General features: G+C 41.8%; 3 protein-coding genes across 7 annotated transcripts in view; all 3 read right to left on the bottom strand.

Annotated features, from left to right (window-relative positions):
- Positions 1 to 33,197: 33,197 nt before the first annotated feature.
- opa1 (OPA1 mitochondrial dynamin like GTPase) lies at positions 33,198 to 77,173 on the bottom strand. 4 transcript variants are annotated; one of them, XM_033621886.2, is made up of 31 exons: positions 76,962 to 77,173; positions 74,650 to 74,974; positions 74,289 to 74,385; positions 73,989 to 74,096; positions 71,344 to 71,397; positions 69,293 to 69,375; positions 67,433 to 67,588; positions 65,616 to 65,669; positions 65,202 to 65,306; positions 64,895 to 64,981; positions 64,528 to 64,641; positions 64,285 to 64,365; positions 64,108 to 64,182; positions 63,951 to 64,022; positions 63,703 to 63,802; positions 63,413 to 63,543; positions 62,885 to 62,957; positions 62,494 to 62,566; positions 62,293 to 62,408; positions 61,192 to 61,256; positions 60,399 to 60,475; positions 58,659 to 58,824; positions 57,511 to 57,663; positions 57,154 to 57,262; positions 56,902 to 56,981; positions 56,534 to 56,674; positions 56,216 to 56,332; positions 56,010 to 56,103; positions 55,514 to 55,624; positions 35,152 to 35,225; positions 33,198 to 35,052 (listed from the first exon to the last, which is right to left on the bottom strand). In XM_033621886.2, exons 1-30 carry the CDS (start codon positions 76,988 to 76,990, stop codon positions 35,161 to 35,163), a joined length of 3,111 nt encoding a protein of 1,036 aa, XP_033477777.1. In that variant the 5' UTR covers positions 76,991 to 77,173; the 3' UTR covers positions 33,198 to 35,052; positions 35,152 to 35,160. The 4 variants fall into 4 exon arrangements, with proteins under 4 accessions (XP_033477777.1, XP_033477779.1, XP_033477778.1 ...); XM_033621888.2 differs by lacking the exon at positions 67,433 to 67,588; XM_033621887.2 differs by lacking the exon at positions 71,344 to 71,397.
- A 7,843-nt stretch (positions 77,174 to 85,016) lies between these two features.
- Positions 85,017 to 132,555, bottom strand: atp13a3 (ATPase 13A3). The gene is given in 35 exon segments (XM_033621107.2): positions 85,017 to 85,355; positions 86,444 to 86,536; positions 88,083 to 88,163; positions 89,074 to 89,162; positions 89,262 to 89,440; positions 90,220 to 90,397; positions 90,521 to 90,593; positions 90,677 to 90,773; positions 90,923 to 91,032; positions 91,130 to 91,172; positions 91,313 to 91,392; positions 91,542 to 91,670; positions 92,141 to 92,301; positions 92,889 to 93,013; positions 93,330 to 93,450; positions 93,626 to 93,779; positions 94,152 to 94,169; positions 94,542 to 94,661; positions 96,535 to 96,685; positions 97,273 to 97,334; positions 97,723 to 97,911; positions 98,237 to 98,394; positions 98,843 to 99,025; positions 99,546 to 99,677; positions 100,497 to 100,569; positions 101,103 to 101,237; positions 103,460 to 103,529; positions 103,740 to 103,823; positions 104,133 to 104,203; positions 104,648 to 104,789; positions 104,791 to 104,882; positions 111,003 to 111,176; positions 111,268 to 111,354; positions 119,807 to 119,887; positions 132,419 to 132,555. Coding segments are annotated over 33 exon segments (3,816 nt in total). The 5' UTR covers positions 111,319 to 111,354; positions 119,807 to 119,887; positions 132,419 to 132,555; the 3' UTR covers positions 85,017 to 85,157.
- A 6,056-nt stretch (positions 132,556 to 138,611) lies between these two features.
- tmem44 (transmembrane protein 44) overlaps positions 138,612 to 144,179 on the bottom strand; it is an 8,882-nt gene continuing 3,314 nt past the window's right edge. Inside the window, exons 7-10 of one of the 2 annotated variants that reach the window (XM_033622601.2) lie at positions 143,676 to 143,834; positions 143,410 to 143,469; positions 143,172 to 143,312; positions 138,612 to 138,899 (exon numbers count right to left, since the gene is read on the bottom strand). In XM_033622601.2, coding sequence (XP_033478492.2) covers positions 138,699 to 138,899; positions 143,172 to 143,312; positions 143,410 to 143,469; positions 143,676 to 143,834 — 561 coding nt within the window. In that variant the 3' untranslated portion in view covers positions 138,612 to 138,698. Of the gene's footprint in view, positions 138,900 to 143,142; positions 143,313 to 143,409; positions 143,470 to 143,675; positions 143,835 to 144,179 lie in introns of both variants that reach the window. The other variant, XM_033622602.2, reaches the window with a different exon arrangement.

Below are 144,179 nucleotides of genomic sequence, written 5' to 3'. Positions count from 1 at the left end.
GGAGTCAAGTGCAGTATAGTTCTCAGCCCCAATGCCCACTCTTCTCCCGGCAAGAGTGACGCACAAAACAGGAGTGAAGATGCTCTCTCAAGCGGCTGGTAGGACCCTCACTGCTAAATGCAGGGGCCCCTCTTCAGACAGATAGCAGCAGGATGTCTGCCTCCGAAACCCCCAGTGATCAAGTTCACCCTCTCCACGAGCACCTGGCCCCTCGGCTGGACGGCCTGTCACTCACAGCGGGTGAAAAAGAGAGGGAAGGCTGGGGGGTATTGTCAGCTAGGAGAGGAGAGAGGAGATGAGAGGAGAGAGGAGATGAGAGGAGAGGAGTATGTAGATGAAGTGGATGCTGGATAAACTGGTAAAAGTAACATTCACGTGCATGGGTCTTTTACCCCTTTGCGCCTCCAGCTAAGCCTCCCTCTCTGCTTTTTAGAGCTTTTTGGAGACCAGAGCTGAACTCGTGGAAAACTGTGAGGTGGGCTTATACCAGGTCCTGCACCCCGACAACCCCCTCGTCCCTCCTCAGCTTCCCATGTTTCTCCCACTTCCCGTGTCGCCATGTCTGCCTGTCCTGTGGGGCTGTAGGTTTCTGGTCCAGCAGCCTAGGACAAGGCCACCATTAACTGCGGGGCTGTGCAGAGGGCACGTGGGACAAAGGGCCCAACACGCTGTCCCTGCCCTCAGACAAGGCCTGAAACAAATGTTACAGGGCTGGCGCAGAAGGGAATCATCCGGCCGGTGTCACTGAATACATTTACCTACCTCAGAGCCCTTTCAGCCCTGTGCTTTGTTTTAGCCCTGGAAGAAGGGAGGGTGTGAATGGAGGGGCGGGAGGAGGTGGGGACTGGGGGGAGTTGTCAGTGTGTGTGTATGTGTGTGTGTGTGTGCAATGAGAGAAAAACGCAAGGAGGGAGGAAGGGAAGTGAACGAATGAAATGAACGAAAGCGTCTCCAGGTTTCCACAGTGACCGCCTGAGCTCCGAAAACACCACAGTGTTTGTGAGGGATGGGAGGAGGTGTGTGTGTGTGTGTGTGTCTCTTTCTCTGTGTGTGTGTGTGTCCTCCCCTCACAAGGACGCCAGGAGGTCTTGTTGATTGTTGTGTTTTGTTTTTCTTTTGGCCTCCCGCTCCCTTTTCTTCTCCTTTGTCTCTGCAATCCTTCCTGGGGTCTTTTTAGGCTAATTGGAGACCTGGAGAGCAGAGCAAACTCCAGACAAGATGTCCTCTGAGCTCCTCGACTCCAGTTTGGTCAAATAATTAACAGTGAGAGAGGAGCGTTTGGTCAACAGGAGTGGGAGTCACAAAGTCAGATTGCAGGTCTGAGTGGCGTTCTGTTGTCTCTCTTAAAGTGTTTGACTTAAGTTTGGATTCCTCGCAAATCCAACAGGAAGGAGTGGAGTGCTCCAGAAGATACAGATCAGGAGTCGGTATCAGCCGCACATACAAAGCTCTGCTGTGTTTGACTTGGTTTTAAGAGGCTTCTGGATTTTACATGGTTAAACAAAGATGCAGATGCTTTTCATTACAACACAGAGCAGAGGAGTCACTCAGTGGTTCAAGATGCAGCCTGCGCCATTTATAATAATGTTTTTGGATCTTAAAATAAATGACAAACTTGATTTATTCAAGTTTTCTAAGTTTGTCTTTTCTATAGTTTTCATTTTGTAAGAGTGGGTGTTACTTTCAAGTAGTGGATGTTATTCAAAATACACTTTATGCAAACCCAGCTGGCACTCTAATGTGTTGAATCAATGTCACACACCATGGATGAATCACTGTTGAATTATGCTTTGATTTTGAAACATGAATCAACGTTGATTTCATGATATTGTTTCAAACTTGTTTCAACAGATCTTCCTGAAATTTCAATGTTGATTTGCAAGAATTTTGTTAACCTTTTTACAAACATCAGAATTGTTGTTTAAATGTTGAAACTACAACAACATAATTTCAACCACATTTCAACATTGAAGGTTGGTACGTGTGCCAACATTTTTAAATGGCAGATGTTTTTTTCTAGGGCTTTAACCAAGGATTTTTATCATTGATAATAATCTGACTATTTTTCTGATTAATTTTCCTCTTTAAATGTCAGAAAGTTTCAAAAAAGTGCTGCTACCAAAAGTAAAAGTACTCATTGTGCAGAATGACCTGTTTGATTATAATGTCTATTATAATATTGGATTATGATTATTGACGTGACGTGATGTGTTCATAACTTTATATGCTTATCCTTAGCCTACATATACATATTTTATATCTATTACTTTGTATAGTGCTGGGTAGTTTGTAAATTTGCCCCTCAATAAAGTCTTATGTGACATACATGTTTTTACCATCCAACAGTCTAAAATCAAAATATATTAATTTTACAGCGATATAAAACTAAGAAAAGCAGCAAATCCTCTCAAATAACAAGCTGGAGCATGGGTATGTTTTGCATTTTTACTTGAATAATAACTTTAAAGACTATTTAAATAGTTGCCATCTTTTTCTTTTTTATCAAATGACTAATAATTTAATTTACTAGTTGTGTAAGCCCATTTTTTCTTATCGTGCTTATGCTGTAACAGTTTAGGTTTCCAATTTTAAAAAGGTATTTCTGCAGAGTCTTAAGAGAAGAAATTGTATCACAAAATGTCCACTGCGTCCACACCTCCCTCACATTAAAAAACCTTTAAAACTCATCCCCTGCCCCAACAGAAAGTAATTAGTGTGTCATTTCTCCCATAATCCCCTCAACTAATCTCCTCCAATCCACTGGGTTTGATTCAGTCATCTTTTCTCTCATATTCTAATCCATTTTGCCTTTGAGTTTTTGTGTAGTCGCAGCGCGCCGCCCCGCTCACAAAGAGCAGTCACTGAGCTATGACATTAAAGGTATTGTTGAGCAGGCCTCGGCCCAGCGGCCCCCTTATATGGGCTCACTGTGCAAGGAAGTACGTGTTTTCATCCTTGTTGTCATGGGGATGAACACACACACACACACACACACACACACACATACACACACATGAGCACACAACCACCTCCCCCTCCATCAGCCTCCCCTTGTACCGATTTTAGCTGACATAAATTCATTCTTTTGTGCGGGACATGCTGGCTCGTCTCCCACCATGTCGCTGCTTTCAGCACCTGAACTTTAAAATATGAACCAGGAAACTGTGTGTTTGTGATATAAGGGTTGTGCAGGGTGAAGCATGTTTTATGAAGGTATGGCCCGGGGACGAGAGGAAGGTCTTATGTATAACTCAGGCGGTGCCACCGCAAACTGCCAGCACTATTCATCAGGGCTTCCAGGGGAGGCACAGAGAGCAGATGAGAAACAGGGCTGACTGCGGCGTCGGGTTAAACATGACCTCGGGAAATCACCAGCTGTAACCACACATGCACATGCTGTACTGTATTTTATCTGTGAACTGTACATGGGAACATGTGTACATGGTGCAACATGTTCAAGCATCCAGTGAACACCCACACACGCATGTGTGCCAGTGAATGGAAAAATACAAAGACGGAGAGGTGCACATGTTCATGTGTACTATATGTGTACATGTAGTTATACACTTACATGACTGCACTATAACCTTGGGATTAGAGGGTAAGATTTACTCCATATTTAAACCTGGCCTTCCTCTCTCAATACAGAGGTTTACATACACTCATATAATCTTTCAGTTGGCATTAAGACAGTTTTGAGTTTTACATCATACTAAGCTGACTTTAGGTTAAACTATAGTCAGAGCTGGTCTCCACTGATGTGCTGAAGGAATGCACAGCTTCTTTCAACTTCAGAACTCTCTGAGAAACCCGTAATGAAGCTGTGAACCAACTTTAAACTTCCTTTATTAGGATTTTTAGTGTCATAAAATACTGAGATCCCTTACTTAAGTTAAATCTACAATACCAGAATGTTATTATGTGTGTTTATATCTCCCTCAAAGTCCCAAGTAAAAGTCCTGCTTTAAAGTTTTACATAAGTGAAAACACAAAAGTATCAGCAGATTTGTTCAAGCATCAAATGTAACTCATTATGCTGAATCGTGCCTTTCCAAGTGTTATATGTGCGTTTGTTGGAGTATTACTACTGACGCATTAATATGTACACCATTTCAATGTTGCAGCTCATTGAGATCTTATATATTGTTAAGTAAACACATCCATGACAATAAATCACATTCTATAAGATGATCATATGTTAAAGTCTTAACCTGTAGTCAGTGTTGGGGGAGCATTGCTCTGCAAGCTACAAATTACTTCACACGGGAAGAAGTTAAACTACAGCAAAGTTACCCTAGGGAGAAATCTAGTTTGGTTCACTAAAGCTGCGCAGAAAAAGTAGTTCAAACTGCTTTGTAAAGAATGTTTAATGTGACAATGAATTGTACCTGTGATATGAAATTTTAACAAAATATAATATATATATAAAAGTCACATGCTAGCAAAAAAATGCAAGTCAGTTGAGTTTGTAGCAAGAAGTGCTCAGGTCATACATAAAGCAAAAAAAAAAATAGAATACCTCGCTATTCATGGGAGATTGTAAGGATTGTCAGCTTTGGTTTTGTATCCAGTGTCCATGAGACAGAGCCATTTTTGTCCTTTTATTTGTCTGGAGCTGCAGTACATATTTGTGTTTTATTGAGAAAAAAAAGGTGGCACAGCTTATTAGGTCTAAATAAGCCCATCAGTATTATTACTAATAGTTCTAAATGAACATTCACTGATATGTTTTAGCACAAGGTGGTGACTCTGCAGTGGGCTATTTATGATTATTTAGTGCTTAAATGTTGCAGTGTTGGTGGTGAAAGTAAAGATCTCTCCACTCACTCTAAGTTCTCTGTTTTCCTCTGAGACTTCTTCTTTTTTGGATTTGGAATCAATAGCTAGCCTAGCAAGGGAGACTTCACCACTAACTAGCCACCGCTATTTAGGGTCACCAAAATGTAGGAGAAGGGACCAGGTCATAGACGTATGGCGCACACTTCAGTCGACGGAATATTAAAACTGTCTTCTTTTTTTTTTTTTGAGTGTATAGGTTACACATTTTACAATTGGAAAATGTAACAATCACTTCAGGCCTACAACAATAAAAAATGAAAGTGAAAGTATAAAAAAAATAACTGTTATTCATTTCCTTTTTTTCTTTTGTGCCACTGAAGAGGGGCTAAAGAGCCACATATGGCTCCAGAGCCGCAGGTTGCCTACCCCTGGCCTAAGCGTACGTTCACAGTGGTCAGGATGAAAGAAAAAGGGGGTGGGGCTGGTCAAATGGGGTTCAATTCCATTAGAAAGGCAATGGTATAATAATAAAATCATTCTTTTACTTTTATGACCCAAAGGTGTTTGTAGCCTCAGTTGTTAAGTACACAAAAATGGCAAAAAAAACAAAAGTCATTTAACTACTTGACTCACTATGCAAATATTAGTGTACTTGAACTACCAGCAAACTACTGCAAAGTATAGTTAAACTGGTTAAATTACATGTAGTTTCCTACTTTCTAACACTGCCTGCAGAGTAACTGATGACTACAGTTGTTAGATTGAAGTAATGAAGGGAAAAGTTCAAATATTCTCTGAAGTGTTTGTGTGGATTCATGTAACCTTGTGTCCTAAAAATTACTGGTATATTCTAATAAATAGTTTTGCCCCAGTACATTTTAACGTAGAAAATCTCAGGTCAAGTATAAGTGCTTTAACTTGGTACTGAGGTACTGTGCTTGAGTAAATGTCCTGTGCTAAATGGTTAAAGATGGCTGTCTTTCATTTAAAATAAAAATGATAATGATTTATGACATGTCTTTTTTCATCATCATCAAACTTTAATACAAAATACAGAAGTTTTTTTCTACCAGAGTTAGAAAAGAGTGAAAACTTTTCACAGTGCAACTTGTTTCTTTCCCAGCTCATCAGATACAGATGCTTTATAAGACCCTCTGGCATTTCAATAGACAAGCAAAAGACGTCCTTTGGTGTCTGGTATGTGGATTATCACGAGGAGCCAGAATATTTGTCTGGAAAGAAATACTGCTGTTGACTTTCTTTTTTGTATTGATTTGAGAACTAAACATTAAATACTATCTGCTTCCATTGTCTTGAAGGGATTTTTAGAAGCAGAAATCTCAAAATCTTTTCATATAAAACCAAAGCTATCTACGTTGGGCAGGTGGAGTAAATGGGAAAATGTGACATTGCAGTTTAGGTGAATGGACCCTTTATTGTTTGATGACATCATATACAGGAAAGCTTCCCAGTTGAAAGTGTTGTATACATTATCCATCTGTCTCTGTGGCTGTCACTGTTACCATCACTTCCTCTCCTGCTCTGGTTTTCTCTCCATCACTCCGTCTGTCTCAGTCTCAGACAGCCTCTAACCTGTCTGCCACTGTCTCACACCAACAAAGAGATATGTTTGCCATACATTCACCACAGCCATACATCAAAATAAGAGTCCCATTGTCGCACGAGACACCTCCTTCAAATCTCCATGCTGGCTAATTGAGTTTGTCTATGAGGCGTTCATTCACGGTCAGACGTTTGACAGAGAAGAGAGCCAAGTCCTCCCTCGCCAGTCTTTCCCGAAAGTCAACACTGGGCCAGACATGCATGCACACGCACAGAAACACACACACTACAATACAGCGCCAAGGGGTCTGGGACATCCCGCAGACAGCATCCTGTTCCCGCTGAATGGCTCTTGTGTCACAAAGGACAATTTGGCTTCTCTCTGTCCCGGCTACCTGCGTGGGATCTGAATGCCTCCCTGACTGACTTGTGGCCTCAGGTTTTTGTGTTTTGTTTTTGAGAATGTCTCTCCCGTCTTCCCTCTCTCCTCCTCCCTCGCTCCCTCTCTGCTCTTTCTCCTCGTCTCAAGTGGTCTGCAGAGGGTGTCCTGGGAACCTGGCTGGCTGCCCCGCTGACAACTCACCCCACCACCCCCACCACACCACACCACACCCCCCACCCCATCCCTTCAGGACAGACCTCCTGAATTAGCCCTGATTAGCCCACTGTCTGACACCAAGGCTGGACACTAACTGACATGCACACAATGACATATGAAGCAGACATGTTAACACACAGGCACGCTGACATGCAAATGAAATGCAGTCACACACACACACACACACACACACACACACACACATACACACACAGACAAACACACAGTGCGGACAATGGCAGAGCTTAACAAGGAGTATGCCAGAGAAAGGGCAAGAGGCATGCAAAGAGAGCAATTTGCCAGAAAGGAACGAACACACATAAACACACACACACACACACACACACACACACAGGGAAAAGTGTTGTCCTTATGTTCTCTTTAGGACTGAAATAGATCCAGCTCTTTTAGTTTGCAGCTCTGCATCTCATGAACTCTTGACTTTCGACACAATATGTGGCCAATTTTCCAAAAGCTGAAAGCGCCATGAAGACAGCTGTGGATTTAATATGAATGTTTGCAACTACAGTACATGTAACACTCACTTTGTGTGCAGTTACTGTCTGCATTATCCAAGAAACCCTTGTTATGATGGCCTGCACTAAAAGCTGATACAAATACAAGACCAAAAACTGACTTCTCAATGAACTGATCCAACCAAATTTGAGTTATATATTTTTAAAGACTTCACAAATACAGTAATTAAAAAAAAAAAATAGAATTAAAACAAACAAAAAAAAAAAACAACCCAAACAGATCCTAAACTAGAGACCATCTGGCAATGGAATTTAAACCAACCATGATGCAGGAATCAGCAGCTTAAAATGAATGCCGGTCAGGGGCGTTAAATAGGGGGCAATGGACCCTTCCCTACTTTCTGCTCCTCTACTTCCAGCACCCTTGCTTAGACCACACCCATCTTCAAACTTAGCAGTTGTGATGCCATTGACAAAATATGTCAACAGACATATAAAAAACCACCTGGCAAAATGGCTCCTGGAGTAGTTTCCACTACAGAAAGTGCCACCAGTACCAAATCTTTGTGAGGACCTTCATTGATATAATGCATTCCCTAGCCCTTTACCCTAACCTTGACCATCACAACTAAGGGCGCATTCACACCAGGATAGTTCAGGGGACTCGGTTCGATTGGGCAGTGCATGCTGAAAAATTTCACATCTTCATTTAGTTCGGTTCACTTTCACACTGTACTTTTTAAAGCGGACCAAACCGCCTGGACAAAGTCACACAATTACAACAGCTGCTGGTTTGGGGGCGGTATTGCCCGAAACGACCAATGACCAAGAAGAAAACAAGCATGAGGAAGAAGAAAACCAGGTCATGACCGATCAATTCAGCCAGCTTGGTCACCACAGAAACACCAAACACCAAAATGCACTGTGCTCTACGTCCCTTCCTCTCTTTGGTTTGCTGGATATTCCGTTTGCATTTCCCACTGTAAGTGAACCGCACCAGAGTTCATTTGCAAGTGAACCGAGACCCCCAGTTTTCAAGCGGACCAGGGTTCGCCAGAGTCCGAATGAGCGTTCACACCACTCCAAACAAACAGAACTATATGTGGAAGTGGACCAGGGTTCATTTAAAGCAGACCAAATAGCGATAGTGTAAATGCATCCTAAATGCCTAACCCTAACCCTTACCCTGACCTAAATCTAATTCTAACCTGCACCCTGACCAGCCAGAATGTCCTCACTTTGTTTTTTTGCTCCTCACGCTGGAGCATTTACAAGTACACACACACAGAGACTCACAAAGTGAAAACAATACGCTGCAACATTGTCCTGGCTAGCGATAATAATGATAATATTATTATATGAGGAAAAATTTGTTCTGTCTGCAGCAAATTCTCTAAAAATCATGTAATATACAACAATAACACACCAAATATGTTTCTTGTTGACTGTTTAAAGTGGTGCTGCACCACAATTCTGCATAGATGCAACTGCAGCCTCACACAGCGGTCAGTCAGAGCTGAAACCATCAACACATTGTTGTCCCTTTGTTTACAGTCCTGCGGTTGAACAGTAGTCAGTACGAACGGTGAGGCTCAATAACCTTTCATTATGCCGTGTAATATAGTAGTGTAACAGGGACTGGTGGCTCAAAATGAATCTGATACTGCAGTTGTTCAACAGAGTTTCTGTGTGTGTGTGTGTGTGTGTGTGTGTGTGTGTGTGCAGGGAACGTGGCGGCAGGCAGCAGTTCCCCCCTGAGGATCCCTGCTCATTACCCAGAGGTCACAGCCCACGCCTGGCCACTTCCTGCCTGACCTCCCTCCAGAGAGCAGAGCATGCTGGGCTGTGGATCACACGTGCTGGTCACAAACAATCCTACTTCCTGTCCCAGTTTGGGTTAGAGACACACAGAGAGAGACATAGAGAGAAACAGGGAGAGAGAGAGAGAGAGTCCTGGCTTCTATCTGCCACTTGCTGTGTTCACTTCCTCCATTCTCACGCTCTCTCTCTGTCTCTCGCTCTTATTCATTAGCCTCCTGACTATTCACCCCGGCCCAGCCGGCCCAGCCCCAGCACTGGGAACAAAATACTCACTGGCCATCTTGTTCCAAACTTCCTCCCACACTCCTCCGTATAAAGACATGAGTCATATGGGCCTGAATCAAGCTTGAATGAGGAGGTTTTTGGGACTTTCTCAGTGTATTGGAAAGTCATTGTGCTGTTTTACATTGCTGGTAGCGACTTGAGCCTATGCTGGTTTCTAATGATCACCACCAAACATGAAGTGAAAGGCTGTCTTCACTGCACACAAACGCCCTTAGGACAACTGACACGTTCATCAAGGACTGTAAAAGAAAACATAGAAAGCTGAAGAGAATCATTTTGTCCAACCAATACACGATTTCTGAGGCCAATACCATAAATTAAATTTTATAACTATGTTTAGGGACAAAGACAAAACACCTCAATCTTATCCAATTCTGCAGTAAAAGTATTTAAGCACACCTTATCCGTGTCCCTCACCTTTGACTCCGTTCTCACATCACTCCCCCCAAAAAAAACATTTTCTTTGTTTTTCTTTTTGCTGTTATCTCTCCCTTTTCTCTCTCTCCAGAATACAGGAATCACCAGGGGGCTCTATCCGTAGTAGAGCAGGCGACGAGATGACTCCCCCACTCTGTCTAAACTTCCCTGGTTCTGTTGCGCCCTCCTCCCTTCAGCTGACATTGGACCACCATCTGATTCCACCCTCCACCTGTGTGCAACACTACTTTCTCCCATCATTCCCCCCGCCTTCCTTCCTTCCTTCCCTGTCCCTACATCCCTTCATACCTCCATCCCATGACCCATATCCCTGGACCCTCATCCCCATCATCCATTATACAAAATAAACTAATTGCAAGCTATAACTCTATTGGCGTGGTCTTGGTTAGTGAACTGTTATTTGACAGTTTTGATCCAATAACAATATATCAGCCAATGGTTCCCTTTTTTCCTTCACTTTATTTATGTAAGAATTATGACCATGATATGTGCTGAGCAGATTAAACTTATCACTCCACTCTTGTGGAAAAACTATGCACTGTGATGTCAACACTGTTTGTAAATGAACTCCTTCTCCTTATGATGAGTAAAATAGGCCATCATGTTACTACAAGACAAGCACCATGAGAGCAGAACACAGATTTTAAGAGCTTTTTTCTTCATTTCTGTGAATAGGGTACAATTTGTTGTCATCTTGTTCCTTTTACCTTAAAGCCAATGAATGTCACTTATGAATCAAAGAGAACTTTGTCTTTTTTACACATACATGCCTGAAATCTTGACTGTAACAACAGATAGATTTCACAGATGCTCACCTCCCCTCAAACTTTAGATCTATAGCATCTGTCACATCTAAGTGTTAGCCAACACGGAGCATCCAGAGAGGACCTCAGCTGAAAAGCTGGGTAAAATGAAGACTGATGTGCTGAATAGCATCTCAGGACATCTTATTGATGCCAGATGGGCTGTGTGAGCACTAGATTGGCCCCAAGAAAGAGACCTTGCACAAACATTATTGTTTACCAGTGCCGAGCCATTGTTGGTCCGGCGTCTGTCGCTGACGTACCAGCATCCTGCCAAATTAGACTGCAGCGGCAGGGGTGCTGCTATCCCCTCGCTTTCATGGCTCCTTGGCTTGACCACAGACCCTTTTATCGTCAGTCAGCGCCCGCTACAATGACCCTCCGGGAGATTGACCCCGTGACTCACCACAGGAGGCCCAGCCAGGCCTGAGCAGGGTCAGAGCGGTAGAAGGCTTGTGGTTTGAGGGCACCGTGCTGATCCAGAGGCTGGTCCAGGGTTGTTGACTCTGGGACCTGACCCCGGTCCGCTCCACTCCTGTGGGGTCAGGCCTGGAGCTTAGAAGACCGAAGTCTCCTGCAGAGAACAGGGGATGAACAGCTATTCACTGGAGCTGAACCAGGAGCTGTGTCCGGCTCAGTGCTGACCACTGGGGACCAAACAGGTCAGCCGGGCCAGGCTCCTGCTGCTGGCCACAGATCAGGGAGTGAAAGCAGGAGCCCTCATTAGGGAAGGCATTCTGCTCCGGAGATATGTGTGAAAAGTCCCAATTAGCTGGAATTAGGTTGCACGGTGCAGTGATGCCCCAATTTATCATATTGATCAGACTCCTGGTGTTCGGGCCAATTCTACGTATTCACCAAAGCGTGATGGTGAGGAGCGGCACAGCCCATGCAGCACTAACACTAAGAAAATCCAGATGGTGATTCCCCTACGGATTACACATGCAAGCATATCACACTCACATCACAGGCGGTGGACGGTGCAAAAATTTACATGTAGAAAAAACAGATCTGCATTCACACACTAACACAAAACCCCCCAAGGACCTCTGGTGAGGCAGCATGTATGGTCAGGTCTCTGATGTAATGTGAGCTTTCATGGTGATGGATGAGAATGGTCGGCCCCTCTACCTGTTTGTTATCTCAGATCACAGCTCACACCTTCAGCTCAGTGCGCTGTGTGTGAGGAGAGTTTTTCTGAGGACAGTGTTGCATGCTGTGTGGGTATATTATGCATCAAAGCGAGATGTTTTCCAGGTCAGAAAGTGACGCAAAATGTGAAATAACTTTTTAGCTTCAAATCATTACACATTGGATTTTCTGCTTCCATGATGATTTGAAATATGGGTGAAAATCCCAGCTGGAAAACATCATACAGACCAAACATCAATCTACATTTTTGCAGTAACTAATAAACAAGACTAAAGCTGCCTTCAGATTATAGGAGACTTGCAAAGCACAGCAAAGGCTATATGTCAAGCAAAGTTAACATTAGGATTGGTTTTATATAACTTTGTAAACTGTATGCTTATTCACAAACCTGTTAGCCCCATCGGACTGCTGACATTTTGCCATGCATTATCCTTCTTAAAGAGATAGTGGTATGTTTTTAATGTTGTCTTATAGAATTTGACGAACTCTGAAACCCAGAGGATGTGTTTTGAGTAAAATTAGTGTATGTGAATCATAACTACAAGAACAAATAGGCATGAATGTGTAATTTATTTAAAACGACTTTCTGACACGCATTCAAATCTACCCACACCGTGTTTTTTTTAAAGCAAGCTGACGTAACTATAGTGAGTGGAAGGGATGAGTCCATAAGTCCATCAATCAGACAATTTTAGTAATAACTTACACTTAAAATTAAACAAGACATCACAGCTGGGAGCTTGTTCATGTTCTGCATTAAAATTAGTTGAGCCCATTACCTAATTTAAAAATAATAATAATAACTGGGCTGATCGTTGCATTCAAAACAACTCGACTTGAACACAGCATGCCTTAGTGAGAAATTTCTAGTTCCAGGACAACCACCATGCCTGTGAGTCACATTCATCATCGCCTACAGCAAGCACGAGTAGCTGGAAAGAGGTCATGTAAGAAGAGATGTGTGAATGCAGACGTGGGATCCATATTTTTCCATCCTGATTATGTCCAAAAATTTATTGACATGAGACAGCACAGACTAAAACAAACTATGCCATTATGATTGCACATGGTACAGAGGGGAAAATCATCATAAAAATACAATGATTATCATACAAGGTAAAGCTGCACCAATGGTAGCGCTTTCACCTGTTTGGGCACCACAGCTCTACCCATAGGGAAACAATGGCAGTGCACAGTGGTTTTAACACTGATCATGTGTGGGTGGTTTAAAGGCCCAGATGCAACAAACCGACATTAGAGAACTAGCGGTGACAAAGGCCACTTGCTGCGTCGCCTCGCTTTGCTGTGTCTCGGCCAAAAAAGTTGCATGTTAACATATTGGAGACGCTACAGCCAACGGTCAACCAGCACATACGTTCTGCGCTTGTGTGATTGGATTCAACATGGTGAATCGGTCAGAAAAATAAGCAGACAGGGACTGACGAGGGGCAACAGTATGGGACACACTGCACCAACAAGGGCAGAAGACGCCCACCAACGCCCAACTTTTACAGCTGACTGTTGGCTTGGTGTGTCAGAGCCTGTAGCTATGCTAGCAGCTCCGTGAGGTCAGTTTAGGCTTAGGCACAACAGTGCTTTAAGCTAAATGCTAACATCAGCATCAGCATATCTACGCAAACATTTGAGGGTGCTGGGAATATCCTTAGTTTTGTAGGTATTTGGTCGGAAAAAACAAATTATTGGGCAATTTAATTTCAAAATCAAATTTTATGGCAATCCATCCAACAGGATGTTTCTACCTGCTGGTGGCGCTAGAATCAGGAAGTACAGGCAATAACAAAGGAGGGATTCAAAGCAGGACTCAAAAACACAATGAAAAGTTAGTCTTGGAGGAATCCAAGTTTGGGCACAGGACTCAGTCCAAAAAATCACAGCATAAGTATCCAAAAACCACTAGGCAAGAGGCAAAATCAAAACACAGAAGATAGGTTGGATAATATGAACACAGGGAAAATGGCTGGAACACTTATAGAAAACAATGAAGAAGGACTGGCACAGACAAAGGAGATGACACAGACTAAATACACAAGGGAGGCAGGGTAATGAGGGACAGGTGAAATTAATCAGGGCGGAGAAGGTAATCACACAGGTGGGAAACACGAGGGCAGGAAGTGAGGTATCTGAAACAAGAGACACACAGCTGAGTATCAAAATAAAACAGGATCAAATAAAGCTGAAAACAAGACAATAACATTACAGCTGGATCGGGATGTAACAGCTAGAAGAGAAGTCAGGGGATCCCCAGAGTCATTTGAATTAATGCTTTGGGAACCATGACTGTCAGACAGTCCCACATAACCATCCCCAGAGTACACACCAAAATACACAACCAGACTACACATGGCTCCAGTCTCCTCATCACCTCCGGCTTTAAGGCTGCTTTAACAAAAAAAAGTGCAGAGGTCAGGAGGTGAACTGATAATACACAAGGGCAGGTTGTGCCTTGTTCCATAACACACCCTCATGTCTGTCTCCCCCTCATCCATCCATCCATCCGTCCATCCACCGAACCGCACATCCATCTCTCTCTGTCGACAGTGTGTGACTGAGCTCAGGCTTGGAGAGGAAGCCCCTGTCAAGATAGGGTCCTTATCACGACCAGGTCAGCCCCTTCTGTTCCCATCATCCATCAGGCAGTCAGCCACCTGGATGACTGCTGACCCTCACTACGACCTGATTGGTCAGCCCGGCAGAGTGGACACACCGGAGTGGAAGAGATAAGAGAGATAACAAGCCTGAGCACATTCTTGTAATTCAGCATTTTTTCCTCCTGACATAGCGAGGGTCAGGGAGTCTGGCATGCTTTTTTCATCCTACATGATATTTTTTTTTATATTACTCTATAAATGACAGATAAAAAGAACCAAAGAGAGGAAACGACTGTCAGATTTAACCAGGAAGCCAATTCTCCTCTGGAGTTCAAGTCAGTCCGGCCCTGGACTGTTTTTTCATGACCTATGGAAGTGTGGAAACCCTCAGACCTCCTCAGAGACATGCCCCCTCTCCCTCACTCCCCTCCCCTTCACCTCCTCCTCCTATTCTGTTTGTTTTGCTTGTATTAGTACCCCGGAGAGCCGAATTATGGATCAACAGAGGAACATCCATCTCCATCTCTCTTAGCCTCCCGCTCGTGCTAAAATAAGTGGCCAATTAACTTGGCAGCGACCGTGTGCGCTTGTCCCCATCTGACTGTAGATTAATGACCGGCCAACGCTTTCCCTCCCCAGGCCCATTTATCAAAACCAGCAACTAGGTCACATGATGATTAAACGTCCGGACCGCTCTGGCCTCCTGGGGCCCAGGTCCCAGCATTGCTGTAGGCAATTGGATTTAATTGCCGGCCTTTCTCTTGGCTGTGAAAAGAGACAACTCCATTGGCAGGTCCTATTAGCCTTTGAGGCGACAAGAGCTGAGGAGTCTGGGATGTCACACGCCCTGTGAGTGTAGGTTTGAAGGGGACTTGTCGCCCACTTCATTAAAACATACCCACTTAGGTGCAGTTGGACTTTCCTCAGAATCGCTGCAGTGTCGCCCATCCTGTATCAAAGACTTGACAACCTGTGATGAGTTGGTGGCCTATAGTAGTGGAGAGGAAGGGGGAACTTATTAAAGGGGAATTCCAGTTTCATGGTTCTCATTTTTCATAGTTCTGCCCATCGTTTCTATGGTAATAATAACACTATATTCGAAAAGTTATTTGTTCTGTATCTTGGAAGATGTCCACATTGTTAAAAAAAAGTCCAACGGGGCAACAGTCAGACAATAATACAAGCTATAAACAAACCCAGAGGTGAGCCAAACAAAGACCGACAGTGAAATGATTACCAAAAATGTTGGGTGTTAACATCCAACACAGTTTACACACTGATTTCTTGGTTGTTGGTCCAACTTTGACCTGCCATAGCTGAGGATGTGAGTCTATAACTGCAGTTTCAGATACACCCAGTTTCACACTCAGGTCAAATGTGTTTGGCTATACTGTTGTCTCTTTTACAATCTGTCTGATCACCTGACTGCTCAAGTTTTCCTATAAGGTCTTTGTAGCAATGTCACCATGTTTCCGGATCTCAGCATTCACTTTGATGAGTACAAAGTTATTATAACTGCTAGAAATGGCGGCCAAAACTCCAGCTTTCATCTCACTGTCCTCATCAGCTGATGCAGTCTGCTAAATCTTTCACAGCATGACATGACATCATAACAGGTGGTCGTATATAGAGTTAAGATTGTAATATCAGACCATTATATGCAAGATCCATTTCCAGTCAGACACAAGTCACAAATTTGACTTGACCTGACAAAATCCAAAAAACACTTGCAACTTGATTTGGACTTTAACATCAACTTGTGACTTGTGATTTCTCTTGGACTTGAGACTTGACTTGAAAATACTTGATACCTTCCCCCAAGCTCAACGATTCAAGTGTTATTTAGAAATTGTGCCACGGATCAACTCAATTCCTTGGTTTGGGACTTGAGTGCAAAGACTGTCTTACTTGTGACTTGCAAAGAAATGGTTCCTCCTCTGGAACTTTCACACTATTAAAACACACACTGATATGTCTTCACTGCCTTGAACACATTTTGTGATGATTATAAACATCCTCTTGTTTCAATTTATTAAAACATAACACCCATGAATCTCATTCATTAAAATTTAAATCCACATTTCCATATCTCGTCAACAAAAAAGCTCTCCTTCGTCCCAGATGAAGCCCAAATCATTCATCACACACCCAAACACCCTGAGTTTGTCAACATCAGTAACATGATTATCCTTAATAATGTGCCTTAAAGAGAGTCTCATGTTACTTCAGAGGCCGTGTGTGCTCCCACACCACTTCATCTCCCTGCTCAGCTCATTGATCAGCATTTGGCTGAAAATGTGATTAGAGCGTGTAGGTTAGGGAGAGGTGCTTGATGAAATTAGTCTGGCGGACGGTGGTAATAGAATTAACGTGTGCGGGTCAGCCTCTGAGGGCGGCCCGGAGACATTAGCAGCTTTGAAAGTCGATGTGAATCAGCCGGTAATTGAGTCCTGAGTCAACAAGTAGAGGCTGTGTGGAGCGTGTGTGTGGTGAGAGAGATGACTAACCTGGAGAGCATGTTGGACTCGGCGGTACACCTGAAATCCTTCTCCAGCTACAGATTTTTGGGACATGAAGCTAATTTTTTAGAGGAAGAAATGAGCTTGTTTTTGCTCCATTTGTTCTGATTTTAAAGGATTTTGAATCTTTTGAACTGTTAGAGACTAATTATGTTGCATATTGGCAAATTAATGCCCAATCTGTACCATCAAAATGAGCTTTTAACTGTTTCTGCCAATGAAATCTCCAGAAGTAGAAATCTTTACAAAGCTAAGGCCTCCTTCCTTGTGAGGCAGATGTTTGATGTATTTTCTTCTTCGCTGGATGCATTACACCACAAGTGTCCATTGCTTCAGGGCGGCTGCCTTAGTTGCTCTCTAATCAAGCATTTTCCTTGACTGAAACCAGGAACACACTGAAAAAAAAATCACAATCACTAATGGGGTTTCCTTTCTACTGCTTGACTTCTCTTGTTGACCACTTGTATCTTGCATGAAAATACAGGAACTCAGAGGATGCAAAGGAAGGAATGGAATGAGAGAAGGACGCAGAAATTGTGCAGCTCTTTACTTGCACCTTTAACTTCACAAAATATTACTGGCAACAATATTGGTAACAGTTTTCAAAATCAAATTGGTCTTATATGTTTTGATGTTTTAGATTCTTAATGACAAGCTGATGCTTCTATCCAGAGCCATGTCATCCTCTGGTGATCATACCAGCCGTTGTCCCCAGCTGGGTGCTCGCCATGCAGTGCTGGCCAGAGTCAAGGAGGGTATCGATGGCATTTGAAAGGCAACAGAGCGCTGCGGCCAGCCTGACCCTGTCCTGCCCCGGCCTTTCAGCGCTGGGCCTTTCAGACGCAGCTGGACAATGCCGACTGCTCTCCGGCCTTCATCTGGCCTCTGAGCCGATTAGGAACCGGACCTGCCACGGAGGGACAGAGCCACGGCCTGACACCACCCACATCCAACAACACTCCCCCTCTTACTGTGGGCCTCCGAAGGGGCCAGTAGGGGCCAAGGTCAGCGGCCAAGCTGACCTCTGATCTCCCGCCATGTTTGGACACGTCCTCACACAATGCGAGGCCCAAGGCGGCTGATTAGAATACGGGGTGGATGAAAGAGGTTAAGATACTGTTGCAGGCATGTTGTTTGTGTGTGTATATGTGTGTGCATGTATGTTGTTGGCATGGCGACCTGGTCAGTGACCGTCGGACCACCGGACCTTTCCCTGTAACCCCCTCCCCTCCCCCAGATGTGCAGCTCTTGTCCCAGGTCTCTTTGTTTGGGCCCAGGAGGGAGGAATTACACCAGGGATGATCCCGTATTACTGGGCCTGCCTGCCTTTCAGGTTGGGCTTAGTTTTGTTGGCTGGGTCTGGTCTTATCCTCCTCCCAGTGTTGCCACCACTGAGCTGATCCCTTTGATGTCCTCATAGACTGACCACCATATCGCAACAATTCACATTTTTCCCTTCTCAAAATTGGAGGCGTTGTGGTGGATGTGATCCAAAGGTGAAATGCAACATGGGGGATGAAACTGAGGAACTCTGTTTCAATATGAGGTGAAAAGAACTGCACCTACTGTTGAAAGAATGGTCAGTTTGAGAAAAAACGTACAAGTTTACATTATTAGCTATAAAGGTCATTGCATTGCTCTATACATCTAAAAATATGTATAAAGCAATGCAGGTTAAAACAAATGAATATGAACCGACTACACTCAATACAAATGTCAGAATAAATGTTGGCTTTGTACATTTCTGAAAACCACCATGTTACATTTGTACATTTCATACTGCAGATAGCGAATATGTTGAAATTTCACATTTGAGTTTTCATTTTTAAGTTTTAACAATACTGTGTTTAACATGTAATTAGGTTTAGGCACAAAGACTACCTGATTTGTGTCAAGGAAACATCATGTTTGACTTAAAATAACCGATTTGATCTTCAAACACGATTAGGAGTGTGTCATTAAAAATATCTGCTTTCGTTGTTTGTTGGTCTCTTACACTGGTCTGCTGCTTGGTAGCCCTCATATACAGTAAAACTTAGCTATTAAAGCTATTATTTGCATTAGTCACTGAAATCGATGGGCCTATATTTGGGACAGGCCTTTCATTCCTTCCACACAAAACTGCTGCTCTGCAAAGCTGGCAAATACAATCAAATCCTTTATTTAAGCCAGTAAGATCTAGCTCCAACAGACAGCATATCAGAGAAAGAGATAAGGTGCTCGAAGGTTACGGTACCTGGCCTACCAACACCACACCACTGTATCCTGTTGAGAAAATACTCACAACTTGGATTCATTTTTAGGAAAAATCGTTTTGATTATCTTGATCTGAGGACCCTTGTGGACTAAAGGAATATGAAGAACCTGCAGGGTAATCGAGGAATGGACACATAATTTGACGTAGCCAACAACCCACTTTTACACATCCAAAGAGCCCATAACACAGTTGGAAAATGTCACTTTAGAAATGTTGGAAAGGTACGTAATATAAATGTAACATCACGTGATTTGCAGAAATGTACTATGCCAACATTTTATTCTTGTGACTGAGCTGCTACACTGGGAAACTGTAAAGACATGTTGTTTTTTCAGGTGTATTTTTCAATGCCCTAAGCGCTAAAAACAAAATCACATTCAACTTCATTGTGTTAGGACAGAGGCAAAAATCATAGTCTGATATATGAAAACACAGGCATATTAAATTGAAGTTGTCTATATGGCTAAATACTGCAAGAGGTGAAGGGAGAATGTGGTATTTTGTGAATCCTGTGACGTATTATTGAGGCAGATTTTCCAGAGAACCATAGTAATGCATTTGTGTTCTACATATCCGTGACTTATCCTCTAGAGTGAGTAAACAGGCTTCCATTTTGTCAACTTTATGAACTGTAATTTGGGAATAACACTGGACAACCTAAATTATATGTGTGTGCGTGTCCTGTGTCATCAGTCCAGAGGATTTTTGGGCTAACAGTACGTGATCCTGTGAAACAGTGGTCATCATCTTTGTGTCCAAAGATGATGTTAAACTGTGTTTCTTTCTTGCTTGCTTCATCCCCTCTGATCTTTGTGTGTCATGTTTAGTTACTTCTTTTGATGATGAATGATAAAATGACAGTATTTCCTTCCATTTCTCCTCCCCTCTTCACTCTCTTCGAACCCTCACTTTATCCTCTCGATTGTAACATTCTCTGATGACACTCTTTGTAAAAATGAACCTCAGTCCTAAAACACTTTTAGGAACTAAACGAGCAGAGCTGCTCCTTGTCTCCGCAGCGCCCCCTACATCCTGCAGCAGTCCTGTCCATTTGGACTGCATTAACCTGCGACCCACAACTAACCCCTCACCTCCCAGCTGTGTGTGTGTTTGTGTGTGTGTGTGTGTATATGACCAGCGGTCCATATCTTTTTTTTTACTGTTCAGTGTGCACAGCCAGAGGGTTTGTGAATGTGTATGTTGCTATATGTGTATGTGTGTGTGTCACGGTGGGGCAGGAATGGCTGTGGGTCTCGCTCTGACGCCCCTGTGTGTGTACTCATTCAGCACAGGGGTCGTGTGTCAGGGGTCAAAGGGTCTATGGGTGTGAGGGGGGGGGGGCTGAGGTGGTGCACATGCCTCAAGGTAAGTAGACTATCTTAATTGGTCTCTGGAGACTTCAGGGAACGTGTGTGTGCCGCGGGTGTTTAAATGTATGTGAGTGTTTCTTTATGTGGAGACAAACCTGCTGTATCTTTATGGGTGTGATATGATGATGATGATGATGATGATGATGATGACGATGATGGTAAAGAAGGCCTACAGGTGAACATCTGATGTGGTACCTGTATTGGAGGAGGAGGAAAGGATGATGAACCCATAGACATGTAGACATGGAAAAAAACACATTTGAGATGTGATGCTTGTTTTTCTGAGACAGCTGAGTTGACTTGTATTTTCAGCATAATGTTAGGTTTATTATTTTTATATGAACTGTTTTTACAAATGTTTATTTTACTAATTTACTTTACATTTTCACCATTACCTAAGAGACATAAGTCAAAGAGTGCTTTCAGACCTAGTGTTGTCTTGCTTTGGTCCGAATCAGGGATTAATTTTGTTAGAAAGTTGCATAATTGCCTGAAGTTGGTTTGTGTTGTAGCGACCGCCCAGAATGGCATCACAGTGTTCTCACGGCAGCATTTACAAGCGGACTAGATCAAATGCCTTGTGCCAGAAAGTTGCTCTTGATTGGTCAGAATTTCCATGCGGGAAAAATCCAGGAAGTAAACAAAACGTTGAAAAAGAGTACACTTGCAAGATAAATGTGACACTTTCTAATGTCACAATGGAGGGACAACTACGCAGGTTGATTTTAGCACTGCTCATCGTGGACTATATTGCTGTCATTGTTCATTTTAGTCAAACCATACAGTTTGAAAACGAGGCGCGGCTCCAACTAGAAAACAATGTTTTGATGCATTGGATGTGCTGAATGTGCATATTAAGGCAGTACAGGAAGAGGCGCACATTAATAATCTTCCAGGACTGTAACATGCTCATGTTTAACCCAAACAATGTGTCATGTGACTACAGTTGGTTCGGATCAACACCACAAACAAACCACACCAGAGTTTGTTTGGTGCGTACCTTAATGCAGTTGCTGTGTTCACACCTGCCCAAATAAACCGCACTTAGGCAGCAAATGACTTGAGATCGATTGAACCAAACCAAACGGGGCAGGTGTGAAAGCGCCCTAAAACTTGTGATGTCATTAAGTGTAAGGTCTAGAGCTGCTCCATAGACAATGGGAGACAGATTTTGTGGGCTCACAGAGTATTTGTTGTCTTTTGTTCACACAAATGAACTTTAATCTATTGTAGCGTTCTCAGCTCTGAAACAGAAAATGTACCCATATACTCAGAACACTCCCCTGGGTGCTCTCAGTGTTATATATATTACATTTTTCCCAGTTCATTGATTATGGAGCAGCTCCAGACTTACATACCACGTGACGTCAAAAATCTGAGTTTTATCACTACAGCCTTTGAATTAGGAGAGAGTTGTTTATGTTTAGTTATATTCTTGGACTGTCTTAGATAGAGTAAATAGAGTTATTACACACTCTGTAGTGAATTCCTGATAAATATAAAAAGACTAATTTGGGGACAGAAATCCACAAGAAAAAGAATAAAACAACATGCAAGCGCAGTGCAGGGTGAATATTTTAAACTATGTGTGGTTGTTGAAAGAGTGAACACACGTCTGAGATCCTTAAATCCTCACAGATCGCTGAAAGCTGCTGGACTGTGCTTGTGTGTGTGAGAGATAAAAGACTAAACGTATTTCTTCTTTACATTCTTTATACAAGAGCTATTGGCCCTGAGTGTGTGTGTGTGTGTGTGTGTGTGTGTGTGTGTGTGTGTGTGTGTGTGTGTGTATAGGCTGCTTTGGTCCTGTTTGCTCAGGGACAGTCAGTCTTGTGGCCTGCGACCACATTATCCACCTATTAAAGTCCTGCCATTATTTACCTTCCTCCTCTTAAAGGGACGGGCCGTGTCCGCCTGATAAAAGGCTGCAGAGTGTCCGTTTCACTCCGGGCTGGAGAGACGACCGAGACTACAGTCACTGAGTGTTGGCAGAGCAAACATTCCTGAGCACCCAGGATCACACACACACACACACACACACACACACACATGGATACACACAATGTGGAAGTGGACACACACATAGAGCCGGGTAATAGATCCGAGAAACAATCTAAAGGAAACAATGTCGTAAAGACACAAAAACAAAGGCTCTCAAACAAACAAACATGTACAACTGATGCACACGATGGATACTGAGGATATTAACTGATAATGGAGACAGTGACTGTGTCCCAGTTCCACACTGCATAGTCAAAGTATTCAGTATATGCTATATACTTATTGACACATACATGATTTTTTTCCCAGATGATAACAGAAAAATGAATGTACTTTATCAACCTGTGCTGGATATTATAGATAGTGACACATGCTCCGACAGATGCCAATCAAACTTCAGTTTTAAAACACTGCTGACAAATTAACTTGACAGAAACAAAGTATTTTTCTAAAGATACAATTTTCTTTTGTTGTTTGTTTTTGTTGGCTGTATCTTTAGAGCTGTCTCACCAACATTCACAATTAATTTAAAGTTTTTGAGTGACTCTTCTATTCCCTTTGTGTATTGCATTGTGGGAAACTTTTCAGCACGTTAACAGCTCAATGAAAAATCTAAATTTGTTAAACTATATTTAATTGTGAAGCTTTTTCCCCAGTGTGAACACCTGAATACATTCTGAAAACCTCCTGATATGTAATATGAATCTGAGACACAACTAATCATCTATTTTACACTGTGTGAACACTGTTCACACACTTTACACATTACACACAACAATTGGGTTCTACTAAAAAGTATTAATCTAAAATAAGGGTTAATATAGTTTTGTTGAACTGGTCCGAAAACAATAAATCTAAATTTGAATTTGAACTCAATTTGAAACTTTCAGACTGATTTGAAATCTAATAAATATAAGGTGAAGCTGTCACACACATGGGTCAACCAGTGGTCACTGTTCGTATAAATTTGGATGATCTACCCCAGTTTCCATGTCTAAGTTGGCTAAAAGACAGCGGCCATGATAAGTTGAGTTTTATTTTTAACATTAATGAAAACTGTTGCAGCCTTATAAATTTTACTGATATATGACATTTTGTGTCAACAACAACCCTCCTAACGGAACAATAACAAAGACTGGGGCTCTGAAATGAAAATAAAATGTTAATTAATTAATGTTGGCTTTCTGGCTAACATCTGACTAGCAGATAAGCTAATAAGTTAGCTACAATGACACGTTCACGTACCTTTCTGTGTGGATTTTGTAGTGACGGATCAAGTTGGATGTTGTGGTGTGTGAGTCACTGATTTTGACCTACAGACTCTGCATTGTAACATCAAAATCCTTGAATCCAAATGTTATTATTTTTGGACAAGCCCCCTCCATGATTGCTGCCTGGTGTGTTGGCCTCTACTGTGTCCTACTAGGTTGCCAGGTTTGTGCTCATTGCACTCAAAATCCACCACTCATGTTTTAAAAACAAAACATAACTTCACACTATCTAAAAAAATGCAAAAATTTATTTTAATTTAAAAAGTCAAGTCCTTTCAAGTCATCTGTCACAAGTCTACATCAAGTCTCAAGTCATGAATAACAAGTCAAAGTTAAGTCAAGTCTTCCCAACTGGTCAGCAACATCTTCCAACATTGATACTTGGTGGAATTTAGGTTGTCATGTCGGATGACCAGGCCAATAAAATGGCAGCAAGCCCCAAACTCATATTTTGCTACTTTCCCCTTTGTGTCAGGATACTCCTAGCCAGATTTCATACTAGTAGGATTATGTATGCCAACATAGTGCCTTAATATTTGCATTCACCTTTTTGCCAGAAACATGTTCCAAAAAAGGGGTTTTGGGGACAACAACACAAGAACAACAATTGTTATCAACTTATGATGGCCCAAGGTAAAGGCTTATGAAATTAAGGTAGCAGAAAACAGCACAAGGGGTGGAACTGGCTCCCGGCCTATTGGTTTTGAGTTATATTGTTAAGTAACCACAATCCAACGTCTTCCAAACGTCTCATGCCAAAGTCATCTTGACATGGAATAACAACATTTAGTTTTAAGGTATGGAGAATAATCCCAACATCTGCAAAACGTCACAATGATAACGTTCACACAATATGAAATTCTAACGTCATTACACATTTAAAATATCGTTAACCCAATTTTCATTCCCACCAAAATTTAAGGTCTGTCCAATATAAGAGTCCAATGTCTTTCTGAAGTCATTTTGATGTCCAGTGCCAGCTGGATTTTATCAGTGTTAGTCAAGTACATCTTAAGTCCTCAAATTTGCAACTCGAGTCATGTGACTCAACTCCCACATCTCTGTTATATAACATTTGGAGAATGTGGAGTGGATGTTTACTGAGCTTAACTGAGAAAGAAGGTATAAGATGAGCTTTGTTCACTTCAATACTAATTCAAAGTTTTGATGTTATAGACCGAGAATATAAACCACAATTTGTTCCAGGTTTATAGTTAACACTAGTTGGTGCAGCCCACACACACACAGACACACACACACACACACACACACACAGGGGCATGCCCTGGCCTGTTGTTGCTGTTGTCCAATGGTGGTAAAGCTGTTCTTCTCTGGCAACAGTCAAACACTCAGTGGGCAGCAGAGAAACCCTAACTGACTGGTTCAATATTTGCTGGTCCAGAGAGGAGGCGTGTGGAGGCTGCAGGGGGTCAGGAGGTCAGTGGGGCGAAGCGGTGGCCTTTCAGGCCAGGCACGACTGACCGGCAGGTGAACAAACAGAGAGGCTGCAGTGGAGGGGGGGGAGCACGATGATGACATGATGGGATGCCACATAGATGGATTTCACTTTAAGAGTTTAGTTTCACAACATGTGTGCATGAACAATGAGGACATGTTTTAGTTTCCATATTCATTTGGCTACTGACTCACTCTCACTCCTCCATGTGTGTTACATATCTACACCAGAAAATCTGGACAAGATGTTCTCTGGGCGACATGAACTGTGTTTATTTTCCCAAACATCTTAGAGCGATTTTGTCTTCCAGTTCACCATCTTAAACCTCCTCTTATCTTATTTTCAACTCTTATTTGAGCAAAGGTCATGTGAAAGAAAAACAGCTTTTGTGCGTGAAGCAAATGTGCAGAATTCCTGACAACACTGAATATGTAACGTGGCAATTCCCTTGTCTTAATCTGATGTGATGTCAGGCAGGTTGAAATGGAAGTATTGAGGGAAAACACTGAACTATTCATTTAGATAAGCCTGTTTTACTGGTTAGCCCCAAAAACACATGTAAAACAGGCAGGTTAGAAAATGCAAATCTAATTAAAAGTATAAGCTCGGTGGAAATCAGATCAGGACTTCCTGAAAAGAGACAAAAGCTCACAACTTGATCACTTTACCAGGCCCATTGTCGTCTCTGCTCTGCGTTAACACACGACGCTGCTAACGCCACAGAGCCTCGCCTCAAACATTCACACTCAGGCTGTTTGCTTTTGGTTTTAGCGCCTGCTAAGATACTATTGATGGCCAGTCAAGTAATGTCACCAGACCGTTTTTGGTCCGGCCTCACTGTGGCACTTAGACGATGAAAGCCGGCCCTCAGCGTCCCCTATCCGGCAACAAGTGCGGCCCCCTGTCAGCGCCACTCTGCAGGAGGAGGCAGATCAGCCTGACTGACGTAAGTAGTGTGGACAGATACAATTTCAGCCTGGCAACACAGCCAGGATCTGGCAACCCTTCTCTGTGTTTACCTAACGGCTAAGGCAGCTGAGCCCAGACCTCACCTGCTGGCCTCGCTGGTTGCCATGAATGCTCACATAATCCCACTAAGTCCATGCAGACCCAGAGCCGCTTCTTGTGCAAAAAACTCCAGAGTCCCTCCCACTCACTAAGACCTCCACTCGATTAAGAAACAGTTTGTGCGACGATCAGTTTTTCCATGGCAACTTTGCATAACTCCACTCTGCAAAGGAAAGTTCCCACCCCTCAAACACACACACACACACACACACACTGTTCCAGCAGTTTGTCACCCAAGTCACACTTTACCCGGCATCTTGGGGCAGCTGGTATCAAACTGAAAAGTGCCTTTAAGATAGCGTTCACACTGCAGGCTCAATTCCTGTTGATATCCACTTTTGTGAGATGGAATGTAACCAATAATCTGACTATTAACAATTGATTTTAGCACTAAAATCATCTATTTGGCTTTGTTTTCATTTGTGCTTAGATCTGTCTGTGAACAACGGCTTAGTTGAACTGATGTGAGCGTCAGGAAGGACGGCTGTTGCAGGTGGATGCTGTCACATTTAGTTATGGTGTTGGTTGTGGCGTCACTGATGAATTCTTATCTGTTGTGTCAATAAAAGGTCGTAGTTGGAACCTGCAAACAGAACGTCAAAGAATATAAGTCATGTGATTAAGAGACATACTTTAAGTCAGGATCGAAATAGCTCCTTGGTGCAGGTTTTGGCTGTTTACAATAACCAAACAATGACTCAGATGTCAGGGTAAGTCAGTCAGATGACAGTCCTGCTCCTGTGTTTGTTTTCTGTTGTATAGCTGGCGACCCCGTGTGTGAGCCGACACCCTGCATCATGTGGGATTAGTAGGAAAACATACATCCAGCATCAGGGCTTTATTTATTAATGGAGGCTTCTTCCCTCCACAATGGGCTGATTCATTTATGACGTGAGACGATGAGGTCATTTTATGGATTCTTCAGGGTGGACGTCAGACTTAAATGGTGAGAACATGCAGTGGTCATCTGCCCGGCCACACACACATGGATACAGGACCACCACAGGATTCACACGGTCGAGCCTCCTTCAGTTCCTAAAATTGAAGAGGTGCCATAATTTATAGCTCACACAGAATAAGAACAGGGCTCTCTGTATGTGTGTGTGTGTGTGTGTGTGTGTGTTGGGGGGTGTGACAAGAAAGGTCACCGACCCCTGTGACTTGGCTAAAATCCCCATGGGCCTAATTCAGCATTGGAATGGACCCCACAGCGCAATGGGAAGATGCCTCTAACATAATGAACACAAAGGCCAATTGTGACGCTATTCTCTGCAGGGCAGAAAGCAGCGGGCCCCAGGGACAGTACAAGGTTTTGTTGGCTGAAACGGAGAAGGAAGCCTGTTGCTCCAACAAGCCTCTGATAAGATTCATCGGCGGTGACTCAACAGCGGCAGTTTGTCTCCCCGGGCACAAAGTGTTAGATTTACATCCACTGTATTTATCTGCACTTGTTGACTGAAGTGTAGATAAGTGACTCTCACGGGCTGAATCAGTGTCTTCTATGTGTCGTAATGTCTCTGTAGTGACACACACAGAGTCTCTCATGTACTGTCCGTGTTTGTTATGGTCAGTGGGCCAAACTGGGACACTCTGGGATCAAGTGCTCTTTCTTTTATTGTCAAAAATAAAAACAAACTGGTGCATTATGGTGCTTTAGTGGCCTTTACACACCAAGAATGAGAAATAGCAACATAGGTAATAGGTTCAATCAGAAAGGAAATCAGGGAAAAGCACCTGAAACATGAATATTGGGGGGCTTAAAGGTGATGAGTACTTCACACATTAAAGCTATGCTATGCAGGAGTTTCCTTAAAAAAACATGTATAGGCTTATACAGAGGTAATCTCTCTCTGTCACCACTTATGACCCACTAGAAGTGTGTGACGATGTATTTATTTTGCAAAGACCTTACCCTCTGCCATAAACCAGTGTCCAGTGTGTCCAATGCTTCAGGCTTCGACATGCCTCCAGAACATGGTTAAACACTGTTTGCTTCCTGTTCCACGCACCTGATTCCCATTACCTGGAGCTTACCTATATGCACCTCAGACATGAATACTCCACCCTGTGTTCAATTTAATAACTGCATGTGTATATTTATATCTACCATGTGGCTTTGGTAAGTATAAAGTGAACAAACAAAAACTATATAATGGCTCCGACAGCCTGTATTTTCATTCATCATTCTTATTTTCTGTGTTCGGGACATTCATGGGCGTGTGTTCCCACAGCGCTCAGGTGAGGTCAGGGCTTTACTAAAAGCAAGCGACTAGTTGGAGATGATAAGCAACATGCATCCAAGAGACATGGCACAGAAAAACGCAAATATAGTGATGCAAAACGCCAAATGAAAGTGAATCTGGGGTTTCATTTTCACTGGCAGCGTGTTCACAAACAGTAACTGACAATCCTGCGTATTATACCTTTAAATATACTAATAATGCAACCATAAAAATCCATCTTAAGGTCAAAGCATTGTTATATTTATAAAAACACTCACAAACTTAGCTTTTGTGCTTCAGCATGCTAAAGTGATCAGTGGATAATTCCAAAACCAAGGGTGTAGGTTTTGTTTTAAAATGGCAGCTTGGAGGTGAGACACACACATGATCCTCTGCCGGAGAATTTTGAGCATCGAACATTTAATTTCCTGCATTCTGGCAAATTTTTAGGCAGAGTTGTGCCTTTTATGCATCAATTTATGGTGGAAATGTCTTTAATTTTATTAAAACAAATGTTCTCTGCTACTTTGATGTTTTTATTGGGGGAGACAAATGTGTATGTTTTTAAATTGAGGAGGACATGTCCCCTGCGTTCCCTCTAAAGTCTACATCTATGTCCAAAACTGTTTAAACGACGGCTGAAAATATTGTGCTCTTGTAGGTGTCAGTCATTTCTATCAAAATCAGAATTGAGAAACAATTGGCTACATTGGATGATCTAATTTTAGAGCTTAACAGATCCAGCTTTTCTGGAAATGGCATGTCACTCCACTTTCTCCAACATATAGGAATAAACCCCTCTTGCACTTGTATACAACCTTGTTATCTCTATGATTTATTTAACGATCTTTAAAGTGGACTTGTTGAACCACTATACGTTCGGTGAAAGTCCGCCCAAGGATGCTTTAAAGCGGCTGTGCCACCCTGCCAATTTGTCGATGTCAGTCGACAGCCACGCACGTTAATCTGTTCGCCAGCCTCTCTGCCTCTCCCACAACCTCAACAAACCGCTTGATAACAGAGGGGACAGAAAGACGAGAACAAAGCCAGCGTCGCCAACAAGAAGGCAAACAAATGCTAACACTGCCGCCGCTGCCAAAAAACGCCCATCCCCACAATTTATTGCCCTTTTCTAAGACTTATTCAAGGTTTTCATCATATACCGACCCGCCACACCCCCTGCCAAAAGACCCAGAATGTGTCTGTGTGATGAGGTGGGGGATTAAAAAAACGAAGCAACAAGATCGGCCCTTTCTTTTTCTCAAGAAAGACTAGAAATGAAGCTTTGTGCACGTCCGCTGCTGTGGCACATTTGAAAAGTCTGGCCCGGCTGCTTTTGTGTCACCAACATAATGGGGATTGAGGGAAAACACAAACTGAACCACTGTGCCGTTGTGGCACTGGCTATTAGTCAACGTGACGGCCTTTGCAGATGCTAATGGTGTATAGTGTGTCCCAGCCGGCCTCCCTCCTCCCAGAACGTGGCTATCTGATAGCACAAAGGCCTTCTGCTGGAGGTTGACTTTTCCCCCTTTCTTTTCATGGCTGCTACAAAGTCATTAGGCTTTTTTTTTACTCCTTTCCCCTTGTTTTTGAGAAAACAGGGGAATATAATAGCCACGGAGAAAATAGAAAGTTGACGTGAGGCAGTTATCTCCATGTGTAAAGCCTCAGGTGATGGTAGTGAGGATGAGGCCAGCCCCCTCTACATCCACCCCTCCCCACCTCGCTTCCCTTTGAGCAATGTGGAGATGAAGTAACAACCAGGCTCTTGTGAAAGAAGAGAGGATGCCCAGGAGTGGAGGACCTCTGGACTCTGACTTATTAATCAGTCAGGCCCTCAGCTGCCTGCCTGCCTCTCCCGAGCTGCTGCCTCAGGCTGCAACGTGTCTTCAGCCTGCTCAGGGTTGAGATAACAGCCTGCAGAGTTAAATACTCTGAGGGTTTGCCCAGACCTGGAGCAGAGGCCTCCTCACATCAGCACACAGGTCACTGCATCCAGATGCAACAGCTGTAGAACAACACACTATATAATGGAAACACACGTACATGCAACACAACCTGTCAAGGATGAGTGAAACAATGCATCAACGTTGACGGCTTTTAACTAGCCAGGTTTTTATTCTATCAAACATCTACTGGACAGGTAATTGCGCTAATGATAGATTGGAGATGTGCAACAACATTTTTTGCCAACACTAGATATCAAACAAAAGCCAGAGACTGTGTCGTATTAAGTATCCGTGAGCTGTAAATTCACCACTTTTAAGCAGAAGAAAGAAGATAATGTTATCTCAGAGCCTTATGGTGGAAAATTTCTCCTCCTCTGTGCCTCTGCCGGTCTCAGAGAGTAGCATGAAAGTCAAGAGCACTCACTCTGCAGCAAAATTACAGAGGTACTCCGCCCAGCGCAATGACTAGCAAAAAACGAACAGACAAACAAAACTGCTCAGCTTAAAGCAATCTCAGTCGACTGATGAGTCTCGGACTGACAATTCAAATCTCTGACTTTCAAGGGGTGGCCCTACTATTGGATAAACTGCCATGAAATTTTGTATAGACATTCATCATCCTCAGAGGATGATCCGTGCAAGATTTGGCAATCACTCCTCTCATTTCTAAATTTGTTTGATACTTTAGTTATTGACCAAATGTCGTTCTTATCAGCCTCAGCTCTTTGTGTTTAGTGCTCATTAGCCGATGTTAGCATGCTAGCACAAGATGATAAACATGTCTAAGCATGATAGCATGCTGACGTTAGCATTTAGCTTAAGACACTGCAAAATACAGCCTCATTTGATGCTAGCATGGCTGAAGACTTAGTCTTGTTTCATAATGAGATTCAGTGTTCACTCTTGACCTTAAAAAAAAAGCAGCTAATAAAACAATTTTATTACAGAATATATTTAGCTGTTGTTCAAATGAAATGATCTCAGTCAGATGATGGAGTTTATTGCCCGATTGTCATGGAAATTTTCCACTTCATGTGCATGTTGGCTGTTGAAAGCAATGATTGTGTTGTTAACTGCTGTCAAGTGTTTTTAAGATCAAGAACAGTGTTGGAAAGGTTAATTTTGAAATGTTAAATGTCACAGAAGTGCAACTTCCTCTATTTGATATTTGTTTTTGAATTTCTTTTCTGAGAAATGTTTTTCACTGGGCAATAAAGCTGAACATAGTTTGGGAATAGGCTGTGTCAAATGAAGGCATTCCTGCACAGCTAAAAGATGCAAATCAACAGTGAATGTGACAATATGAGAAAAAGAAATGTCTGGAGTGCTCGGAGGTTCAAACATGTGATGAGGGTGCTCTTTGGTAGGGAACACAGAAGTAAGCACACGTGCAAAAAGTTAAAAAAAAAATAAAAAAATAAAAAAGCCTTTAATCAGATGGATATTTTTATAGTGAAAGAATATATTTGGATGCAGCCCCTTTGTTATAACCAACATTTTGATTAGTAACTGTAATTAATTATTATTTTCACTACATTTATTTTATTATTTAACTAACTAGTTACTCCACTGGTCAAGAATGATCTCTAAACCACAACTTTTGGGCTGACAAGAAGTTGAGAAGAAGAAGCATTGTTCTGCTGGGAAACCTTTGGTTCTGGCTTCATGTGGATACCACCTGCCATGTTCCACCCACTCAAACAGCGTTGCGGACCAAGTACCCCCCCTCATGGCAACAGTACTCCCTAATGGCAGTGGCCCCCCAACAGAAAAAAAGCAGCATGCCACACTACAAAAACTGAAGAAATGGTCTGGAGTGTGACAAAAAGCTCAACCTGGCTTCTAAATTTCCCAGGTCCCAACCTGCTCAGGGATTCTTGTTGTGTGTCGGTACCCCAGATGTATCCCTAATCCAAGGTGGGGCCTCCTTGGATCGGACTTGGCTCTACCTGTCGAGGCATGGACACAGGATCTCTGGGAGTGTCCTGTAGTGTCTGGCACCAGTGCGTTGGCGGCAGATCCATTTAGTCCAGTGGGTTGTGAGGTGGGTTAATGGCATGTGCCACAGGTGCTCATTCAGATTGGGAAGTGGGGAATTTGAAGGTCAGGTTGACACTTTGAGGTCTTTGTCACATTCCTTGGGCCACTCCTGAGCGATGATTACAGTGTGGCATGGTGCATTATCCTGCTGGGGGGCCACTGCCATTAGGGAGTACTGTTGCCATGACGGGGGGGTACTTGGTCTGCAACAGTGTTTGAGTGGGTGGAACATATCAGGTGGTATCCACATGATGCCAGAACCAAAGGTTTCCCAGCAGAACAATACATTGGAACAAAATAAGTCAGTGGTTTTTGTTTTGGCTGATCGGTGTATGTAATATATCGTCAGGGGCTCCACAAGACCTGTTAAATGGACCTTGAGGTGATATTGTTCTGTCATTTGAGTTTCTCACTGACTGAAGGTTCACGTGAATGGACAATGTTCACTGGATGACAATGCGCTCAACAGCAGGACACAAATGTTGCAAACAGGTTCGACACTGGACAAGCCGACACGTCATGAAAAAAGGTCATTTTTATTTGTCAATTTTATTCACTTTTTTTTTCTTTTAAACACAAATTTAATAAATAAAGCACATCTGATGGGGTACACCATGCAAACATTACTTTCTACAACATAAAACATTGTTTTGAACCAACCCACCGATTTTCTGTTACACAAGTTGCTCAATTTGCAAACACGTGCTGTACATGATAGTAGCTCGACTTCCCGTTAACTTTATATACTTTATATATATATATTTATGTACTGTACCCATATACACATGAATGAATTGATAGGGTTAAGACAAGTCTCTCAACCCGATTTCGGTCAGAGTTTTTCAAGCTACGTGGGCGATGCAAAGTGTCAGAAGAGATGTGAGATAAGGGGCTCAAGATGAGAACGAGGAAGAAGCACAAGACTGGGTGCAGTGTGCAGACGTCCAGCCTGGACTTTGACTTGTAGAGGAATCAGTGAGATGACAAAAGCGTACACTTTCAGTTTAAAATTACTGACCAGCATGTGAGATATTTATCTGTTTTCTTAACCTTGAGCTTCCTGTTCATTTACAAAGGACGATAACTGTTTTTCTCAGTTTCTGGATGTGTGATCTCGTTCCTCACGCAGCAAGAGGTGTAAGATCTAAATGACCATTTAGTCACAGACAGGAGAGGAAAAGTGCAGCTGCACCTGTGCTGAGTTCATAAAGATAGACCTAACTGTGCTGCCAAATAAACATAAGGACGTCAAACCTGGTGCGGATCGGAAACACATAGAGACAACCCCAACTTCCCCTGTGAATTACCGTTTAAGAGGATGTCCTATCATTTGTTTGGAAGCTGTATTATTATCAGTCAGCTGCAACATGAGGAGAGTACAGATGAAAAGTGAATGTACAATAATGCAAGTGCAAACATCACACACACAAAGAGACAAAGACAGAAACAAAAAGTGGCATGACCAGGACATTACAAGCATTTGGCAGACGTAAAAACATTGTATTGTCAAATAAACCCCATTAGATCAATTTTTAAAGAAATAAATCTATGCATAACATTGTTTCCGTAAATTTCAGAGCTGGACTGATTGTTAATGAGTGGTTGTGGTGAGCTTTGAGAGGAGGGAAGCTGAATAATACACCAGGTAGCTACTTTCATTTTTATAGATTTCAGGTGTAAACCTCTGCTGGAGCTAAACGCTGTCATATTTAAGTGTATGTGGAGCATAAACGCAGAGCAGAGCTGCAGTTTGGATTGATAACGTAAGTGCTTTTGGACCCTAAGTGCAACTAAAAAGAGCTGGTAAATGTAAAAAACGTATACCAGGTGGGGACCATGGTGTATTTTAGGAGCACCAGGCGAGATAAGGATATGAAATTTAAGGCTGTTTCACCCATCAGGAACAGCGCCAATGGTGTTTCTTTGTACAGAGATCAGTGAAGACACACACTCTTCTAATCACACGTACACAGACACCATCAGATGGAAAAAAAAAAGAAAAACTGGAGGGGATAAACATGAGCACAATCCTCATTTATTGAAAATGAGAGGTCAGGTGTCTGACGGCACTGTGAACGCTTCTCGTTTTCCTCCCGATCGGATGCTGTTTGGGCTCCTGTGCAGAAGTCCCGCCCTCTCGGCCCAGGACAGTTTGAAAGAGAAAACAAAGAGAGAGAGCGTGAAAACTGTTTCCTTCAGTTCAGGTCCACGTTTCCGTCAGCATCAAAGAGGACAGGAAGCCAAGCCGTGGGTATTAAAATCAAGTGAGAGGTGTGGGCGGGGTCAGGGCGCGATGGCGGTCATTTACAGATTGAGTTGTCTTTGTTCAGTGCATTTATCTGTTGTGATCCATACATTTACTGTCAATAGTTCTGTGAAGAAAAGGGAGGAACAAACAACAGGTCAGATTTACCTACAGTACTGGTGACTGGTGACTGGGAACTTTTACTCCACAGCACAGAGACAAATACCTGGTTCTCTTATTTCTCCTTGTGAAGAGCTTCTATGAAGGCTTCAAGTTTCTCCTGGATCTCTCGAACTTTCTCTGCAGAGAAGCACAATGAGTGAGCTGGTTAGTCAAACCCTGATAAATACACAAAATATTGACAGAAAACAAGCACAAAAACCCTTGTAAAATATAAACAAAGTCAATTAATAGGTCAACCAACAGAAAAAGGCCAACAATTTTGATATTCAGTAAAACTTTTAAGAAAAAGACACCACAAATTTACAAGTTCAGCTTCATAAATGTGTTGCAACAGTACTGGAATTTCTTACTTCACTATATGACCTTGAAAAATATCAATTTTCCATTTTTGATACCACGCAGAAAAATGGACCTGGAAAGCTGACCTTGAGGGCGTATAATTAAACATAACTAAATATAAATATAACTAAAACATGACAGAAGGGAGCCCTTCTGTGCAGAGTCTGCATGTGTGTCACAATGGGTTTTCTCAGGGTACTCCAGCTTCCTCCCACAGTCCAAAGACATGCAGGTTAATTTATGACACCAAATTGGCCGTAGGTGTGAATGTGAGTGTGAATGGTTGTCTCTATGTGTCAGCCCTGTGATAGTGTGGCAACCTGTCCAGGGTGTACCCTGCCTCTCGCCCAATGTCAGCTGGGATAGGCTCCAGGCCCCCGGTGAACCCTAACAGGATAAGTGGTCACGGAAATGAATGAATGAATGAATGAATGAATATAACATGACAACAATGACGACTTTTCTTGGTTAGTCGCAGAGAGCAGCAGAATTAGTATCATAAACATTAACAATAAGAGAGAGTGAGAAAGCAGAGCTGGTACCAGTGTATCAATACTGTGGAAAATGAGCACTGAAACGGTTTCAAATATTCAGAATTGATAAATTGATATTTTTTGACAAAACTACCGCACTGCTTGGACTTTGGGAAACTGCTTTGGCTTTTCTTCTTTTACTATTTATGATGTTTAATGCACTGAAAAACTGATTGATAAATTGAGTATACTTCTGCAGGTATAAATTTCCTCACATTTTTCACCAAAACACCAGATGGTCCCCTCTGACAGTGACAACCAAACCTCAAGGCAGACTTCCTTCACACATCTGATGATGAAGGCTTGTGTACCCTTTCCCAGTTAGCATAGACCACATCAAAGCCCTCACCCTCCCCTCCTCGTGGTATGTACCTCACGGGCACATTGCTAATGGACAGAAGGAGATACCATAACAACAACATTTCACATGAAAGGGGGGAATCCACTGGAAAAACAATCAGTCACTTCTTTTCACGATTGCACTCCTGTTGTCCGCAGACTGCATAAGACCAGCAATCCTTCCACCCAAACATGTACTGTCACACGAGACGAGCGAGCCATCCAAAGCAGTCTTAATCGCTGATTAAACAGTGGCTGAAGGAAGTCTGTGGGCCAACACAGAGAAAAGGAAGCCGTGGCTCGCAATGCCAGCTGCACCTCCAGGCCTGGCTGCCTCTCCAGCTTCCCTGTCACCCTCGCTAATCTGTCTGGATCTCCCCCAAGCACAAACTCAAACACCGGCTCTGAAGAACAAACTAGCACTGCTCTATCTTGATCAATCAGCCACACGAGATCCATAGTCGACCTATTGTTGATTATTTTCCTACAAGGAGGCCCAATGAAAACACAGCTTTAGAGAGAATTGCCCATTTTCGGGGAGATAAATCATTGTGGTTTGGACCTCAGAGCAACACTGTCCTAAGTGTCCATTTCAGGTCGGCACAAAGGTGATAACTGTGTGCGTGCTTTGGAGTGAAACCAAATATTGTACTCAGGGGCTTGTGTGCAGCCCTCTTTTGATGGGAGCACGGCTGCTGAGGTATCCTTTTCCTGATGGATGAAAAGCACACGGTTTTTAGGGGAGATGCAGGCACACCCCCACACACACGTCCTGAAACACTAGCAGAGCTGCGGAGTGCTGGATAACACACACACACACACACACACACACACACACACACACAGGTAGGTAGAACTGTGAAAATTAACTGACAGCCCTGAAAGACACACAGACAAAACCACCCTAATGTCTTAGACCAGCTAGAGCTGTACAGTCATGCCACCTCCACCTCTTTTCACCTTCCTACACACTCACCGCTGGCAGGTGGCGAGAAAAAAAAAATCCCCAGCCTTTGATACTCTGTTAACACACTCAGGCGAAATGGCAGGGCGTTAGGTGGAGATTACAACACCTAATGGAGGCATTAAGGGGGCCTGTCGAGGGGCATGCTGACAAGTCACTGCAGCAGGTGTGGGGCTGAATGAAACATAACCCTGCAGCACGCCATTCCAACACGAAGCCCACCGCAGGGCATGGCTCAAAGGCGACTGACAGGGTTCAGCCGTGTGGGCTGCGTGCCCTGACCACAGAACAACACAGCTCAATCCAAGCCAATCAGAGCTGGATTACCAACATCTGTCTGACCTCAGGAAAAGAAGATGTGAGGTACGGGGGTGGGGGTGGGGTTTTGGTTGGTGTGAGGACAGGAGGGTACCGACTGTCAGATCATCAAAACATGGGAAATCCCCTGGCTCGAGCTTCAAAGCTTCCTAGTAGGTTTAGATGTGGCTGATGATAGGTTGCTCCATGAAGGCTCAATGTTTCACATGCAGACCGCTTAACTCGGGTCAAACATTAAGGATCCTGCCAACTGTCGGGCAGAGACGCCGAGCTCTGCTGAATCACTGGAGGCAGCAGCGGTTAGAATAGAGGGCCTGTGAAAACAAAAGACACAGATTGTCTGGGAAAGTTTACCATGAAAGGCTGAAACCCGCTCTCTTTTTCTTCAACACCTGCTGCTGATGCAACTGACACCCATCACTGACTGAGTCCTTCAGTACAGAGATGTTATGATACCATTTCTGACGTCCGATACGGTCATAAAAAAATAAAATCATACAAATAATTTTTTCTTCTTTTAATCTTAAAGTGCAGCCACAATTAAGTATAACTATAAATAGTACAGTACAGTAAAAACAGGAGTACAACAGCAACTTAAATAACTCTAGGAATAAATACAATTTGTGTAATTTAAAGGAAACACTAGTGCCACCCCTCCAAACTAAAACCTTACATACACGTTGTCTTTCTATCTGTGAGACTTTCCAGTGTAAAATATTGCCAAATTGCTGACATTCTGCTAACAGCAAACGTTACATGATTTACTGGAAATCAATTATTCTCGGCAGCTCTAAAAACAGTAGTTGCCAGTGGCTGCACGGCGCAGCGTGCTGTGTAGGCTACTGTTATAGAGCAGCAGGAGAATTGATTTCTGGGAAAGCTGCCATTTTATCCGGCTGTGAAACTACTTTGAAGGTGATGAATAAATTATCTGGTATTGGATCGGTGCATGGACTCGTAGGCTCAGTGATACCTGATCCAGCATTTTAGGCAGCATCAGAAGCATTTCCAATACTGGTATTGGTATTGGAACAACTGTACTTCAGAGGAGTGCAGACCTGTAATTGTACCGGTCAGCTCTTGTAGAGTGAAAACACCCCAAAATCATGAGTCACTCATTTGCCTCCGAAGGCCTTACACTCTGTACAACACCACAGCCTTTATCCTCAGGCTGCATTAAGGTTGTCTTAAGTACCACATTAAAAAATAACCCACTCCCTCGTTCATTTGAATGCATTTTTTTGTATGCTTTTAGTCTCAGCACCCACATCACCTCAACTCAGATGTGACAAAACCTCCACAGGGGAAAAGGGAGAGCCCTCAGGATGATCAGCAGAACAGAAGTAACAGGAGTATAATTACACTCCAGAGAAGCCAAGTGTAAAGTACATATTACAGTAAGTGTAATCCCTCTAAGAGTCAGAGAAAATGTCCAGCAACCTCCACCAAGCACAAAACCTGGACCACAAATCCTCCTGTGCCTCCTGTGTGTCTCACAATGTGGAGAAAATGACTGGCACAGTTTTACCTGCGCCTGGCTCCCCGTGCAATTAGAGCTCCACCATGACATTCTGGAGAGAAGACTGCCTAGATCAGAACAGCAAACCCCATCAACCATTCCCTTACAGCGGGATGTTTAATGACTTTAAAATGAGTCCTCAGCAGCTTTCAGGAGCCCAGGAGGCCACCGGTGACTGTGAATGGAGTCTTTCAGAAAAGCCAATATTCCGTGGATAAAAACTGTGAGAAACAGATATTTATTTCCCCCACACCATCTGTTTACAACCAAAAGACAGCAGCAAGAGGAAGAAAAGGCCACAGCGAGGCTTTCTTTTCTCCGTACTGTGGAAATGCAACAAAAACACAGTAGACAGAGTCACCATTGCCTGTTCCTCAGTGAGCAGTGGGAGTAGCAATCTAAAACTCCATTTAGGCTCCTGTTTACCTAAGAGATGAGCCCCAAAACACAGTCATTCAACCGCTCACCCCTTTATCTGGTCATGAATATTCCCATAATCCTCTGGCCTGTATCCCAGAGGCCCCTTCTTTAAGATGCTGGGTGCTGTGCGGGTTGGCGAGGGTGGAGGGACTCCCGCCCATTGAGAGAAAGAGAGGGGAGCCTTTTCCCCCAAATTCCCTCTTTCAAGGCCTTCTCTCGGCTGATCTCCACATGAAATGATATCTCATTCACTCTCACTCTGTCGAGTCCCCTAAGCCCGCTACGGCCGAAGCGCTGGCAGAAGGAGGGCTGAGCCACAAAGCCTTTAATTGACCTGTAATTAGACTGTGAAACTGCGTGGCCCTGCTGGACAAGTAGCCAACACAGAGGAGAGGGAGAACAGAGGAGAGAAAAAGATGAGAGGGAGAGGACAGGGAGGCCTGCAACTTACTGTGAGACAGAAAAAATCTAATCCTCTTACTATGGGAGATGGCCACTCTCCTGTAAAGAAACGGTGGCTGTTATTAAAAAGTGGCAACAGACAGATTTCAGCGGTGAAGTTCGGTGCCAAGGTTGAGGCTACTTTAAAATTTCCTACTGACAACCGAGCAGCGATTCACAGTATGGGAGAGTGGGGCGGAGGGTTAAGTTTCTGTCCCAACCTGTCATCATTCATGAAGAAACTTTTTATATATCTCACGACTGCCAGGGTCACAGTGTAGGTGGGGACACTGAACATTTTAACGCTCTGCCGTTTCCTTCTTTGAAAGCCGATCTCTTAATGTAACAAGCAGAAAAGCCTCTTTTTCCACAGCATGCTGCTTGATTTGTCACTAAATCTGGATTGTCATGCTATAAAAACCGGGCCATGGGAGATGTGGACGCAGGGAGAGCGGGGATGTCGACGGCCCAAACGCTATGTCAGTGACAGAGCAATGAATCAGCCCTCGCGGCTCTTATCTAGAAAACAGATGCCTGGGAGAGAGCAGCACAACCTGAGGAAAGACATACGTAGGTCTGAAAAGGTCAAAGCTCGGGGTCAGCCAGAGGGCAGACTAAACAAAAACAGCAAAATGCAGGGACAATCCTTTGAAACAGCCAGGTGACGACTGTCGACCTGCGTGGTGCGGGTTTTACTGTCAAGGACTGCTAGTGTGGTGCAAGGGCCAGACATTTTAGAAGGTTTTAGTGCAGGAGGTTATAAAGATGAGGACAGTGACAGAATTTGGAAAATGGTGGATTTAGCTTTGAGCCTGTGGGTTTATCTGAGGAAAGAGCTACAACAGTAACTGAAAATTAAATTCTGACATCAAAATCGAGTACTTGAGTTCTTGTATCCATTCCTACCCCATATCTATTCTTAAAAACGTGCAGGTCACAGACAGTAAGTCTACTTATGACTCATGGTGTAAATCACACAAAGACAGGGGTCTAAAGTTTTCCAAGGCTCGCCTTTTACAGTCAAATGGAGCCCTGTGCTGAGACTAAGTGGCAATCAATCTTGAGCAGCCACATGGGCCCTGGGATGTAAGGCTGACAAGTCTGGTTAAACCGAGATCCTGTCATAATCCCTTTAGAGGAAACTCTCCTCCGCTGAATCGGCCACAGGTGTGTGAACCGAGTTAACTAACACTGTACTACGAGTGAGTGCGCACACAAAACAAACACATTTAACTTAGAAAAGGCATGCGCGCATCCAGCCCTGTTAATACCTGGGCCCAAATGTAAAGGATCCGTCTTTAATCGCCTTCCCTCACTCCCTCCTTGACACGGCGCTGACCCCAAACAAGCCAATAAAGCAAGACGAAAGGAAGAGACAGGCCAGCTCTCCTCTTCCTTCTGCTGCCCTCAGGTAAATATTTGTTCCCAGCTGCTCCAGACGCCATACGCCGTCACATCCATATAACACTGAACAGACAGCAAATGCACCTGGAATTTCTTTGAGCCTGTCCAGGCCTATAGGGCTGGAGTCAATGGACTGCAGGTGTTTAACTTGCACAAGCCAACAAAGTAGGACTGGGATAACCTGTCAGTTACCACTAGTCATTTTCACTATGCGCTACATTCAGGAACAATCCAGTCTTCACCTTTTCACACATGCCATGGCAATGTCGGAATAGAAGAGGCAATGGACGGTCCTGCAGATGGCGGTAATGAAACACGTGTGGATGCCAACCACTGTAAAACTCGACAGAAGAAGACAAAAGTGGGGCAAGACTGGATGTACGTGTATGCAGCAATAGTCGTCTCTTATTTTTTTCAAGAACATGGTAGGCAAGGAGCTGTTTTTCTCCAGTGCCAATGTTCTTGTATTGCTTCTTGGTTATCAAATTACCCCCAAAAGCATTGGCATAAACGCTAAACTGTAATCAAGTTGAGGAGTCTTGTGTTGGTTTGCCTGCTCTGCGTGGAAGTGTTTTGTCAGAGGGACATAACGCTTTCTGTGCTTGTCCCTGCAATGTTACTGCTTTAATTCACATCACAGTTGTACCAGCATTTTTCCTCTGTAACACTTGAGGTGGGAAATTATTAGTACAGATTTTCCTGAATATCAATTTCTGCTCCCATTCACACACGACCCCAAGCAGGTAATGTTCCTGAACATTTAAGGGAGGGACTGTATGTGTCAAAGGGGCTGTAGTATCTAATAAAGGTAACAATACTACACTACAGAATTTAAAGAATTGTCACTCCAGACACTCAAAATGCCGAATACTCTAAACATAGCCTCCCCACGCATACACTGCGTTAACAGACGGCATCTTTTGAAAGAGATTTTAGGCACCTGGTGCTTTGAGAAGCCTGTTTCGTATGATTAGACAATTTTGATGAAAGCAATGCCATGTATTACTTTCCTAGAGCATACAGGAAACACGTTTTCTAAGTGTTTCCAACCTCTTAAAACTGGAAACAAAGTTTTATCTGAACAACATATTCTCAGCCACAGAACTGCTGTCTGTTAACTAGGCAACACTAAATCAAAAAGAGGCTAAGACTAACCTCCTAAGGCAGTATGGTCATGACATGAGAAAACTCCACCCTAAAGTTTGCATTTTTTTTTTCACAGAGAGGGAGTATATGGTTTTCCTATTACCTCACCTTCACCATCATCTGATGTCAGATCTTTGCATGTGTGTGAGTGACAGGAGGATCAGTGGGAATGGGTCCCTGGTGGCCACGCTGTGCTGGGAACATGTGAACAGAAGCACACACCTCCTTCTCTTTCCTATTTTCCCACACTTGCTCCCTGTCTCTCCCCGAGGAGAACACAAGATGGCTTCACATTCTCTGTCATAGTTTTACTTCCTTATCACCACTTCCATTATCGCCTCTTGATTGGTTGTCATCTAATGCACACAGCTCTTTTTCATTGTGTCCTTAGTCCGCTGGATTTATTTCCGGAGTTTGTGTCGAGGGGGGATTTTCAGCAGCGGCTACATCACCTGCAGATGGATAATCAGCCAACTAAACCTGATTGTCAATGCTGTAACAGCTGGTAATGATTAATGTTATTAACAACTTTAATGTTAGTTTAATGTCTTTGGTTTAAATGCAAGGAGTACACACAGTGAGTGTGTCAGTCTCACAGTTTAAGTATTGTTTTGTGTTTAGTTAAATTAAACTATTACACGAGGATACTTCAGTTCTTCATCTAAGACTGTTTCAACAATTGATCCCCCTGTCCATGATCAACAGTGTCAATCAGATGCTGGATAGCTACATACAATATATCTTTGCGAAAACTCCTTGAGAGACATTCCTCGTTCCTGACATTAGACGAAGGATGTACAGGAGTGAAGAGAGGAAGCGAGACAGAAAGACAGGGGAGGGAATAAGGGAGAAGAGATGGATGATGGGAAAGTGGAAAGAGACGCAGGTCATGACTTTGGTAAATGGGGGCAGGTGGCAGGTTGAAGTTTTGATGGATTGAGGTGAGGGAGGAAGAGGAAGTGAGGCAGAGGTGAAAGAGAGACCCCTGTGTTTTACAGCGGCTTAAAAAAATATTGACAGTTTATAGCAGAGTATCAGAGACAGAAGACAGGAAGAAATGGGGGAGTTATGATATTGTAAGAGAGGGAGATGTAAAGAGAAAGTGAATGCAGAGGAGTGTAACAGTGAAAAGACAGAGATGTCACATGCTCAAAGGGATAGTTCACGTCAAAATCAACTCAATGCATTTAGGCATGTAGACACGATCCAGACGACCTGCCTAAGTTCAAACCGAGCATCAGAATGAGGAAGAAAGGTAATTTAAGTGACTTTGAATGTGGCATGGTTGTTGGTGCCAGACGGGCTGGTCTGAGTATTTCAGAAACTGCTGATCTACTGGGATTTTCACACACAACCATCTCTAGGGTTTACAGAGCAAATATCCAGTGAGCAGCAGTTCTCTGGGTGAAAATGCCTTGTTGATGCCAGAGGTCAGAGGAGAATGGCCAGACTGGTTCAAGATGATAGAAAGGCCACAGTAACTCAAATAACCACTGGTTACAACCAAGGTCTGCAGAAGACCATCTCTGACACAACAACACGTTGAACCTTGAAGCAGATGGGCTACAGCAGCAGAAGACCACACCAGGTGCCACTCCTGTCAGCTAACAACAGGAAACTGAGGCTACAGTTCACACAGGCTCACCAAAACTGGACAATAGAAGACTGGAAAAACGTCACCTGGTCTGATGAGTCTGGATTTCTGCTGCTACATTCAGATGGTAGGGTCAGAATTTGTTGTAAACAACATGAAAGCATGGATCCATCCTGCCTTGTATCAAAGGTTCAGGCTGGTGGTGGTGGTGTAATGGTGTGGGGATATTTTCTTGGCACACTTTGGGCCCCTTAGTACCAACTGAGCATGGTTTAAACACCACAGCCTACCTGAGTATTGTTGCTGACCGTGTCCGTCCCTTTATGACCACAGTGTACCCATCTTCTGATGGCTACTTCCAGCAGGATAACGCACCATGTCACAAAGCTCAAATCATCTCAAACTGGTTTCTTGAACATGACAATGAGTTCACTGTACTCCAATGGCCTCCACAGTCACCAGATCTCAATCCAATAGAGCACCTTTGGGATGTGGTGGAGCAGAAGATTCACATCATGGATGTGCAGCCAACAAATCTGCAGCAACTGCGTGATGCTATCATGTCAATATGGACCAAAATCTCTGAGGAATGTTTCCAGCACCTTGTTGAATCTATGACACCAAGAATTAAGGCAGCAGCAATGTCTCTTTCCAGAAATCAAAACCGATTATTCAAGATAATGCACAGTCCTTGTTGTGAGCAGTTTCATGTGGGAAATATTTCCTTTTGACTGAACTACACCGATGATTTTGGGGTGACCTGTCAATTTAATATCAGTCATGCTTGTTGTGATCCGTCTTGTGAGGAGAGAGGGGTAACGTTAGAAACCAGAGATGGTCAGAAATAGTGAGACGCAGTATAGAGAGGAGCAAGTAGTACTGTGTGAAAGAGAAAACAAGCTACAACTGGAGCAACACAGGTTATTAAGGTCAAGCAATTAATTGGTGAAAATGTAGTGTTCAAAAGAAAACATGACCTGAGTGATAAAGTTGTAGCTAAATTAAAATTTTATATGGACAGTATCAAAACAAGGGCAGTAGGAAATCATTTAAAATATGGAAAGGAGGCCTTGTGTAGTAAACCAGATGTGATGACAAAAATATCTTTCATACTGTATTAACCGTGTTTTCTTCACTTATCTAATAGTGGACAGTACAAAGAAAGCTGTCATAAGATGTAGAATAACAATTTTTTAGGCATTTACAGATGTTTTAGGGAGCCTTTGAGAAACGTCTGTTGACTTCGGAAGCTGCTTTCACACAACATTAACAGGAGAAGATTAGATAAAATGCAGGAGGGGCAACTTCAACTGTGCCAGTGTTATGACAACTAAGGATCTACTGTTTGTGTAGTTGATGCTCCCGGGGAGAAAATGGATCATTTGGCAGCAAATCTGCAGCCTGAGGTTTCCTCCTCCGTGGGAAAAAACAAACTCATATTGTATCACTGCTAAGCCCTCCTAGTTTACAGAGCAACACTGTTGTCGAACTAGTGTCTGTTTAATTCAGAGACAGAAAAAAATGTGTCAGGAAGAGCGGGATTGAGTGTTACAGAAAGAGCACGAAAGATACAGAAGCAAGGCTGTGTGTTAGAGGGGGGTGATTTGGAGGGCTGAAACAACAGATAGGAGTGTAGATGGAGAAACAAAACGACAGAGGAAGTAATTCAAATTCATAAAAGGTCACTCTGAAGCAAGAGTGCATGTAAGGGCAACAGCCCCCAACGTGCCAAAGAGCAGACAGTCTGCCCACTATCTAACTGCACAAAACCACCCCCACGTTCCAAAAAGCAGACCAGTTGACTCAGACCACGTCTACAATGATACAAAATTTGAGACGGCATCTTTTTTTCCTCTGTTTTGACTTTGCATCAAGCTCTCCCTGCATAAGGTGGCATTTTCGACCACTGAAAAATGGACATCGTCCCCGGTGGAAAGTGATTGTGAAGGACTGTATTCAGGGTATGAAATTAACAAAATATTTTTGGGGCAATTTTGGCCCCCACGGTCTAAAAAATGGGGCATTTTCAAAATGTTTGGGGGCCATCAAAAAATTGTAATTATGTTCTAACAATAAGCACATGAAAAGCAAAACCAACTAAGATAGTGTCTTCACTCTTCAGTAGAAACCACTATAAATGAAATAAATAATGGGTTACATAAAGTTATGGTTGCAAAATATCACTCAGATTTCCTATAATTCAACCAGTTTAAATGTGATGATTTAACCATTAATCTACTGATAGCAGTACTAATGTTTCACCACATTACAGTTACTTTTACTGTTAAAAAGGCCAAATTACTATAAATTCCTTAGATGCAATCCTGGAAGTAAGTTAATTTAAAATTTAACATTCATTCTACCTTAATTTTTTATCAATTTGTCATTGTGTAGACACAGATCATCCAAGAAATGGTTAATTTATACTTATGGTACAGCAAAGCCCCGTCCCCTTCTCTGTCAGATTACTCTCAGTGCAATCTCATTGATTATGTCTGGAAAATGAGTTGTAGACGTGACGGTAAATTAATTTAATGAAAATAAAATTATACTTTAATGTCAGATTGTAATACTGTTAAAATATAAATACATATAGTTGTTTCAAAAACCTGGGGGCAATTTTGGCCCCCAGAACATGGCTTTTGGGGGCATTCTTGGATAAATTGCGGGCCAAATGGCCCGTGGCCCTTGCTAATTTCTGACACTGACTGTGTTGTTGTGTTGACTGTGACAACGTAACTTTTCAAGAATGCTGATGTGCGTCTCAACCTTCGGTCACACAAATACAATCAGGTATGAACCACAGCTGCACAATGTATTGTTTTTTTTCCATGTCATCATGATGTCAACTTGGGTGATAAACACATTGAGAAAGACTACACTACACATATTGCATAATTTCCTCATATCGTGCAGCTCTAGTACGGACATCTAGAAGCAACGTTAGATAGCCAAATGTCTGTATACACTCATTTACAACGTCACTACAGCCAAACAGCTGTCTAACACTTATATTTGCACTACGTCACTAAACTCACTACCTTGTTTCTAGTTGAGATGCAGACACGTGTGGCATGAACGTCTCACATTTACCCAAAAAAATGACTGCTAGAGATCATGCAAAGCAATTCCCCAATGTTCTGCACAAACACTGTTTTGCATCATGTGCAACTTTGTGGTGGAACATCAACAATACTGATTTACCAACACTCTTGCAAAACACACCTGACGAACGGCTGAAATGTGTGAACAACGGACAAGACAAATCACCAATGCCACAGGCTGTTGCATCCAGATCTATTGCATGTGCCCAAAGAATCAAGGTGAGCTAGATTAAAAATGCATGGTTGGTGGTAACGTAACTGTAGCATGAATCACAAAGTCAAAATGAGCTGCCTTTGATTTTTAATGAATTACACACAATTTAAATATTTTTGCAATTTTGCCTTCACAATTTCACTGCAAAAAAAAAAAAAAAAAAAAAAAAAACGGCTAAAAACATCACAACATGCACTGCAATTATTTACAAAAGCTGCTGTGAAATCAGGCATTTTAAGCTGCGTCAATCCCCAAAAAAAGCCTGCGAAATCCTGGAGGGACTGATTTGTAAACTGTAATCACGCAGGCACATGTGCACACACCACCTTAGGAAGATGCGTCATTCCTTACTGAGGAGCACTTCTCATTGAGCCCTCACTAATCACTCTGGAGGAAGCTGCTCAGAGGAGGAGGAGGAGGAGGGGGAGGAGGAGGGGGAGGAGATGAAAGGAAACGAAGTGAGCGTGAGGCTGAGAGGGCATTCCGGTGAGCAAGCCCAGACAACCAGAGCTTTATTGTATTCTGCTTTAACACAAGAGAAAGGAAAAGGAGAAAGTGACTGCATGTGCAAACATGCAAACACTTCACACATTATCACTGTTGTTGAGAGCACCTTCTGTTGACACCTTTAATTCCTTAACCCTCAAATAGCCTCAAAACACAAGCTGAAGTCCATAATGTTCTGTACATGTGCATTCAATCAGTTGCAACGAGATATAGATGACAGTCATGGCAGCGTATCATCACTGTGGACAGATTTATTATTGGGAGGATTGCAGGATACAAATACCTTGGCATTTGGCTCTATAAAAAAATCTCTTTGTTGATTGATTTACAAAAGACTGATTTTACTGCTGGCACAGGAATGTAATAATATTAAAAATCCAAAATCATGTTTGATCTCAAACACTAACATAATCATTTTAAGAGAAACTTGCACAATCTAAAAACAAAAGTTCTCATAACAATAAATGTACAACAATAATGACACATATCTATTCAGGTTCAAGCATAAGTGGGCATGCAGGCATGCATTTGAATTCAACAACTGACCTCAACTTCACACTGAAGAAAAGAACTGATGTAATAATGTGTCAAAAAGAGCTGTAGAGTGTGCGAGTGCACTGTACACAAGCTCTTCATCAAGCTGACGAGGCAGATAAAAAGCCACCACGAGGGGCGTGACAGCCGGGAACCCGCTTCTTCCCCGTCATGGGCGACCAATTCATGTGACTGAGGGAGAGGTGGAGTGGAGCAACAGAAAAGAACCACAACTGCAATTTCCACAGCAACTAGCCAAAACTGTAAGCCAAGAGAAAGGCTATAGGTCACTGATAAACATAGAAATATGGGCAGTCAAGGTAATATGGAGTCTTAAAACTAATACTGGGAATACAACAAGGTTAGAAATACCATAAGCTGAAGTTAACGTAACCATTAAACCCAACAACAGCTCCTCTGAAAAGGGTCCCTATATATTATTAACGACAAACATCCCAAATGACACAATTAACAGACACAAACCTTTTTGCAAAGTGGTGCCGTTATGATTTATGCTCATGAGTGTAAAGTGTCTGGAAGCTCACAGTTTCAAACATTACATTCAGCACTTTCTCAAATCAGGCACCACACTACTTTTTCCAGTACAACACACACACACACACACACAAAACACAATTTCTCTGAGGGGCGATGAAGCAGCCAGACGACATCCCAGTGGACTCCTAAGAGGCCTGTGCTTCAACATTAGGCCTGGGCTTTGCTCCAGAGACGGCACTGTGCCCATACAGCTGGTCTGGCACACGCTGACAAACACACACACACACACACACACACTAACACACACACACACACACACACACACCTCTTTGCAGTGTACATTGTACCACTCATTACCAGTGCTTTCACGCTCTCTCTCACGGAGGCACACACCTGACCTGTATTTGAAACCTAAGCAATGCTGAGCCTGCCTGCGAGTAGGGGCAAATACAGCTTAACAACAAACTGCCCCTGGGAGCACATTTCTGCCTTTGTTAAGTGTGTTTATCCTTTCTCCCGCCTCCTATCTGTCCCTCTTTTCCCTCCTCTCTTCCCTCCTTTTGCTATGTTGTCAGGTAAAGGTGGGGTCTGCGCTCTGTTTCTCTCCCCCTCTGTCAAGGGATTGTAAGAGGAGAGAAGGACAGGGTCAGCTGGAAAGAATTTGACGGAGCGTGCAGAAAAAGTGACAAAGAGATCCAGAGAGATGGGAGAGGTGAAAAAGAAAGCTAGCTGGATCAAATAGCCTGTGGTATTAGCTGGCTGACCTGTGGGGTCAGGCCATAGTTTGGGCCTGAGGCTATCTGACCTGCTGTCTTTATAAAGGGCTGAAGAATGAGGGGAAACAACAGCTCTGAGGAATGATGATTTCATAATGCATCAAGTGAGGTTGCTTCACAGACGGACATATACAAAATCCATTTTCCTGTGGAGCATTGCCGGGCTGAGAACAGGTGTGTGCAGCTCCTATCAAGTGCCCTAAACCCCTGGTTTTATTAACAAGTTGGTGTTGAAGTTGCAAAGATACTGCTTTGACCGAAATGTGTTTCCGCAAAACACAATTGCTGGGTGATTCATTTGTCCTATAAATTGGATAGATCTTAATCAATCCAAATTAATCCACATTTTAGACCTGGCGGTAACAAACACGCCAATGAATAATTGAGGATTCAACCTGCAACAAGACTTTTAAGACATTTTAGGAGCACGACAAGTAAAAAAAGTTTCTGCAGATAACTTTTTTTTCATGTTAACTTTTTTTGTTCAAAAGACTTCTGCCCCTCAGAAGCTAGCTCACTTTGTGCTTTGAGGCGTGTCACCGAGTCAGCCCATCAGCCATGCAGTTCAGTCTAGACTGATGGACCCACATACCCACGCCCACACACGCAGGTCTAGGCTGCATTACACAGAGAGGTCTGTGCAAAGTGTCAGACAGCTAATGACCCAGATCCTCCACTCACCCACTAACTCAACCAGACAGATTGACAAAGCTAAAACTCTGAAATGGACATTTTCTTGGTGGAAGGAAAAGAAAAATCTGCCATCACCATGAAATTAGGGCTTAGTGATGCAGGCGTACTGAGAGACGTATTTGCAGAATACATCGTGGGTATGTTTTCAGAACAAAATGAGAGGTGTTAGATTTATTTTCGCATTTTTGGAGGCATTTTCAAACATCTACTGAAGAACAGACAGTAGAGACAGAGAGGAAATGAGGGGAGAGACACAAGGAATAACTTGCTACAAATATCTCCAGCCCAACGCAAACCCCAAAGACTGTGGTTCATGGTCAGCGCCTTAAACCCAGAGAGCACCACGACACCCAGAGTGGTGCTGGTGTTAGCATTACTAGATTTATTAACATTTTTTCTTAGCTCTTGTTTCATTTCCAAACACTACTGCATCACACAACGGCTGTGCGAGAACCTGACGCTTTCTCCGCGGCACAAACAATGAAATTGATCAAAAAAACAATATAAAATGAAACATCTGCAATTTGGTGGGCATTCTGTTCACCTTACAGGTCACTCTGGAATTGAACCAGCTATATTTCAAGTATGGCTTTTCATTAAAGAAAGACAAGAGAAACTTAACAGGTGTGAAAGTGAAATTGAGTGCGCTAAGCTTACATGTTCCCACACTGGACCCCTGTCAGAGAATATGGCGTGCATGCACAGGTGTGTTTCAACCCTATAGATCCCATGTCAGATTCCAACCACATTCCCACATCTATCAGTGAGTGGAGTCTTTGGTGGTGGGAAGTGGGAATGTCATGCCTGTTTGGGAAAGTTTGGGAACGACTTGCCTTGTAGGATTTGCAAGGCTGGGCAGGTCTAGGCATTCCTGACAGTGTGTGGAGTGGAGAGAGGACTGTGTGTGTGTTCTCACCCCTCAGCGGGTGTCACAGAACACCTGACTCCACTGCAGAGGGAATGAAAACAGTCCCCTGTGTGTGTGTGTGTGTTTGTTCGTTCACCTCAAGGTTGTGACTGATTTTAAATTCACTGGAATCACTCTGGATTCAAAAAGCATCTTACAAAGGTGGCCACTACTTTCATTTTCAGCCTGGCTAAGCTTAAGCGTTTAAGACCAAACCTAAAAATGGAGGCAACCTCTTTATGCACACTATGATCTTCTTCCACATAAACTGTTTTACAAGCTGCTCACAAACAAACACCACAACTCTGAAACACTAAAAACACTTGACCAAAAGGCAAGTAGCTATCACTATATCCATACAGTACAAAAGTATTTACTTTTGATAGTTTTTAACATTTTGGACATGCTTGCCTCATCTTTAAGGTCTTCCAGGGGCTTGTACCTCCCACACTGAGTGTGTTCTTAATGCAGAAGGAAAGTAACGGCAGGGCAACGAGGGCAACAACCAGAGGGGACTGTGTTGTACAATACAGACGTAACAAGTTTGGACAGTCTTCTCAGTCAGAGCCACCCACTACCAGCATAGTCTTCCTACTGGATTAAGAGAGAGCACTAATTATCTAACCTCTAAAGCTAAAGATTGCTTAAAGCAAACCAAATTAGCAACCAGACACTGCATTTACATACTCTCATTGTCTTTACATATATCTGCTACTTTTGTAATGTATTTATGTATTGTACTGCGGTGCTTGGTGAAGCGTCGTATTGCTATCATTAGGTCACTAATTTGTACCTGCCCAGGGACTACAGATGAAAACCCTGGCACATTTACACTGAGGTGGAAACTGAAATGCCGATTAATGTGCACTGTCCCTGGTAGATAAACATAAATGTGTCCCTCTATGTTTGGCTTCACGTGTATGTACAGGCTATATGCTTAGTGAAACTCCTGCATGTACTCGTTTGTCTATTTGAATACACCATACAGTATGTATCCTGTTCTCTCCTGGGTAAAAGTCAATGAGGGGGTGTGTATGTGCATTTCCTCAGGGCGATAACTGAGTCTGAGTCATCCAAACCAAACACACACAGATTGACTGACCACTATCAGTCTTGCGTCACTCATTTATGGGCCTTTACAGCCTGAGTTCCCTGTCGGTAGGCAGCACGTCCATATGAAGACAGGAAACAAAAGGGATTGTGTGCAGGTGTAAGAGTTTAAATAAATGGGGTTAATGTTTGATGGGTGTTGCTGGGGCCGCAAACATTCAATTAGATTCTGTATGTAGAAGCCAAGGCTATCTGGCAGCAGGATGTAGACAGAAGGATGAGATTTCTCAGGGCCAGAGGGCAAAGCACCGCCAACTGAATCCTGTCATTACACAGCCAGAATCAGAAATATGGCTAATTTATGGGTCATAAGGTCAGGGTATCTATAAGTTACAAAAGCTCTCATCTAAACACTTTTAAGCCCTTGAAATTTCACATGAAATTGTATTTTAGATCGAAATCAAAAACGTCAAATGTTAAGTTAAAGAAAACACTGCCAGAAAAACAGTAAATCGGCCCCATTATAAAAAAAAAAACATCAAAGAGGTAAGATTACTGTGGCCAGTTCCAATACTGACAGACTTTAGTGTTGAGTCTCTAGAATCAAATGTAATTTTTGTTTAATATGATGTCTCAGATCTGCATTGTTCTGTCTTGCTTTATTTACACTCATTTATGTAAAATTCTTTAAAAAAAACTGTATTAGGCATGAACAGAATGACGAGACTCCACTGGAAAAAATCTGTCTTGTTTCCCCCAAAAAATCTTGTAGGTGCAGTTGAGACTGACTGACTTGATAAGACCAATCTTTTTTGTAGTCTAAGTATATTTTAAAACTTATGTTTTCACAAATCCTATTTTAAATTACTCCGAATTGGTACATCTAAGACATTTTTCAGGTTTTAATTTGTTGGTTTCAATTAGAGTACAGTGGTGTGAGAGTAAATTATGCTTGCCATTGTGTGCGTCTTTGTGGTGACAGGAGCTATGATTATGTGTGTGTCCTACGGAGAGTTCAGAAATGGCAGCATGCCTTGCGTGCTGCTCTGTGAATACAGACTTTGCTTAGCAAGCAGAGTTTTGCTGAGTAAGACCAAAGCTGGAGACGACTCAACCCTCATTGTGCTGCCTGTTAAAAGGAGCATTCAACAAGCAGACAGGTAAAAATTAGTGGATATGTCGGGCCCACCCCTTTCCAAGTCTTTCAAAACTTACCAACAGTGCAGAAATAGTACATGTGCACAGTGTTATGGTACAAAGACTGCATTCAGTGCATACCTTAATGCTTTTTTACCAATGTAACCGAGATAAACTCCTGTGCATTTATAGATTCTGAATCTATTTTGCAAATACACATTCACACACAGGCAAGAAACACAAGTTTCCCACAGGTCATAGTTGGGGGAAAGGAGAAGATTGGTCATCTGCGTTAACAGCCTCACCACAAAGAGTTTATGGCTTGAATCCTGCACCAGCAGGGAAAAATTAGGCAAAAAATTCTTATCTACAGCACTCACAACAACCAGCAGTTTGCCTCGATCACAACCTGACGATTAATCGAGATCAACACATCCATGGAAACACCGGACAATAAGCACAGGTCTGCTCAGGTCACTGGTGGCACAGTCCAAGACATGACTAATAGTCGACAACTAGAGGGGTAGTTAGTAGTGCCAAAAACAAGGAAATCTTCTCCATCTGTCTCTGGTTACTATTAACGCCAGGCTCAAACTGAGACCAGAGCTGAACTGGTGGTCTGACTCATAGAGGCCTCATTCCACCCAAACACACAACAAAAGCGCACACCAGGCATTTGCATATCATGTGCTCTGGTCTGGTTCATGACCTCTGAAAACACATGGATTTTTACAAATTAGGATTCATTTACTTTAAACATCTGTACTTCAATATCTTTATAACAAGACTGAAAATATACCTCCAAAAGATTCATCTATTCTCATTACTGCCTAAAACCATAACACTAACACAACTTTAGATGCAACAGATAAAAGGTGGCCAGCAGTGTGTGTCAATCATTTTAAGTGTGGATATCTGATTTTGGAGCCAGATTTTTAACAAGTATGCAGGACCACCTGAGGCTTTAGGGCACTGTGGATAGCATTTTCCAAACTAAAGTGACTAAAGGCATTTTACCAAGTTCAGTGAGATGCCATTTGGTAAAACCAAAAGGGGGTGTAATTGTAATGTATGCATTGTTACATTCCAACAGTCACCATGCAATGGTGTGTATGTGTGTCATAGAGAAAGTCTGATGGAGAGAGAAAGAGGCAGAGCAAGTCCAGGCTTGCCTTTTAGGCATGTGGGCTTTCTGCAAATTGTGCTGCGTTTAATCAGCAGGGTTGTGTTAACAGAGAGCTGGGCTGGTGGCTTGACCTGACAGGCAGAGAGCCAGCACACTGCTGCAGACCCACAGACAGAGACACTCACACCGATTCAAGACCCCAAATATGTAGTAAGATAGATATGTAGTAATATGATGAGGGATGTCATCACAAACAGGTATGTCCAGTGATTGTGTTTGGTCTCATGGGGCCAGCAATTCATGCAGGGATGAACATGGTGGGTTTAACATGAATGTAAGTGGAAACCATAAAATTAACTTAAGTTTCAAATCTTTACACCTACCCAGCACTGTGTGAGACAAGTGCATACCAGTGCAGCCAACCCTGTTTGCAATGTGGCTGCATTAATGCTTATAACATGAACAGCATCAGTCAATCTGTTTTAAGAAGAAGCTTCAAAAGCAAACTGCCAGCTGACATCTGAGTAATTTTAACTTGTCTGCACTGTATCAGTTTGATGCTTCAACTGAACCAACACTGCTATATCACATTGGTCACGATCATTTCCTTTAGCACTACTGCCACCTACTGACAGCTTCAATATTTCCTGTAAAGGAACCATTTACTAAACATATCCAAAGTTTACTGGGGTCTAGTAGTTTGGGTAATTAAAATCACTTGCATGATCCCTACAACAACCAACGGCACAAGCTGATAGTGACAAAGCTTCTCCTTAAACTTGTGTTTCTATTCAACTTATGAACAGTCATAATTTTCTGCTGTAAGTCTTTGTGTGTCTTACTGAGATCCTCGGCCAGCTGGACTCGGCGTCCAGTGATGAGGTGGGTCTTCTTCTCCATGTCCTCCCCGAAGTCATCCAGCACCTCCTTCACATTTTTCTCCAGTCGGCGCACTGAGAAGACAAATAGAGGAACAAACACACACACAGAGCACAACAATCAATATTCAATCAATGCATCAGATTTTTCTCTTCGTGTATCCATTGAATTATACGATCAGCACCTTTTGACATCATTAAAATGGTCACAAGATGAATTGTCTATTCTCAATAGAGGTGGTTTTGAGCATACTCGTGATAAGACCAATTTCACAGAATTTTACTGAATGGTCATCAATGACTGGTTATGAACAGCTACCCAGCTGCTGCAGTCAAACATATTTGTACTCCTTCAGAAAAAGCTAAATTGTACGTTTGGTGTAATGAGCCAAAATGAGCCATAATTTGCACTTTTTTTCTTTAAATAATATACGCCATATACTGTATCCATATTCCTTACCCTCAGTATTGGTGAGCTGCTGTCGGAGAGTGTTGGCTGTGATGACCAGCATCCTCTGGATCCTCCAGAACAGTACCACATCATTGCACTCCAACTGGAATAAAAACCAAGCACACATTTTAGCTTTTCACACATTGAGCTTAAATATAGCTGAGAATAAGGTGGAGAAGAAAAACAACTCAGTATTACTCATCCTCTATCCTTACCTCAGAGTCAACAAAGTGTCTCTGGTAGTAGTAGAAACCTCTCTTACAGAGGTTACAGTGAGACAGCGCCTTCTGCAAGAAGTGTCGCCGATACAGCTGATGCCACGTGTCCTTGATCTGACCAGGTAAGAAAGTTAGTAAGTCAGTGGTCAATGGATGGTAGACATAATGACATCAGGCACAAACACTGTGTGCATGTTACAGCTGATTGACAAAGATGATTCAAACTGGCACTAAAATTTTGATGCATTTCAGACATCAACATATTTGTCCTGACTTTGATTTAAATGCTGAGACACACAGGTGTTTTAATCTCACCAGCACAGGGTCAACTTCAACTCCTCGCGCCTCCAGATTCTTCCGAACTGTGGTGACCTCGTCATTGGCCAAGTAGGCTGTATGCTCATCGTGTAACTTCAGCAAGCGCTCCAGCTCATTTTTCGTTTCATTACGAATGTGCTACAAAGTCAAAGAAAAGGAGGTGAGCGCTGTTCTCATGGTGGCAAATGGGTGCTTAGATGAAGATGACTATTTAATGTTCTGTGTGCTTCAACCAAGCTCTTAAACTTCCAAGTACTGGACATGGAGATCAGCAAAAATGGGGAATCCAGTTTTAAGTTTTTGTGGTCTCTCTAGAAAAAGAGCACAGTTATACCCAGGAATTAGGAGAGACGCCTCAAACTGACCTGATCTGGTGTGCGATTGATCCAGTTGAACCACCTCTGCCTCCAGCCTGGACCCACCATATCTCTGATTACTGACTCAGCTATAAGAAGAGAGATGAATGAAACAGAAAGACAAGTAGAAAAGACATGTAAACATGTTCTAATAGCAACCCACAATACAAGTATGAGCCTAAAATTAGCATAAAAGGTCCTCTTTAAGACTGGAAGGTGAGTCTAGTACTGGGTAAGTGACATTGTATGAGGCCAACGTACTGTCTTTGAGGCGTGACTGCAGGGTTTCCTCCATGAACTGTATTGCTGCATCCCACTGAGGCTTGTCTGTGATGGAGCGGTCTTCTAGGGCATTGTGTTGGATCACCCTCTGACACAACAGACAGACAGACAGACAGACAGACACACACACACACACAAACACACACACACACACACACGGCAAGAAGACAAAGTCAGTGGAGCTGCAAAGCAATTGCTATGCATATAAAGTCTTGTGCATTTTCATCAGTGTTAGCAAGATCAGTACACATGATCTAATGTTTTATTCTTCAGGAAGTGTTAAATCAACTAGTGCATGTGCTCTCTGTTCACAGGCTGGATTTATGGTGTGTTTACCAGGCTGTCCATGGCCCTCTCATTCCACTTGTGCCTCTTGATGCTCTCGTCCTTCACAGCCTCCTTCAACTTGTCAAAAATGTCGTCCTGGTCTTTGCCTTTGTATTCAGCCATGAAGCGGGCAAACTCTTCCTGCAGCGTCTCCCAGGCAACCTGATGGGAGGCCAAGTATAGTGGGGAAGGAGGAGGCTCATATTACCACAAGGACATTGCCTGCTAGAATTTCTTCTTCTTTTTTTTTTTTAACATATCTGCAGCCTGCGGCAAAGTAGTTCAACCAAATATAAGTGGTTATGAACAATGATCATTATTTAGGAACAAGCTCATAAACAATTTATATTTAGAAATTTCCTCATACCAGTGAGGGTCAACTTATAAAATCTAATTTACCCAAAGTTTGATTTGATTTTATGTGATCGTTCAACACCTCCTACTGTTAACTTATAAAGCTCTAAATGGTCAAGCTCCGTCATATCTTAGAGAGCTCATAGTGCCTTATTATCCCACCAGAACACTGCGCTCTGAGAACGCAGGGTTACTCGTGGTCCCTAAAGTCTCCAAAAGTAGATCAGGAGCCAGAGCCTTCAGCTATCAGGCTCCTCTCCTGTGGAATCATCTTCCTGTTACGGTCCGGGAGGCAGACACCGTCTCCACATTTAAGACTAGACTTAAGACTTTCCTCTTTGACAAAGCTTATAGTTAGGGCTGGCTCAGGCTTGCCCTGTACCAGCCCCTAGTTAGGCTGACTTAGGCCTAGTCTGCTGGAGGACCCCCTATAATACACCGGGCGCTCGCTCTCTCTCTCTCTGTGTCATACAGATTACTGTTAATTTATTATGCTGATCTGTTCTGTACAACATCTATTGCACGTCTGTCCGTCCTGGAAGAGGGATCCCTCCTCAGTTGCTCTTCCTGAGGTTTCTACTGTTTTTTTCCCCCGTTAAAGGGTTTTTTTGGGGGGAGTTTTTCCTCATCCGCTGTGAGGGTCCAAAGGACAGAGGGATGTTGTATGCTGTAAAGCCCTGTGAGGCAAATTGTGATTTGTGATATTGGGCTTTATAAATAAAACTGATTGACTGATTGATTGACCTCCCTTTTAACAATGTGAATGACATCATGACCAGCTGTATAAAGACCGTGTGCGTTACCTCCAGTGCTTTGTGTGGAAGCTGCTTGTCGGTCCACTGCTTGAGCTTGATGTCGACGGTGGTGTTAAAGGTGCCCGAGTCCATTGTTTGGGCAGCAGGCAGGTAGATGTTCTCAATCACATGGGTGGAAACACGTTCCCACAGCTTCTTCTGCAAGATGGACTCCCTGGGAGAGAAAAAAAGATAAGTTAAGTTATTTAGTTCTGACTTCTAGTAGCATGTTAGGTCACTTCAACCATACTGCAGCATGTAACTTTCAAGTAAGAGTGTGTGTAACAGAGTTGCTTCCAGGTGTCCATCTCAGTTTAGGTAAGTGACCCGGTGGGGTATGAGAACAATAAGTGAAGAGGGATTGTTCTTGGCTGAGCTGCTTTCACTTGTGTAGTCGGTGCTGCAGCAATTGCACTTGACTGTAGATTCCAATACAGCTCCAGTCTGACACTGTTAGCAGCTAACAGCCTCCACACTCTCGCTCTATCTCTCCAGGGCAGTGTGACAATAGAACAAAACCCTACCCAAGTCCCCCTGAGATCCGACCGGTGTTGTGCCTCTCTCATTTATCATAAACACACGCTCATATTTCATTAGGCTCCCCTTTTGTTCAGGCTAGCACTCCTCACTGTCAATAAGCGCTATCTCCAATAGTGCTGGCTGGCTGCTGGCTGGCTAACAGGGCCACCCCTGTTCCCGTCCGTGGGCCATTCATCAGAGTATTGATCCGGGTGTACTGACGGCACGCTCACTGGGGACGGCCACAACACCATGCATACATCTCATTTAGCAATGTTTTCCTCACAGGGGGTGAGGTATAACTATACATGCATGCACAGATAAATGCGCCAAGAGACAGACCTGCAGTTTGCCAAAAAAATAATTTCCCTCTCATGTCTGGTTGAGTGCCGCAGCAGTGCAAATACATGATGTAACTGCCTTTAGCCAAAGGCCGGGTAGACAATTTTACACAATTCATTTCTCATAAGATGGCATCTCATTAAGACCAATATCCTACATAGAGTGGAGAAAACATTAATGCTAACAATAGTAAAATGAGGATCTACATTTTGTTTTTTAAAGATATTTTTTGGGCTTTTTAGCCTTTAATGTATAGGACAGATAAGTGTGAAGGGGGGAGAGAGAGGGAGTGACATGCAGCAAAGGGCCACAGGCTGGAGTTGAACCCGGGCCGCTGCGCCAGCAGCCTTGTACATGGGGCTCCTGCTCTACCACTAAGCCACCGACGCCCCAGGATCTACATTTACAAAACTGAAGCACTGTGCATTTAGAGAACTGGATCAGATCTGCACTTAAAATAAAATAAGAGCTATCAACCAAAAAAACATAAAAAAGCACACTGATAAGTCATTGATACGTTTTAGTAGTAAAAAAGGTTTACCTACAGTTTATAACATCTGTGCTGCTGATGGTGTCTAAATTAATTTATTTTATATTAAAATAAAAAATCTGCTTGGACCTAAGTTTCTGTGTTATTGAAAATTTTATTTTATTTAATTAACCCATATTAATCCAGGTAAGTTCCCTGGAAATCAACCATCTCTTTTACAAGAGAGACACGGCCAAGACAGCAGCATACAAAAGTTCATGTCAAAGAACATGTCAAAATACTACAACACCTACAAACAATTTACCTGTATTTAAAGTTAACACTGACAGCAGCCTTGATTTTTTCTTATACATAGTAAGAGCAACTAATGAACCAAAGTTATTAACTTGTTAACTTACCAGTGTTGTGGGGTCACTTGACTCAAACTAATGACTTCATCCAAGATTTCATTTTTGGCCTTTTCGTAGAGTTCATTCTGAGAGAGAGAGAGAGAGAGAGAGAGAGAGAGAAAAGGAAATCAGTTTTGTTACTACAACTCTTTCGAAAATTAAATGGTGTCCAACTGTTGTTTGAAGGCCCTGTATTTCCAAACAGGCCCTTCAATGAGGTACCACTTTTCTTTCCTCCATATCCTTTTGAAATGAGTCAATGATATGCAAAAATTGCCATTCCTACTAAGTCGCAATGCATAGCACAATCGTAATATCCGGCAACATAATCGCAGTATGACTTTTTTTGCATATCGTTCAGCCCTAGTACACAGGATCAATGTTTATCCATAGGAATCAGTAGTCTCATGTCTCATACAAAAATGTATTTATCTGAGAAACTACAAGGAGCACAGTCACATAATTGGTATCTGTGGGCTAATAATAAGTTGAATATCAAAGAAATGCATATATATGTGTGTTAAAAAAACCCAAAAAAACCCAAATCATTTCTCAATTTTCAAAAATCCTGACTTTGACTATTGATAAAAGTGTGATTTTTCATGTGATCTGAAAATTTCCAAGTTGTATTGGTCAATACTTGTCTAAAGTATGCCCGTACCAGATTTCAATACGTTAGAACAATCACAACAAAAGTTCTAGCATTTGTCCTTCTCATACTAAATGCAGTCTTCTGTCACAAATGGGTGAAAGAGCAACGTAAATGTGTCATTTACGTGCACTTGCTGTTTGTGCTTCTCACCCTGTCCAGCTCTCTCAGACGAGGATAGTTGTTCTTCCATTCTGTCTCCAGGTTGAAGCGAGATGCTGGGATGAGGAGGGACAGTGAAAATTAATATATGATTTATATACACCTTATCAACAGCAGAATGAACAATCGCTAACTTTACATTTTACGTAAGTCAAGTTATAATTGGATGTCAATGGTTTCATCATCTTTAAAGCCTTCTACTTAACCAGCCCCCTTAAATTTTTAAAATAAATCCACCTTAATATGTGTCATTAGCATGTGCTCATTCTCATGCCTGGACGAAACTCATCTCCTTTGATGTTACGCTCCATTAAATAGTAATTCTCTACAGTCAACAGGCAACGAGCATACAGGCACAGGGCTGCTTTGTTTAAACCTGGTATGATATAAAGGCAGCTTTCAGACTGCAAATGGTGCCTATCCTTTAATAAAAGCCGCTGCGCACTTTGCACACTCACTTTGTTAACTGGTCCCTTAGGAGGAGAGGGGACGGGGCCCAATCACACACACTTTATCAAAAGTCAGAGTTTTAGTTCTTATGTATGTGCACAGAGACAGAGGGAGACACACGCACACGCACACACACAAACACACACCAAGCCCGCTGTCCCTTTTCACAGCTCCCTATCCACTGTGGAGATTAGGCTAATTGCTGGTTTGTGGGGCCATGCTGGCGCCAAGCATGGAGGATAGAGGCCGGCTGTGTGTGATTTGATGGGATATGGATCGATACACCACACAATAGGCCTATGGGAGCTGCAGTCTCATGGCCATAAATCTCCTGTGCTGTTAGCAATGGGCTTGAGATTGTCTAGACTAATTGCAGTTGGAAGGCAGGGCTGAGAGAGTGGAAAAGTGTGGCAGGGTGGGCTGAGGAAGGCCAATACAGGGAGGTGGGAGAGCAGAGGAGGAGTAGTAGCACCTGTTCCCTGTACAGTTAATGGATAAAATCCAACCATGTCCACTCACACAATTAACTAGGACTGTAAAAGCCACTGGATATAAACATTCACGCAATGGCATGAATAACAAGGCATATAAATCAGTCAGCCCTCCCTGGGATAAAGGTTCGTCCTGTGAGTGCATTCATACCTTTAAAGACATCAGCCTGCTGCTCAACAGACTCCCTGACCATCTTCCAGAAGCAGTCAGAGACGGCCAGACTCAAGTTCTTTGTGGTCACCTGGTGGTGCTTCAGCATGCCGTCCCTAGTTGCACACATACGTTCATTGTCAGCTTAAATTGAAAACATTTGATGAATCATTACTGTTTAGTGAGTCATAAGTAACCTGCCTTAGTAATCTGGAGTTCTGGAAGAAGTCTTCCTCGTAGTCTTTAATGGAGTCTATGCTTTCACCACTGCTCCCTGCACACAAGACGACAGCACAGTGACAACTCAGTTAATCCTGAATTTCAAACACAAAAATAATAATATCTAAATGTATGTAATCACAGTACGAAAGCTACATAATTCAGGTTATACAGGGCAAAAACTTCCCTACAAAGAAATGTATGCAAACAACAATATGTTAGAAAAGCCACAGAGAGCCTCCAATTACCTCCACAGTTACCACAGTTAGTGTCATTAAACTGAGTTAGTGGATTCAGGCGTGATCACTACCCGGAGGCATTCATTAAATAATGTGAAATGCAACATGATGGATCACTCAGTAGAAGATGTTACCTTTTCCGGTCACCACTGCAAAGTAGCCCAGGGCCTTCATGGGAAACAGTTTTCCTTCGACTATTTGCTGGATCTGAAAGAGCACATGTACAGCACAGGACACACATCAGTCCACTCTGTTGTGCACGCTTGCATAACACTGGCTCACTGAGAGACCATCAAGTTAATTCAAAAGTGCTGAGCTCCCTCCTGTGGTGAAGCTGCATATAGCTTCACTCACAGTGGCTGAGACTTTACCCACTGGTTTGCAACTGTTCTGAAATCTGCAGCTGTTTCAATAATTAAATTCAGAGTCTGTGCTCACTATTTCCATGTTCTTGATGCCATTCAACGACAGATGATAATAATTATGACTGATTTTATTACTTTAAAGAACTGAACTCAGCAATTCTGTGGACAGATTCATGCTTTTGTTACAGTAACTGTGATGAAATAAGTGAATATGTGCCGAGGCATTAATAGTCAGTATAGTTCCTTACATATTAATTACCACTGTTCTGGATTTTTGGGATAGTTAAGCCATCTTACTCTGCTCGGGCTGGCCAGGTTCTTCTCAGCCAAGTCCACCTTGGTCAGGACAAAGATGGTCCTCTTCCCCTGGGGGTCCATCTGGCTCACCAAGTCTGTGACAATGCTCCTCTCTGCATCCACACTGCCATCTGGAGGGAGACAAGGAGAGCACAAGGGATATGATAATGGTGTACATATCATTACAAGGAGAGTAAAGAGTATGACAGATGATCTCCCTGTTTGTTAATTAACAGAACTGATGCCTTTATATGATTGCTGCAACTGTAATTAGTGTACTCATGGCTCACCCTGAATACAGAGGATGATTGCATTGGGGTTCTGCATGTAGGCCTTGCTGATGCTGAAGATGGTTTCCTTAGTATCTGTTGCCATGCCTGTAGTCACAGTCTGAGAGAGACACACATTAAAAAATTAAAATGTATTACTGTATTTGTTAAAGATAAGTTTGGTCTATTGGCTTTGATTTTACGAAGCTTAACAGTCCAAGAAATTTGCAAATATTCCCACCTTTATTAAATCAAAAATGTATACTCACACTGATGACTCCTGGTAAATCAACAAGCACCATCCTCTGGATGCCGGGGCCTTTGACACTCAGGGATATTGTCTGACATGCAAAAAATAAACATTGTTATTTCAAATCAGCAAGTGGCAGCGTTGTTAGCAATGTGAACGGTAGCCGTATGTCCAACCTCACTGCTGACGGTCTGTCCCTCCTTCACACTCTTCCTCATCCTCAGCTCAATCTCACGCCTCAGTGCAGCCAGCTGTAAGACGGTGGAAGCAACGCCAGATATGATGGTGTAAACAGATTTAAGAAGCGCTAAAATTCATATTGGGTGGATGGAGTGAGTGACATTGTGACTTACATCCTCCTCCTTGGTAAGGTCAAACTCTCGGCCACTGTCCTTAAACAAGGCCACATGGTGGGGGCCTTCGCTTAGTGTTACCTGCAGATGGAAGATTGTTTAAATATTTTCCTCTCACAAAACATTATTCCTTTATAATCACTTCTGCCTCCCAATTGCTGTCAAAGCTGTCATTTCATTATCTTTTTTTTGTCCTTTAAAAGGAAACATTACACAAACATCAGGCAGTGTGGTCCCACATACCTTGACAGGAGAGCGGGTCATCATCTCTCCTGAGCCCCTGGGGAAGATCCTGGCCTGGGCTATCATCTCCAGCACACTCGTCTTTCCAGCACTCTGATCCCCGACCACAACCACCTGAAAGAGAAGAGGAGGAAATGTATAAGGGTCAGGACACAATACAGATAAAAGGACAGAGGGCAGAAGAGCCATGGGGACAAAGCATAAAAGGAAACAGGAGGTATTATGTGATCAGGATCCAGTCGAGGACTAAACAAGTTTATAGATGTTGGTGTTGAGCGGAATTATTCAAAGATACAAATTCTAGGACAAAAAATAAACGGCAAAACATTTTGAAAAAACCCAGTAAGAACATCTGACTGTCGCTTACCCTGGGTAGGTGGTCCTGGGTGTTGTAGTTGGCATCGTAGTCAGACAAGATGTCCAGCACTTCAGAATACAAGTCAATGAGGGATTTCTACATGAGGGGACACAGCAGCAATAAATATTAACAATACGTATATTTACATTGTAATTAGTTGACACACTATCCAGAGTGACAATGACATAACTACAGGAAAGACTTCAAGAAAGTAGCTCTGTATCTGTAGAATCTGAGCCTCACTGGGAGAAACTCAAAATTATGTTGTGTGTATCGCCATGTTTATTGTGTGTATGGGTTCATATATGCCACCCACCTTCACTTTCCTTTGATGAATCCCTTTATCGTCTTTTTGCAGCACCACCTTCCTTAACTCTTTATTCTCCTTCTCCAGTCTCTCCAGCATCCGTTGATATTTTAGCTGTGGGATAAACAGCAACCTGCTTCAGTCACATTTACATCTAAAAGGAACATTTTAGTCCAAACTTGGTGGCAGTGTTTGATCTACAGTCATGGTGCAGTGAGAAACGGTATATTACGAACAAGTCTGCAGTTTAACAACCTATTTGACCAGCTGTCAATGTCATATCACTGTGAAATAAGACATACTGTATTTAAAAATGTTGCAAAATAAAAGCTCTTTAATCAGATCTGGATGAGTTGCATGATACTGCTAACATTCCTCTGTTCCACTAAAATAGATTTTATCAAAAGTAACAATCTACGGTACCTGTGTACGGAGAAGTTCTTCTTGAAGCTGGTCTATCTTTTCCTTGTCTGATGACTAGAGGTTGAAATAGAAACAGAACAGCAACAAATTGAGTTAATGTTTTCTTTCAGTTTCTAAAATAAGGGCTTCCCGTTTCTCTCACTGTGCAACCTCACAAGCACGAAATCCCACCAGCACCACGAAGGTTCAATACGTGCACACTGTATTACAGAGAGAACCAGAGTTGAGTCACATTAATGCATAAAGAGAGGAACCAAGATCAAGTTTCAGGCAGACACTACTCATTCTGGTATTACTCCGCTCCAATCAACAAGCTATGATTCACAGACAGGCACAAATCAGAGTGAGCCCTGAAAAATACAGCTGAAATTAATCACAAAATCATTCAGTCATTACAGCTTGATTTTTCATGATTGGGCAAACCTCATTTGTTAATATATTTTGAAGATGTTTGTCAGGATGAGAGACAGGACAGAAAGCAGGAGACACAGCATACATGAACAAATGGGATTGCCAGCAGAGGAAAGGGAATTTAACAAAACACACAAAACTATTCTATCAAAAACTATGTCTACACTATACAACAAGAAGTGTGCTGTAAATTACCTCTAACAATATGCGCCCACTCTACTAAAATGTTTTACATTTCCATTAACAAACATTTAGGCACTGCAAAACTGCTTGTTAGCTTAAGGCCTCCTTGCTGTTGAGAGCATACAGTAGTCAACTCTATTATACAGCTGGGTCCATTCATGGTAGCTTCAAAATGCAGCTCACACCATGCAGCTGATTGCCACTTCACTCCATGCAGTGTTTCGTTCATTAATGGCGTACTACTGATGATAATCCATCCATTTGCATGAGCTGAGCTACGACACTGTGCACCTGGAACCAGGATACCATGCCTTCCCCACAACCGAAGCTTAGCCTGACAGACTATGGGGTGACACATGGAGGCTACTGTTGGGTATACTGGGTAGGGAACAGTCTTAAGTGTTGACAAGCCAATTTGTCTGCACTATAAATATTATAATATGATCTTAAAAAGTTATTTTATACTGCTATATAGAGTTGCAGTGGCTTAAAGTAGAGGGCTAGACACAAACACCTGAAAAACATGGTGCCATCCAATGCAACAGCAATGCAATAAATAGGTTTAGCCAGAGAGGAGTTGTTTGGTTTTATAGTGGTGGTTGTACTTTGTTGCACTCTATTTTAAGATGTTGCTGTCTATGTGGTCGGCATAACAAACACTGCATTTATTGCATGGCCACAGCACTGGAGTGTATTAATGTGTTAATGAATTATTTTGCAGCTGTTCATGTTGTTGTGTCTACCATGCCCCGGATATTAGGAAATAACACAAAGCACTGCTTGTAAAATTTGGATCATCAATCTTTCTGTTAAATCTTTTTATATAAATGCTCAACTTGCCAGCTCTATTCTCATAAATAAGGTCAGTTAAAGAGCAACTTAACATCAGCTGAAAATCTTGTTTTTGCTGCCCTCCAGTGGTGTAACTTCTCACCTCACTGCAGTGATGTTGCAGTGTAAACTAAAGTACACCAGTGCTCTGACATCTGAGCATGTCCAGCCACACAAATCATTGATGCTGGCCGTGGTTAGAGGTGCAAAAGACTTGAAACTTCTTACCACAGAGGGCAGTGAAACACTGCTTTCAGCCTGGTGTTAAATGACTATTATCTGACAAGGCAGCTGGTAGAAATTGAATTATATATACTGTTTCTTCCCTGCAGCTGCGTCAATTTAGGAGACTTTGGTGGGACAGGGCGATCTAAGTGGGGTTGGACCTTCACCTTGCGTTTCTGTTGAGGGGGGCTCGGGTTCGGAGGCGGACTGGGAGCAGGCTCTGGCGGTGGGGGACGCGCGCTATTGGCTGCCGCGGCCCGCCGGACCTCCTCCTCGTGCCGCTGGATCTGCTGCTGAATAAGAATGAGCTCGCCGAGCAGACCCTGCTGGGGGTATGTCATAATCAGAGACAGGTAGGAGCAGCAACAAAGACATCAACCAGCCACTGGGCTCAGCCACACAGGCCAATGCTGCATCCATTCACAGAGCTTCAACAGAGGACACTTGGCCTGTGTCAGACACTGGCATTGGTGCTAATCAGGCTGGAGAGTGAGGATTCATTCGAGGCTTGAGTTTAACAGAATCAAGGTGTTTGGCTTTGTTAATCTCGCCACTGTCATCAGTGCTACCCAACAAAGTCAGTCTCTCTCAAACATAAAGGGGAGATGCCAAACTTTGCCAGACTGAAGGCAGAGGAGGTGACTAATACCACAACCAGCACCTCTCAGCATGTGGCAACAACAATGACTCAGCTCTCTTTCCTCACCATCATGCACCATCGTGGAACAATGACTGTGTGTTCACCAGACAACAGTAGAACAGATTTTCATTGTTGAATTTAGCACTAGCGAAAACAGAGTGGAAATACAGGTTTTACTATAAAGGTAAAACAATAACCAAGATAAGATGACACTGTTTTAATGTGCTGCAAGATAATGATGCTAGGTGGTTCTGGACATCATCGGTCTGATGATGCTGAAGATGATGATGATTAAAATAAGCTCAGCCAGCATTGGGATACAGCTCTAATCAGGGGCGAAGCAGAAAGCATGGTGTACAGCAGGAGAAATCTGCTTTAATTCAAAGGTCCCCAACATGACTTTATTTAACTTTATGATTTGTTTGGTTTTTTTCTCCTCTGTGAAATGCACATACAAAAATTTGAAGCACAACGCCAACTTGTAAGAGTTGTGTTGTCTTTTAAGCTCATGTTGGAGACCACGATTGCAGATTAAAAGCAGGGCATAGGAGAGGAAAGCCCAACATCACTGTTTTTTTAAATGTATCTCTTCTTAATATTTGTTATCAGACCTTCACAATCTTGACATTGTTTAAGTTTTGATTCTGCACAGTGATAAAAACACATAAAAAACACAACAATGGAACAGAGAGACACTGAAACTGTGCAGAAAAGAACAAAATGAAAAAGAAACAGAGAGGACAACAGCAATAAAACAGATGTGCACATCAAGTGTTCTGCCAGAGACTGCCGAAGCTAGAGAGATGAATGATCATTCTGGAGCTGCTGAGATGCATGGCAACTATAATGGCACTTTTGAAGAAATGATCCATTTCAGTGCATAAAATTTCAGAATAAGTGTCATACAATATGCACATGGTAACAATGAAACATTATATATGCTAAATCACAGCTAATGTCATTAAATAGGAAGAGCTATGTCTTTCCATAACACTGTCACATGGTCTAAAAAGCGTGTCTTGATTATACTGTAGTTTGTCAAACTAACAAATCACTTTCAGATGAACTGATTGAATCAAAACACAGTCAAAATGATTGGATGTACCAGTATGAGTGCATTAGTTCATATAACTAGGGCTTTGTAAGCATCTTTTAACAGCTTATGTGACGGACATGGTCTTTAAATTCTCCCTGGTGCCTCAGGGCCCATAAAAGCTTCAACAATACAAACTCATATAAACTCTGAGTACATTTTGATTCAATCCACCACAGTTCTTGCCACTGAAGTGAAACATAGCCAGGCTGCAGAGGGAAGCTGAGTGAAATCGAGCTGTGGTAGAGTACAGAGGACAAAGGTAAGAAGTGTCAACAGGCTTTGCAAACTTGCCTTTTTGTACTGCTTGTCGCTGCCATCTTGTGTGGCTGCAGCAGAGGAGTCTGTGGCTTTTAGTGGAGGATCGCCTGAGGTTTCTACCAGTGGAGACACAACGACACAGAGTGAGGTTACTTGTGTGAATGCATCTTGACAATTGAGTGCTGAATGTAAACAAGCTGAGGGAGACAATAATGCCCATAGCCAAGAGGTGCCAGATAGCCATCATTTAAAGCATGCATATCATTAGAGAAATAGAGACCAGAGTGATAACATTTCAAATGCTTGGAAAAGCTTGCACTGATATACACATATATAACATGTGCTTTACATGCTATAATTTGGGGTTTTAATTTTGCATTGATCACAGTTCACCAAAAATTGAAAAACTGCCAAACTTCTTTCAACAGCAGGAATAAAGCGGTCTAATCGGGATCATGAAATGTTTGTGACTACTGATTTATTGATCTAGTAATTGACTTTATTTGCAGTGACTGTAATGTGTTTTTTTTTAAATAAACTGCGGTAATGGTGGAAGCCACACCAAAAATTAAAATTGTTTAAGAATGGCATTGTTAGTTTTTATGTAATTAATTCCAGCAGGATTAAAAATTATCTTTAAAACATTAAGTACACTTGGAGTTCGTCAAGCAGCTGTAAAAATATGCAATAAAGCTTTCTGAAACCTAGTTAGAAAGTTTCATTTGTGTATATGGTTGGACATGGTTTACTGATTTTACTTGGTGAAATAAAAGAACCCTGACGATGACATGGAGCTCAAAGAAGACTATCACTGAATGCTGAAAGAAAAAACAATTAAGATTTAGTATCTTTAAAACAAAGTTACATTTTAATGATGTGAGGTAACATGCTGTTATTGCCATGCGCAAAGCAAAGTCTGCTTAGCCATATATATATGAGGTAGATGTTCACAAAAACACCACACTGTAATGTGATGTGCAAAGGCAGATATCACATCTACGTACATTAAATGTAATGAACTTGAAACAGTCATGGAAAACATTTTTTCTTAATCCATGAAAGGGTGTGACGTTGAAACCTAAAGAGGCAGGAACACGCCTTTGCGGATTCTATGACTCACAAGAGAGGTGTGGTCCCATCTGGCCTCGTATAAATGACTTTGAAAGATACAGTCTTTCCATACACCGTACATGACCTTTAATACATTTCAGGGTTATGCAATTGTTATTATTTACCAGTATTTGCCCTCACTGAAGAAGACAAAAATTTAGTGAACATTAACATATGTCAGCATCTTGACATATTAAAACCTCAATGTATGTTCTATATAAAATGTATTTTGTGTGCATTTTCCAAACATTTGAGTGTAATTAACTAGAAGCAGACTAAAATCACCCATCGGTTAGTGAATGCCAGTGTAGTTAAAGAAAGCAGCCCACACAGGCCAGGGGAGAGAGAGGGTGGAAGTCAAAGGAGGCAAAAACCACACAGGTAGGACAAAGTAAAGCCAAGGACAGTCGGGTTAAAGAGAGTCAAAAGGGAAGACGGGGACATACTAAAGGAAAAAACACTGGATCTGCATTTAGGAGCTTTTCAGACCAGGAAAAACAAAGCCACGGCAGGTTTGTGCCACTATTAAACACGTTTGTTTTACTGCACTTGACACAAAAGAGGTTCTCTGAGGAATTTAGAAAAATTCAGAAATAAGGAGAGAAACTTAAAGAGTAAGGCTTTTACTGGGTCCATTAGACAGAAGTCACAGGGTAAAATTTAATATCTGCATAACTAAGCATACTCCTCTGAACACCCAGTCCAAGATGAAACTGATTCACCATCCTAGTGAAACGTCATACACTTCACTGAATACAGAACCTGCATTGACCATGAACACTGCTATTGTTGACGGCAGCACTGGTCTGCAACCTGGAAGCCACCGTCCTGGGGAAGATGCTCTGCTACCGCCTTCAGAGCCCAACTTTGGCAAGCAGGAACCCACAACCATACCAAATACTGTGGCAGGGGGATGGTCAAACAGCAGCAGAGAGAAAGGAGGGGCAGCGCTACTGAGTGCAGGGTTTACACACCTAACAACAGATGCAGACCAGAAGCTCCTTTGACTTCACTACCCAAACTCACACCTGTGAAGAATGTGGAGGAGGACAGGAGGGTTGGGGAGGAGGAGAAAGGAAGAATAACACAAGATAATAAAAATCATAAAAGACAGAAGCAGAGGGATGGTGGTCAAAGCAGGGACACGGCTAAATGATGTGTATTAAAACAAAGCCACTGCTGTGCTGGAGCTTCAAGTGAAGCAGCCACTTAATGAGAAACTGTTAAGAGATAAGCACACACCAAACTGGGCCTGAAAGAGCTCAAAGAGTCAGATTTTATAATTACCAGCCAATCTAGAGGTTACTCTATTTAAAGACAATTACTCTACTGGGTAGTGATTTATAGGAGGAAAAAGATTTCTTTGTCAGTGCTGCATTATGACAAAACACCATCACTTCCTTTCACTCATGACTTGATGGAATAAATCTTTTGATAATGTTTGATTCAAAGACTCCTGGACGAAAGACTTCACAGGTTATCAGAAGACTTTTAAGGATTTTTGAGGTCCTTTTTTAAGAATTCTTAAAGGGAAACCTGAGTATTTTTCAACCTGGACCATATTTTCCCATATTTCTGTGTCTGCATGATGAATGGTGACATTTTTTAAAACTGGTCTAGTATTGAGAGAGACAGTGCCAGAGGCAACAGCAAAATAGGCTGCAATGTAATCCCTACGAGCAACGAGCGCTGTGCTTGTTTTTGTCACTGACAGGCTCAGATTGTTAAAAGAAGTGTTTGACAAAATTGCGGAAAGGACCCTACAGAAAATGAAACCTTTTTCCTATCCTTCTGTTGGTGATTTTGTGATTGTGACCAAGTCTTACTTAAGGAGATGTCCCGTTCTGAGATCTTGAGAGCGTGACTTGTCACAGGAAAAACAACGGTAGATACGTTAGCGAGTGTTGGAAAGAGAAGTGTCAGGATAAGGGGCCATACACGTACTGTGTTTTTTGCACCCTCAAATTCACTGTTTCAAATGTAGACATGCCGCAGGCGTAGTCAAGTGCCAGAGCAACACCGTCGGGTGCACAAGTGTTTCTGAGCACCCATTTTTCAGAGCACGACGGCTGCACTCTGAGATAAACCGAGCTCAACTTTTGGAATGCAGCACCACACACTGCATGTCATGTTACAAGGAACAACCAATCACAGCCGACAGATATCTTTCCCTTCTTACATAAATCAGTCTGTGGTAAATATGAAAAAGTTGATCATTTTGGTGCAGGGCTGCCAGAGCTTTAAATCTGTCCCACGGACGATAGGCCTACACACATTTAGATAGCACCTGGAAGAAGATCAGCCTTGCACTCAGGATTTCAGGTAAATATCAATAATAAATTATAAATTATTTGATACAGTGCTTGTTAAAGTTGCTCAGCAACCTCATGTGCAACCTGCCGCTGTGCTCTAGGAAGATGGCTCAGAAATAGCACCCAGCACCCGACCTCGTGTTTTCCAGGCAGTTAAAGACACAGCATATGCACAGCCCCAAAGTTTGTTGTATTAGAAGGCCGAGCTTACTGTTATTCCAAAGATTTTCAATGTCATGGTTGAACGTGTGGCTGAGTCAACAATGGCCATGAGATTTTAGAACAGTATTTATCCTTGAGCAACACCTGGTTACACACACTAACAAACACACCGGATCAGTGAAATGTAAGGAATACGTCCCAATTCTCTGTGGGGTCTTTTTTGTAATGCTGTCAGACACTTACAGTAAGAATCTGAACCTGTCAGTGGCAAAAACAAGCCAACAAACAAGTGCTTAATGGATGGAAATTGACAGTGCACAATTACATTGCAGTCTGCTTTTCTCTCAATACTGGACCACTTTCCAAAATTGTTGTCTCTATTATTTAGACACATAAATATGGGACAATAGGGTCTGGGTTTGAAAAAAAAAAAAAAAAAAAAAAAAAAAACTCCCAGAAGTTTCCCTTTAACAAGCACACGTATAGGGAACACCAGAGATGCAAACCAGTTGCACATATGCTGAGTAATCTCAAGGAAGTTTCAACTGTAAAGTCATGGTGCAATACAAAGCAATATTTGTGCATTGTGAGGTAATGTTTTTATACACATTAAGTGAAATGATCATAGACACATTTATTTCTATTAATGTATAAATATCTCTTTGACATCAATCAACCCAGGACTGCTCAGCAATGTGCACCTGGTCCCATCTGAATAAATGACTGTTTGCAACACCATGGTACAAGACATGTTTTTAACATTGCCTACAAAACCACTGATCCAATACACACTGGTTATTTGGTGTAAAGGAAGGCTCTTTGTAGCATTATTTAGCAACCACAACCATAGACAGGAGGGCTGTTGCAGAAGAAGAAGCAATTCAGAGCAAGAAGCAGGCTCATATTTTTTCATTATTCTGAATCTATGTTATCTCATTCTGTAAAGGTCACTTTGAGGTGGGAGAAACCACAGATACCATACTTGAAGCAGGTATAGGTATAGGGCACTGACTGAGACCAATGCAGATGTAGAGGACAAGTTTGCACTGCTACAATTACTATGATCTTCATTTTAAAAGTTTATACTGGACTAAACACTGATGCAGTAACTTTACGAGAACACAGCTGAGGTTTTGATCACTCACCAGACGACAGGAGGCTTTTGAGGAAAGTGAAGTTCTCGCCTATCTTGTCGAAGTCAGGTAGTAGTTTGGCTACTTCCTCCATCTCTGGAAGAGCTTTGGCCAGTTTATCTGTGTATAGAAGAGATAATAGGTCAAGCAGAGAAGACAGAAACGCAGAGGCCTTATCTAATGTTCAGCTATGTTTCAAGTATAACCCAAGAATAATTGTCCTCCTTTGAAATAAGGGATCCTTTATAAGAAAGGCAAGGTCAAGTATGAGCACATTAGCTTGGATCACAACATTAAAATTAAAACACTTACCAAGATCAATTTGTTCACTCAGTTCCCAGACAAAATCAGGAATGACCCAGTTGTATTCACTAAAATCAGGCAGCATGTCCTTCCACTCTTCATAGGTCTGGAGATAAAATGACAGGCTTATGTTATCTTTGCATGAGTCAGTTTTACAGCACTGTTTCCAATGAATGCAATCACAGCAGAGGGGAAGCTTCATTAAGCATCCAGGGAAAAGTTGGACAAAACTAAGATAGTTGTTGACTTCTTGCGTTTGCCTCTGTTCATTTTCTGTTTATCGCTAAGCTCATGTGATGAAATACTAACTCTCTAACTCTGCGATGATGAGATACCTGAGAACTTAAAGTCAGAGGCACTTGATACTGACCTTTTTAGCAGTGTATCCTCCTCCCACTGCGGACCCCAGCAGAATGTATCGAAGCCTTAGCAGCCGGGCAGCGAGGCGGGCCACCCAGAAGTTGCGCTGCTGCTGGTGGCCACGGCCCCCTGACCCTGGGGGAGGCTTGGGAGGCCGCATGGGCAACCGTGACATGGAGGTAAAATAGCGGGCTGCCGTGCGATGAGGTGGACGCTGGGGGTTGGTGTTTCCAGAGTAGCGGTGGTGGATGGCACGGGATAGAGGGTGCAGCTTCTGCAGCGGTACCCGAAATCTCACTCCCATGTTGGTGGAGACCAGGTTCCTGCAGGCCACGCTGAGAAGGCAGAAAAATTGAACAATAAATACACAAGCTCGCCTACCTCATGTGCCTATAAACACCTGATTATACACCTATCAGGCAACATCATTTCTTAGAATTTAATTATCCGGGAAATCTTGGGTCCTGGCATTCATGTGCACTTGACACACTCCACCAATCCAAACGATGTTGCAGAGCAAGTACCACTCCTCTTGGCTACAGCAGTACCCAGTGGCAGTGGCCCCCAGCAGGACAATGCACCATGCCCGAGGAAGGTGACAGGAATGGCCGGAAGAACATGACAAAGACCTAAAGGCGTCCACTTGGCCTCCTAATTCCCCATATCCCAACATGATTGAACATCTGTGGGACATGTTGGTGCCCCACCTTACAACCCACAGGACTCAAAGGATTTGCCGCTACCACCCTGGTGCCAGACATCACAGAACATCCTGCAGAGATCCTGTCTCCATTTCTCGACTGGTCAGAACCAAGTCTCATCCAAGGAGGCCCCATCATGGATCAGGGCTACCTCTGGGGTGCCAGCACATCCCATAAATTCTCAATCAGATTGAGATGTTCGCAAATGAGCTGAAATTGAGCTTTTTGTTACATTCCTGATGGCGGCTTGTCTGGTGTGATAGGATGTCTTTTCCTGCTGGGGGGGCCCAACGGCATTAGGGAGCTCTGTTGTGGGGGTACTTAGTCTGTACAGGTGTTTTGGTGGGTGGAGCACTTTAAGTGGCATCCACATGAATGCCAAGACCCACGGTTTCCCAGCAGAACATTGCATTATGATGCAATGATCAATGTTATTGACTTGGTTTTAATGTTTTGGCTGATACGTGTATAACCTCAGTGGATGCTTCTGGTCATCCCTCTAACTTCATCCCTGATAATGCTGTTACTGACCAGAGAGCGGCATACAAATCTAATTTTAGTCTTAACAGAATATATTAGACCATAAAAAGTGACACTACGTAAATCTAAAGCTTGTATCAGTAATTCCAGTGGTTGCTAGTCACACTAGCAGTAGCTGTAGCCGTAGTGGGATCAGCCAGGGTTAGAAATCAGCACCAACCACCAGCCAAATGTGGGTAAAATATGCAAGTGGCTGCTAGCTTAGCTTCACTCATCAGCTATAGAAACATAGGTTATCAGGTGGGCTGTCAGGTTTTGAAATCCACAGTAGCAGGTGGACAAAAAAGTTAATTCCCAACCCTGAGTAGAGTCAAGATTGTGTAAGTCAAACAAATGTCTTCATTTCCAGCCTGTGACTCCATCATCATGGAAGGCCTTTGAGCCAGCCTATGAGATACTGTACAGAGAGTAGCTGATAGCTAAGGGTAATAAAATACGTAGCTAAATTATTGTTGCTAGGGTATAAGCCTGTCATACTGTACCACATTTTAGATTCTAGTGTGTGTGTAGTGTGTTTTTAGTACAAGGTACGGCAACATAAAGCTGTACCATGCTACATTCAAATGCAGTCTGTAAACAAATCCATCGTGTTTACGGTAACGTTACATTACTATCATGTGTTTAGCTAAGCAAACACTATATATATATTTCTGATTCATCTTACGGCCTACTATTTGATAACATACAGTATGCCAGCTCAAATAACAAAGGTCTGTAAGTTAGGTCAGACTGTAGGATAAACCAAATTCTCCAGAAAAACACGGTACAGCTAGCTAAACACATTAACGTTACCTAGCTAATGTTAAAGTAACGTCAAAATCAAACATAGCGGCACAGGTCGCTTTGAAGCTAAAGATAAATGTCGGTGGCAGTTTGTGAAGACGTTAATTAGCATATCGTTAGCTAACGTCATATTAATGTGTTTGGTTTTTACTGGGAAGACGGCTATTTACACGAAGCAGGTAGCTAGCTTCGCTGCCCTCAGCTGTCAAAATGACCAGCTAGCTATGTGTGCTTTCTGTCTACCACGGCTAACACAGCTAGCTTCTGCTACCGTTACCTTCATTAAATGGGAACTTACCAGGCAGCTTTACTCCCGACACGCAACATGGCGCCGTTATCAACAGCGGGTTAACACTAATCTCTTTCAAAATGTCTCTTTAAGCACGGTTTGATTCATCTTTCCAAAAGGAACACATTTGCTCGCCTATTGTGGCAGCTAACTAGCTCGTTAGCTAACAAGGACACAGCCAGAGTGACAGTCCACTTCCTGTGAATGGTACTACTGTCAAATGAGCACTGGCAGAAAACACAGCAGTGAAGTAGTTCCTATGTGAAGGAGGATTGAAGGCTTTAATTTGACTGAACTAAGTGTACCAAAAAATACAGAATTTAGTTTTAGATTTGTATTTTTGGGAAATCGCTTTGTAAAATAAGTTGCCTGGGCCAGTGGGATGATAATGTATATGTGATACAGGCAATATGTCATAATCATATTGATGCCTTCATCAAACAAGCAACAACTAGACATATGTTGCACATATTGTATATATTTCTTATTCTTGTTCCTACTTATGAATATATTGTGTTGTACACTGTAGCATTATACACATATTTTGTATTTCTAACTTTAAATACCAGTTTTATACATTGTATTGTAACATAAGGCACTTTTTTACACTCTTTACACACTCAGCACATATAGTTTTAATTGATTTACATAGTAGTGTTAGCACTGTAGAACACTACAAATGTTTTATTTTTATATTTTTTTTACATACTTCATTCTTACAATTCTTATTTCTTCTTCTATAACCCTCTATGCTTTACATCCGATGTAAGAAACCACAATTTCCCCCTGGAATCAATTAAGTGTTTCTGATTCTGATGCTGATTCTGGACAGTGTTTGCTACAAGATGCAAAAGTGATAAAGACTTGCTCTATCACCCAAGCTTTAATTTTGTAAGATCAGAATGGTATGAATTGTAAGTAATTCCCTCAACCAAAAGTGCACATATATCAAAAGTAGACACCATTTTAAGGGCTACCTGTTAGTTGGGACATTTACATAGGCAATACTATCAACATGGCTGACAGAGATGTCATTTGAATAAACAGGTGCAGCTTGGACTTGTTAAGGACAAAGTACAATTGAGATTAAGTTGATGACTGAGAGACTGCAGACATATAAAACCGGTAGCTTGAAGGCCCTCTGCCAGAAAAAATTGAGCATTAACCATTAATTTTCTGCATTTTGGTGATTTGTTCTGCATCAATATATAGTGTAATTTTTTCAGTACAAGTGCTATGCTACTTTCAAGATTGTATTTGTGGGGACAAATGCACATATTCTACATACTGACAGGCACATGTCTCATGCACCCCCCCTGAAATCTACACCTATGCATGCAGATCTAAGTGCTCAGTGAATAGGCAAGGTTTTGCATGTCTCACAGAAGGGTCTAGAAGTCAACACATGTAAGATTTGTAGCTGTGAAACTTTCTCTCTAGTCTCACTTAAAAAATAATTACAGAAAATCCAGTTGCTGCAGCTGTTCACCTGCCTCCCGATATATACACAGGACTTTACATTAGCTACATTTGTGGATTTTAGGTTGAGTGACTACACCAGCGAGGTGGAACTTTTACAAGACTGAAGCTGTGTTATGTACCTGTATGTTCAAATTTCTTATATCAGACTGCATGAAAATGGTTTCAAAAGCTCTGCTTAATGAGATTTCTGAATTTCAGGGATTAATATATGTAACCTCAGCAGCCCTCAGTATCCAACTATCCAGTATGTGCTGCTCAGTTATTCACATCTAGGTGATCCCGGTCAACTTGTTCAGTCAGTGAATATCTTGTGATTAAATCATATTAACCAGGTACTGCACTTAATATGCATTGTAAACAGGTAAACTCAACTCTACTTAATCTGCTGCAGCTTCCGTAGCTTCATGGTATCCCACACATACACAACGAAAATAAATAACTCACAGATGTGCCATTTTGAGAACATTTATTGAAAAGAAAGAAATCAAGATAAATCTGAAATACAATCCTTAGGGAGAAAGAAATGAAAATAAATAAAAAATAAATTATAAAGTACAAAAATTAAAAAAAAAAAAAAAAAAAAAAAAAAGTACATCTCTGCCAATAAAAACAAAAAATATATCCCACATTGGCCTCTTGCTGAGGTGTAGGAGCTGCAAATAAAAAGCCCACCAGATAAAGTGTACTGAAGGAGCTGACATACAGTACAGATGGACTGCAATAAAAAGTTTTACCAACACTATATTTTCATTCAGTTTGGGTATCAACTTTTATTATTTTCTGAATTCATTACAAATAGACACATTTCCCTGAGGAAACAACATCCACATGAGGTTTCATTTACTCAGTGGCTGACTCGATCTAAATGCCATTCGATAGTTTGTTTAAAATACATGATGTGAATAAGAGGCCAATGATAACTGTCAAAAGTCGGTATATGTTGTACCTGTATAAGAGCATAGAGGTTTCAGCATAAAAGCCATTGCTTTGACATAGCTGTGTCAGGTTAAAGGCAAAACTGTAGCGTAGAAGACAAGCAATAGTAGTATTTACACTTTGCACGTCATTGAGTTGATTCATTTTCTGTATCAAGGTGCACAGTTATGACTGAGCTGAGACTGCATCATTTTGCCCCTAGCAGCAATATAGTCGCACTTCTACAACAGACCGCTGATATCGAGCAGCAATGCACATTCTTTTTGCCAATTAAATTTTAATTTCACATGGATGTAAATGATCGTTTAAAAAGTTTCAGACAAAGAAAGTAAAATATGTACATCGGATGATCAAATGGAAAAGTAACAAGATTGTCTAATGGTGCTCAGATTCTGGATTCGCTGAGAGGAGGCGCCAAATATACTACACCAGTTGAATTCCCTTCTTGTGTCAAGTCCTTAATATTACACAAAGCATTGAGACAAAAGAAAAGCATAAAAAAAAGCTGAGAGGTCTACTTTAAGAGACAAAATGTTTCCACTCAGGACTCAACTTTCTTCAAAACTCTAAAGTAGACATGTGCTGCGTTGTGTTTACCCCAAAAATAAACAAATTCAATCATACTTCACAATAACTGATTCAATGTGTGAAATAAATGCCCAGGATTCATGCCCAAATAAGATACAAGCTAATGCGACTCCATAGCAAAAGTGAAAGTACAAATAAATCCAACAGACAGTACAAATCAAAAGTAGACAGACAACTGATTGTAACACAGTACCAAAATAGTAGAAAAAGACACATCAGCCCTTTGATAATCCAAAAACCATACATTTTTATAACTAAATCTTTTGACTTTTATGCACACGCTAGAAATGTACATCTCATATATACAGATAGAATCCAACCTCTAATATTATTATCACCTTTTAAAGTCTACGTCTGCCGAGTCAAATCAGATTTGACGAGATAAACACGAGCTAAAATTAAACCTTTCTTCTTTTTTTTTATCTTTTCAAATAACCAACACAGATGTGATGAAAAGTCTTAAAAAGAATCAATAACCATAGTATTGCATTGCATTAATTTTTGTTCTTTACACAACATTCAGTTTTAGCCTCAGTAGCTATCTAGAGAAAATAAAAACAAACCCTGAAAGCAAATATAAAAAGAAGAAATACCGCTGAGTATTCAGAGACGTATAAACCCATGTGGCCCATGTTTTTGACAACATATAATCTATCTGCAAATTGGCACAAAAGTCTATTTGGGCCATGTTTTGCAGTTCTCACCTACAGTACTATAAATCCATCCCACAGAATACTAGTAACCGCCCATCAAATAATATCTCTTCAGACCATTTTCTCATATCACATTTGAGCTCATCATAAAACAGTATGGATCACAGGTATTCATATGCATTTGTAACATTACAAGTATCTCAATAGACAATGGCTTTTAGGAGCTGAGCAACTTCAGACTTGTGATTTTGTTCTACATGAATAAAACCATTACTTATCAATGGACAAGCTGAATGCGATGTCATGAAGTGTCACATGATGCAGTGCTGCAACCAGAGGCTTGATAAATAATTGCTTAATTTTGTCAGGGAGGAGGAGTAATGTTACATTTATTTGAACATTCTGCTGACATTGTGTCCCATATGTGTTTATAAGCAGTCTGACAAAACATTTCGGGGACACACTCTTTGAAATCCTTAATATTGAACCACACAATTTATGAAAGGCAGGCTGCAGGCAGAGTACACAGTTATATTGACATTGAAAACCAGCTGTATGTGTGTTGGTGTCTTTGCTTTAAAGTGATACTCCATCCTAAATCTGTCCTTGAAGGATCAAACACTGTCTCTGGTGGCTGTTAAAAGTTTGTCTTCTTCTTGCAACGACTGTGGTCAGCTTGAATTTAATCAATTCAGCAGTAGATGCTGTTGGATACAAGACAAGCTTGACAAAAAGGAAAAAGTGATGCTGGTTCTGTTTAGCAGGGTGCTGCAGCGTATATCAAGAAAGTTTCTAGGCGTCAGGCAATATATCGTCAAGAAGCCGACAACAAGGACTACAGTATGTGATGGAAGGATATATTCACGATGCTAACTTTTATAAAAAAGGCAATTGAAGTGTCCAGTCTCAACATAACAGGAAGAAGTAGAGACTGAGGACGACAAGACTATCATTCAACATTGCTCCTGCACTCTACGTATTTATCACTGACTTCAGACCTTAGTGCTGACCTAAAGTTGGTCTCTCTTTACAGTAGAAAGTTAGCTACTTGTGGACACAGATGTAGCCTTACAGAGATAATAAAAACAAAGGAACGCTAGCCTCGATTTGGTTAACAATAATTCCTAACTGTCCTGTCCTGACATTGGTGATCTGACATTAGGCTAACTCCTCTTGATGTGGCTATGTGTTAGCTAGCAAACATAGTTAGCTAGCATTTTACCAAGTGTAGCTAATGTAGCTGTGAAGACTATGACCGTCCCTCAGCAACACGATTTAACCATCTTCAAATTGTAGTTTTCTTTTTAACATTTTTAACAAGCACATAGTGTGATGAAGTATAACAGGAAAGGGGTTAAGGTGACCGAGGTTCTGCCGTGTTTTAATCTTGCTCAACTGTTATTAGAGCGCAAAGGGAAAAGAGGCGGGACTTTGAAAGGACCAATTATATTACATGTCTAATGTCCATATCCATCTAATGCATCAAACAATTCCTGAAGTGCAAACTCTGTTTTCTATCCATTCGCTCAGTTTGTCATTTTTGTAATCTAGCTTAGCAAACTCTATTTCCACCGTCAGGTTTCTACTGATGAAGAGGGAACACACTTTTGCAGCCACCTTACAAGTTTCCAGTGAGTGAGTGTTTGATACTTAAAGTGGAGCATCACTTTCAATGTCAAAGACAGAGCAGTGGACATAAAATATAGCCCTTAACTCTCTCTGCAGTTAGCCTACTGTGTGTATAATACATGGATACAAGTGTATATGTTATCAGCATCCACCATATGCAGCAGGTATTGTTACAGGGATGTCTTGAATGTGCAGCGAGCTGATGACATGCACAACGTCTTGCCTTTATTTACTATCACGCTTTTAATTAGTCTTCCATAGGAAGAAATTTTGTTTTTAAAGTAAAGAAATGTAAGCAGCACTGCTGGCTTTCTGGAGCCAATCTGACATGAGTTTGTAAATGTGGGATGCTGTGAGCTGTATGGTCTCATGCATGTGATTAACTGTCCGCTATAACCAGCCAGATTCATGCTGATTTATTTTAAATACAAAGATGTAAATGTACTCTACAGTAATTCTGTATTGGTAGTAATATTTCTAGTATTGCAACCATCAAGTCTTCAGAACGTGACGATAGGGAGCTGGCTTCATGCAAGTCATGGTATGAGCTCAGTCTGAGATGCTGACAGGACATGGCTCATAGATGCAAAAATGTAAGATTAAAAGTTTATAGCACGCGCTAGAAAAGATATTTTAATAGTTGAAAAGTAGAGATACGTTTGCTGCTGTTAGATCTTTACCACAAGTGGGGCGAATGTTTGGCATGAGGGGAGCCGCCGAGGAAAGGCCATGTTGTTCCCTGTCAGACTTGTCAGCGCAGTATGCTAACACTTATCATGTAAGTGTAATGTTGTGATAGGATTTATATCAAAGTAGAGCTGAGATTGATGCTGTCATTAGTTTAGAGGTATCCTGTTATAAAGTGTTGCTGACTGGTTAACGGACCAACATGAAAAATCAGAATAACAAATCATTTGACTTCATCCTCTGGGGGGCCCTCGATGACTGTGCTAAGTTTCATGGCAATACATCCAATAGTTATAGAGCTATTTCAGTCCAGACCGACAGTCCAATGGATCCACTCGCATGCCTCAAAAGCGCAGATGAATTTTATCTTTTTGTTTTTGCCTGTTTTTTTGTTGTTTTTTTCTGAAGTTTTTATTTTTCTACATAACAATATCTTTATTAAAAACCCTAAACTCCGACAAACTGACAAACACGATGGAGATCCAGCCACAGGTCCCAGCCTGTGGTTGAGAGAGGATGAGCACATCTCTCTACCTCACTGTTGTCTTTAAGTTCCTTTTTACAAGCCATTATGTTTCAACTGTGTACGAAACGTTGGGCCAAGTTCATTAAGAAAATGCAACCTCAGATTAATTTCTGAGGTTCGTCACTTGGTAGTTTCAGTTATCAGTCTGATGTTTAACGTACTGTATTTGGTAATTAAGGCTTGAAATTTGAAAAGCACACTTTCCCTAAACCTACCTTGCCTGCTTAAAACAGCATCATATAATTTTCTGAAATTCTGAGGGTTTAAAATAAAAGTGATCGGGAACAAAGGTAAGATTTCCAGATGCCATGTCACATTATGTCTGGTGACAGCAGGTTTACTAATACTTTTACTTTGTTCCGTCACCTCTGAAAAAAGTGAATATTTTCAGACGTATGTGCATTTTCCAAACTTTACAAAATCTGGACAGGCCAGTTTACTTTTCCAGACCTGTATCATTGGCTCTTGATAGCCAGTAAACCTATTTTTTTGTGTGTTTACTTGTAAATGTGCGTATGAACTTCTGTCAAGGGTGAACAAGTTGACTGAAGCTGTTCCAGGATCCCCAGTCTTATACATCTCACAGTGTGCTTCAAAGACTTCTTGAATACTGGTGTCAAATTAGTAATTTCATTCATCCCTGGGGGTCCGTGGTAAGCTTTAAAGCTTTTCTTTTTGGTTATGAATCTATGCTTCATAATGAGCGCTTACCAGATGGTAATGCTAGTTCGTTAACATGACGCTCGATATATGTGCATTAGCGGTATGAGACCACTACATAGTAGCAATCAGGTTAGACCTGTCAAACAAGTTAGTGTGCAAATGTCCTACAATTGAGGTTGGCTGCACAGAAATACAACTTGCTGTTTTTAAAAATTGTATGATTAGCTAGTACAGAGCTGGTCAGTGAAATCTCTTTTTTCCACCCTCTTGCTCAAACTCGTCCAGACTCCTCCTTTATCAGTCTTACTCATCGTTGAAATAAGTGTGGGCCATACTTTAGAGGGCCATAGTACAACCCCTCTTTTAGGCTAACAGCGGTTTCATCCTACACTGTAATTTTTCCTTTCAGTGATCATTCTGAAAGGCTCAGGTGTGATAATATGCTATTTTACTCTTTATCTGAAATAAACATCTGGTACTGCGGTTGTGAATGAAATCTGAAGATGCTCTAACCTGACATCTCTGAGTGCACGTGTAAGTCTGAAGCTAGCTCTGAAGTGGAGTGGGACTCAGACAAAGTGAGGGGATTAAATCTGCATTTGCAGTCAATCTAAAGAGGTGAACGCTCATATTCAACCTGACTGATCACCCCCTCCTCCCAGCCTGGTTAAATGCTGCTCAGCTTTAGGGAAACGATATCGCAGCAAAGAATGGGAATAACATTTACTGTTACTGATGTTTAAATATATTCAAAGAGCTAGTGAGACCTGAGTGCGCACGAGTGGTTGAGTCAGAGAGAGCAAGAGTGCTGAGAGAACTGAAACTTAACTTTATTTGGTACTCATGTGTAATCTTAAGGTTTTTGCAGCAACGTCTCTGAACTACAGTATTAGACGCAAGTCTCTGTGAACCGTAACGACAAGCAATTAAACTGTGAAAATTTAATTTGAATCGGTTGAATGTGCGTTCAATGAACACGTCATATGCACAACTCCTATATGAAAGGGACAGATTAGACACTGTGAGGAGGGCGTGGGGGTGCTAGGAGTTGGCCATGATTTCATAGGTGGAACCATTTTCTGGGCGGATCTTAGCTTCAGTGGTGGTAGTCGGCTTTGGCGGCCAGTCGGGGTCCACACTTAGCTCCTGGGCCAGATGCATGTAGCGAGCCTTGGGTGTCGTCTTGCCTGGGCAGCACAGCCGGGTCAGACACTTGTATGCCTGCAGGTCAATAAACCCCTGGAAATACCACAACCCCAACAATAAACAAATATGTAAAACAAAAATACCAGAGACAGGAGGACAGGGAAAGACGAAAGGTTCCAGAAACTGGTGTCACACTTTGTTAAGGGTTTTCTAAATCGCTTTTACTGACCAATGCAAATCTGACAGTGGCATGCTGATGTAACTGCTGCATGCAAAATATAAACTGGAGAGGAGCCATTTGTGTGAAACACAGGCACATTTCTTTATACTGGTAAACTGCAACAACAGTTCATGCAAGTCATTCAAAACAAAATTCAGCATGATAATAGTTTGAAGGAGTTGGGAGGGGCGGCTTAAAGACTGAGCCCACTCCCTAAAAACAAGCTCATGGAGTTAAAGATCAAACAAAGGATTCCACAGCAGATCTTTACAGATTAAAATAAACAAATAAATAAGTCAAAGTTTCTCCTTAACCTTATATTGGAAAAAAACATTTAAAGCTAGCCTGCTTCTGTTTTAAATATACAATACTTGATAGGAGCCACCGACAGCGCTGGGAAACTAAGAGTGCAGCAAATAGAGCTTAGTAAAGCCTTAATTACCTTGCTAAAGGTTTTTACAACCTTTAGCAAGGTGGTTCTATGGTGGTTTCTAAAGAAGGTGAGAGCATTACTCACTCATTTGATCATCAAGCTTCAAAATAAAGCAATTACTTCCCAGACATAAACTTGCTTATCTCAATTTAAATGTGTTTAACAGGGATCACCAGTAGCGCTACATTTGAAAATAGCTTTTAGCTTTAGCAAGAATGTTATTAAGTAAAATAGTTGTCTTTAAGAGCAGTTATGAAGCTTATTTCAAAATGGAGCCGGAGAACAGAAGTAAAGTGGTCTGGAGAAAGAGTGTTATCAAGCCCTGATACAGAGGGCCCGTCAGAGGGACACGAATATGAGAGGACAGGTCAAGAAGAGACTGACGTCTCGCACATGCATGTCTTGGTTAGAAGTTAGAATGGAAAGGTGCGCTTCGTAACATTAGAGAAAGAAGCGGGGGACAGAGAGAGGAAACACCACACAAGAGGAAAATGAAAGGGCTAGAGAAGAATGTCAGATTTTCCCAACCTGTGGTGTCGGGGCGACAGGAGTGATGCCAAAGCTGCCCTGTTTGTCTCGGCTGAACACAAGCTTCCGTAAGACGATGTCAAGGATGAAGGTCTATGGAATAGCGCAGTGGGCAGGGGAAAGAATTACAGAGAGGCTAATTTGATTTCACATAGCCTCTGTATTGTTGTTTTGCAGAGGTCTTTAATTGTTTTCGCAGAGCCATAATGTATCAAAGCCTTAAATAATCAAGTGTGGCAACTTTTTTCTTCCATCAAGTTGTGCGTTAATCATTACATGTTAGGGTAAATAAATTAAAGGCACACTATGCAGGATTTGTAGCTTGCTGTTTGTTAACACAGCATTCAAACTAAGCCCCCTCTCCTCGGCTCAACGAGACTGAGAGAATGAGCTAGAGAGTGAATGAGGACAGGGAGCGGCGTTAACGATAACAAAACAGAGTCAGAGGAATAAAACGTTATTTTCTAAAGCACAAATAAACACCCACACCTCCAGACAACCCTGCAGGAAGGTGCTGCATTGCTGGATTTTGTGTGAATTCAGCTGAAGCGCATGCTTCATCCTGTCTGCTTGGCTTCTCTGCTCTGTGTGTGTGTGAGAGCTGCTCCACTTTGCTCTTGATCAAACAGACACACAGACATGTAGCTGGCATCTACAGAGCAGAGGGGAGAAGAGAGGCGGAGGCAGCGGCGTAACCTGGTCGCAACACTGAGTCTTTCTTGATCTCACGCTGCTATTAGCTGCATCCACCATGTGCAGCTGGCACCCAAAAATGTACCAAGCGTAACCACAATAAGAAGAAAATAAGAACATACAGGCAGAGAGCAGATTCTCTGCAAATAAATGTACCGCCACAAACTTTTAGTGCTTTGTACGTGACAACTGAGAGGGATACTTGTGTGTCTATATTTTCGTTTTTAGGAAAATCCTGCATAGTATGCCTTTAAGTAATCAAGCGTGGCAACTTCTTCCATGATGTTGTGTGTTAATCATTACATGTGAGGTTAACATTAAATTAAACAGATTAGTAAGATGACAGTGCATGGATATTATTGTCTCAAAACACTGACACACTGCTGAAAATTTGATTACGTGCAAAACCATTTTGGCAGGATTTTTAAATTCACTTAAAGTGTTAAAAGAAATTTGCACTAGAAATTAAGGACATAGCATCATCTAGGGTTTCTACTGACAAGTGCATGAATGCAAGGGCAGTCATCTAAAAGGAAGGCAGAGGCACAGTTATACTGATCCACTGAGTGTGGCAAGCCAGCATAATCTATCCATTGACATGCAGTGGTACAGAAATAAATTATTTTCTGAAAGAGCATCCATCTATCCAAAAACTAGACAAGACAAACTAAAGCTGCTTTGATGATTTCCAAAAGCCCAACAAATGTAAACATTTCACCCCCCCAAAAAGGGTCACATACGTTAAGTGTTAACTGTTACATGTACCATAGTTTGTCTCTTTAAAGAAAAGAACATTTGCACTTAACAACACAAATTCTTCTCACAACACAAGACTGATCCTGCTGTCCAGCTACATGAGACAACGATGAGCACACTGCATGAAAAAACAAAAACTGAACATGAGAAAAACATCTACTGTTACCATGTGTTCAAGTGTGTGTCTTACCTCCACCAAAACAGACACAGCAGAATTTACCAAGATGATAAGGAAGAGTTTAAACCGCCAGTCATACGGGACACAAACAATCTGTACAGAGAAAGAGAGAAACTCCAACACTGATCATCAGAGATTACTAGAAAGACAACCTTGTTTTAAGCCCTAATGTATCTGCAACACTTCAGTTCTGCACATCTTAAAGGGGACCTATTATGCTCATTTCTAGGTTCACACTTGTTTTTGGGGTTTCTACAAGAATGTGTTCTCCAATATTCAAAAACACATCATTTTCCTCATTCTGTCTGTGCTTGAACACCTGTGTTCACCTCCTGTCCAAGGCGCTCCTTTTAAGCTCCTTTTTGTTTCTTCAAAAAAAAGAAAAAGCCCAGTCTGCACTGATTGGTCACTGTTTTCGGGTCTTACGCATCTGCAATCTAGTCTGTGCCTCTGCACTATCATTGCAGCCAGAGCTTGACTGTAACAGAGTCGAGCGGCACCTTTCACTATAAAAAATTTGCCATTGAAAGCTTCTGAGCCCTTCACATCTGGACATGTTCCAACAAAAATATTAACCAAAATCTGAGAGAAATTAACAACATAGCGACCTCGATTACATGTTTCCCTGATGCTGATATGTAGCTACATGAAGCAGTGTAGGTTAGGTTACATAAACACTTGCAGGAGCGTGCCTAAAGCAGATGACGACATAAAGAAATCTGTCACAAGCTGATGAGGTACTTGGTAACAGGGATTACTTTTACATCACTACTAGAAACTCTGGCCAAGTTCAATATGGACATCTAACATTTTAACATTACTATATGTGACAGAAAATAAGTAAATGCACAATAGGTCCCCTTTAATGAAATTATGGACCAGTACTTTACATCATATCAAAATTCTGAAGTAGCATAGTAGTATAGAGGTCGGCATGATAAAAGAAGCTACAGTCTACACTAGAGCTGAGTAAAGTTGTTTCTTGTGTTCGACATCGTCTTACCTCGAAAAACTCATCGATGTCTTCGATAGGGTAGAACATGATGAACAGCAGGAAAATATACAAACTCAAGGCAGACAGCACAAAAGGCCCTGGGGAGAGAACACACAAGCACAGACACACATAAACAAATGTATTACACATAAAAATAACTACTTTAGGACAGATTTATGAAGAAGCAAGTTTCTTACAATTCTTGTAGCTGGGCTGCCTGAAAGGTTTGCCCTTTGAGAAAACGATGGCAACGATGAGATATTGGAAGGAGGAGACATAAAAGAGGCTGGTGTTCTCGAAGTTTTGGATGTTGTGGTCGTCCAGTTCTGTTTCGTTGTGGTCCGATACATTAATATGTGATGACTCGTTGCAGGCACTGTGGGAGAGGAGAGTTCAATTCAACAACAATCAAATACCATTTTTGGTCTGTGGTCAAAATGCAGAAATCAATGCCCATTACATTTATTTAAAGCACATAATTAAACTAGAAAAGTGCACTCAGTAGAGTGCAGATCTCTCCCAGGTGGCAGAGCTGACCGCGGCCACTCTAGACACACCAAACAGACTTCAGAGAACTAGCAGTAATAAAGCTAACTGCTGCATCGCCTCACGTTGCCTGTGTCTTGGCTAAAGAGTTGCACACGAACATACTGAAAAGACGCTCATCGACTGCCCAACAACTGACAGTTGACCACCGGCTTGGTGTGTCAGTGGATCATATCAGGTATAGAATTAACCTACAGATGCTCCAGCATGACCAGTCTTTTTTTCAGGACGTCAGTTTTTTGACAAAGACCAAAATGTAGCCTACAACAGACTATGCGCGGCTTACTGTTTTTAAACTGATTGCCTGAAATGCCTTTGCTTTGCGCTTTTGCTACATGATTTGCTGAGGACTTGAAACCCCTTTCTGATGGTTAAGAGGTCAATAAAAAAGGTTTTTCAACAATTGTGAATCACTGCAACGAGAGATCCTTGAGCATATATTTATAAATATGCACGCAAAATATTAGCCTAACTTGTCCAGTAGTTTGTGAGAGTAGCTGAAAGACAAATACAGACACTTACATGTGCACACATGTAAGTGTCTGTGCACACACTTCAGGCTTACGCCTGGCAGAAAGAATTACAGGGACAATGACAGCGGGTACTCACTCTGTCAGTGGTGTCCAGACCGAGTACCAGGGCTGCTGTCGGACCCAAAGGAATGTGACTGTCTGGAAGCCCAAGCAGATGAGGATCTGGGTCAGCACGGAGAACAGCAGAGGCCCTGAGATCAGACCTGATGGGGGACGACGTGACACCAGTTCTTTCCACGCTGGGTTCAGACTCACTGAAGAGGAGCAGGGGGGAAGGGATGGGCAGAAAACAGACACTGTAATAGAGGCAGGAAGTTGAGATGGAAAAATAAAGACATAACCATGTTTTTTTTCTTTGTTTCTTGTTCTGTACTTACTGGTGAAGACAATAAGGAGGATGATTGCGATATCAATGAAGAGGAACTGGAAATCTCCAAGGTTACTGAGGATCTAACAAACAAAAACAACTGATCAGGGACTGTGCATCTCATTAATTCCTCCGCTACTATTGATGTGGAGGCAGCATTACGTACAGAGTAGAGCAGAGTGACACTGATGTACTGGATGATGCTGTAGAGGGCCATAAACTTGAACACACAAAAGGAGGTGATGAGAGCAGCACGCCCCTCCCTGTAAAAGCAAAATATAATAAAGTAACATTATGTCATGAAGCTGTTTACTAGTTTGAATTTAGAAAACAGAGAGAGACAGAAGAGATTCTCCTTTTGGTTTTCTCTGCCGTGTATTTGTCTATAGTGTGGCACACAAATGAAACAAACCTGATGAGGTTGGGGACACAGGAGATGTTGGGAGTCCTGGAGGTGAAGGGAGAGGCTACAGAGGCCTCGAGCTCTGACAGAGAGATGCCACCATGAGCCCTCTTCAGAGCCTGTGTTGGGAAAGTGAGAAATATTAAGCAAGTCCAGACTACATGTCAACCTGTTATTGTCACATTAATAGTTACTTTTAGAAGTAGCTGTACATACCCCACAATCGTTAGCGCCGTCTCCGCACATCCCCACAAAGTAGCTTTGGGCAAATAATAAAGAGCGGTGACTCTGTGCTCAGTTTTGTAGCATATATTGTAAATGTAATACTTCTGTAAACTTAAGACGACTTGCCAAAGTAATTTTTCATTGTTACATCATGTGTTGGACGTTAATACTCACTCTACGCCCTGCAGCGCCTCAATGAGCTGGGTTTTCTGGTCTGGGGCCATTCGGGCAAACACTGTGCCATGCAGCACCAGCTGAAAGGCAGAACACACAATCATAAAAACATTAGGTATCATGAAGATCCCATGGAGACCCAAAGAACAGTAGAAGCAAATTTAACATTTCTATTCCAGTTCCAGGAAAGGTTGGAGTGATGTCCTCTCTCATTTACGAGACCTCATACCTTTTGAAGCATGTCAGGGAAATGCTCGGCGATGACACCAAATGACTTTCCGTTCATAGCAAAGTGGTACATTTCCTGTGTTTTGGGCTCATCTACGTGACACACATCCTCAAGACTGATGTTTACTTCCTGTTAAAGCAATGCAAGTATGAATTAGAGACAAAACATTATAAGAAACAAATAGACAGTTGCCTCATAAGAGTTGAAATCACGAGAAGAATTAGGTTTTGCAAAGGTCATATTTGATTATTAAGCTGTTGTATTGGACTGCATTATGTAAACCATTGTATCTAGTTGTTTTAACTATTTTCTTCAATATACACTGAGAAACATATCTGAATAGAGATTGCAACTGTGCTGCCTTTACTCTAGGTTCATTTTATTGAAGCCAGAAAATTATTTCTTGGCAGTTTAGACCACATTGTTTCCCATCTGCTTCTCTCAATCAAGTGTTAAAATCCTTTGTGTGCTCAATGGGCACGACTTGGCTCCTTTATACTATAATAGAAACGCAAATCAACGCTGTATGGATTCACTCAGTACAGCCATAAGTGCCAATAAGAGAGCCCTACAAGTTAGCATGAGCCCCATCGCCTCACCTCCAGGCGAGATGTCTTGTTTGGCCTGTCGGCGTATCTCCAGGTGATCTTGGCGGCTTGTCCATCATAGGGAGGGTGGGCATCAGCGATGATAACTGTGTCTTTGGGAGGGATCATTCCACAGTCCCGGGCCACAGAGATAGCGGTCAGCATATTGTCACCTGGAATGTGAATACAGCACACAATTTTCATTTCACAATTTCAACAACTCATAATAATATTTGTAATAGCATGGGGCTGATGCTGAATGGAAATAGGAACCTGTCATGCCAGGACCCTATCAATGGGAACGTTTAGGGAGCTCTGAAATGGTGCTGAATACAGTATGTGTAGATCACGACTCACTCATGAATTACTGAATTTAATTTTCAGCTTCAACGTGACACAATTTTCTGTCAGGCTGTCTTTCTTTTCAAGACCTGTGTAGCAACCTTCAGAAGCTAGGCAGTAAAAGAATCCTCTGGGGGATAGTCTGTGCCAGTTACACTGAGCAGCCTAGAAAATGTTCTTAGTTGAGGCTAAAGGTACAGTTGAGTAAATACCAGAGGGATTTAATCTATTGAGTTCCAATATTCAGATTACCAAACTCACTATGCACCTGTGTCACAGCAATACAAGAACTTAAACCAACCACAGATAGAGAGACACAGGAAGATAAAGTGTTATCTTTAGTGACTATATTGATGCCATTAGTGGTTCACTTAAGGCCTCTGTGTGTGTGTGTTTGTGCTTGTGTACATGGTCTCACCAGTAACCATGACAGTGCGAATGTTGGCTCGGCGGAGGTCCTGCAGCACCCCTGGAGTTTCTGCCTTCAGCTTGTTCTGCATGATGATCAGACCCAGGAACTCCATGTTTGCCTCGATGTGATCCCTGTTTCAGAGAAAAAACTTACAGATTGGTACTGATGTGCCAAGACCACAATATCTAGAATACAAGGAGGACTTGCATACATTTGCTCCCAGTTATTTTTAAGATGCTGAGTTCACAAGGGTTCTTTATTTTTTCACAACATCCCCTAACTTAATTTTCTTATTTGTATGTCAGAGTAGGGGAATGTAGGTGTGACGGTGTGTCGTCAGTGTGAAGTAGCATGGTAAAAGCAGCAGCAATACTCAGCTTGAAGTTCACTGGATATGTTTAAAATAAAGGTCGTAAGTATTAATATCAGCATTATGAAGTAAACTACCTGTTGATGTTTTGGACTTTGTGCCAGGTAAGTTTAGATTCAAGTCGACGATGAGCCAGAGCTATGACCCTGAAACCCTGCTTGGTGTAGCCCTCCAAAACCTCTGCAAAGTTTACTGGCACTGCAAAGACAAAAAGGGACATTGAAGTAAAGAGTTACGTCAGAGAGAGACAGACAGCAAGTAAAGACACAGTGGAGGAGAGTGGTTCAATAATCTGCAGACAGACATAATAATAATGATAATACATTTCAGTGCTGTTCACCACTACAGCAGTTACAGTAATTAGACACCTTACCTGTCTCTTTCTTGCAGAGGCTTGTCACCACCTCCGGCGCCCCCTTCACGTAAGCATCCATACGTTTCTCCCCCAGCAGACGAGCCACCACACACATCCTCTGGAGTGCTGAGGAAAAGGGAAACTGGCGCACGATACCTATCTCATACGCTGACTGCACATGCACACCCACACAGACACATGCAGAAGCAAACAACAGTCTCAATCATTTATGTCAAGGGGAAGATTAAAACTGAAAACTAAATGTTCATCATGGATAATGGTTGATATATTCATGACACCCTATACAGATTAGATTCTCCACTGTTTTTAAACTGAATAGTAAACAAATTGACTACGACTCTTTGTCAACTCAAAAAATATTATCAAAAAGCCGAACCTTAAATTACTTTTACACTAACTGGCCGACATAAGCAATAGAAGGCCACTATTTATGCTTAAATTTACTGCTCTTTAAACACTTTTCACTGAGCATAGAAGAAGAATTTGACTAGTACATTTCCCTTAAAGGAAGCAGGATTCTTACCGAGAGCTCATACAGTTCCTAAAATGAGAAAAAGAGCAGAGTGGGACAAGTTGGTGAGAAAACAAAATGTCAAAACAAATAAAGCAGTCATTCACAATATTAATAATGTTGCTGTTGTTATGCTTTGGTGGTAGTACCTACTTATGCTGCATTGAGGCACAAGAATATGTTGGTTTTATATATATATATTTGGCCAATATACAACAAACTGTGATATAAAAAATGTCTAAGACCACACTCCAGCTCTGATATTTTTCAAGTAACATTAGATTTACAGAGCTGTATATATTTAAATTTCAATGTTTATACTGGTATGACATGCTTGTAGATATTCCCCAGACTTTGAGGACCTGTGGTTATCTTGGTGAACAAATGGCTTGCTGTTCATACCATGTCCTGCTCTGCTGATACAGCAGGCTCTGTGGGCAACAGCTGTTTTGGGGGTCGAACCACAGTGGGCATGATACGGTTGTGGAGAGATGTTTCCTCCTCAGTGGCCTCCTCCAGGATCTGAGCGGACAAAGGTTCAGAGAAAACAAGGTTCAGAAAAATGTGATAACAGTAAGAGATATCAAGAATGTTCAAACATACAGTACAGGCCAAAAGTTTGGACACACCTTCTCATTCAATGCGTTTTCTTTATTTTCATGACTATTTACATTGTAGATTCTCACTGAAGGCATCAAAACTATGAATGAACACATGTGGAGTTATGTACTTAACAAAAAAAGGTGAAATAACTGAAAACATGTTTTATATTCTAGTTTCTTCAAAATAGCCACCCTTTACTCTGATTACTGCTTTGCACACTCTTGGCATTCTCTCGATGAGCTTCAAGAGGTAGTCACCTGAAATGGTTTTCCAACAGTCTTGAAGGAGTTCCCAGAGGTGTTTAGCACTTGTTGGCCCCTTTGCCTTCACTCTGCGGTCCAGCTCACTCCAAACCATCTCGATTGGGTTCAGGTCCGGTGACTGTGGAGGCCAGGTCATCTGCCGCGGCACTCCATCACTCTCCTTCTTGGTCAAATAGCCCTTACACAGCCTGGAGGTGTGTTTGGGGTCATTGTCCTGTTGAAAAATAAATGATCGTCCAACTAAACGCAAATCGGATGGGATGGCATGTCGCTGCAGGATGCTGTGGTAGCCATGCTGGTTCAGTGTGCCTTCAATTTTGAATAAATCCCCAACAGTGTCACCAGCAAAACACCCCCACACCATCACACCTCCTCCTCCATGCTTCACAGTGGGAACCAGGCATGTGGAATCCATCCGTTCACCTTTTCTGCGTCTCACAAAGACACGGCGGTTGGAACCAAAGATCTCAAATTTGGACTCATCAGACCAAAGCACAGATTTCCACTGGTCTAATGTCCATTCCTTGTGTTTCTTGGCCCAAACAAATCTCTTCTGCTTGTTGCCTCTCCTTAGCAGTGGTTTCCTAGCAGCTATTTGACCATGAAGGCCTGATTCGCGCAGTCTCCTCTTAACAGTTGTTCTAGAGATGGGTCTGCTGCTAGAACTCTGTGTGGCATTCATCTGGTCTCTGATCTGAGCTGCTGTTAACTTGCCATTTCTGAGGCTGGTGACTCGGATGAACTTATCCTCAGAAGCAGAGGTGACTCTTGGTCTTCCTTTCCTGGGTCGGTCCTCATGTGTGCCAGTTTCCTTGTAGCGCTTGATGGTTTTTGCGACTCCACTTGGGGACACATTTAAAGTTTTTGCAATTTTCCGGACTGACTGACCTTCATTTCTTAAAGTAATGATGGCCACTCGTTTTTCTTTAGTTAGCTGATTGGTTCTTGCCATAATATGAATTTTAACAGTTGTCCAATAGGGCTGTCGGCTGTGTATTAACCTGACTTCTGCACAACACAACTGATGGTCCCAACCCCATTGATAAAGCAAGAAATTCCACTAATTAACCCTGATAAGGCACACCTGTGAAGTGGAAACCATTTCAGGTGACTACCTCTTGAAGCTCATGGAGAGAATGCCAAGAGTGTGCAAAGCAGTAATCAGAGCAAAGGGTGGCTATTTTGAAGAAACTAGAATATAAAACATGTTTTCAGTTATTTCACCTTTTTTTGTTAAGTACATAACTCCACGTGTTCATTCATAGTTTTGATGCCTTCAGTGAGAATCTACAATGTAAATAGTCATGAAAATAAAGAAAACGCATTGAATGAGAAGGTGTGTCCAAACTTTTGGCCTGTACTGTATTTAATGAATATCTTTAGAGTTGTCTTTCTCTTTTTGTCACATGATAGCCTACACATAAAATACATTCAAAAAGCTATTTGTCCCCACACACCCTGACTAATCACATTCCCACTGTGCAGCCCTGATCAACATTATGCTTTTGGATAGATACAGAAAAACTCACCCAGCCTGTAGCCTCAAACATTTTGAGGTCCAGCGGGTCTCCAGACAGCTGGCCCTCTATTTTGGTGAGAGAGTGGCAGGTGGCCATACAAGCCACAAACTGGGACTTGACAAGGTTTTGCTTGTACGCATTTTCCTCTGACAGATGGAAACTGGAGAGGCAGAAGAAATAGAAGGTGGATGAGAAAATAGGATTTACTGAGACACATAATGGGGGAGAGGCACAATTGAGGAAAATTGAAATTGTAACTGCTTTATTGAAATTATTAACAGTTTCAATACTCATTTTCCACAGAATCGATACAAGGGATACCACTTTCGCACTCTCTCTAATTGCTAATGTTTGCTACAGTCATTCTGCTGTTCTCTGCTACTAACCAGGGGAAAAATGTCATCGTTGTCATGTTATAGCCTTGTCAGATTTATCTTATTAAATTGTAAGTCACTTGCCCTCAATGTCAATTTTCCCTGTGGCATTGGAAATGGTATCCAACATTATATTTTTGGAGGTACTGTATCAAAGTTATAAATCATGACAGTATCATGACAACAGTAGCAGTCCCACTGAATAACAAATGGTAAGAGGACACTCGCTGGTTGAAGATTTTGTTGATCTCTATTGGCATCTTAAATAATTTCACTTACGGTGACTCACACAGATTTCTGTGGGATGCAGATAAAAATGCATTGAAACTCTGGCAGTTTCATACCTGACAAATTAGAGTACAGACTGGCTTACCTGCCATTCTCAACCCTCTGGACTCCCCACAGGTCTAACCCATCTTCTGTCAGAGTTCCAGTCTGTTAGCAGAAAAAACGTAGAAATTAACTTTGAATTTAATTGAATAGAATCAAATCCAATTTCTGAATTACTTAAAATATTCTAGTCCTACGACTGTTCAGATCACTGTGTTGTTGGGGTCTGCATTTATTTTGAGGTGTGTACTTTCTATTTGGTCTGAAGACAATGAAACATTCCTTCTGTAGCGATAATAAGGTCAGTGCAGTGGTTCTCAAACTGAGGGTTGCTTCCCCAATATTGTTAATGATTGATAAAAATTGTGGGGTTGGGGGGCGTGAACTTTTTCGACTTCTGATGGAGAGCATGACAGAAAAAGTTTGAGAACCATCAGGTTAGTGCGACTACTTGCAGTGCAGAAACAACAGTCATAAAACCACTAGTACTCACCTTGTCAAAGCAGACCAGATTGATTTGACCGCAGATATTGATCCTTTGTGGACTGATACAGAAAATGCCAAGGTGTTTGAGGCGTCGCTGGGCGTACACAATACCAGCTGTCATGGCCGCTGGCAGCGCCGGTGGCACAGTGATGGTGATGATGTCCAGGGACTCAATAATGATGGTCTTAGCTGGCACCTGAGGCAGGCAGAGAGGGAGGAGTAAGAAAACTTTTGCATGTCTGACAGTCACTTGTCTTTGATCAGCCCCTCTCCTGCTGTAAATTAGCACTCCGGAAACTCAACCTTACTCATTTGTTGAAGGAGCTGGATCCTGGTATGATAATCAAATATGTGACATTTCCCAACATAAGCTGCCAAGAGTCACTTTTGAACAGTGTCAGGGCATGTTTCTGCTCTGATTGTTCATGTTAACAACAAATTTAATTCTCTAAAACCACGTTCACTCAAAATCAGAAAAGTGGCATTTGTTTATTCTGCTCGTCACCTCCTCCATTTCTAACCTTGTTCATGATGCTGAGGACGATGGAGTAGACAAAGCCAATTCCAGCCACAGCCACCAGACACAGCAGGAAGAGGTAGGCATCACGGTACAGCTTGAAGTCGGTGGGTTTTGGATAAAGGATGGAGCGCACCAGTTGGCCTTTGGCTGTGCTGAAACCTGGTGAGAAGAAGTTGTTATGAGAAGTCTTGGATGAAAAGTTTTTCAAAATTCAATCTTGAGCTTCCCCTCCCTTCAGGCAGGGGCTCAGATCTCTCAGCTGTGATGAAGGATTACACTGCTGAGCATGTAATATGATGGCTTCCTGAATGAAAGGGATATTTCTGACCTCTGGCAGTCCTTTTATTGTTAGTCTGAAACAAACCTCACTCTATGGATGTAGCATCTGAAGCAAGAGACTAAGGTCCTTATAAAAGCATTCAACATGTATGTAGGATAACAACAGAGGTGTGATTATTATAAAGTGAGTTGTGTCTCTCAGTAAAACTTAAATATACAAAATCACATTTGAAAATCTGTTTGAGTACCAAAATTTCTATACCAAACATCAAGGAACACTAATTTATAGGTCATCCAAAGATCCCCAGACACACACACACACACCTACCTGTGCGGACCACTACAGCTTTGACCAGTTCGCCTGTGTAGAAGCGGGTCTGGATGACTTGGGTGCCACAGAAGAGCGTGTGTCTCTTATGCTCATCTGTGTTGTAGGCACTGTCAGCCTCCCCCCCCCTCTCCCCAGGCAATGGATTGGGGAGGTTGGTCTTTGTCACAGGAACGCTCTCACCTAATGGGGGGTGATAGACTCACATTAGGACTGGCTGCTGGGAGATTTACAGGAAGAGCAGTTTGCCATTTGAAGTATCCTGTGATCGGTTGTTAAAGGTATCGTATGCAGGAATTGTTGGTTACTGTTTGTAATGCCAGCAAAAGTTAAAGCCAACCCCAGATTCACTCTCGTTTTGGAGCAAGCTTTGTCGGCTTGGCGTTTTCTTCAGACCTATGAATGTGATTTCTGTCGCTTCCTCTTGGATGGGTGGAGCTTATGGTCTGGCATCTGGTTGCTACCTTTGAATAAAACCCTGACCTCACCTGCACTGTGCCCAGGACTGTACTGAACACAGCAAAATAATAATAAAATAAGGCTAGAATTACCACTTTGTGGTTGTTTTTACTGAACATTATGATGTCACAGTGAAGTTGACCCACATAATCCTGCATATTATACCTTTAACTTTATGTACAAATATTTCCCCAAGTCTCTCTCTTAAGTTATCAGACTTAAATTTTTGGATGTCGCCTCTAACCTGTGAGCATGCTTTCATTGACGATGCAGGTGCCGCTGACCAGCACGGCATCACATGGCATGATGGTCCCATTGCTGGGGATGACCATCACATCTCCGGGCACCAGATCAGTCGACAAAATCTCATCAATATCTGCCAGGAAGAGGAGAGGAGACGGTAAATATGTGCATTAAATACAGACAGGTGGAATGCAGTGTGGGTAACCAAACAGAGGATAGAAAAGTGTGGAGAAAGGTGCAAAGTGTGTAAATGAGCCGACAGTAGCAGATGGTGGATGGGGGGAGGGGGTGGGAAAGGAGGTATTTTGTGTGTCAGAGCCTCAGAGTCTTGTTCAGCACATCTCTCATTACTCACACCTCTCTAGGCAGCAGGAAAAAAAGCTGAGGCATCACAAGCAGGGGCCAGTGCAGTAAATGGATGTATAAACAAAAACATGAGTGGCGTATAAACTTCCATAGCAATGTTTCTAACATACTCCCAGCATGAGTTTAGTTTTGTCTTCTGGCCAACTCATGGAGCTATTTTTAATTGGCTACAGCTGATAAGACACCTGATGAGACTGTCAGTGCTTGCACAGCATCTCTGCAGACACCAATTTAAAAGGCGTTCATAAATTCTAAAGCACGTGCCGAATTACTAAAGAACGCTTCTAAATGTATACATGCTATGCCCACTGCCTAACATACACACACTCTCTAAGTCTGCACTGTCCCACCCTAGCAGCCATCTGGAGGACAGCCAAAGCCGTGTGACTGTGTAATTGAGTCTGGCCAAGCACAGAAGCAGAAAAATGTCTACTGTCAGGTTTGGTTTGGAGAGAACTCTCCAGAAAAGCAGGAGACTAAGGCTAAGACTACTATTAAAATTATTTAACAAATGCTATCTGCAAAACAACAACAAAAAAATGGACAAAAACTAAAAAAAAAAAAAAAAAAAAAAAAATTGACAAACCATTGTTGGCTCGGCATACAGACACACGGACAATACTGTGAGCTGCCACCATATCGTGAAGCATGACGTATTGCTGGAAAAAAAGGGAACAAAGAAGACAGGTGAGAATCTTCAGACAGCTTCTTGACTCCAATGACCACCTGTCTGACTGTGTGGGTATTTTCTTTGAGTTTGTGAGCTATGTAGCCAGTGACAGCAGACCGTTTGCCAAATATCATGGCAATGTGCCAGTGGCTGATGTTTTGGATCAAAGTGCTGGAGCATATAGACGAACACACAAACTGATATAGTCACACAAACAGACAGATTAGGCTACCTAACTAGAAGAGGCAAAAAGAATACAAGCAAAAAGTTCAGTAACCTCTAATAATGTGTCTTAATGTGCAAATAAAATGTGCAAAAACAAGTTTCAGAAAATCTAAATTATAACTATATTAAACATAACCTAGTCACAAACTGTCAAATACAAGGAGATGATTGCTGAGCTGTAAACCTGTGTGTGAACATGTGGAACAGCATGCATCTCATTCCTCCATCAATTCCATTTTGCCAGATCTTAATCTAAATCTGATTTGATAAAAAGCCTCAACATTTGATGGCACTCACCTTTTTGATGGTGTACAGAGAGGTAGCTATGGATATGACCGACATGAAAAGAATGGCCACAGCATAATAGTAATACTCATCGGCACTCCACAGAATCACACTGAAGAGCTGGAAGATGTAGAAAGGGTTGAGGACCTGCAGGAGGAGACAGAGAGACACAGATTAGTGTGACAAAAACAGAGGTGAGAACATGAAGACACAACTACTATGAGGTTACAAAAATGGTGCCTGCTTGAGGACACAACCAAGGCACTACGTACTAAATCTGTTTAATACAGATCATCAAGTTTCCGTATGTCTGCATGATCCCACTTACAATATCTACACTTATTAATGTAGCTTGAGACTTATGGACGTTATATTTTTAATGCGCACTTAAGTGGTGTTTAAGGTGTAAGGCACTGAGATACCTCCAACTGAGTGTTAAATATAAAATGCCACTGAGGTTCTCTGAGTTGTGACTAGTTGGTCACTATTACTGTAATCCCACTACTTTTGACAGCACCTAGAAACGTAACCAATTACTTTTTCAGATTATAATTACCACATACTGGGTTTGTTACTCGTTACTTTTGTTTTGGTCATAGCAGACAGGCGCAAACAGGTGACCATCGTTCATCATTAGACTGTCACTGCAAACAGTGGACGACAAGTTCAGACAATTTGAGCTCGCTATCCTGACAATATGGACATTACTTTTTCCTCCTCAAGATCAAGGTAAAAAATATGGTGGTGAGTTGTAGTCTATGTTAAGGATTATAATTACTGTTAAGATTACAAAAATAAACCTCAGTGTTTTTATGTAATTGTAAAAAACTCACATCACTTTTATTATATTTGACTTACTGTGATAAAGAACTCCTGTCAAATGTCAAATATCAAATGATTATTAAAAACATGCCTGTGCTGGCTGATTTGAAGGCCTGTCCAGGCTACAATAAATATACCTGTTACAAAATATCTATTTTGTTTTATTTCTCCACTATTTACTTTTCATCATAGCAGTAATGGGTACAGTCACAGAAAAAAATTGACAATTTTCTTCTCTCACACTTTGCAACACTAAAATAACACAGCTGTAAGTGCCTTAATAAGAGAACTGAAACAGATATTTAAAAGTAAAGCAAAAGTTACTTTCCCTAGAAAATGTATTACCAGGGTTGGGGAGTAATGGAAAACAAGTTACTAAGTTACAGATTTAAAATACAAAACATGAGTAACTGTATTCAACTACAGTTTAAACTGGTGGTATTCTGAATAGTAACTATCTTTAAAAATAGATTATTTGAACAGATTATTTCATCTGTTTTTGTATTATCTATCACTGTGTTCTAACTGAACACTAAACATCTTCAGTTTGATTCCATTGTTTACTATTGGAATGTCCTAACTTAGTGTGCGCAACACAGTGCCACCATTTGAGCTGAGGTTTGGTCACCTGTTTCTATTTCTAGCTCATTTTGAAAGTTCCACAACGCACAAAGAACGGCTGATTTGTGAAGCTGAGATAAGGAGTTATCTGTATGACACCTCCTCATGTCACTGCAAAAATGAGGTGGCAGCTGGCTAAATGAAGATCACCAGGATGCTCAAAGTTTCTGGTAAATGACCATCACTAATAACAACCTACTTTCTGTTGACTGTATTGTATGTCGAGCCCAGAGCTGATAGGATTGTTTACATGATGTAGCAGAAGTGCAAATTTCACAGATTTATTGTGAACAGAAAGTGACGCTCCCTTGCTGTTAGGACACAGTGTAAAATTCATATGAGGCATGCATTTCCCAAAAACAGACTGTGTGTGTGCAGTGCACCTCTCACCTGACAATGGCAGAGATGCACAGCCAGGACACTGTTGCGTGTCACACATTATATTTTAGGGCAAGCATTCAGTGATCTGTAGTGGAATACATTTTAAAAGTAACCCTCCCAACACTGCTAATTAGTTTTAGACGCAGTAATTGGTAAAGTATCTCCGTTACTTTTGAAAGTAATAACTAATAACTGTAACTTATTGATAATTTTCTGTAGCTTGCACAGCACTGGTTGTGATCCACATCCCTGTGTTGGTCTGCAGGAGGCATTAGTGTTGTATTATCCAACATACCTCATACACAGTGTACATACACACTTGAAGAGATACAGTAAGAAGATAACCAGAAAGTTTTCCTTCACAAGTATTCACATAACTGGAAAGCTCTCTATATCTACTAGTTGAGAAGGAGTGAAAAACATTTATAAAGTATGTACCTTGTAATAGATGAGCACACAAGTTGACAAAGTGTCTTTCATTCAAGGACAATTCAAACTCTGACTGAGACAAAATGCTGCTGCTGTTCATGCAAACTGGGTCCTACCTCTTTGATAAGCAGCTTGAAAACAGAAGGCACTTTCACTGCAATTTCATTCACTCCGAAGAACAGTCTCCTGTCAAGAGGTGAAAGAGGCATTCATGAGCCAGGTGTTTTAAACCAGACCTTCATGTGAATGCATGACATAATCAAAGCCTATGCTTATTGGGGCAAAGGGCTCATAAACTGCAGCTACTGGAGCTCACACAAAAGAATAATCTGGCCAACAGGCCTTAATATCCTCCTCCTGTTTTATGCCCTATCCTTTACACAGGTAAGATGTTACCTGTACTCCTGCTGGTTCCTAGTCAGGCCTGCACTGTGCTCCGAGTGGATGGTGGAGCAGCTGACCTGCAGATCCTCCAGGCCGCTGTAAGGGTTAAAGCAGGGGACAAAGTCAACCATTTTAATTACACATACCTGTGCTGGCAAGTGGCAACAACACTCTAATGTTTACTACAGTTGTAATGCAAAGGCTTGTTTTCCTTTCCATTTTACTTTACAGCTCTTTATGAGTAAACAAAGAAGGCTGTAAAGATACTGCTACGTTCACTGTATACAAACATCCAGATAAATCCCTTAACTAATTTAGCTCACTGGAAGGAGGGAGTTTTCTGTGCATGCAAACTGGTATAAAAATAGCCCATAAAGATTCTGTAGATAATCGAAAAATGCTTACTTTAAAACTTCAAAGTTCTGCAAACCGTCATTCCAATAATACTTTGTGCTATGGAAGGTAAAATAGCGAATCTGTGGGAGACAGAGCAGGAGAGGGGCAGAGGGAAGGGACACAGTTTTTACATTTAAAAAGAAACAGAAAACTGGTCAGATAAAGCGCGACATACTTTTCCAATAACAAAATTTTGAGTAATTGGATCAGTGGAGAAGATTACATTATATTTAAACTGTTGAGATTATTGTTAAGATCAGGTGTTATATAATGTGTGTGGTTAACAAAGAGTACCCACAAGGACAGTGAGGCAAATGAGTGCATATGTCTCTGTGTCTGAGAGGGAGATAGAAAAGGGCCAAGGCAGAATTTAGTTTTATGTAACATATGTTTAACAATCTAAAGTATCACTATCATAACGTAAATACAGAGTATAATTACACATGATAAAACAAAATGGCAACCCTTCTATACACAAAAGGCACCATCTCCGGTCGTTCAGTGTGTGCGAGACAGGAGCCTACCTGTGTGGGCTGGTAGTCGGCATATCTTCTGATGAGCTCCTGAGCGGGGCTGCCATCGGAGGGGTGGGGGGTATGTCCGTTGGCCAGAGGGGGGGAGGAGAAGGGGCAGGAGGGAGAGGAGGGGGGGGGAGGGGGAGGAGGGGGAGGTGGTCTGGGTCTCCAGGCTGTGGAAGGGGTTGCTCCCCGGGGCCAGCATCACTCGCACCCTGGCCAGGAACCAGCGCCGGAACTCATCCTGGTCAAACAAATACACACAGAGCTGTAGGAATGGACTTTCAAGGACTTTCACTCGTTAACCTGAAAAATGCAGCGGCCAGAGTCCTCACATGTACACGAAAATCTGAACGTATTACAACCCCAATTCCAAAAAAAAGGTGGCACCCTGTGTAAAAACAGAATGCAATGACTTCCAACTATTTTTGACCTTTATTCAGTTGAATTTAGTACAGAGGCAAGACAGTTACTGTTCAAACTGATAAACTGTATTGTGTATTGCACATATATTCTAAACTTGATGCCTGTTACAGGTTCTGAAACAGTTGTTCACAAGCAAAGATTGTCCTTTTGAGAAAAAACTGTGTGGTTAATTAGTCCAACAATTTAAAAACAACTGTTCTCAATGTAATTGCATTAGGAATTTCAACATCTACAATACATATCATCAAAAGATTCAGAGACCCAAAGAAATCTCTGCACATAAAGGGCAAGGCAAGTCCAAGAATTTTATTGTGTGTCCTCGGTTCCCAAATGCTTCCTGAGTGTTGTTAAAAAAAGGGAATGTAACACAGTGCTAAATGTGCCCCTGTCTCAACTTTTTGGAAATGTGTTGCAGGCATCAAATTCAGAGTGAGTGCATTTTTGGCTCCTCTGTACATTCCTGACTTGCTCATTGATTACAACCCGATCAGGCCTCTCAGGTCACCAGCCAGAGGTTTTCTAGCTGTACCTAGAATCAGATCCAGTCCCGTTGAGGGTCCCTTTAGTTACTGAGGTCCTGCTCTCTCTAACAAGCTGCCTACTGACTTGAGGTCCAGCACAACTGTGTTCACATTTAAAAGCAAACTTAAATCCTTCCTGTTCTGCCAGTCTTACAGTGATTGTCTGTGTGGGTGTGTGTACTCATTTGATCAAATCGGTTTGCTTTGGGGGTTTTTATTTGATTGTCTTGATGTTTTTGTGTTCTCTATTTATCATGTTGATGTTGATATCATGTTGACTTATACTCATCCTGTATTCTTATATATGATTATTGTGATTGTCTTTAAATGTCAAGCACTTTGAGTTTACATGTAATGAAATGTGCTATATAATGAATTGCCATTGCCATTAATCTCATAGTATGTCAAGGCCACCTGTCTAAAAAACATCAGGTGGCAAGATATATATAGCTTCTGGCTCTTATGCATCCACCTTAAAATATTGAACTGCATTTGCTCCTTGGCAGGTGTTATTTTCAGACCCTGCCTTACCCTACCTAATCCCAACTCTAACCCTAAACTAAAGTCCTACATCTAAACAAGCCTCTTTAATAAGTGAGCAGAAAAATGCTAACACTTCAAGGCTGCTCCTAATGCTTTAACCCTAATGAGGTCATTTAAAATTCAATCAACACCCACAGTCAGAGGTGAGGATTCACACACAGATGGTCAGGAAAGAATTCAAACACATGTACTCGAGCACGAGACCAACACAGAGAGAAAGGAATGCAGATACACACACACATACACGCAAACATGAATGTTATGAACACACTGTTGGACACATGGCAAATTACTGTGCATTCCTGTTGGTGTGACTGAGACTGTGTCTGTAAGAATCAATAAGGCACAAGGTATTTACTGTGCTACCGTAAAACATCTGTTGTATTCACTCACAACTTTAAAAGCTCATGAGCTTCAGCCTAATATCATCTACACGTATACATTAACTGTGCCTGACAGCATTTGGACCTTGGTTTGAAAAAAATTAACCCTGTTGGTGTTTTACAAAACCTTAAACTGGGGGTATAAAAGTTACATAAAGCTGTACTTAAAGCAGAAAGGTTAGAGGTTGAAGAATATTTGAGAAACACGTATTCAGATTTGGAGAAGAATAGGATAGTAGGTTTCCCACCTGATATCCCTCCATTAGGAGGGATAGAGCATGAGATGGATGTCAGGCCACCTAGGTGGAAGGAAGTTCAGGAGGTGGTCAGGCGTGCAAAGGCTTCTTCGGCCCCAGGGCCTAATGGAGTCCCCTACCGGGTTTATAAAAGTGCGCCTGATACCCTTAAATTTTTGTGGAAACAGCTAAGAATAGTTTGGGAAAAACAAATTATACCAAGAGCATGGCGTAGGGCAGGGGGTGTCCTCATTCCTAAGGAGAAGGAGTCTGTGGACCTTAGCCAGTTCCGGATGATTTCTCTCTTGAATGTGGAGGGGAAGATTTTCTTTAGTGTAGTAGCGCAGAGACTAGCTAGCTACTTAGAAAGGAATAGCTTAATAGATACCATGGTGCAGAAGGCAGGAATACCAGGTTTTTCAGGGTGTTTAGAGCATACTAGCATGATCTGGCACCAGATTCAGGCAGCGAAGATTAACAAAAGGGACCTACATGTAATATTTTTAGATCTTGCAAATGCGTTTGGTTCAGTACCGCACAGCCTCATTTGGAGTGCGTTTGACTACTTCAGAGTGCCACAGGTAGTTGTTAACTTAGTGAAAGCATATTTTCAGGATATTAGGTTGTGTCTAAGTACAGCAGGTTTCACAACAGGTTGGCAGAGGCTAGAAATAGGCATCATGGCAGGGTGTACAATTTCTCCATTAGCATTTACTATGGCAATGGAAGTAATCATCAGGGCTTCTAAGTGGGTGGTAGGTGGGGAGAGACGGCAGAATGGGTTGCATCTTCCACCAGTTAGGGCTTACATGGATGACATGACACTGGTGACCACAACAATGCCATGTACAAAGAGGCTACTAGAGAAGGTAAATAAGAACCTCAAGTGGGCCAGCATGAAAATCAAGCCTAGTAAATCTAGAAGCATCTCGATATGTAGAGGGAAGTTAAGTGATAGGAAGTTTGTCATAGATGATGAGGACATCCCAACAATTAGGGAAAAGTCAGTAAAGAGCTTAGGTAGGTGCTACAATGTAGAGTTGAATGATAAGGAACAGGTGGTGAAATTTAGAAAAGATGTGGCTGAAGGATTGGATAGAATAGATAAATCAGAACTTCCAGGAAAGTTGAAGTTGTGGTGTTTGCAATTTGGGCTATATCCTAGGTTAATGTGGCCATTGTCAGTTTATGAAATTCCAATATCTGTTGTGGAAAGAATGGAAAGGTCGGTTAGCTCCTACATTAGGAAGTGGTTGGGCGCTCCTAGGTGCCTAAGTAGTGTTGCATTGTATGGAAAAGGGATACTTCAGCTGCCAGTATCTAGTTTAACAGAGGAATTTAAATGTACCAAGGTCAGGACAGAGCTCTTGTTATCTGGGAGTAAGGACGTGGTAGTTAGGAGTGTGGTTCCAAATCCAACCAAGGGGAGGAAGTGGAACCCAAGATCGGCAGTTCAGGAGGCAGAGGCAGCTCTTAGACATGCAGAGATTGTAGGTAATGTTCAGTTTGGCCGGGGAGGCCTGGGGCTTGGCTCAGGTAAACCGGTATGGAATACAGCAGGCCTCAAAGATAAAAGAAAGCTGGTTGTAGAACAGATACGCAGACAGGAAGAGATAGTAAGGGGTGCAAAGGTAGTGGCCCAGGCTAAACAGGGACAGTGGTTGAATTGGGAAAGCGTAGAGAAGAGGAAGCTTAGTTGGAGGGACCTGTGGAGTATGGAGGAGAATCGTATTAGATTCCTGGTAGGGGCTACATATGATGTGTTACCAACCCCCCAGAACCTAAAACTGTGGGTAAATGAGGACCCATCATGCCCATTGTGTTCACGTACCGCAACTTTAAAGCATATTTTGTCAGGCTGTAAAGTTGGCTTGTCACAAGGCCGATATACATGGCGACATAATCAGGTGTTGAAATGTTTAGCTGCAGGCATCGAAGGGAAACGAAGACAGGTGAATTCAGAAGGTGTTAAGGATAGGGGCTTAGTAATTCAGTTTGTCTGTGAGGGAGAGAAATACAGAAGGGATAAGTTAGTGAGGAGGCAAGGGTGTGGCCGCCTAGAAGGTGCTTGTGATTGGGAAATGCAAGTAGATTTAGGGGGAAAGCTTGTTGTTCCTCAGGAAATAGTCTGTACCAGGCAGAGGCCTGACTTAGTGTTGTGGTCAGTGAGTCAACAGATAGTTTATTTCATTGAGCTGACAGTTCCTTGGGAAGACTCAGTGGAAGAAGCCTATGAAAGGAAAAAGCTTAGATATGCAGACTTAGGAGCAGAAGCTGAGCAGCGAGGATGGAAGACTAGGATTTGTCCAGTGGAAGTGGGGTGTAGGGGATTCATAGCAAGATCAACTGTCTCACTCCTGGGGGAACTCGGAGTGCGGGGACAGAATTTGAGGAAGACAGTGAGGGAAATGTCAGATGAAGCAATTAAATGCAGCCAGTTTATCTATTACAGAAGAAATAATGTCAGCTGGGGGCCAGCAGGGGGAACTACTAAGCAGGGCACATAACTCCTTGAGATCAGGTGGAGAGATCCACTTCCTGTCAGGAGAAATCCAGGAAGAGGAAGTATTTAAGTGTGGGAGTGGCCTATTGGAATCCATTTTGTTTGAGGCCATGCGGCAAGGTGAGTGTGCTTGCTGATCCTGTAAGTCCAGTTAGCTCCTTTAACTTTAGCTTATATTGTAGTTATGCTATGTAGTGTGTGAAATAGAGTATGGTGAATGTGACAGGAAAGCTAGTATCAGCATTGCTTCTGCCTGGAGCTCGCATGTATGGAGCCTGGGTTTGGTTGAAGATGGCAGTGCTGTTTGGGCTGAGAAAGCCATGTGTAAGTAAGAAGGAAATCCAGGAAGAGGAAGGTTATTTAAGTGTGGGAGTGGCCTATTTGAATCCATTTTGTTTGAGACCATGCTGCAAAGTGAGTGTGTTTGCTGATCCTGTGAGTTCATTTATCTCCTTTAACTTTAGCTTACATTGTAGTTATGCTATGTAGCGTGTGAAATAGAGTATGGTGAATGTGCTAGTAAAGGTAGTATCAGCATTGCTTCTGCCTGGAGCTCGCATAAACGGAGCCTGGGCTTGGTTGAAGTTGGCAGTGCTGTTTGGGCTGAGATCACTGTCCAGCCTCCTGGAGGTGTCATTGTTGTGAGGGCTCGTCCTAGGGAGGTAGACTGTACAGCCTAACCCGGCGGGGGAGTGTGATAGCCTAACAAGGCTTCCTTCCCTGGGTCTACCTCCTCTGTGGTAGTATAGGTAAGGTAAAGGAGGTTGTTCGGTTAGTGTGGGGAGCAGTGAGACCTGGCATTAGGGGAGTGTCTCTGGGACGCCAGAGATCCCTGTCTAGCCTCCTGGAGGTGTCGTGGGACTAACTAGACGAAACACCGGTGAAAGGAGGTTCCCACCCGATGACCCCAAAGACATGTTAGTTATCACTGCTCACGGGTCTGTATAGTTAAGCCTTGCCATAATAGCTTATCGTAGGGCTTAGGAGGATTATTCACTGAGCGCTGATCCCTTTTTTTTTTTTTTTTATTAGAGCACAAACTTCTTGTGTTTATTTGAATAGGTGCAGTTGGGATAGTGCAAGGTCCCATACACTCTAGTTTTGGGCAATCTATTTTATGGTCGTCCTATCATTAACCCTGTTAATAGGAAAACGAGCCAAATGTCATCTTGACAAGGGCAAATATATATGCATCAACTAATGGAGATTGTTCTGACCATCATCAGTCCCCAAGATCGTCGTCTATAAGCACGACCCTATCATGCTCCTACATCTGACAGCAGTTTAACCTCTTTTATACTAGCCACAGCAGATAGCAAATATATTTAATTCATCATTTTTGTTCACTACTTTACCATACAAGTACATTTCAGGGCTTTTAATGACTCAACAATCAGTTTAAATACACATATAAACCTCACAGTGTAGCTTGCTACACACACAATTATTGTCACTACTGATTAATCTGCAAATTGTTTTCTTGATTTTTTTGTGTAGTTAATTGTGAAAAAAATGCCATTTACAATTTCACCAAGCCTACAGTGGTGCCTTCAATTAACTTGTTTTGTGCATCCAATAGTCCAAAACCCAAAATGGTGAATTTAATGTCATATAATAAAGACAAGCAGCAAATCTACACATTCGAGAAGCTGAAACTGAACAATGTTTGGCATTTTTTCTTTTAAAATTTGCTGAAAATGATTTATCAAAGCATAAATAGATTCAAATATTGCAGCTTTACTTGTTACCTACCGTGGAGCGCAGCAATACCACTTCGGCATCGCGGGCTGTGGTACGGGTGCAGGTGGCTTTAACGCACCACTCTGGCATCCAGTAGAGCAGCAGGAGGAGGAAGCCCCCTGTACACAGCACCCCGAGGCCCACGAGGGCCAGCCGCCAACGACACAGACGGTAGCCCTGCAGCTCCTGAAGGGTGGAAAGAGAAAAGTGAGTGTAGTCCATTAAATCTAATAGCACAAATTCCCATATTAGCAGGGAAAATGAAAAAGAAGCATACCATCTCCTCCTCTTCCCCTTTGTTGAGGACCTTCAGGTCTTCCTTCTCCATGCTGCAGAACAGTTTGCCGAGCCCCTCCCTTAGTCACTGCAAACACAACAGACAAAATGTCACATTGAACAGTGCAGAAAACATTTCAACATTTTCAACACAACAGCAAACTCAAACACTGGCTCGACACCAAAGGATCAGACATGCCTGGCGGGATCTTAAGATTCTTCTTAGTGATGTGAGGCAACAGAGTATTGTGTGAAAGATGCTGTGTATTTGTCATAAACACATTTATCACATTTTTTTTTAGCTCCTATTATACAATGATGCAAAATAGCCCAACAGGGAAGGGAAAAACCCAAATTATTATTCACTGTTTTTTTTTATGCAATTAATCCATTTCTATGGTTGCAAAATCATGCATACATTACACATAACTTCATAGTTGGTGTTTGTGAGCTGAAAGGATTGGGGACCAGTAATGTGCAGCCAATTAACATTTAATCTGGTATCAAAATCTAGTGGTGCAGAACCAAGGGGGGACTGGTGACCCTTAAAATCCGATTAGCCAGCCTTGCTTCCACCCCAAACACTTCACTGGATATTTAGCTCAGACTAACACACTGAAATTAACTAAAATGTAAGAAAGGAAAGAAGTGGAAAGAACTCAAGAGTGTAAATAATTCAGATCTGTCTGGAAGCATATTATTTCAGGCTACAAACCAATAAAAACATCTAAACAAACAGGTTCTCATCATTCCCGTACACTTCAGTATTAGGAGACTTTCTTTAAAAATAACTGAATTGACTTGATACTTTAATAATGTGCTTGAATTTGGAGCAGGCCAACATGAGTAAGAGCAGGTTTGTAGTTTTTGTGCTTGTTACGGCTCAGGATGTATTTTGATGTGTTTCCGTTTTCTGTGTCCTTCATATGTTGGAGTTTTGTGTGAGAGTAAGTGCTCTGTGTGTGTGAGGATCTCTGTCTCATAACTACAGGTGTGTCGACTGCTGATTGGCTCCCCAACTACTGTCAGCAGTTCAAAATCATTGGCTTCCCAACAGGCTGGTTGACAGTCGTCTGACAGCAGCAGAGTTCTGCCCTCAGCCTCCAAACCATTGTTATTGTATCAGTGTTAAACTTGAGATTTTTGTATCTGTGCTTTTGTAACACTGTGAGTATTTAGCAGCCTATTTGTTTTCAGTACTTAACCATTATCATTTTTTAATTAACTCTGAAGCTGTAGGGGTTGGCTGCCATTTTGCTTTGCATATTTTTCTCCTGTTTCTGATGTATACTGAAGAGCCAGATTTATTTATGTCTTTGTTTGTTTATTATGTTTGGGGTTAGATAGTGTTTTGGCCTTGGTTCACCCTTAGTTATATTTGCTTTACGCAACTGTCAGTCTAAGTTAATTTTTGTCGCAGTAATAAACTACTTTACTTTAAACTGCAATCCTGCTGCAAGCCTTTGGTTTGGGGACCGGGGAGGGGACAGCCTTTCATACATTTAAGTTGCGCTCCTGTTCCCCTAGACGGGGACATAACAGCGCTAACACAGAGACTTAATTGTGATGGATGAACAAAGTGAATATGACTGGCTCCTTAGGGTGCTCTGATGCATCTTAGATTTTGGGGAAATATGAAGGCATGGTGTTCTAGGTAAGGAGCCTTGATGGTAAGAAGCGCATTGGCTGGCTTTTAAAAAATGGTGTTGGTGCAATGGAGAGACAGCAGATGTAGAACACTGACAAACATGGACACAAATTATGTGCTGGATTGTTATACTGATTCCCAAGGTCAATGGATTAATATGTTACATTTAAATTATTTTCAGTACAGTCATGGTGACTCCTGCTGTGGCCTGTTCAGCAGTGTTCTTGTAATTCACCTCACTGTTTCATTGCCAGATCGGTCATCAGGGCCTTCTGGCAACACCAGATCCAGCCTATAATATCTAGCTTCTGTTATGCTGACTTCACACTACACTACTTTAGCCCAGATTTTCCACTCACTGACAGTTTTTGGAACTCTCTGACAAAAGCCATCGGCGTTGGCTCGGTGCTCGAGATCTATGTGGGAACTGTTGCAGCGAAGAAGCTCGCTGATACATTGCAGACACTTCCCAGGTGTCTATCATGCTAAATATCTGGACCTCTCAAGGACTTTGCTGGCGAGATACAACCAATGAGGGTACAAGACACATGTTGAAGGCAGAGATTTTACAGTGTTTTTCCAATAAGACATACTTTGGCAGCTCGGGCTTGCCATAAGAGAAAAGCAGCGCTGTGGAGCTTTCCAAGGTTTGTGAATGTATCTCTGAGAGGTAGAGTGAGTGTTACGGAGAAAGGGGAACAGATGGTGGAAGGTACACGCACCTTTTCTGTAAGTTAATAGCCGAATACCTCAGAACACTGCTTTGTCACATTGTGATTGATATTTGTCTAGTAAGCACCTGCCTGACCCCAGATTGGGTCGACCCACACCTCACATGACATTCTCATTGGGGATTCCGCCTCCTGAAAGATAGTGTGTGAGCCCCTGTTGCCGGTCAGTCATGTAGTGTGAAAACCATATCTTAAAGACTCTGGATTAAAAGACAGCAAGCTGTGTAGTGTGAATAGTGCAGTGGTCATCTGACAACTTTGAAGGTTGTGCAATGTAAACTTAGCTTTACTCATAGCGCCTCGCTCCCTGCAGGCACCTCTCCAGGTATGTGGCAGTTCCCCTTTGTTTATTTTATCCAAGCCAAACATCCCCATGGCTTCTTTTGTTATGTATATCATTCAGTTACTTTAGTTTAATAAATTACTTTTTCTTATCTTTGAATGTGTGTCCCCTCATGACCTTTAGACCCATGTTGAGATAAACACTGTCTGAGCATGTGCCTTACAATTCCATAATCAATGTATTTCAAAAGACAGTATTTTAAACTAGATTTCTTCTCAGCTGCATAAAACATTTAACACAAATTGCAGGCTGTGTTTTAAAGTAAACAGTAACAACCACATGTGGTGTTGAAGTCAGCTCAACACCAGTGCTGCATTGTTTAACTGAAAATGTCTAGTGATTATAGTGTCTCCTGTGAAACAAAATCAATTGTCCCCACACTCCAACTGTTTGTCTTCAACAGAGCCACAAGCATTGGCCAAATGTCTGAAATACTACTTAACAACAGCCCTGGAGCAGTGACTGCGGCATGAGATATCAAACTTTTTCAGTTTTGCCTATATTTATGTGAGTAACAAACAGATGATTTCTACCATAGACAGAAAAGTACATGCACCTAGGAAATGTTTAATAGCACATGGACTTCAATGAGAAACAAGGTGAATGGGGATCTAAATGTTTTTTCTGAACCCTGGTGAAAGCTATTTAACCCAGTGTGAACTCAGAGCTATAAGAAAATATTATCGTCTGGGGATACAAAGTTCAGGAACGCTAAGAGAGGTCAGTAATTCACTGGAGCAAATGGGGCATGCTGAAACCACAAGAGTGCACGACACTTCCAAAACAGTTATTTAACCTCAGAACACCTGAGATTATCTCTTAAGAGTGTCAACACTCCCACTCACTGACCAACTGAGTCATCACATATGTGTGTTATCCAATATCATGCTCTTCTCAGTTGTCCTGTCAGCTGCCATGGAGAGCATACTGTCACTTTGTTTAAGTGTGTAGCTGGGATGCAGACAATCTGCCCATGGAGCAAAAAGCAGAACTAAGCTCCAGTAGACTACTTTGCCATTTTTTCGCTCATGCATTAGACTGAGTTACTGAGAGAAACAGTGAAGCTGAATGTGTGAGGATTCAAATTGTGTAAGTAGTATGAAAGAGAGGTTAATTAGGCTACTGGCCTCAAGGTACACTGTGGATTTCACAAAGGCATCTAGGGGAACTGGTGCCATCCCATCCAGGGCTCTACAGTGCAAGCATTTAACTCAACTATGCTTCTTTCATCGGCACTTGAAGAAACCAGAGAGTGAGATTAGAGGAGCGGAACTCATGGATTTGCTATCATTTAATTTGGCACATGCAGCCTCTCCTCTCTTACTGTCTCATCTGCTGTCAATGTTTGACCAGGGTGGGGCTCAACTGCTCAACTGGCAAATTACCCATAACTAAACATAATTTTACTTGCACACAGTGTGGCTCTTTTCCAGGTGCCTATGCCATTCATCTTCACATAAACCAAAATGCTTCCAGAGCCAGGCGTTTAAACCAGAGAGTGCCAGTCAGACTGACTCACACTAACCCATTGTGGGCGCTATTTATGCCGGCGTAGCATCCAGCGTTTGCATACTGCATTATTAAACTGGAAATAGTATGCAATTTATGTACTATTGTATAATAAATGGTCCTTTTTATTTTAAAATGTTAACTGCAGTAATTGATTAATTAACTCATTTGAAAGCACATTACAGTCTCCTGCCTGTGTCAGAACAATAGTGTGCTGTAGTGTTAGCTCTGGGCAAAGCCAAGACCCTGAGCGGGCCAGGTGCAAGGTCTTTGAGGTGAAACAAACCGAGCATGGAGTTATTTTCTTCACCACAAAGTTGGTGTAAGTTGTTTGATGCTGTAGCCAACCAATCTTATTTGTTTACGCTACTGCTGATCGCTGCTCCTCCCTTAATGTTAGTATCTGGGTGATGGCGGAGAAAGTATTCACAATATACCTCACGTTCACCTCGCAAATGTAATTATTTAGTCGTTAAATTAAAACAAGCTTGCAACTGCTGCCTTTTGTGTCAATTAACTACAAGTTAACTCTAGTGTGTCCGCACTGTAGACTAGGAGATGCACTGCCCTCGGGGTTGGGTGCCGCCTCTTTTGTTTCATCGACATCACGTTATTAACTAATATTTAGATCGATTACTGGCATTTGTCAATCGATGCCCAATGGTTCACGTCCGTATCGTGATGCATCTAAGAATCAATTTTTCCCCCCAAACCTAATGACAACTATGCTCATCACTCTAAGTTGAATTAAGCCTTAGTGAGGAAAAATCAATAAATAATTTATCAATACACAACAAGAATGAGCTTGAAGTAAAGCAATATTTTTTAAACATTTTGTTCAGTCTCCTGTATTTTTTATTTTGATTTTAGATTTGTTTCCACAGAGATGTTACTTTATTTAGAGATGTTGCTCCAATACATAATACTCTACAATCAATATTTTGTTTGATCTATACTATAAATAGTCAAAATACATGTACTAGTAATACAAATAGTATGCAAAGCTTTTGGAAGTTTAACAACAAACAATCATTCTTTAATACAGTCTATACTTCAGCTACAAGCTGCTAAGATTAATTCGACTCAAAACATGTAATATGTCAACACAAATGTCACATCCTATTGAATGTCCTCAAACCCTTGAAACGCCTTGAAGCCGAGCACATAACAAATCCCAATTTAACCCCTGACTACATCCAAACTTCTGACTGAATTCTACAGTACCTTCTGTCTGTTATAATGCTATGCCTTTAACAGGTCAGCATAGCAGGCACCAAAACTGACTTAAGTGTTTAGGAGAACATAGCCACATTCTTTTTTGGAAAAACACTGGCGTTCCTCTGTGCAGTGACTGTGTCTTTGGTGTGAAAGATTACACACACACACACACACACACACACACACACACACACACACACAAAAAATTATAAAACCACATTAAGTAAGTCACAGGGAGAGTAAGAGCGCTCTGACCCCAGCTATTGCTGAGTGTTGCTGGCATAGTGTGTCAGGGCATAGTGCCCAAAGGGCCACCCTGCTACTGCCCCCACCGCCCCACAACACCCACTGATCCTGTGTCACTGCCCCCCGCACTCTGATGTTATCTGCCAGCTGCACCCGGGTGGACTTTTTCTCTGGCATACAGCGGGATATTTTGCTTAGGACCAAGCCCTTCCTAGTATTTTACAATAGCAGCCCCCTGACCGGCGCTAGGCAGTGGGTGCAGTGCAACAAGAACAATCCCTCCCCAATCTCTGCTATGACTGGAAATGCCGACACCAGTGCATCATGCACACACTGTTTCACAAGATTGCCATCCATGCATGGTGACTCACAGATAACGCACCAATGAGAATGGCACCAAAAAGGATTTATCATGCTTATAAGGTTACTGTAACCACAAACTATTACATGGTCTGTTATATTGAATCATCTGTTGAGATAACAGAGGGTTGTGACCTCAGAAAACATGCAGGGCCTCATAATTACAGGCTCCAAACAGAGAAGAGGCCAGAGTTGAAACTTGGTGGCTGAGAAGCCAGACATGATAAGTGACTCAGCTACCAATATGTTACATGTTAACTCAAGTCAAGTCATACTCTCAGTGAGATGAACTTGTCCAAGAGCAGAGATAGGGAACTATTGCAAAAGCAATGCATCTTACTCACATTGCAATTGTGGCGTACATCAGTATGAGAATGCAAAAAACAAACAACTAACAAAATAAGTAAGTCCTATCCCATAAACTAAGCAATTGTGATAGGTTCTAGATCAGGGGTGTCAAACATACAGCCGCGGGGCCAGAAGCAGCCAGCCAAAGGGTCCAATCCGGCCCACTGGATGACCTTGCAAACCTAATAGTGATACATTTGTGAAGGCTAAGAGGAGCCAAGTTTGAGGAGCAAGTTAAACATTGAGTAGATTTCTTCATGTACAATGCACAGAGGCTTTTGCACCCTAACCAGAATACAGTTGATTAGCGCTTTTTTTTTTTTTAAACAAAAAAAAAAAAAACAGGGAAACATTTTGAGGTGTCTGCTATTGCAATGATTTTACTTCTTTCACCTGCAATCAAATTGGACTGTATGTGGCCCTTGAACTAAAATGAGTCTGACAACACTGAGTGTGTGTTGTCTGCTTGAAAGTGGACTTTTGTGGTAGCCTGGTTCCAGACCATAGACCCCGCCCACTCAACTGAGTAGGCTTGCATTACTGGTCTGGCATACTTCAATGAATTTGCGATTTATCTCGTCCAAACGATGGACGGACCAATGAACGCCAGGGGTCTAGCGATTAGCCAATCAGCGCCACGCTGATGTCAAGCTGTACGCCGGTGGGTAACTGGTGAGGATAGCAACAATGCCGACCGCTACAGATCCTACAGACCACATTAACGATGCTATCGAGGTATTTTGCCACTACTCGCGTTAATGGAGGACCAAATTAAGGAAGCTGCTAAACTGGATTTAACGGCAATGCAGCTGGGCGTGCAACAACGACGGAGACATTTTAAACGGGCAATGCTCGCTTGTTTTCGGCACCCCCGAGGCATGGATACTAATGACGTCAGATTCTGGGTGAGTCGTTGATCTCTACTGATTGGTTAGGGAAAAATCTAATTCCCTCCCCCTTGTAAATCGCCTTCAATGGAAGCCATGTCAGACTGAAGGTTCTGGGAGCTTCAGTCTGACACTCAGGCTACTTTTGTGGATGATGTGGCTGAAGGTGATGATCTGGCTGTTTCAGGGTCTCCCACACATTCATTCATTTGTGATGGCCCGCCACAATAATAACATCTGCCGCCACATATTGATATTCTGTTTCTGGAGCTGGACCGTTCATTAGGAGCGCCAGTGGAATATATATACTGTTCAGTTATTAATTGCACCACACTCCCAGAGCCAATGAGCATACTCTGGGCACAGACAGAGCAGCAGAACGTCAGGCGCAGTGAAAATGAAATTTAACCATTTATTGAGTTTGCTTTCACTTGGCTCCTCTCATCCATCAATCTGATCTATCAGTTCTGATTGAATCGACTAATCAATTATTCCCCCCGCCACTCAAACTCCACAAACTGCTGCTGAGGGAAAAAATAAAACTTATGAAGAGTTTGACATGTGCTGCGTTCAATCCCCAGCTCCTCCAGTCCGCATGCTGAAGTATCCTTGGGCAAGATACTGAACCCCAAATTGCTTACGATGGCTGTTTCATTAGTGTGTACGTGCGCATGAATGGTTCCTGAGTAGCAGGTGGCACCATGCATGGTAGCCTCGGCCACCAGTGTGTGACTGTGTGTGTGCATGAGTGAATGTGACATGTAGTCTAAAAGCACTTTGAGTGGTCGGACAACTAGATAAGCGCAATACAAGTGCGGTCCATTTACCATTTTTACTTTCACTCGCTGAGACTATGAACAAAACAGGATCTCCTCTTGCGTAAGATATATGCACAAACAGTATGAAAATAGCAGCCTCCAGTGAAAATATTTTTTCAAAAGGGCAACCCCTGGATGGTAAAGCATCATCAGGTCATCATCGGCATAAGTTAAATCACCATGGATCAGTAGCACAATCACATTAACACAACATGAAAAAAATGGGGTGCGTCCCCTGGACACGTTGATACTGAGTTAACTGCATTGGGTCCCTTCAGATTTTAGTGTGTCAGAGACGCAGGGTACAAACCTAGCAACATCACTGGCAGGTAACTATAATAGTCTGTGAAGAACATCATAATTTAGCTCAAGCTCAATAAGAGCCCAAAGAGGCTGCAACTACTGGTTTCTAGGTGGTTGGTTTGCTCCTACCTTGAAAGCCAGGGACACGATGCCCCAGGCGGTCCTCCTCCCCGTAGTTAGCTTGCTCTCTCACCACACCAACCTGGAACCCTAGGAGGGAAAACAAAACACAACAAAAAACACCAAGCACATTAGAAAAACACTGCTTTTCCTAACACAAAGTCTTTCCATTAATTCGACTATGATGAAGTGGGAACCGACACATTCACAAACAGTAACATATTATCCAAAGGGAAAACAATAATGGTTAATGTGTATATAGCTGCAGCAAAAGAATTACCAGGTTATGTAAAAGCACATGCCAAGGTGTTCACTGAGTTTTAGAGCGCATATACTCATGTATGAACTTAGCAAGTTCTGGCCAGGACCCTCTTTGTTAGTGTAGATCACTTTGGTTGCCCCAACTGGGAACAACTTTTGGATTATTTAAAAAGCTGAAAAAATGGGTACAGGGGGAAAAGGGGAGTACAAATACAGTATAGTAATGCAAGTTTTAGGACAGAATATCATGGACTAGACCACAGTTGAGGGTAAGTGGAATGTTTTCTCATCATCTGAAATTCAAAATACATCTTTCTGTTCCCACCAGCTCCTGCGGACTTCTGCTCTTGCTAATCCCATCCCGTTCCAACTATCGATAAAGAAAAGTGGATACTGGGTTGGAGGCAAGGCCCTGCTCATTCCTATGAAAGCTGCTCAGTGGCACAAGAAGCCAAAAATGTTTGACTTCCCAGGTATAAAATACCTGCATCCTCTGCATCGTGAGGCCCATAAAGCAGGTGCACACACACTTTTTTTGCCGAGCAGCTAACTTCCGGTTAAGAGCTCCCCTAACTGGAATGGGGATAAAATGATTTAATTCTGATGCTCGTCAAGACTTTTGAAATGTTATTGGACTGAATAGATCTAATCCCAATAGTGATATAAGTCATTTCGCAGAGGTTATAAAGCTTAAAAAAATGTATTCACTGATTTATCTTCACAATGTAAAACTATGGGAAAGTCTTTTTGGGCACCATGGCATCACATGATGGCCCCTCAGGATGTAATTCCACGGTTTGGCCACTGTGTCAAATCGACTTAAAAGCCTGGCACTGTTCCTGGGGGCTCGGCTCCGAGCCTGTTAATTTTATGCTTCATTCCCGGTAATTATTTACCACGGTGACTAAAGAACCTGGTTACTGTAGGTGTCAACATGATAAGCAATGTCTTGAGCAAATGATCATATCCTCATGCTGAAATTGGCTGCAGTGTATGGAAGAACTGTCAGGTGATTCCTCCTGACTCCCATCCATTCACGGGGCTTGGTGTTCCTATCCTGTCCCAGTGCCATAATATCATAAATCTAAGGATGACAGGAGAAACCTCTGTTTTTATTGGAATATAGAGGACCCTTACAGGGCCTCTAAGAGTCAGCATGACTTCAGTGATATTTATAGATTCCTCGAGCCCTGCCTAAAGCCACATTGTTGTCTCTCATTTGATTAGTCTGCTATTGTATTAATAAGCAACGCTGGCTTGGGGAAAAAAACACACGAGGCAGCTGTTGATCTTTTTTCAGACTACAAGATTAAACATGACAATCAACAGTGTTCCTGGAAAGAAACTGTAAGATCCACTGAGTGTATCAAACCACGACTGAGCTATAACACTAACAGCTATTTGAGTCTAAAAACAGATCTGGTTCTCTGATTGACAACAGATTTCACACAGGTCAATGGTGCATGATCAATGAGGTGATTATCTACAGACACAATTAATAATTAATTTATTTGTCTGTACTGTGAGTTCTCCGTCTCTCCAATTCATTAACTACTTTCAATCTGTTAGCAAAAGACAAATGTTTGTACGACTGCTGGATTAGGGCTACAACATTTTTGTCAATATTACTCATTTAATCTATAAAAGGGTAAACATCAGGCTATTGGTAATTAAGATGACATTAACCGATGGCAGTGGCTGATGTTTTCCCATTGTGTCACATCAATTTTGCTCAGGCTATAAAGCAGGCTCGAGACAAACAATCTCTTGACATCCCGGGGACAACAGAAAACATGTTTCGGACAAACAGAGATCTTGCCCAGGATGTTATCAAGACGAAAGAACGCAGCAATCTCACTTTGGATGAGTCAAGGTCGGCAGCCTACTGTTTCCCTGATAATGCTACATTCTGAACAAAAAATCTGTGTTGACATTGGCAAGAGGAGAGCTAGGTAACGTTAGCTGTTAGCAGCTGGAGGTCGGAACTAATTGTAGATGAACATTGCATTGAGTGACACTGTGATGCATTCAAGCTCTATTCAGTAAAAATGGGTATTGGGCAAAGTTAAATTATAATGTTCCCATGATGTTGGGAGAAACTTGAATATATACAGTTGTTTAAAAGAGAATTTTGTTTTGTTTTCAGAGCAATGTAAAAAAGATATTAGAGAGTTATCATGTATTATAAATATATATTAAAAAGGATTTTAAAAGTAGTTATTTAAAAATATATTGTTATGTAAAAGAAGGTTATTTTAAAGGTTGTTTCATATATGTGTATGATTGAATTTGTGCTCATTGAAAGATAGTTTGATGAGGGAATAAATGGCTTTAAAACAATTCAGTTATACTTTAAAATGAAGATTTCTTTGTTTCCCTGGCACAAAAAGGGGCATAAATTACAACGCAACCAAAATAAACAACAACAACAACAACAACAACAACAACAACAACCAAAAAAAACATTGGTATCAGCTATCGGCCCAGAATCTAACAATCAGTGCATCCCTAGTTTACTATTTTAAGTATACAACAAAGAAAAGCAGCAAATGCCTGCACTGCCCAGAAAATATTTGGCAATTTTGCTTGAAAAATAACAAACGCTTAATATATTGTCAGTAAGCTACCGATTACTGACCCAAAATGTCACATTATGTTTTAAGCCATATGTCAAAAGCAACATAAGCCTACAGTTACGCTTCAAGTCAGGTATGGGGATGAACAAAGTGTCTCAGTGTCATTATTTGCTAAATATAATCTGTTCTGGGCTTTTTGCCGCAGGTCACACACTTAGCACATATTTTACAAGATCCTGAACTTGAGCAACTTTAAAGTATACAAACACATAACTGGAGGATACCTAGATATATTCTCCTTTCCCTTTCTGTCCTGTTCTTCAACACACAGACAGAAAGGAAAAAGTGAACAATGAGCCATGACCTAATGACAGAAGTCTATAATTCATGGAAGCATTTAGAGGAAAAAGTGTTTTGTTGCCATCATGCTTTGCACTCAATGCGCTTTCTTTATCACTTCCTCTCCTACTCATGGGGTATTATAGTCAAGCTTTGTTCCCTGTCATGGACCAATCAAGCTGTTTATCACAGTGACCACTGGCCTAACTAAAAATCTGTGACTATCTGCCCTTCCTCTGCTGTCTGAACAAGTAAAAGCTCTTCCTCAGCCGGTTTTAAGAGCCCACCACCACTGATAACATTATTAATCACACAGCTCCCTGTTAACAACTTGCCAAAGGACAAATAATGCATAGCATTTCATTTTACATTCATGCATATGAAGCGGATGCAGCACGGCAAAAAGCACACAGTCACTTCCAGATTAGTAAGTAGTAAAAAAAGCTAACAGGGCAGATACGCAAATTAAATATGACAATATTCAGTTTTGTCCTTCTCGAACTTCTAACTTAGTTCAAGCTTAACAAAATATAAATAACCTATTTAAACTCACCTATAGATGCAGCAAACATCCAAACCTCTCACAGATAACCCAGAGCATCAACCTCAAAACGCATCATAGATGCAAGTTGTGTATGTTTTGAGATGACATACACACACTTTAGACCACAACCAAGTGAGCAGAATTGCTGATGTTACAGGCTACTACAATCTATGCAGAGGGAGAAGGGGAGTTCACATGGATGAGATCAGGGAGTGGAAAAGAACATAGAAAAGAGAGAGATCTACAAGGAGTCTGAATGTGAGCTCCACTCTTGTGGAAAAAATGGAGGGAAAGAGCTGGGAAAAAAACAATAATCCTACAGATCAAAAGTGTAATGAGTTTTAAGTCAGACCACATGCTCTTGGATTAACAGTGGCATTACTTGACAGTCTATGAAAAACTGCTGATAACACTGTGTGAGAGATTAAAACACCTTTTCACCTGGTTGAACGTCTTATTGGAACATAATCTGGGATGGCACGATATTGGATTTTGATATCACGATTACTGTCAGAGGAAATATCACAGTTTCACAATTATTAATCAAGTAATTATATTTATTATATGTATATATATATATATATATACACAGTACAGGCCAAAAGTTTGGACACACCTTCTCATTCAATGCGTTTTCTTTATTTTCATGACTATTTACATTGTAGATTCTCACTGAAGGCATCAAAACTATGAATGAACACATGTGGAGTTATGTACTTAACAAAAAAAAGTGAAATAACTGAAAACATGTTTTATATTCTAGTTTCTTCAAAATAGCCACCCTTTTGCTCTGATTACTGCTTTGCACACTCTTGGCATTCTCTCCATGAGCTTCAAGAGGTAGTCACCTGAAATGGTTTCCACTTCACAGGTGTGCCTTATCAGGGTTAATTAGTGGAATTTCTTGCTTTATCAATGGGGTTGGGACCATCAGTTGTGTTGTGCAGAAGTCAGGTTAATACACAGCCGACAGCCCTATTGGACAACTGTTAAAATTCATATTATGGCAAGAACCAATCAGCTAACTAAAGAAAAACGAGTGGCCATCATTACTTTAAGAAATGAAGGTCAGTCAGTCCGGAAAATTGCAAAAACTTTAAATGTGTCCCCAAGTGGAGTCGCAAAAACCATCAAGCGCTACAACCAAACTGGCACACATGAGGACCGACCCAGGAAAGGAAGACCAAGAGTCACCTCTGCTTCTGAGGATAAGTTCATCCGAGTCACCAGCCTCAGAAATGGCAAGTTAACAGCAGCTCAGATCAGAGACCAGATGAATGCCACACAGAGTTCTAGCAGCAGACCCATCTCTAGAACAACTGTTAAGAGGAGACTGCGCCAATCAGGCCTTCATGGTCAAATAGCTGCTAGGAAACCACTGCTAAGGAGAGGCAACAAGCAGAAGAGATTTGTTTGGGCCAAGAAACACAAGGAATGGACATTAGACCAGTGGAAATCTGTGCTTTGGTCTGATGAGTCCAAATTTGAGATCTTTGGTTCCAACCGCCCTGTCTTTGTGAGACACAGAAAAGGTGAACGGATGGATTCCACATGCCTGGTTCCCACTGTGAAGCATGGAGGAGGAGGTGTGATGGTGTGGGGGTGTTTTGCTGGTGACACTGTTGGGGATTTATTCAAAATTGAAGGCACACTGAACCAGCATGGCTACCACAGCATCCTGTAGCGACATGCCATCCCATCCGGTTTGCGTTTAGTTGGACGATAATTTATTTTTCAACAGGACAATGACCCCAAACACACCTCCAGGCTGTGTAAGGGCTATTTGACCAAGAAGGAGAGTGATGGAGCGCTGCGGCAGATGACCTGGCCTCCACAGTCACCGGACCTGAACCCAATCGAGATGGTTTGGGGTGAGCTGGACCGCAGAGTGAAGGCAAAGGGGCCAACAAGTGCTAAACACCTCTGGGAACTCCTTCAAGACTGTTGGAAAACCGTTTCAGGTGACTACCTCTTGAAGCTCATCGAGAGAATGCCAAGAGTGTGCAAAGCAGTAATCAGAGCAAAGGGTGGCAATTTTGAAGAAACCAGAATATAAAACATGTTTTCAGTTATTTCACCTTTTTTTGTTAAGTACATAACTCCACACGTGTTCATTCATACTTTTGATGCCTTCAGTGAGAATCTACAATGTAAATAGTCATGAAAATAAAGAAAACGCATTGAATGAGAAGGTGTGTCCAAACTTTTGGCCTGTACTGTGTATATATATATATATATATATATATATATATATATATATATATATATATATATATATATATACATATACATATACATATATGTGTATATATATATATATATATATATATATATATATATATATATATATATATATACACATTTATAATAACAATAAATTCTTATCATCATCAACTGTATCCAGTTGGTTTCTACAGTGTAACGTTTGGCTACTAAAAATAATTTAGGATGGCTAAATGATATTAGGTTATACGGAAAATAGGCTACCCAGACAGAGAGACGGACAGAGTGACAATATTTCTCTGCTGGTAATATAAGTAAATACAAGCTGCGATTCCATTTACCTGTTTATATGCACTTTTTCCATTAACGCACAAAAAAAACCTGAGATTCAAAAAAATGTTTGACATACTGAAAAATAAAGTTCTCATGCTTGTGGGAAGTGGAAAGGTTGGTGTATCTATTAAAGGTGACTGCGACTAAGTGCAACACAAATAGATTCAGCAAATACATGATGACGTACGATCATGATGATGTCCTGTCACTGCATAGTCCACTGCAAGCCCTATTCGTCATCTCTGGGTGGCTTTTAAAACCCTGTGGATACAGAGCTGTTACCACAACTCTTCCAACAGTACATAGCTGTAGTAGCTGTAACAACATTTCTATTGTCCAGTGTGCTGTTATTATACATTCTTTGTTTTACTTTATTTGAAGTTTAACTGCTGCTCTTTTAATTACTTCATCTTGTTGCCCCCTCTTCTATAGTGCCACCTGCAGTTTATCTTGCAGAACTGTTTTGGTTAAGCCTCGTACATTAGTTAAGTCTTTTTTTTTTTTAAGATATTTTTTGGGCCATTTTGCCTTTAATGGACAGGACAGGTAAGCATGAAGGCAGTAGAGAGAGAGGGGATGACATGCAGCAAAGGGCCACAGGCTGGATTCAAACCCGGGCCGCTGCGCCAACAGCCTTGTACATGGGGCGCCTGCTCTACCACTAAGCCACCGACACCCCATTAGTTAAGTCTTTTTACCTTGACTCAGGCATAGAGGGTTGGAAGATTATCTAGAAGATGCTGGAACATATTAAGGTATTAGACCTTTGCATTAACTTTTCAACAGCATGCTTTGCAAATTGGATATCCATCTTCTACCACAACTCCCTGGTCATTTTGTAGCTATCTATAATTCCCCCACACTGCCAATTCTTTGGCTAACTTACGGCTGGAATTGCATTTTTACAGCCCTTCTTCACAACACCTTAGTTGAATGACACGACTCTCCATTACACAAAACAAACTGGCCAGCACTAGGGCTGCCACATTAAGTCGGAGATTCGAGTCACCAGTCGGGCACCCCTTTGTCGACTGAGATTACTTCAAGCCAAGCAGTTTTCTTTTTTGTTAGTTAGTTTGTTTGTCCTTTGCGTCGGGTACAGCCATAGCGCACACACATGCATTACCTCACTTGCAAGAGGAGATTTCACCACACACACAAACAACTTGACTCACAAGGTTTGTTTTCACAGGTCAACAATGCAGGAATGAGGACAACATAGGTATCATAGCTTCTACATTACTTATGGTTATGAAACTGTGATGTTATGTAACAGTGGCTATGGCAAAACCAGTTAATCCCTAACAATGACTCTGGGTGAGACATAATATCAACAGATAACAAATTACTGAATTAAAGTTCAGTAAAAGTTTCCTTGTTTCTCTAGCAAATTTAAGCTGTAAATGTCAAATCAATTACGGTAAACCAAGATGAAAGACGGAATCTAGATTAAGTTTACTATCATATATATGAGAAACAAGTGAGGGAAACAAATTAAATTCAAATAGTGTCCTCCCTGTCTTGACCAAACACAGTTCTCAGTTTTGCTCCATGCGACCCTACACACACTGCAGATGCAGACAGAGGCTATCTTTGGGTTGCTACTGCCTGGTGAACGGTGAGGTACTGTGATAACATGCTGCCAGCTCATAGCATTTCAAGTTACTTTAATATCAAAAAAGTGCTTTTGAGATTTTTTAAAGCATCAGAGTTTCATATGTCCACACAGCATAAGAGTCAGATTTTCACCTGTCGCTTTTGTTTTTACACAGCATGCAATACAGTTCAGCAAATGCAAAATAAACCACTGAGGAACTCGGATGCAACAAGTGTGTGGCTGTATTATCATAGTGCCGACTGGAGAAGTATCGTCAACGGCAATCATGGTGTCATTTCTTTTATACCAGTTTTACCAGGTGTGTGACAAGAATGTAAAAATGTCCGTTTTGATATCATCCAATCTCTTGAGTTGCTTCATGATCATTATCACCAGGAGTCACATTTTCAGGAAGGACCCTGAGCTCTCCGTCATAAACTCTCTGAACAGCTCAGTGCTGTTAAGTGCGAGCAAATGCCAACAGTGCGGACAATAACTATGATTGACAGTCCTCTAGTGTTGCACGGTATACCAGTACTAAAATAGTACCGCGGTACTAGAGTATTCCAAATGGTACTATACTGCATTTGGAAAATACCGGTACTTTGAAACTGATTCAATTCAATAATTTAGTTAATTTATTTTACTCATTTATGCACACAGCTGCCTTTCTTGTTCCTATTGGCACACAGATTGCGCAAGTGGTGTGTATGACAACACCTGTATCAACATTCGCAGCTGGCGCACGTGAAAAAAGACAAGAGAAAGTCTGCCTCGCAAAGGGAGACAACACGAGACAACACAAACTTGGTGGAACATTTGAGTTACCAAACCGTGACGTCCGTACCGAGGTACTTACTGAACCATGATTTTTTTGGTACCGTTACACCCCTACTATTTATTGTTCTAAAGGTCTGTATCCAAAAGGACTTTTCCTTAGGAAAAGTACCTAAGAGTATCGAAAAGTATCGAAATTCATATTGGTATTGATACCGAAACAAAGATTTTGGTATCATGACAACACTACAGTCCTCTGTACAAGTCCCAACAGCACCTGACAACCAACTGCCAGCGTCCTCAGGAATGCAGGCAAGATGTTTTTTGTCTGAGGACTCCAGACTGCAAGCTGATTTGTAAGGCAATAGTTGTGCAAAACTAATTGCACAACTCTATTCTCAGGTTTGCGCTACTGTGTTAAATTTCACAGTTGTTTCTATTTTCATTTGAAGTGTTTCATCTCACTTCCACTGATGCGAGCCCCTGGTCTTGTTGGAGGCAAACCGCTAGACTGGCACTCGAAAGATCTGTTTCTCTATCACACTGCTGTGGGGCTCCCACACCAAACAGTGCTGGGCTGCGGACAGGACTTTTACCATGTCAGGATATTTCTCATCTCCACTCTGAGTCAACACTGGCAGGCCTTCCATCACAGGCTGCTGTCTTAAAGCTCACCTGTGAAAGTCTTGAGGAATATTGGCGCCTTACTTCTTAAACGGCAACCGCTTCCAAATCTTCAGTTTGGACAAAACCTCAAGCTCTCTCACAGAGAGGAAGAAAGTTCAAAGGTGAACAGGGCAAGTTCAATTTCTTAATTCCGGAAATCCAGATGTGTAACATTGTCTAAGCTGGTTACGACACCCAATGATACAGAAATGGCACTGATGACACAGAAACAAGTCCAAATTTCTAAATTCATCCTACGACAAAACTAAAGCATAAATATACTAATATAGACTTAATTTTAAAGGAGGACAGAGCTACTCAAACTGAATAGTAGAACGGCAACTGTGGTTGTTTAACTGAGAAACAAAACTGAAATTCAGTGGATGGTCTGCTTATACACAAATTACGAAATGTGAGGACATATTGACTCACCAGTTGGGCATCTCTCTGTCTGCTGTATAAACACAGCTTGAGTCTGTTACAAATGATACTGAATTATGTTTTAAGAATAGCTTTTATTTCCCCCCTACACATGATGAATAGACCAAGAATTCATGAGATTCAAGAGATACTGAATTTGTCACAGAGATAAGAGTTGAGCTTAGTCAGGCAGTGGTTCCAGCTCATCCAAATCTTTTGCAACATGAGAGTTGAATTATTGAACTTCTAAAATCATAAATTGTGTGGTCAAAGGCTACACAGGGGTATGTTTGTGAGTGTGACACTTTTCTTCACAGGACCAAGAAAACACTATGTGTAGATATAATTCATCTCAACTCAAAGGTCACATTCTTATTAAAGCCATACAAACTAATTATCTCCTCAGCTCACTGTAGCAACCTAGAACGGTCCCTGTTAATGTATAAACAGAGGAGTGAACAGAGGATAAATAAATCTGTCCCGAGCTGCACTGTACAATTGGTATTTGGGCTACACACATAAAACTTGAACTTGATCAGGACATTTTTGAATTGATCAGTGCTGGCTATGTTAAGCCCAATCAATTCAAATTAAATATGCCTGCACCTGGAGGGCCTAACTGGCATGTCAAAAATCTACATCATGTAGACAAAGCCAAAAAACAAAGTAGTAGCTGTAACACTTAATAACAGAACACAAAAAAACACACTGAATGTACACTTAAGTAAGTAAGGCACAACAAAGGGGAAGAGGCAAAATGGAATATGGCACAGCTATAGGACCATTAACGGCTTCTGGTGAGGAAGTCCACCAAGAGACCTTGAAGACCTCAGGAGGAGCTACTGTAGAGGATCAGAGCCATGGTGCGTACAATAACTGTAACCTGATGATTCACTGGTCACAACTGGGCGGCAGATTGTCAACAAGAAAGTCACAGTTGAAAATAACTTGCAGGATACGTGACTACCAAGAAGGCTTTTGGGATGTCAAAAATAAAGTTATTGTGGGCAAGTCACAGTCAAGACCAAAATCAAACTGATAATTTGTGGCAGGACTTGAAATTGCTGCTCACTCATGGTCCTCAATGCTATTAGACACTTAGCCAGATGTGCAAAGCTCTGTACACAAGCCAGAAGGTGACTCTAATGCAATCAATTAGGCTAGTTTGTGTTTTCAATGTATGTGAAATTCAGACAATTTGTAAAGATAAACAACATAGGCGAATACATATCTACATTTTGTTTTTGTTTTTACAAAATTACCTATTTTGTTCACTGTTGTTCCGATGCGACAAAGTTGTAGGGGTGACTATTGTTTGATTTGTTTTTCTTTGTTTGGTTTTGTTTTGTTTTTTGCAGAAAATATGAACACATTTTTGATCAATAGTCATCAATACTGTGGATATGACGATTAATGGGAAGTGTTAAAACAAATAGAAAAGTCTGGTAAGTTGATACATTTACATAAATTTGCTGTAATGCAGCCTTTAAAACGAAAACAAAAAACACCATATATATGACATCCAAAATCTAAGACAATACAGAGTCTCATACCTCAATAATGATATAATATATTCATATTTCCCAGCCCTAATTGTCAGTGTATAGTTACCTTGATTTACACATTTGAAAAGGAGTGGGAGGAGGTATAAACTTCTTAAATGCCACCCTTTCTCAGTAAGTCATTGAGTGAAATGAAACAGACAGCTTCCTTATATAGATACAGCTTCCTTTTATAGATAGAGTCACAAATTTATTTCAGGGAACTTTACGATCCGTACAGCAAACAACACCCTCTGTCCTCTTATCCTCACTTTGGATAAGGAAAAACTCCCTCCCAAAAAACTCCTACCACAGCGATGAACACAGTGCTGTTTTCTCTTTAATGTTGTGTAAAAATGTGTCACAGGAAAATGAATTGTTTCTATTTTGTTAACTGATATTCATGAATTAAATGACCTGTCAAACAAGCTAATAAAATCAACTGTGGTGTAATATGGTGAAACAATAAAACAAGGATATAGTCTTAAATGCATTGCTTTGTATAAGATATTTCAATTACATTCAAGTTTTGGCAGCTGTTTATATGGGTTGTACAGTATACAGATTTCCAGGGTTATTAGTGATTACAATAAGATGACTAGTTGGACTTTTGTGCAATATTTCATTGACTGTTAGTGGAGACCTGACCATGGTGACAGGTGTTTCAGAGAAATGAAGCAAAGCTCAACAGAAAGGAGGTGTGTCTGCCATACGGTTTACATATACAGTACATATATTATAAGTATACATCTATATATTCTTTGTTACATGCCTACATTAAATGAAAAGTAACGCCACTAATTGGTAACAACCAGCCCAACGTTAGAAACGTGGGTTTAAGCCAAGTAAGGAACAATCTCACACACACAGCTGTCATGTGTAACGGTTATTGGTCTGTATAATGAGGTTTTCAATGGCTTAGACTATGTTTATCTGCCACCAGCTAATGTCAGAGGCATCCACACAGACATTTACTAACGATAACTGCCTAACTACTGACAATGAATCACGTCTACAAGCCCCAAGCGGCCAGGGAAGTGCTTCATCGGGGAAGACGAGAAGACATCGCTCGCTAACCGGCTAACGTTAGCCAACCTCCATTGTTAGCCCGCCACTTAGTGACTAGCTTCTTAGCAACCTGCATGTGCCTTACACCGTTAATCTATCTTTCGGTTTCAGGAATTTCAGGAGCGAAACACCGTGTCAAGAAACAACCCCAACCGGTTTTTTCCGGGTCACGCATCAGCTAGGCACCGCTAGCTTTTAGCTCCAGCTAGGTAGCAACTGACACATGGGTGATGATGACAGCGATACAGGCAACATATGTGAGAGTAACACACTCACCCAGAACCACCTGGACACTCTGAAGATCACCTTCGACTCATAGTGACACGAGAGTAGATGTTATCTGAAGGAAAACGTCGTTGAAGAGGAAAACGGACTAAGTTTAATAGAAAAATGTTGTCGCAACAGAGGCAGAGAGGAGGGTTGCTGTGTGTTGACAGCTCAGTGGGACAGACTGAGTACTACAGCGGTAGTGAACTGGCCTGAACTGGCTGTCTGACGGCAGGAAGTGACATCACGGAAGGAGATACGCAAGGTGAAGAGCGCGCCCATCACCCTGAAGTAAATATTTACAGTACAGCAATAAAAGGGGAGCTCATTATACTGTCATGAGTCACTTCAGGGAATGACCACGGAGAGTAATGATCCATTTTTAAGATGATCAGTGACAGAAATAGTACATAATAGAGGAGTACAGATTAATATTGGTTTATTATTGATTCATATCATAAATAATTATTTAAGAGAGGGCAATCATCACAGCTGCATTACCAGATGGGCAGAGCAGCTCAGGGCCCCACCTCTAGTGGCCCCAAATGTCCTCAGGTTCACTGCATGTTCATTGAAGTTTTTGGTAATTCAATTGACCACTAAAGCACAAAATCAATCTGGTCCTGCACTGCTGGCTGATTATGTGACCTTATCTTGTAGAAGAACCCAGTTATAAAACCTCATTTTAAAGGTCCAGTGTGTAAGATTTAGGGGGATAATAATAATAATCAAAACAGAGTTACAAAGTGCTTTACATGTCAATAAATGAAACAGACAAGACATGAAAACAACAACTTTAAAAGAACCGATTAAAACACTTCAGTGTATAACAACTGAGGCAATAAAAGACAGTCAAAATGGACTTAAAACTCAAGTAAGATCAGGAAAGGCTCTCCAATAGAAGTATGTTTTAAGAAGGGACTTTTTCTTCACTGACTCAACTGACCTGATTTCCTCGGGCAGATACAGCAAATGCTCATGTTCCCTTTAGTTTTCAGCTGCGCCTTTGGAACAGACAAAAGACCTCTGCCCAAGGACCTCAAAGTACATCCTGGCGTGTATGGCACAAAGAGGTCAGAGATATTGGCAGAAATGAAAAATAAGTATGTTTACTTTAGTATAAGATCACCTGAAAATAAGAATCGTTGTGTTTTTGTGACCTTAGAATGAGCTGTTTATATCTACAAAGGGAGCGGTCCACGGAATCCGCCATGTTGAACTCCCATTTTTCTACAGTAGCCCAGAACAGACAAACCAAACACCGGCTCTAAATAGGGCCATTTTTTGTGTTTCCGCATTGGCCACCATAGTTGGCATCCCCTCCACGACCAGCAGCGTTGGAAAAACATCGATTTTTAAACATTAAACTGTTTTATTCAGTGTTTTTACCGGTTTAAAACACCAGGTCCATTTGTTTTGGAGAGAAAGAGACCTCTGTGTATAATTCAGTGCCCTCTTAAAAAAAACCTAAATGTCTGGATCCTTAATTATCAGAGAAAAAAGGTGAATACATATTAGCAGGTGCTAGGTGAGCGACCCGTTTCCAATGAGCCAAACAGCATTAGAGTAACACTTACTTGTAACGTGACACTGCTTTATTCAGAGTTTCCATTTGTTTTGGAGAGGAAGAGACCCCAGTGAAAACCTCCTGAGCAATGAACACTGACAGAAATGTAACTGGGAGAAGTTTCAGCTGGTTGCAATCTGCAATCCTCACCACTAGATGCCATTAAATCACCCGTTATGTTACACAGTGCTCCTTTAAAACCTTTATCATATTTAGTTAATGTTGTGTTCGCATGGTGTATATCACTAAAAGTAAGTCAGAGTTGTTTGATCAGATTAACTTAACCTACTTTACACTTAAACGATCCGGGATCCGGAAGTTGACCAGATATTCTGGATCTTAAACAAAGTACAGAGCCAAACAAATTTTAGGCTCTAGGGCCCAACAAACATGTTAATCCAGTCATGTTCATTGAGCAAATATAGAAACATCTAAGAACTTCCTAATGCTAGTTCCTCAAACAGACTCTCCAGCATTACTCCACCACGAAGTTGAGGGACTTGCAGGAGAGACAGAGAGTAAATGAAGCACGGTCAAAATCGAAGCAGCAGAGGCCAAGAGATCCTAACTTTTACTCCCTAATGTGAGTAAAGTTTCATTAACATATTTTCCAAAATGCAGCCAAAAGCCCGGTGTCCATGGGTTTTGAACGCCATGTCCCTAGTTATATAACTCAAAGTCTTGCGCTCAAGTTAAGACGTAACCAGGGTTATTTTTTTAGACATGAGAAAAGTTCTTCGAAAGAAAACTAATCTATGGGCTATGTGTTAAGTTCTGAAGCAACTCACTATTATATAAGCCTTAATGCAGTTATTCAGTAACAACTAGGTAATCATTACTCAGCATTCAGTTTCACTCTGCTACTATTCAGGATTTTGATTTACTCCTGAACATTCTCCCCTCTCCCTCCTCCCCCCTGCAAGGTGAACAAAATGTCCTGCAGGCTCAAATCATCCAGTGTCTTCCATGTCCTCTGCAGTGGAGTGATCGCTGACGCACGGGCCAAGAAAAACAGAAAGACCCATTCCCCACTGCTGCTTCAGATGTGCTAATCCATGCTCTTCATCACTACTGCAAACAGAATTCCACCTTTTTATATGGGACACAGTTTGTTTTGCTTCGGCCCAGTCTCAGAAGGGACAGAGATGAGGCCCAGTAGATGAAGCAACGCTAGCTCAGCATTCATCATGAACTCAGACGGCATTAACGAAATACAAACAGATCTTTTTTTTATTTAGTTCATTGGATCTGTTTAGAAATACAGATGAAAAACCGCAAATTGTGTCCAGGTCTGTTTCAAAGATGGTTAACAGTTAAAGTCCTCAGGTGTACAACAACCACACAGATAAATCTATTCATAGAAAATTAACAAGTACACTTCAGGAGACATATTTTGCAATATGAGCTCCACTTAAAAAGCCACTATGTGTTAAATGCTCGATCTTATTCAGCGTCTCAGATTCCAGGCCTCTTTACTGCACTACACACATGGGATACATTCCGATCCATCAGCAATGGTCAACTGGCCTACGCAGCCGGAAGCACTGCATGGCTTTTCATTTCATTTCATGGGCTGATTAATCACATCCCACATGTATTAAAGACAAAATGGTTACAGCAATACACACACAGTACTAACTGAATAATTGACATTGGGATGGCCACAATAAAAGGCCACTTTAAAATGTGCAGTTCGATGACACAACACAATGCCGCAGATATCACAAGTTTTGATGGAGCGTGCCAGAGCATGCTGACTGCAGGAATGTTCACCAGAGCTGTTGCCTGCAAACTGAATGTTCATTTCACAACCATAAGCTGTTTCCACAGTCATTTCTGTTAATTTGGCAGTACATCCAACCATCCTCCCAACTGCAGACCACATGTAGCAACACCAGTTCAAGACCTCCACATCTAGCGTCTTTACCTGCAAGATTGCCTGAAATCAGCCAACCGAACAGCTGAGGCAACAATTGATTTGCACAACCAAAGAATTTTGGCACAAACCATCGGAAACCATCTCAGGGAAGCTCATCTGCATGCTCATCTTCCTCACCAAGGTCTTGACCTGACAACAGTTTGTCATTGTAGTCGACTCCTGCAGTTGTGAGGCAGGTTGGTTGTACTGCCAAACTCAGGGAAACAACATTGGAGATGGCTTAAAGGGAAATTTCGGTTTATTTCAACCTGTCTCCTATCGTCCTAAATTTGTTTCAAGTGACTAGTGACATAAAAATAATAGTTAGCATGTTAGCCGTTAGCCTAGATACAGCCAGGGCGCATAGTAGAGTCAGACCTGTTAAAACTTAAGTGAACGGGCAACCTTCAAGTGCAAAGTTAGTCCACTAAACAAGCTTTTTCTCCACAAAGACCGCCTCATATCGTTAGGATAAATGTCAGAGAACATATAGAAAACGACATGTAAACGTGTTGTCTTACCTTACTGGTGTGGTGCCATGTTTGTTTACCATCTAGCTCTGCTTTCCAAAGCGCGGCCAAAATATCACGAGAACAAGCAGCGATCTCATACTGTGCCTGAAATATCGCGAGAACAAGCAGCAACAGCTGGAAGGCAGAACCGGACAGTAGCCTGAAAAGTTCATTCATTTATTTTATTAAAGATTTATAGAATAATGGCTGACTTTTTGCCAGACTTCGACTTTGTGGAGGAATTTGATTTTGCAGAGTTTGATGGCCGCCCTTATTTATTTGAGCCAGAATACACTGACGAAGAGCTTCGTGAAATTGAAGAACAGAGGAGGAGAGAGAGAGAGAGGCGCAACAGGTAGAGGACGAGAGAGGAGGAATGGCTGCTGCAAGGCTGCGTAGCTCTGGAGACTGGTGGTGTACCTGTGAATGCTGTACCCCAGTGCCCACAGAAGAGGAATGCCTCTGTTGCAAGGAATGGGACCGGTTGCAGCCTTATTTTCAAGGTCTGGATGTGACCGAGGACGAGACACCTCTACCTGGAGTAGTATCCAGCTGGGCTTTATCTAGAGCTCGCGAGATTTCTTGCTTTGGAAAGCAGAGCTAGATGGTAAACAAACATGGCACCACACCAGTAAGGTAAGACAACACGTTTACATGTCGTTTTCTATATGTTCTCTGACATTTATCCTAACGATATGAGGCGGTCTTTGTGGAGAAAAAGCTTGTTTAGTGGACTAACTTTGCACTTGAAGGTTGCCCGTTCACTTACGTTTTAACAGGTCTGACGCTACTATGCGCCCGGGCTGTATCTAGGCTAACGGCTAACATGCTAACTATTATTTTTATGTCACTAGTCACTTGAAACAAATTTAGGACGATAGGAGACAGGTTGAAATAAACTGAAATTTCCCTTTAAGGTAACAGATGAACATTCAGCTCAAGGGCAACAGCTCTGGTGAATACTCCCACAGTCAGCATGCCAATGGTGCGCTCCCTCAAAACTTGTGACATCTGTTGCATTTTGCTTTGTGATCAAACCGCATGTTGTAGAGTGGCCTTTAACTATGACCATCCCAAGGCACACCTGTGTAGTAATCATGCTGTCTAACCAGCACCCCGATATACCACACCTGTCAGGTGGATGGATTACCTTGGAAACTGAGAAATGCTAACATGAATTTTAGCAAATTTGTACCAAAAGTTTAGAGAAATACATGTATTGAGTGCATAAAAGTATTGTACCTGTAACTCAAAACTGTCAAAAATGGAAACAAAAACAAACGTGTTGAGTTTAAGTTTTTGCTGTGTATATATAAAATCACAATAAAAGGAAAAATATGAGTTAAGCAGTTAATTTTTGTGAGAGTTATGCAACACATGCGACCAGATTCCTGGTATTTGTCAAACCAAAACCCCCTCACAAAATCAGTAAATCATTAACATATGCTGGTAGAACATTAATGATTAAGATTATATCTTGACAGGATATTGGTGATATTAAATAGACAATATTATTAAATCATCTCCCAACTAGACCTATGATATCATGTTTACATGACAAACAAGGTGCAAAGTTACATACATTTCCACTGCTATCAGCAATTGCTTTGTTACACCTTATTAGTTGTTTCCCAGTTATTTGTCTCAGACATGTCACTTGAGGAAATGTAACAGGGAGGAGTAAAATGTGCTCCATAAATTTGCTCTAATCTGTGTATTGTTCCGTTATCAGGTTAAAGGAAGTCCCTTCAGTTAAAAATGTCCTGTTGCACTAACATCATCTAAAGCCTCGCAGCAGACAGATGGACACAAGTCTGAGGGATGATGGAGAGGACAGAGGAGCCCTGGCCGTCTAGTCTGGTGCTTATCTACCCCGCCGGGCCTTTTCCCAGTCCAGCCCTGATAACCCGGGTCGACTAGCAAAATACAGGATATGACCCAATAACCCTGCAAGGCAGCAGGGTCGCAATATTGTTTTATTAGGGGAGGTCTTTTCTGTAAACCATCCAACAGATCTCAGGGAGCTTGATGAATGCAGGCAGGTTTTGACAATAGCTGTATTTGCCTGTGTGCTGACAGACAAAGTGGTGCAGCACCCAACATCCTTTCACCATCATTTTACCAACACTGGCCTGTTGATGTGATTAGACAGATTACACACACATTAGCTAAACTGTGAAGTAAACACATATAACAACACAGATAACAGGTCAGTGTTTCCATGTTTTATTTCCCCTCAAATTAATGCTCCAGATGTGTATCACATTACTAATTGAGAATGGCATTCCTTTGTCATTCTGCCAGACTTGCCGCAGTGATGCTCTCACCCTCTTTGGTGCATGACAGAGCTTTCTGTGGGGGTCTGAACATGACACAGGTGCACATGTTGAAGGGTCTTGGGTTTGCTGGCACTTCTTGAGGTGGAAACTTGTCCCTCTTCTGTTGCTTTGCTTTTGGGTCACTCCACCCTGCACTTGCCTCTTCAAAATCCCACTGTAAAATATGGACAGGTCAAGATATTAATATGGACAAGTATTGAGGAAGATAGCTGCAGCCCACAGCTGCAAAACAGGCTACAATGTAAACACTCGGGGCATTTGAGCACCATCAGTTTATGTCCAGTAAAAGTGCCCTTGTTGTCACAGACCTGCTCAGATTATTTTAAATAGGTTTAGCAAACCAACAAGACTCTGTTTAAATAAACAATACTTTTAGCGTGTACAGAGTCATTATTTTTTACATCCATCTAGGTTAAATCATTTCAAACCTGAGTTGGTCATTCTTGGAACATTGGAGAAATGAAACAAGTTTTGGTTTGTTTCTGTTAGCAATTAGCATTAGCAATTTCAGGATGGATTCTGGTTAAACAAAAAGGATTTTACTCAAGTCTGTCTCTGTCGGTTATTTTCCATTATGTTTTCAGACACTTGAAGTAACAATCTGTGTCAAAAACAAGCATTTTTCACTTAAGTATATTGACAGTGCACAACTGACCTTTTGATAAACCCCGCCCCTTTTTTGATGGTCTGACAAGCTGTCGCAGCAAACATGGAGCCCACACTGTAACTAACTGCACTATCTGAAGAAATATTATCATGTTTTTGGAGAAATGAAACAGTGATTCCAGAGAGAAGCAGACAGAGGGGTCTACAGTCTGTGTTTGAAGGATATATCCAGGATGTCAAACTGACTCAGCAGCAACAACAGGTTAAGAAGACAAAGATAGTTAGAAGCTAAAGCTGAACTATAGGCTACAGATTACAGTGTAAAAGTGAACCACCACATCACTGCTGATCGCCACAGAAGACAATGAATATAAAGGGAAACTTCACCAATACTGAACCAGCTGTGTGGCATCGCAGTGTGTACAGATGAACAGTGTTTGACTTCACCCCCATGCTGCTGCCAGCACCCGGACCTATGCCGCTGGACAGGCAGGGATCTGAATATCAGCAAAGTTTCCCTGCTTCCCTTCACTGGTTCCTGTACAGCAGGGTCGGTCTTTGTTTCACTGTTATAATCATTAAAAAGCAAAAGCAGCATGTGTATACATTCAGTAGGCTATATCTTCAGTAGCTAGCTAGCTAACCCTACACTTTTCAGAGTTTGATTTTGGTTTTGGAACAGGGAAGAAACTTATATCTTTTTCCAACCTCTCCAGGTAACGAGTATCATTAATACACAACGTGCCCCAGGCACAACATTTAGCTCCAAATCCACAAAACCAGCCTGGAAATGAAGGAAACCTGAAACAATTGCATTAGAGTCAATGGAGCACAGCTGTGTTGTTGTCAGACCCTGGTTTGAGCTGGCTCAATGCTACGTTATGATTGGCCAGTATGCGCCCAGGGGCAGGACTTAGCTAAGGGTTAATTGCCCGTTACTATTACATTGCAGTCTGTTTCGCCACTGCCAGCTGTAGCACTCTCGATAAAAATGGGACCAATTGTTACTTAGACACAAAAATATGGCGAAATGGAGCCCAGGTTGAAAAATACCAAAGTAACCCTATTTTGGGGTTTCCCCCCAATTGACAGATGTCTCATAGTGGCTGCAGTTGGCTCCCACCATCTCAGCTGTATCCACGTTGCAAATGCCCTTCATCTAGTGCTCTGTCTTACCTAATCATTTCCTGAGCATTAGAATATTTGTTATTACTTTTTCTGAGACTCTGATCCGTATCCCCTTTAACACTGGTTACTTATTACACATCCTGAAATGAAATGCTTTTTTATGACTCGAGTTGTGTAAGAGAATCAGCTTAATGTCAAGAATGCAAAGGGCTAAGACTTGCTCACACACACACAGAGCCGAGTCCTGGCCGGCAGGCATTACACAAGAGACCATAAACATCTCCAAAAATAGCAGAGGGTAACACTGGCCCCCTATAGACAAGGCAACCATTTTGCACTACTTCCGAGGTAGACAGGCCCAACCCAGTGCTGGTCTTTAATCAAAGATCCTTTACAGGAGAACAATTGGGCCACAAGGCAAATCTCAAACAATTCCAAGCAAAGAACCGGCACTCAGCAGATATGTGAAAGAAACACACGGCACAATAACTCAAGCTGCTGCGGTGAGCTCTGACTGCTCAGTGAATGCAGGCAGCACACTCCAAATGCTGTGCGGTTTTATCATGATCAGCAATTATGGTGATGACATGAAAAGCAGACAATATTTTAATTCATGTTACATGTAAATACATCTAAAATTGCTCACTAGCACTATGATCTCTTCCCCTTTGTCCTCAGCTTGCCTTGAGACTTTTTTCAGCTGAGCAACCGCTGGGTTTAATGTAGTGGAAAAGTTTTGCAATCAAATAAAAAGTGAATGGGCAGTGGGACTCGTGTGGAGTTCTATGTGTTGGAGATTAAACATTAGACACTGTGGAAACCTTCTTTCTATTGAATCACTAAGTAAACAGCTTCTGTTAATAATAACTAGCATGTGGAAAGCTGCCACAGAGGGAGGGACGACTCTATGAATTTACCTGCTGTCGTGTTTGTTCAGAAGTGATCAACAAAGATTAGCAGGAGTTGAAGAGATTTGGTTTCACAGACTCGCAGACTAATCCGAGCTGCCCCCAAAACACTGAATATTTGGACGCTTTTGTAGTTTTCAAGGCAAAGAGACCTTCACCGACCAATGAGAGCTGAGATTAGGTTAGGTTAAAGAGGAGGAGTTTTCACACAGCCAAACAAAGTTGTATGGTTTTCCACATCCAGCATGAACACACAGTACATTTTGAACACTTTGTTAAAGCCCTCTTACTTGTTTGACACACTGACTGCACTAAGGGCATTCACGTCATTTGCTTTTTCCTGTCTGGTGAACACTATCGAGCTGCAATTGTTTGTGCTCACACCATTTGCCTTTGTTTCTGATTAAATGGCATCCTCCATGGCTTGGCTTTCTGCAGCAGAACAGTAAGGGAGTTTCTCTTGTGGCTGTGAGCGCCTGAAAAGGAAGAAGCTTGTAATTTCACTCTCCCTGAAAACTAACCCTTTTCTAAGACGGGAAATTATAGAAATGCTAACTGTCGCTATGTAGCCAATATTTAATTCTGGGCACAGTTGCACACTGCAGAGTGAAGCCACGTTTCACTTTACTTGAAATTACCAGTTCAAATACAAACCCTGCTTCTCACAAATATCCTCTCCGTACACTTTTGCCACAATCCTGCATGAACAAACAAAGGTCTCTCTGCAGGGTTTGACTCATCAATCCTAAAAAGAGTGTGCTGACTGTTGTCTTCTTACAGAAACCTCTGACTACAGTCTGACTGACTTCCCTGAGAATCACATGTGAGAAGCACAAAGCTTGGTGCGCAGCAGCACAAACACTGACCCTTACTTCTTCTTATGACTTCCTCCAAGTGCTGAATTTTCATTTGCTCATAACAACTTCTCAGTTTAATATATGTGGCATTTAATCCCATAAAAGGTATCTACCAGACACATAAATTTAATGCATTTTAAGACCTTTTAAAGATCATTTTACACCAAATCAAACACAGCTTTTTGGATAAGTTTCTCAGTTAAGCACATAAGGTTAAGTATAAAGGTAAGTTGGGTTGATCTACATTTTAAAAATGAGAAATTAAGGTGGATTAATAAAATTAGACAAAATGTCTGAGGCAATTAAAAGCACACAAATTCAAATATAAGTTTATTAAATGACTTTTCAAGGGCAAATATTTTTAACATTTAAATTTAAATCATTTTAAGACTTTTTAAAGGACCTGGAGACACAGTGCTACTCTAATCTCATGGGGACTGGAAGTATGTAGATCCAGAGATACTTGAACTAGACGGACAGAAAACAGAAACTGTTTTTTTTAACCCTTTAAGTAGGTCAGTCACAATGTCTGGACCTTCACCTCTTCATAAACGTCTGCGCTGTGTTGTATGGGGAAACACCTGTTACATAAGCCCATATAAAAAGGCAATAGATTAAAAGGTTTAGGTAATAAACTAAGTAGAGATCAAGATTCAAGTAATCACAACCGTTCACACAAGGTAATAAAGAACAAGTCAAAAGCAAACACTCCGTATATTCATCCATGCTTTCATAGCAGTCATGCAACACAGTGTGTCAACATGCTGTCACCATCTAGTGGCACACTATGAGAAGTACACTTTATAACTAAGTTAACTGCAACATTATGCAATTTTAGTATTTTTTTCACAGGACAGCAGGAGATTCAAGTTTGTAAAAAAAATGTCACACTGCTCACCAACACGGCTAAACAGGGCTCCAACCCACCTCCAGATCAGAGCTCGCCGGCGAAGATTCACAGGACGTATCTGAGGAGCAGAAACTGTTGACTCCGATCACTCGCATCATCCTGTTGAGAGGCCGGTCTTCCGTTTTCTCCTTGGACAGCATCACCTCCTTAAGAAATATCTGTTAAATAGAAAATACATATATTTCGCTGTAAGAGCGACCACTGACTGAGGTGAAGAACATATGCAGTCTGTGCCAACACAGATTCTTTGCTCACTTTTCTTGCAGGTTGAGCACTGACGTCCATGTAGCGTCCCATCTCTGTCATCTTCTGGACCTGCGGAGGAATCCCTGCAGCTTTTATTTCAGCTTTAAGCTCACAGATCAAGACGATTTCATGCGTGAAATTCCTATAATGTCAATGCTAAATATAAACAGTAAGTGCTCAATTTACTCAAAAACTCTCACTGAGATCAAGATTCCTGTACAGTTCCTAGAGTTTAGGAAAAATTTAGGACCTTAAAGTGAAGTATGGAAACTTACTTTTGTTTGTGCTGAACTTGACTGAACTTGCTGTTTCCTCTGTCTCTTCATGACCGCGTTATCCTCAGTGCCTGAGCCACCTAAAAGGCTCTCTGTGTCTGGAGATAAACTGGTGAGCTGCCGTCTTGTTCCTCTCTTGCACAAATGAATGACAAGAATCTGACAACGTTGGGTTTAAGGTTAACAGATCACACCTGACGGAAAATCAATAAACTTCTCATACATTCCAGTAGTGCAGTATTGTCTTTATACTGTGTATAGATATTCAATAGATATACAGCTTATATTTAAAGGGTATGCTAAGGTTTTTTCTTGTATTCTGTGCAGAGGTATTTTAACTTACTGTCCCAGTTTGCCATCCATCCATCCAGTTCACAAGGTGTTACAGCACAAGCAAACAGCAGCCCAAAACCCTATTATATTTACTTATACACTCACCAGCCACTTTATTAGGTACACCTTGTGAGTACAAGGTGCTGGCAACATTCCTCAGAGATTTTGGTC

The sequence above is a fragment of the Epinephelus lanceolatus genome, chromosome 6, assembly GCF_041903045.1.
Source record: "Epinephelus lanceolatus isolate andai-2023 chromosome 6, ASM4190304v1, whole genome shotgun sequence".
Classification (NCBI taxonomy): Eukaryota; Metazoa; Chordata; class Actinopteri; order Perciformes; family Serranidae; genus Epinephelus; species Epinephelus lanceolatus.
Note: the sequence above shows the minus strand (reverse complement) of the source record. Positions and strands in the feature narration are given on the sequence as shown.

What these genes read in the sequence shown, in the direction of transcription:
- opa1 (XM_033621886.2), bottom strand. Translation starts at nt 76,990, where the DNA reads ATGTTGCGTGTCGGGAGTAAAGCTGCCTG. An exon ending in GTCGGGAGTAAAGCTGCCTG is followed by an intron (nt 74,975 to 76,961) that starts GTAAGTTCCCAT and finishes CTGCCTTCTCAG; the next exon opens with CGTGGCCTGCAGGAACCTGG. An exon ending in CAAGTGACCCCACAACACTG is followed by an intron (nt 58,825 to 60,398) that starts GTAAGTTAACAA and finishes TTTCTCTCCCAG; the next exon opens with GGAGTCCATCTTGCAGAAGA.